The sequence below is a fragment of the Eublepharis macularius genome, chromosome 12 (assembly GCF_028583425.1).
Source record: "Eublepharis macularius isolate TG4126 chromosome 12, MPM_Emac_v1.0, whole genome shotgun sequence".
NCBI lineage: Eukaryota > Metazoa > Chordata > Lepidosauria > Squamata > Eublepharidae > Eublepharis > Eublepharis macularius.
In genome coordinates, this window is record NC_072801.1 from 55,399,483 (window position 1) to 55,543,329 (window position 143,847).

At 42.5% G+C, this 143,847-nt stretch overlaps 7 protein-coding genes and 1 pseudogene across 7 annotated transcripts in view; all 8 read right to left on the reverse strand.

Annotated features, from left to right (window-relative positions):
- The window catches only part of LOC129339441 (vomeronasal type-2 receptor 26-like), an 8,434-nt gene extending 3,414 nt beyond the window's left edge, over positions 1–5,020 (reverse strand). The window contains exons 1-4 of the mRNA XM_054994022.1: positions 4,800–5,020; positions 2,526–2,817; positions 2,103–2,426; positions 1,008–1,235 (exon numbers count right to left, since the gene is read on the reverse strand). Of these exons, the coding sequence (XP_054849997.1) occupies positions 1,008–1,235; positions 2,103–2,426; positions 2,526–2,817; positions 4,800–5,020 (1,065 nt within the window). The remainder of the gene's footprint in view (positions 1–1,007; positions 1,236–2,102; positions 2,427–2,525; positions 2,818–4,799) is intronic.
- Positions 5,021–7,881: 2,861 nt separating this feature from the next.
- Positions 7,882–8,778, reverse strand: LOC129339442 (vomeronasal type-2 receptor 26-like). Its single transcript, XM_054994023.1, has one exon. The coding sequence runs from the start codon at positions 8,776–8,778 to the stop codon at positions 7,882–7,884; it is 897 nt and encodes a 298-aa protein (XP_054849998.1).
- An 18,356-nt stretch (positions 8,779–27,134) lies between these two features.
- LOC129339443 (vomeronasal type-2 receptor 26-like) lies at positions 27,135–47,938 on the reverse strand. The gene is made up of 6 exons (XM_054994024.1): positions 47,850–47,938; positions 45,181–45,472; positions 44,238–45,080; positions 43,186–43,413; positions 41,249–41,375; positions 27,135–28,036 (listed from the first exon to the last, which is right to left on the reverse strand). Exons 1-6 carry the CDS (start codon positions 47,936–47,938, stop codon positions 27,135–27,137), a joined length of 2,481 nt encoding a protein of 826 aa, XP_054849999.1.
- A 4,108-nt stretch (positions 47,939–52,046) lies between these two features.
- LOC129339444 (vomeronasal type-2 receptor 26-like) lies at positions 52,047–71,606 on the reverse strand. The gene is made up of 7 exons (XM_054994025.1): positions 71,556–71,606; positions 65,715–66,214; positions 60,031–60,322; positions 59,102–59,941; positions 56,124–56,351; positions 54,231–54,357; positions 52,047–52,948 (listed from the first exon to the last, which is right to left on the reverse strand). Exons 1-7 carry the CDS (start codon positions 71,604–71,606, stop codon positions 52,047–52,049), a joined length of 2,940 nt encoding a protein of 979 aa, XP_054850000.1.
- A 6,601-nt stretch (positions 71,607–78,207) lies between these two features.
- LOC129339445 (vomeronasal type-2 receptor 26-like) lies at positions 78,208–87,681 on the reverse strand. Its single transcript, XM_054994026.1, has 7 exons — positions 87,534–87,681; positions 85,181–85,322; positions 84,282–84,573; positions 83,318–84,181; positions 82,652–82,879; positions 79,585–79,711; positions 78,208–79,109 (listed from the first exon to the last, which is right to left on the reverse strand). The coding sequence occupies exons 1-7, from the start codon at positions 87,679–87,681 to the stop codon at positions 78,208–78,210; spliced, it is 2,703 nt and encodes a 900-aa protein (XP_054850001.1).
- Positions 87,682–88,299: 618 nt separating this feature from the next.
- LOC129339446 (vomeronasal type-2 receptor 116-like) lies at positions 88,300–98,413 on the reverse strand. The gene is made up of 4 exons (XM_054994027.1): positions 98,126–98,413; positions 96,002–96,229; positions 90,533–90,659; positions 88,300–89,201 (listed from the first exon to the last, which is right to left on the reverse strand). Exons 1-4 carry the CDS (start codon positions 98,411–98,413, stop codon positions 88,300–88,302), a joined length of 1,545 nt encoding a protein of 514 aa, XP_054850002.1.
- Positions 98,414–108,729: 10,316 nt separating this feature from the next.
- LOC129339447 (vomeronasal type-2 receptor 26-like) lies at positions 108,730–115,875 on the reverse strand. Its single transcript, XM_054994028.1, has 4 exons — positions 115,612–115,875; positions 113,543–113,770; positions 110,653–110,779; positions 108,730–109,631 (listed from the first exon to the last, which is right to left on the reverse strand). The coding sequence occupies exons 1-4, from the start codon at positions 115,873–115,875 to the stop codon at positions 108,730–108,732; spliced, it is 1,521 nt and encodes a 506-aa protein (XP_054850003.1).
- A 10,651-nt stretch (positions 115,876–126,526) lies between these two features.
- On the reverse strand, positions 126,527–132,965 carry LOC129339449 (vomeronasal type-2 receptor 26-like; annotated as a pseudogene).
- Positions 132,966–143,847: the final 10,882 nt, after the last annotated feature.

Here is a 143,847-nt window from a genome sequence, read left to right on the forward strand (position 1 = left end):
TTTTAAAAAAAATATTTTTTATTGATAATTCCCCATACAATAATTAAATAGAATTTGCACAATGTAAAATACAACTAACAACTAACAAATTGCAAAATTCCAAACTTTTAAAATTCCCAGTTTCAAAATTACAACATTCCAAAAATTTCAAACTGTCAGACTTTCATAATTACAAAATTCCTGAGAGAGTTGATAACTAGTACATAACTATGTAAAAGTTTGCAAAGTGATGAAATACAGAAATTTACAAGTATTTTAAACATCTTCTAAAACCTGAAAGAACTTTAGACCTGGATGAGAACTGTTACAAAGCCTCTTCTTCCCCCTCCAATTAAAAAGGAATTTAAGTATTTCCCACTCTCACTATGCTTTAGTAGCAGTAACGTTTGCAACCCCAGCCGGAATGAAGAGACAGACACAGACCTGGAATTAAAGGGCCCAGACAGAATAAGACCACAAGAATAAGACATACTGTATGCTTTAGTATTTTGAGTTAATTTTTGTGTTCTAGAGAACCAGGAAGATAAAAGCTTCTCTTCCATTACTCATGAGATTCTATGGGTTGGATCTGACTAGTGTCTTTGAACATGTGGAAAGACTATTTTGGGGTTCAGTTGACCTTCATGGGCAAAAGCTCTTTGGGACAGGAGGTATAGTGAGGAGGGAAACTGGACAAGATTGAATGAGTATGCGAGCTGGACCCAAGCCTGTGTGTTTATGGAAAGTGATCATGGTATGTATGTGGAAAGTTACAAGCTAGTTTTCAGTCCCCTAAAATGAAACACCCTTGAAAAGGGTGTTTCTCTGAGGACACACACCTATTTTCAGAAAGAACATTCATAAATAAATATGATAATGTGAATGTGAGGCAAAGATGGAACATGCTAAGGGATGGTAACTTTATAAAAAATGGTGGTTAAAATGATCTCTTCGCCAGCAGGCAGAACTCAAAAATAGATACGAAACTTTGTAATTATAGATTCAAGCATCAGTTTTTTTTGTCTTACCTGATTAAAGGAACTATGCCATACAATCTGATCATCATTCAGGGTTAACTCTTGGCCTTGAGGAGCCCAAGGATCCAGTCTTCCCACTTTTACTCTAGCAAAAGAGCCATTTGAGAAAATGACCCAGTTGGTAATATCAAAAACTGTTTTTAATTCTCCATTGTCATCAAAACACACAGTATCTCCTGCACTGTTGTTGAATATGGTGGTTCTTAGAAAGTAGTGGAGCTAATAATTACAAATGACAATGAGAGAAAAGGACAATGAGTCAAGGTTGCTTGTCTTGGGTGAATATATTCTTGTGTTGTCATTACACACTATAAATGTGTTGATTTTATTCTGCTATAGTGCTGGCATTTTCTCCCATATGTTTACAGATTTAAGATTGAGATAGAAAATAATGAACCAATGGTGGTGATACAACCCATCTAAATCAATTTTGGAAACTTAGTGAGCTTTATTTTGTCCAATTCTTTTATGGAAACTAAGAGGACAGAGTTCCAGCTGCCTCCAGATGACAGGCCAGTTTGCTTTGAAAATAGATTTCAGAGGTGAAATTACCTGCCATGGCTGCACATTCTTGATGTCTAGTCCTCTTCCTTTAACAGATTTGACATGTTTTGAATGTGACATGTTAGTAGCATGCAAAGCATGTGCCACAGCATAGACAGCATTGTAAACGTTGTAGCTGTGGCCAGTCATGTTCATTTCAAACAAAGTCACAGGGATAGAATCCAGTTTCTCCTCACCTGTGCAAATCTTTTTGCTGTCACCATGAACATTGGAAGTTTTCAGGGAACAACCGAAGGCCTGCTCCCAGAAGTTCTGGATAAAGCCGTCTCCTTTTGCTGAGGAAGGATTAATGGCCTGAAGGAATTTTTGGAATCCTGGTGGTTGACTGGAGTGAACTGTGAAGGATATGGAACCGTGGAGATATTCTATATCCCAGTTCCTTTGAAAGGACATAGATTCAAAGTCCCACTGGGATGTAATAATCCATACTTTATGCAAAATTGTCAGTGAAACAAAGGGAGCCAGAAAAAACAACATGCGCAAAATGCACAGGGAATGAAATTCTCCATATAGAAAACATACATTTGCTCTGCTGTCATTGTGAACTGAAAAGTTTTCTGCCTGCTTTAAAACTGAATCTGTTATACCATCAAAATAGGTGTGTTCTGGTAATCTCAGTATGAAAGCAGAACAGATGCCATTCTCAGAAAGGATTGGTCCTATGGTCTGCAAAAACTTGTCCCCGCTATCATCATCCACAGCCAGGAGCCCTATCCATGTCCAGCTAAAATGGCGCAGTAACCGAATCACCCCCATGTATTGATGGGCTTCTTTGGGAACCATTTGGTACAGGGAGGAGAATGTCATTTTGTCAGCATGTGCTGGGGAAAATGACCCATGAGTGAGCTGAAAGAAAATTTGGAGGCATTTATGAGATGGGTTATAGTAGAAAGGTTAATTATAATTCAAAGAAGTGCAATTTCTGTACTCCCTTCATTAGCTCACCTGTGGCATCTTATAGATTGCAATGATCATGGCCATATTGGCAGTGGTTTCAGAGAGAAGTCCTCCAATGGGGGATGTCAGTTTATTTTTTCTATCACACTTGAAATTGGGTACAAACCTAGTCTGTGTAGAAAGCAAGCTCAGGGAGGCTTTAGAGGTCATCTTTGCATTGTAGTAGCTATTGAGGATATGGAAACCCAAAGTGATGTTTGGTAAGAGGTTGGGATTCTCGTTGATCTCTTTGACAGCAAATGCCAAGGCCAAATTATGTTGGTAGTTCTTTGGCACTGAACTGCAATGAGAATTTAATGATAATTATTTTTTTTTTTAAAGCATGGGCATCAGTTTCTTGATGGACACTGAAATAAATCAAGTTAGGTAGTGGCTGGAAGATACATGCCTAGCCTATGTGGCTATCACAAAGGTCAGGGTTATGTGTGTAGTGTGCCCCCTCCCCCGCTACTTCCTTCAAAGAGGTTCCCAGACCCAGTCCCAGTATATCTGGATTACAATGTCTGGAGACGACAGTGGGAAGGGAGAAAGGATTGGTGGACTGGTATTGCACCATTGCCGAAGGAATGCTCTGGCATCTCACAAGGACTCTATGGTGACTTTATGGTAAAATCATTTCTCAAAGTCTCTATGAACATTACTGGTGACATGCTTGTTAGACAGGAAATCTAACTAGGGCTGGAAAACGAGGAAAGGTTGATCAGGTTCAACCAAACTCCCGCCAGAATTTTTTTGAGCCACAAGTGCCAAGATGAAAGTGGCAGAGAAAGACACGAGATACCCAAACATCTTGAAATCAGCTATAGCTATGGGTTACAAAAGCACCATCCCATCTTCCAAGCTTGCAGTATGCTCACCCAAATTAGCTAGCTAGGAAGGATACCAGAAGCTGTTCTATGGGAAGAAATCCAATTGACCAAGAGAATTCTCCAAGTGAGGTCTCTCCTGGTGGTTTTGGGCAGTCCCCTTTATAGTCTTGAGAGTCTTGACCCACTCAACCATATGCCAACATGTGACTGTTGCAGAGACACTTTTGCCATTCTTGATTGGCTGCCCTTCTTGACATAGGTCATGTTGCTTGGGCATTTTGTGGAACTATTGAACCACAGACCTTTGATTGGAACCTTCTGCCTTTGTGACTCCCCTTTCCACTTGTTCTGTAGTGCTAGGGTAATTTGAATTCTTTGGGTAGGGTTCCTGACTTTTGCTTTTGTGGGCCCCCTTGATCAAGTTTAGCCTTTCATGCTTTAGCTTAGTCTGTTTTACCAAATGCCTTTATACAGGCAGCCACAATTTTTCTTAAAAAGTTTAGCATTAAATCAAATTACCATTAAATAAAAGATTCTTGCTTAATCAACTTTATAGATTTGCATCTTTCTCCTAACCACAAGAAATGTTCAGGAGCTTGACTGGCTTCTGGCAAAGGCAAGGTTTCTGCCAAGCAGGAAGGCACTATGGAGCAGGATTGTGGTTAGGCAGCTAGCATCCAGTGCTTCAAAGACAATTTTGCTTTTTCTTCTAGCTGGTTTGTGAGAGGTAATTCTCCTCAGAACAAGTTAGAAAATACCAGAGCTGGACAATCATTAAAGAAAACTTTAATTCTTTCTTTTCAGGCCTGGATAGATTTTATATCTAACATGGTGCCGTCACTTCTGGGTGAATGGGGAGTGATGTCAGCACATCTCCGGCAATGTTGGTACTTCACCGGAGAGACCCCCCCCCCCAAAGGTAAGTATCCTGTTGATTGCCGAGAGGACCTGGCAGCCCTAATCACAATGCCTTTGTGCATCCACTGTGAAAGCAAAAAAATTTAATAGCCTCTGTCTGCACTTTTTCAATGATGATCCCTTGGCTGGGGGCTACAATTCCTGGTTTCATCCCAGCTTGAAGAGTGTAAGGAAATTAGACAGATGGGATGAAAATGCGCTAGATCTCTAGACTGCACTAGGAAATGTTAAAATAACTATAGTCACAATGCTCAGTACACGCAATCTACCCTATGCTTGCTTCTGTGCAGTCTCCTTCATATCACATTTTAAATAATAAGCTCCCCAAGGAAGTTTTCCCATTGATAACTTTAAAGTGCCACTCATATTGATGGCCTACATGATATAAAAAACCTGCTGTATCATATCATATCATATCATATCATATCATATCATATCATATCATATCATATCATATCATATCATATCATATCATATCATATCATATCATATCATATCATATCATAATTAAAGGGCAAAAACAAGCATCCCTTACATTGGGTCATTATTGACTGTCTGTGCGGGGTGTTGTTTGAAAGAGGGAGGGTCATACACATAGAAGACCTGAGAGGCGATCCCACCAATGATCAAGTCACCTGGCTGGTAAAATTCATGAGGAATAGGAAGAGGATCATTCTCTGTAGTACAATTAATGGAATGGTTCTTGCATGCAGTATGGCACAACAACAAAAGCAGCAACAGCAGTATCGGCACCATATTGGCAAAATTTCCCCTCCAGAACCTGATTCTTCTTTCCATCAACAGTGTTATCTGGCCAGTGTTGGTAGAATTGCAACTTTCCTGGGATGGCAGGTGAATCTATTATTAGAGCTGTGAAAAGATTGGTCTATAAGTCAATCTCTGCACCATGTCCTCTCTCTCTCTCTGAATAATGGATCCTTTGTTAGATCATATCAGTCCACGTCTCTGCAATGAAATCTCTATGCCTGCTAATGTTCTCCTCTAATGATGAATTGGCTGAAATTTCCTAAAAACCATTCATAATTAGGTGATGGAGGTGTCCAACATATATGAAGATCATGCCATTTTTGTTTTCGGGAAAAGAACATATGGGACATTACAGTACACTGGCAGGCAGCAGCTGCTAATACTTCTTTTAGGATTCTGTATTTCCACAAAGAGAAAACAAGCACAACTAGAGGAAAGAAAAGGGATTAAGGGGAGAGTTTCTGAGTATCCTGCAATTTCTTTTTTTTTCCTTTTTGTTTCAATGGCTGAGGGAATCAGTGGGAAGAAACATTCCTTACATTCAAATGTAAATTTAGAAAGACAACAGGAAAGCCTGACCGCTTATCCCTATGACCAATCTTATCACCACTGCACAGCAGGGTTTTTATAGCATCTTCCACATGCATCTTTCTGTTTTCTTTGAAAATGGCCCTTGGAATCAAGCCAGTTAACAGGAAAACAGTAATTTACACTGAGACACAGCCCCATGGTGACTGTAGTCACCTCAGGCTGAAATGACAATATCTAAGCAACATTATTGATTAGAACAAGCTTAGTTAAATAGTTGTATTTTTTTAAAAAAGATTTCAGCACATGTTGAGTTTTCATACTGTAGTCAAGAATTACTTTGACAGGAAGACAGTTCATCCCACTCCACCACACAAGTTCATTCAAAAGTGTGAGTTTCAAAGGCTAATGAAGCCTGAATTGTAAAAATGGTCTGAGGAAGGCTTGTCATCTCCCAGCCCAGGGCAAGGGAAACCCTGCCCCCACCTTCTGCCCCCTGGCCCCACTCACTTGGTCATCAGGGGGGGGTGAGGGGAGGCAGGGGTTGGGAGAAATACATGCGTAAGCTCCTGTTCACCCTCATCGTGAAGAAAGAATTGTGGTGTGTGCAAGTGCTGTGAAAAAGCACCCCACTGGAGGCCGTTTTCACTGAGCTCCACTTCAGCATGCTCAGCAACTCTCCGTCATGCTCATTTTCCAACGTGATAGAGAAACTGATGAAAGTGAGCTCAGTGAAACTGCCTCCAGAGTGGTGATTTTCACAGTGCTCGCTGCAGCATGCATTGGGATACCTCTGCCGTGCCAGAAAATGACAATGGGGGAGCACAGGAGTGTGCATGTGCACATGAAATGAATATCCTGCTATCCCTCACCCCAGAGCCCTCTACACCCCTGATTTGGACCCTGGCAACCCTAGTCTGAGGCTATTTTGTTTTTTTTATGGTGAAAAGAGATCCCCCCCCATCCCCTGCTTTTCACCAGCAGAAAAATTGGTGGGATCCAACCCTTTTTCTACAACTCTGCATGAACAAAAATGTGACATCTAAACTCCATAAATGGAAGACATCCAAAGAACCAGCCGTGGTTCTGGACCATTTTATTTTTTATTTTTTGTGTTATTATAAGATTTTATTTTAAAAAGATGAGATATGAAAATAAGAAGTGCCTAATAAAAGATTATACAGATACTAGATTGGAAATTGTGTTGAGACTTATACAATCTTGTGTGAATAATACATATAGAATATAGAATAGAATAGTTTTGAGAGTAAAACAAGCAATACATTTAAACAGTTCTGTACTGTTTTAGTGATCAGCTCCCTAAGCCTCAGCTGCTGAGTTCCTGGCTGGGGCCTCCCTGAGCCCTGTGCAAGGTGGGGAGGAGGCACCTACCCACCTGAGCCACACACAAGGCAAGGGAGGTGGGACACAGCTCAACCTATGAGAGGTGAAGGAGGTAGTGGGGGATGGCACCCAGCTCAGCCCACAAGAGGTAATGAAGGCTGCAGTGTCCAGCACAGCCCATGTAAGGCAAGGAAGGCAGTGACACCCAGCTTATCCCATGTAAGGTGGTGGGAATTAGTGCCCAGCCCACCCAAGTCTTGTGTGAGGCAATGAAAGTAGTGCCAAGCCAATTGATTAGGCTAGCTGCCTCTCCCTTCCCCCCCCCCCCCGCCTTAGTAGGACAGAGCAGGGTTAGGGAGACTGCCTCTTCCTCTCTTCCTTCTTTGGAGTGTGGTGGACCAGGGTAATCTGGGGACGAGTCCTTTTCCAGGTTTTTTTTTAATGCCCACAGGGTTGTTTTGAGGATAAAATGAATGAGAAGAGTGGTGTAAACTGCTTTGGGTCCCCCATTGTGGAGAAAGGTGGGGTGTAAATGAAGCAAAAATAATAAATATAGCTGAAGATGAGAGGGACAGATAAAAGTTAGGTTTGTGGGTGAATGGAAGAAGAGAAGGGTGAGTTTATGGGGATTGCCAGGAGAAGAGAAAGTGTGAGGAAGTTGCTACATGGGAAAATGCATTGCAAGTCCTTCGCACCATGCAACTATGCCTGGAGTGAACTAGCGCCACACAGTTATGTGGGAGTGCGGGCACTGGAGCCCAGTGGGCCTCAGGATTGTGCTGTTAGTCTCATTTAAAGTTTAAAAAGGTTTCATTTCATATCCATTGCAGATCTTTTTGCTGTACATAAAGTAGCAGCCATTTATCTCAAAACTTATCTGGTTCTCATTCACAGACATCTGTATATAATTGTAGTTTTGTGGCAATTCAAATAAATACATAGGGAAATAAGTTACACATGCCATTTCAATATTCACTTCAAGTTTTCATCCTTATTAAATGTTCTCTGTTGTTCAGCTCCGGCCTCAGTACAATGATGTAGCATTTGGGGAAAAAAATGCACCCCAGCAAACCAGCACTTGAGGCCAAGATGGAGAAGATCTCCACGGCCACCATGGATTTCCCCTTAGTGCTCAGGTAGGTTGGAACGAAGGTCACCCACACACTACAAAAGACCAACATGCTGAAAGTGATAAATTTGGCCTCATTGAAGCTGTCAGGTAACTTCCTGGCCAGAAAAGCCATTGTGAAGGTGACTGTGGCCAGGAAGCCCATATAGCCCAGGACAAGGTAAAACATGGCAGCTGAGCCCTCATTACATCCCAGTATGATTTTCTCCTTTAGTGAACTTGTGTCTCTATCTTCAAATGGAGGGGAAGTGCTAAGCCAAAGAGTACAAATTCCTGCTTGAATAAATGAGCAAGAAAGGACAATTGAATTTGCTAGTCTTTTCCCCACCCATTTCCTCATCCTAGATCCTGGTTTTGTAGCCATGAAGGCCAGAACCACAGTGATGGTTTTGGCCAACACACTGGAAAGGGCTACAGAGAAGACGATGCCAAAAGTGGTTTGCCGGAGAAGGCAGGTCATTTTTACAGGCTGTCCAATGAAGAGCAAGGAGCAGAGGAAGCAAAGAAGGAGGGAAATAAGGAGAATGTAGGAGAGGTTCTGGTTGTTGGCTTTGACAAGGGGGGTGTCTTGATGCTTCAAAAAGATTGTGAATACCAAAACTGTGATTAGTGAAGAAGAAATAGCCAACAGGGCCAAGATGATCCCTAAAGGTTCTTTATGTGACAGGAAGCTTATGACCTTGTTAATACATTGATTTTGATTGTTGGAATACTGATCTTGTGGACAGTTGATGCAGGCATCCATATCTGTAAAAAAAGGGGGGAGGAATTGAAATATTTTAAGCTTTCATGCTAAGTATACAGGAAATGAGTTGAAACTTACATAACAGCTATTATCACTGTTCTGTTAAAGTGGCAGGTAGGTATATTTATTTATTTATGTATTTATTTATTTATATTCTGCTTCTCACTGAGACTCAAGGCAGATTACATAGTGTGCGGCAAGGACAAGTGGCAAGGACAAGGGCAGGCATTTCCATACAGTGGTAAGAACATTTCCATAAACAATGTCATGGGGTAAATGAATATTTATTTATATATTTCAAATTTCTATTCTGCCCTCTGTGTGAGTGGGCTCAGGGCAGATAACAACAAACAAATTGAAATATAAAATTGAAATTGAAATATAAACATATTAAAATACAGTAAAATACAAGTTTTATTGTACAATACAATATTGTAAAATGCAATAAAATATTGTAATACTGTAAAATACAATAAAAATACAAGTTTACAAAGACATAGTATTAGCAAGGATCCAGTATGGGGTTGAGGAATTGCTGAAACAGAACATAATAAATTCTAGGACTTACATTAAACAACATAAAGCACAGGCAGTCTATAGGAGTACATATTTAAAGCAACAGATAATATGTAAGGTAATATAATGGTGAAATCTATGGTTTCTAACTCATTAGCGAAACATTTGGGACCCTTTTCCTACAATACCACTCTCTTAGCTTCCAAGATGCAGCATTAGTAACCCTTGCTAAAGATGTGGATTAAATATAAGATAAAGCCCACTCCTCTTTTCAAGATGATATAGGTCAAACTATTTAATCAGAAAATGAATGCAGATAAAGAGAAACAAAGAATCTCCACTAGGCTGATTGCAAATAGGACAGACTGGGATTCAAATCTGGTTTTTTTTTGAGTGGGGGGGGGGGTTCTGGTCCCATTATTTTCAGTGTGGAATGTGTATGAGGGTCTAATAAAAAGACCTCCAAAATTTCAAGGCACAATTCAGTTTTACAGACCCCAGTAGGTGGTGTCTCTCTGTGCAGCCACACTTCTGTCTTTTGATGCCTAAAATGGCAGTCAAGCAGCAGTCTATCTAGAGATCTCTAGCTGTCCACCAGGATTTTTAAAACACCCTATCAGCATTCATTCCATTTTCTTACACTTTACAAATTCTTGGCCTTTTGGTAAAGATCTAGTATGTCATTTTTTTTTAAAACTTTCTACTGAAAACAGTGTTTGCCATCCTTCCTTGATGAGGTCTGTTGGTTGTTTCATTTCACAAAGGCTTCCTTTGCAGGAAACCCCCATTCCATCCCATCCTACAAGTCTGCTTTATTCCCTATGGTGGAATTTTGGTGGGTGGAGTGTCTGTTCTTCAACCAAATGACACCAAAGTTGCAGTAGAAATATAGCTGCCTGCAGGGATTCTTTTTCTGGGAAAAGAGGTGGTGGAACTCACTGGGTACCATATGCATGTGTACAATGATGCCACTTCTGGGAAGTGATGTCATCATGTAGGGTGCAGCCACCCTTGGGAGTGCTCCCGCAAGGGAGGAGAGTTTAAATTGCCCTCCATGCTGGCAATTTAAACTCCCCCTTGCTCCAGCTGACTGATGCCAGTAAGCTGGAGCAAGAGGGGATTTTAAAGTTCAATGGTCACTGTCCACATGACCATTTTCTAGAGGTGCCGGAAAGCCGTTCTAATGTGTTCCAGTTGGGAAAAAGCCCTGGTTGCCTGCCTACTAAAAGAACCATCAAGGTTGGGCCCCTGACCAAGGTGTCTCTGTCACTGCAAAGAACTATGGCTTTTCCATTAAGGGAGACTTGTGGGGGGGCACTAGAGTAGCTGTTTTCAATCAAATAAAAAAATGCAGCAGAGCTATTGGTGCCTGTTCACTAAAGAATGTCCGAGTTTCAAGTGAATTGGACCAAGAGGTCAAATTCTGTGGGTCCATGAACATCCATTTTAATTTTAAGGTAATTCTTGACTACAATATGATAGCTGAGTCTCTTTCATTACAGGGGAATTTTCCAAGGGTGGGAGGTTACTGTTTTTCAGCCGAATGACACAAAAATTGGACAGGAGCTAATGCTGCCTGTCCACAGGAAAGAGCTGTCTGGCCAGCCTTCCATTACCTGTCCAGTGCCTGCTTAATAGATATTCTGGGGGTGGGTCAGCCCCAGACTCCCCCAGCCCCCTCTTTTCAGGGGTGGACCAATGGTGAGTGAAGGAAATCTGAGCCAAGGGCCATCTTGGCTGGACCTTTCCCTCTTTTGCCCAACTCTGCCTGCCTGCCCAGGTCCTATGATGTCTTGGCTGCCGCTAGTCCCCTATTCTGGTGGATTGCCATGTCTTATATATTGCCTGAAATCCAACTCTCTTCTGAGGCCCATGGTACGCCTGCCACACTTTGAGGCTGGTGCATTTCTGGTTGTAGCCTCGCCCTTCTCCTTCCCCCACAGTCCAGGATAGAACTCTCTGACTCAGTGGTGCCTGAATGAGGCTGTGCCCTACTGGAGGCTCCTCTGGAATTAGATGAGTGTGGGGGTAGGGCTGACAACCCACAGACAGGGGCTTAGTATTGGGACCTGAGGATTGCCAGAGAGAGAGGAAAATACAATGCAGACCCTTTTGATCACAGATTTGGTTAGAGTGTTGGACTAGGGTCTGGAAGATGCAAGTATGAATGCCTACTCTGCCATGGAAGCTTGTTGGGTGACTTTGGGCCAAACACACAATGGCTGCTTCCACACACATTGGATAATCCACTTTCAATACTCTTTAGTGAACATTTGAAACTGATTTTCCATGTGTGGAACAAAAAATCCACTTCCAAAGGATTGCGAAAGTGCATTGAAAGTGCATTATTCAACGTGTGTGGAAATGGTGTCTCTTTTACCTCACAGGGTTTTGTAATGATACAATGGAGAATGGGAGATTGTTGTAAGCCACTTCAGATCCCCATTGGAGAGAAAAGTAGGCTACAAAGAGCAAGTTTACTTAGAAGAAAGTCTCATTTTAGTGAATGGGACTTGCTGTCAGGAAAGGGTTTTTTTTTAAAAAGGATTGCAGCCTATGTCTCCTACCCATCTGCTCAGAGATCATTCCTTCCAGACATGGATCACAGTCATAGCAGCAAAATTTCTCTCCTTCCTTCCTTTTCCTGCTGGACCCAGGATAGCAGGGGTCATTGCACACTGAAACAGGCCAGCCCTGTCCATAAACAGAAAAGGGAGATCAACTGTGAGAAAATATGCCCTGGGAATGTCAGAGTGGCAGGCTGAGCACTGCTACAAAAGAATGATGATGAAGTACTCTATGATGCAAAAGAAAGAGGAGGTTTACAATTACCAAATTTTAAATTATACCATGATGCGGTATGTTTGGACTGGTTAAGGGAATGGTTGTCATTGAAGCATTTGAAGTTATTAGCACTGGAAGGATACAATAAATTATTTGGATGGCATGCATATCTATGGTATGACAAAGTAAAAGCAGACTCTATGTTTTTACACCATTATGTAAGAAGAAGCTTGTTTGCTGTATGGAATAAATACAAGAAATATATGGAAGAGTCTATACCAATGTGGATTATCCCTGCAGAAGTAGTAAACCCAAGAACAGAATATGCAGGGGAAGACTGGTTGACATATAAAGAGATTCTTGAGATAAAGCAGAACAATTATTTGCTTAAAGGTAATGATGAATTGCCATTCCAGTATGGATGGTTTCAATATATGCAGATAAAAGACTTATATGAGAAAGACAAAAGGAAAAATGGTTTTAGACTACAAAATTCTGAAATTGAGAACTGTCTGCTTCGGGGGGGGGGGGGAGAAAATAATTTCTAAAATATATAAGATATTACTGAAATGGTTTACAGAGGAGGAGGTTGTTAAAGTTCAGATGGTCAAATGGGCAATAAATTGTAATAAGGAAATTTCAATGGAAGCTTGGGAAAAGGTATGGAAAAATGTAATTAAGATTTCAGCATGTACCACTGTGCGTGAAAATGTATATAAAATGTTGTATAGATGGTATTTAACACCGAAGAAGTTGGCCAATGGTAATAGCCAGATGTCTGATAAATGTTGGAAATGTAAACAGCATGAAGGTTCATTTTATCATATGTGGTGGACTTGTGATAAGGCTAAGCAGTTCTGGGGGGATATAATTAAAGTTATGTCAGATATTTTACAAAGAAATATAAATAAAACCCCGGAATTGCTATTATTATGTATGAACCTAGAAGATTTTGATAAAATGGACAGAGTTATAGTGTTCTACATGATTACGGCGGCCAGAATGTGTTATGCACAGTTGTGGAAGACTCAGGAGATACCATCTATGGAAGATTGGATTCTGAAAGTTTTGAATATGGTAGAAATGGACAAATTAACAAGGAAATTGAAAGAACAAGAAGAATTGGGCTATACATCAAGCTGGGAAAAATTTAAGAAATATGTGGAGAAAAAGTGGGACATGAAGGGGAAATGGTGGTCTTTGGAGAATTGAAGGGGAGATAGAAACTTAAGTTTAAAAAGGGGTATATTTTACTGTATTTTATTGGATTAGTATAGTATATTTACAGGGGAGTATGAGTAATAAGGTTATAGGGAATATATGTGAAATATAGATAATATAGATAATTGGTATGTAAGGAATAGTATGTTACACACATATATGTATTTTTTTAGTTAGTATATGTACCTATTATTACTTATATAATTTTTATATTTTTAATTAAGATAAGTAATATAGTAAGTGTAGATAGTTAAGATAAGTAAAGAGATTTGATTAGTACGTATAATATAGATATACATTATAGACTTTAAGAATTTATATGATATACTTTTTAGATTAAGTTCGGTATGGAAAACTTCTGGGAGTCACCAGAAAAGGAGGGGGGGGGAAGGATGGGGAAAATGTTATAGGGTAGAAAATGATAATGATTTTTGTGTATGTTTGTGAACCCATCCAATAATTTATTATTTTTTAAAAAAAATGATGATGAAAACACAGAGGTCTCCTTTTATAGAAGAGGCTCCTAACATTTTCTTGCTAGATAGCTGACAGAAAAAGTGATGCAGACCCTCTTAAGTCCAAAACATGCCAATAATTGGATGACAACGCTGGTATTGTGAAGCTCAAGCAAATATCTTTGCATCAGGCCCTTTCCAACAAGTCTTAGGCAGTTTGTATGACAGGCACTCAAACACTCTCCCCCCCACCTAGAAATTTTTGTGGCCCCTTACCTTAATTCTTTTTACTACAAGCCTGGTGAAATTTGAGAGTATGAAGCTATGTAGGTTGGTGTGTAAAGGAGACTTTAGGTTTCCATAGAGGTGCAGGTTTTTAAAGAGCTGGGTCCAGGTTTCCCAGACCCAACTCAGGTTCCTGCAGCTATACAGCAGTTGTAGGGAATGGCTGTTAAAAACAAAGTATAACCCAAACAGCTTCAAGATGAGTCTGCCAGGGGAAGGAAGGGCTCCTGCTCCCCCCCCCCTTAAGTCATTTCCCTGTGTCAAAATAACAGAAGGATAGGCTATTTCCCTGTTTTTACTGCTCCACATGCACAAAATACTCCATATGAATCAGCAAACACGCAGGGTCCCCCCTCAGCTGCTATTTATGAAAACAGATTGACTGTGGAAGGAGCAGCCCTTCGTTTCCCCCTCAGTGGCATTCTGAGGGTGTTTGGGTTCTACTTTATTTTTTAACAGCCATTTATATTTTAAATGCTATATGGATAAAGGAACCCGAATTGGGTCTGGGGAATCTTTAAAAACTTGCATGTCCAGAGAGACCCTTTGGATCTGCTACCATTTGTTTAATTAATTGGGTATTTCCATCCCCTGCAAGGATACTGGATGCAACAGCATTCATAGACTACTTCATATTTCAAATGTGTTTGGGGATGGATTGGTCATTACGGTTACTAGGAAAAATCATGTTAGGGCAATCGTCTGCGGGGACTCTTCCCCTACTGTGACCGCCCAGCCTCAAGTGAGGGGCAGCTTTTCTCAGTTCTAGCTGGACTTTGTAGTAGCTGCAGTAGAGAGACAGCAAACCTCATCCTATGCATGGTGGGAAAAAGCAGGCACCGTGAATGAGCTGTCTGTCTGGGTCCTCCTGTGTGGGTTAGGTGAGCAGTCACCTTCGCCATGAGAAAAATGGTGGCCCAGACCCAATGTGAGACAGGTGAGTAACTGCTGTGCTGAGAAAGCCAGCTTTTACTCCTCCCCCACTCCATTGCAGAGGTAGGGTTGCCAACCTCTAGGTGTAATTCTCTCCTGGAATTACACTGGTTCACTGGACAATAGAGATCAGTTCCACTGTAGAAAATGGCTGCTTTGGAAAGCAGACTCTATGGAATTATACAATTAAGTCCTCTCTTCATACCCCACCATTCCCACATTTCACTGATAATGCTGACTTTTCCCAACCCTGTACAGGGTGAGGAATTTCCTAACCTGGTATTGGCAACCGTAGAGTTTGGGCTGGTTGAAGGCTGAGAGGCACGGCCCTTTTCATGACCTTTATTTCTTCTTCTTCCACCCATGAATGTGGTCAGTCCGTGCTGACAGCAGAGGCAAGGTAGAATTGACTTGTTTGGGAGCACAGAGACAAATATTAGAGGGGAACCTGCAACAACTTAGAGGGGGAGGGTCACTTCATTTCCCTCTGTATTCCATTCTCCACACACTATTGCATTGTTTTCTTCTGGCAGCCCTTATATCCTCTCCCCCTTTCCTGTTTCCTTCTCTTGTTCCTACTCACTAACCAATCTCTTTAATCAGCCCCCCTCAGTTTTCAGCTTTATTATTTATTTACTTCATTTACATCCTTCCTTTTTTCTTAACAGGGATCCAAAGCAGCTTACATCATTTGCTTCACCTTCATTATCTTATTTTTATTGTTTATCATAACAACCCTTTGAGGTAGATTTGGCTGAGAGAGATGTCACAGTGGGGATTTGAACCTGCATGTCCATGAGCCTAGAATGACATTCAAACCATACAAGACGCTCGCTTTCAGCTTTTCCTGCTTCTATTCACTTGGTGGCCTCTCTCTGGGAAAAGTCTGTCCAAATTTCCAAAGTTGTGTGCAAGCAAATCACTCTGGTGAATATTGTGGTGGCAACCACAGGATCTGACCAAATTGGACAAAGTATGTGGAGGCTGCCACTGGGTGAAGGCAAGTTGTATGGCATCAAGTCTTAGCCACTGCCACACCTGGGTGAGTTGTGCAAATTGCACTGTAGCAAGTTCCCCAGTGGTTGCTGTTGGGCCTGGCCCGACTGAGATCTTCCTCCGGGCCAGGAGGGAAGGGAATCAAGGGTGAACTGGGAAGGAGAAAACAGCTCTGGAATGCCCTCCACATACACATACCCTTCACTGACAGAAAACAAGGGTTGTAGGCTGGGAATATTGTTGTGGTTGGCTAGCAACCCCAATAATGACCACTGAGATCATAGAGGTCATTCATTTCTTAAAGGTACAGGTGGTGCTTCTATTAATTCAGGTGGGTGGGGGTTACCCCCCAACAAATTGTTTTAAACATATATTTAAAACAAACTTGGAGCTTTTCTCAGGTTTGTAGAAAGAACTGTGTTGTCAGTTCCTGACTCCAACCTCTGGATTTAAGTATCCACAGAAGGGGTCATGTTTAGAATTAGATATATCGAAATAAACAGTGATGGGAGAAAAAGAGAGTTTTCCACTGTAGTTCTTTTATAAAATTATGGATGCAATGTGAAGGATATATATTTATTTTTATTTTGATGTATTTGATATATTTAAATATATCCATATTTATTTTGATTCTGTTTTTTTAGGGAGTAGAGTAGACATTTCTTTGCATTCATATTTTGGCTTATTTTTGCAACAATTGAGAAATGGATCGTTTTGTATTCCTTTGTTTAGTCTTTTCTTTGGAATGCAATGCAGTCAAATTACTGACATATTTTTATAACAGTCCCCAATGAAGAACTAATTGATGGGTTGGGACTTTTGTATTGGAATAACACAGGTAGAATTGCTGCTCTTACCTCTATGACCTCACAGTCCTGCCTCTATGATCTGTACTCATTCTGTGTGGATAATAAGTCCTAGTTCTGATTGACTGATTGATTTACAGTGCAATCCTAAAGCAGAAATATTCTAGGCTAAATCCACTGAAATCAACGGGTTTAGGTTGAAGTAACTCTGCATAGGATTGCACTGTTAGTTGCTTAATTCCTCGCTTTTCTCGCCAATGAGAACCCTAGTAACTTACCACATTGTTTTCCCCTCCTCCATTTTATCCTGTTTGTTTTCTGAAATAATGTTGTTGACAGTGGGATTATGTGTGAATTATTAAGATAAATAAAACTGAAATTATTAAAATGATTGCGAAAGTGTTATAGACGGCTTATATAGCAAAGGCGGATCATAAAACAAGAGGACTGGCTTTATTCATATGAAAAGTTTACCAAAGTGGATGCCGTTATTTTAATAATAATTAAATTAGATAAAAATGATAATGAAGAGGTTTTGAAACATATATCACAAAATTGGTATTTGTGAAACTTCTTTCATACTTAGCATTTTCTGTATTATATATATATATATATATATATATATATATATATATATATATATATATATATATATATATATATGGTTTTTATACCTTGGCTATCACACTATAAATATAAACTTTATCTTACATTTTAAAGAGAAATTCAAAAGATCCAAAGTTTACTGTCTGAAATCATCTAAATCATCTCCTTTTGCCCAAGTAGGACTGATGTCCTGAAGAAATTTTTGGAATCCAGGTGGCTCATTAGAGTGCACTGTGAAGGATATGGCACCATGGAAGCTCTCGATATCCCAATTCTTTTGAACGGAGAATGATGCAAAATCCCATTGGCATGTAAAAATCCACACTTTATGCAAGGGTGGCAATGAAATAAACGGTGCTAGAAAAAATAACATTCTCAAAACAAACATAAAAGGAGAAACTGCACATACAAAATACACATTAGCTTTTGTCTTATTGTGAACAGTGTAAGCATCACTTTTCTTCAAAAGCAAGTCTATTGCTTCCTGTAGATAAGTTACTTGGGGGTATCTCATTGTAAAGTCAAAACAGATGCCATTCTCAGTAAGCAATGGCACCATGGTTGCTAAGAATCTGTCCCCTTCATCATCATCCAAAGCCATAAGCACAATCCATGTCCACCTAAAGTGCTGAAGTAAGAGAACAACTCCTATATATTGAGATCCTTCATTTGGGACCATCTGATTCAGGTGAGGGAACAGCATTTTGTCACCATGCTCTGGGGAAAATATTCCATAACTGATCTGAAAGAAATGTGTTATTGTTTTTCTAAATAATTACAACAAAATGTAAAATTTTTGTGCAAGACTTGGCCATTTCTGCATGTTTTGAATGGGATGGCCTACTCACCGAACGTGGGCGGCTTTTCCACTTCACTCCAGACATCTATGTTTTCAAAACAGTTGTAGGCTGTTTGGCTTCCATTTTGTTGGCATCTTTTCTGTCACTGCAGGAAAGTGCAGTTCCAGAAAAGACACCAAAAAAATGGAAGCCAAACAGCTAGTAACCGTTTTTAAAATGTAGATGTCTAGAATGAAGTGGAAAAACGGCCCGTGTTTGGTGAGTGAAACATCCTTTTAAGGATGTGCAGAAATGGCCTTAGAAATTACTTATGCCTTGAAAGTTGTCTACCTGTGGTATCTTGTAGATAGAAATAATGCTGGCTGTACTGAATGAAATGGCAGCAGTTAGTCCTCCTATGATTGTTACGAGTTTTTGTGTGTCACATTTGAAATTGGGTACAAATTTCCACTGTGTAGAAAGCAAGCTCAGGGTGGCTTTGTAGGTCATCCTTGGAACATAGTAGCTGTTGAGTATTTGGAAACCCAGAGTGATGTTTGGTAAGAGATTGGGATTCTCATTGATCTCTTTTACAGCAAATGCCAAGGCCAAGTTATGCTGGTAGTTCTTTGGCACTGACCTGCAATTAGAATCAAAGAGTGTTTTACCCAAGCAACATTTGAATGTATGCTCTCCCTGAAGACTTACCTATGAAGAGAGCATGGAAGCAAAATCTCTGAAATTCCCCCCCTCCTAGCACTAGAGTTCCTAGCATGAAGGTTTCATTTAGTCTTGTATTTTTCTCTTCCCCTTTTAATGGCTACTCTAACTACAACTTTTGAATGTCTCTTCTACAAATTAATCAACGTTTGAATAATGAAGTAATTTATTTTGTCTATCCTGAATGTGCTGCCCCCAACTTCACTGGTTACTACTGTGTACTCATATTGTCAGAGAGGGAGAAAAAAACCCTTTCTATCCACTTTTAGCTCTCAAGGGATTTCAGCAAGGCTTTGCCCCCTCACTCAGTCCCATCAATGCAAGGCATTAATGGCTGTGCCAAATTTAGGGGTTTCCCATATGTACCTACACAGTAAAAGACTGCCCATTCTATTTTAACCCACTGTATGTTTGGCGTTATTTATACAGGTATATTCAAATAGACTGTGCAGATTAGTTATTATTATTAACAAAGCCTAGTTGAACCAAAATTCATTGCCTCGTGTCTTCATTTCAAACTCTGAGACAATTATGAAGCATTGATTTTTATGATTTAATTCAATGATCAAATTCAAGAATATGGTGATGGATGCGCATCTGCCCTAAGAAAGTTAATCTTGATAATATAGTGGAAATGAAAAATATATCCAGTAGCCTTATTGGGCAAAATAAAGCCAACTATATTTGAATGCAAATCCTCCAAAACACTTGAGAGGAGGTTCATCTATTACAGTATTACATAAGCAAACTATTTCTAAAGACATGTATGTTACACATGCAGACATTTAGGATCTAAAAACACGAAACATCATCCACAAAATTCCAACCAAATGACACCTAAAAGTGTTCAAGCTTTTGAGTTAACTGAAACCTGTTGTCAAGCTAGATGTCATGAAAAAATAAAACCTAATTAAAGCAAGAAACTTCAGGAGTCAGACATGACGTAGATGCCTGAGTTACTTTCAAGGCCAATGCTGTTATCCAGTGCCACCCTCCTTTTTATGACCAAGTGGAAACAAAATACTTTTCTTAGTATGTGGATTGTGTTTTGAGTTTTTGGATTTTTCTTTTAGACCTATATGGTTGACAACAACTTCTTTCTACTCATTTAGAAGTCAAGGCTGACTGTGTCTCCCTATTGAATGAATTATCAGTATCAAAACTAGGTTTCAATTGTGTATATTTGAAAAATTTCTTAAACAGGAAGCAACATTACAGAGGTGAAGGCTGTGAATGGAATGAACAATTACAGCATTAATGGGCATGTATGAGAAGATTGCCTGAGACTGAACTTTCCTCAGTAGACTTCCTGTCCTCCACTCTTTTACACTTGCTGCCTCTTTTGCATCATCCCAGCACGCTATCTGCATGGAGCCACCTCTAGCTTCCTTCAAATTCCTCCTCAAAACATCCAAGTTCCACAAAAGCTTTGACACAACCCTTCATTCTTTTATTGTCCTAAAACTAAGCATAAGTTTATGGGACAGAATGTAATAGGGTTCCTCCCCTCTTTATCCCTATTGCAATATCCTTCACTTTTTGTTGTTCCCTTACTTCAAGTTAAGATAGTTAATGCCTCAGGAACCAAAAATCTTGTGCCTTCTAAGGTGCCATATACATTCATTGCATTCTATAAATAGAGGGATAATAACAGGAATGTGAAACAAATGGAATAAAATAAATGGAATAAAATAAAATACATTTCTTACATAGGTTCATTAAACAACATCTGTGAGGGTTGCACTGTGAAATCGGGAGTGTTGTGGAAACTGAAGACCTGAGAGACAATCCCTCCAATGATAAGGTCACCTGGCTGGTAAAATTCATGAGGAATAGGCAGAGGGTCGTCAACTACAGTGCAATTAATGGAATGTTTCTTGGATACATTATGAGGCAGCAGCACTAGAAGCAACAATAATATCAGCACCATCTCGATAACGAAACTTCTCCTACCAGGCACAGATTACCATTTCCATGTAAACCATTCCATATCCATCAGTAATTCTGTAAGAATTAATAGTTGTCTGTTAACATTCTTTTTGGACGTGCCTGGAATTTGAAGAATATGGAGGGAAAAGGAAGGATCAAATGTAGAACTACTGAATGCGTGCATTTTTTTAAAGCCTGGGAGAATCCATAGGATAGAACATATTTCAATTTAAAATATAAAGTGAAAATTATGAAATAACAAATGACCAGATCTCAGACTTTGTCTACATTAAATCCTTTTCAGTGTTGGAGTTTTTATATTATCTTTCAGATGCAGGCTTTTGTTTTGCAGACTAGCGGCCTCTGGAAATCTATTAGGTTGCTAGTAACCAGTAATTTGACTATGACACGCCTTCCTAGTTAGATTTTGACTGCTGTGTCCTGAGCCTCACACCACTACCATTTAATTAAAAAAACATATGCACATATTTTAACTTGAAAAAAGAATTACAGATGTTTTCAATTCTAATGTACACACAGGGGGAAAAAGTTTGATTTAACCACCATTTGTTGCAAGGGAAAAATTGAGGTCCTTTTAACAGCGCAGAGACACTATTCTGGCTGTATTCATCAGGGGAATTAAGGGAGAGGGAGTGAATGAACTGACTGAATTTGTTTTAAAATAAATAGAAAAATCAGTAATGCCTAGAGAAGAAATGAGCTAGATCAGTTTTTCATGGCATGGGACTACATAGCACCATCTTGTTATGTCTGCAGATCCAAGTGCTGTCAAATGCGCAGGATTAAATGGCTGATCCTAAAGTTGTCTGTTTTGTTCATTTTTTAATGTTACACTAGAGAACTATCTTGACAGGTTCTAATTTTCTAATGATTTCACACACCACTCATATTTTAGATACTTCGTAGCATAAGGGACAGAATAACCCATTGGATTTATCCTCCTTTATTTGTCTCCGCTCCTTTAAGATGAAATGAAAATTCATGATAAATAGATATGACTCAACAGTTGACTGGGAGATATGACCTTGAATAATGTTAGAGACAAGTGAGAACTCTTGTTTTGGAGCTTTGCAGTTTGAAATAGTAAATAGCGACTTTTTTATATCATTTTACTGTTTAATGTTGGGCACATACTAATTTGATGGAATATACACAGGCATGACCTTTCATTCTTGGTCCATTCAACAGTATTATATTACTGTTTAGCTATTATTACATGCCTGCCCTTGATATCAACCATGGATAATGACTTTTTATAGCACCTGATTTGTTGTACGTGGTACCTGGTAATTATGTGATGAAGACTCCTTCAAAGCTGTACTACTCTGGAAAGCTGCAAATTACTATTAATGATTACTTCTTGAATTCCTTGTGTATTTATCTCTGGAATATATTCCACTGTGACTCTTTTGTAGATGTTTGTTGGACACAGTTAATTTGCATTGGATTTTTTTATCCGTTTTGAGAAAAACATACTAAATCGTCTGGGTACATATGCATTTTTAAAATGCATTTTCAGATACTGTATTTGGGATCTTACATCATTTGCATTGTATATAGAGTTCTGGTACATCTATATATATAATTGAGTAAGCGTGTTTCAGACAACTCACTTTCAACACCAACACTCTTGAAAGCCCATAACACGGCGGCTGTGCTTGTTCTCTTGCGCCAACGTTGAAATAACATTGGATTGTGCTCTGTCCTGACCTGATGGAGTGAACTGCATGCTCCTGATGAAGGAATCACGAAATCTGCAGCATGAAGCCGGCCCCAGATTGGGCGTGGTTTGGAACTTTGTTTTTCATTTCCAACTGTGTCGCTCCTCATTGATCTGGAAGGACTCAGGACTGTTAGTCTTTGCACAATACCTTGTATAAGAATTCATGAAAAGACCTATGGAGTTATAGCCCTACTGTTCAATGTATATGGATGTAACTTCCCTTACAAATCTGTGATGACTATGGAATGAATGTATGGGTATGAATTCACAATGTGTATGAATTTTCACTATTTATAGCACTTGCACTTTGAATATACCTTTTGTAAATTTACTGTAGAGTATTGCATTTTACTTCCCGTGGACTTGGTCCTTTGTTGTACCAGTATTAGGAGCAGAGCAGGTGGCAATGCCCATCTCCAACCTTAACACAGCCAGTAATAGGAGAGGAGCACTTGGCAATGCCCACCCGCACATTGGTATTGGGTATGGAGCAGGTGGCAATGCCCGCTCCCATTCAACCAGCTGGTATTAAGAGCAGAGCGGGTGGCAATGCCCGCCCTTGCCTTAACCCAGCTGGTATTAGGAGTGGAGGAGGTGGCATTGCCCACCCTCACCTTAATCCAGGTGGTATTAGGAGCAGAGTAGATGGCAATACCGGCCTCCCTTCAGCCAGCTGGGATCAGGAGTGGAGTAGGTGGTAATGCCCGTCCCTGCCTTAACCCTGCTGGTATTAGGAGTAAAGAAGGTCACAATGCCCACCCCCACCTTATCACAACTGGCATTAGGAGAGAAGCCCACCTGCTTTCACCCAGCTGGGATCAGGAGTGGAGCAGGTGACTATGCCCACTCTCTGCCTTAACCTAGCTGGTATTAGGAGCAGAGCAGATGGCAATGCCCACCCCCTTCACCCAGCTGTGATCAGGAGTGGAGCAGGTGGCAATGCCCACCTCGTGCCCTCACCTTGGTGGGATCAGGCACAGATCAGAAGGCCATTCCCTTCTTCCCTTCACCCAGCCAGGACAAGAAATGGAGCAGGTGGCATTGCTCACCCCCTTCAACCTACTGGAATAAGGCACTGAGCAGGCAGCAATGCCCACCCCATCTTCACCCTGTTAGTATCAGGCACCAAGCAGGCAGCAATCTCTACCCCCCTTCAACCTGCTGGAATCAGGAGCAGAGAAGGAGGCAATGCCCACACCCCCTTCACCGAGTTGGGATCAGGAACGGAGCACATAGCAAAGCCCATCACCCGCCTTCACCTGTCGGGATCAAGCAAGGAGCAGGAGGTAGTGTTCACTCCTCCCTTCACCCAGCAGGGAACAGGTGGCAATGCCCACCCCCTTTCGCCCAGCTGGGATCAGGCTTGGAGAAGGCAGCAATTCCTGCCCCCTTTCACCCAGCTGTAATCAGGTGCAGAGCAGAAGGCAATGCCCATTTTCCCTTCACCCAGCTGGGATCAGAGCAGAGCAGGTGGCAATGCCTGCCCCCCTTTACCCGGTCTGTATCAGACATGCAGCAGGTATCAAAGGCTGCTACCCCTTCATGTTGCTGAGATCAGTTGTAGAGCAGGTGGCAATGCCTATCCCCCTCCTTCACTGGTTGGGATCAGCAATGGAGGAGGAGTAAATGCCTGCCTGCCCACCCTCCCCTTTCTAGAGTCCGTTGTATTTTTCCCCCACAACGGGCTTTGTTTCTAGTTGTTATATAATTGACTATTAATGGTGTATGTGTAAAGTGCCATTAAGTCACAACTGATTTCTGGTGATCCCTGCTGCGGTTTTCAAGGCAAATGAGAAGCACAGGTGGTTTGCCATTGCCTTCCTCTGGCTATTAAAGGTATTGCCATAATGATTTTAAACATTGTTGAAATATATTTATCATTTATTATTTGTGGGCTCTAGGTGGTTTTATTCTGCACTCTACTGTGCCTTGTACTTTGCTTTTTCAAAGTAGCCCGGAAGGAGGCCTTCTCAGTCATGGCACCAAAATTCTGGAGCTCTCTTCCTAGTGAGACTGTCCAGTCTCCTTATGTTATTATTTTCAGCCAGTGGGTTGTTGCCGGGGACCCCCCCCCCTCCTGTTATGGAGCCTACCCTGAACTGTGTCAGTTTCCTGCCATGCTGTTTGAGCCAAAGACTCTGTTAGGGGCAGCATTGCCCATGCCTGCCTCCTGCCTCTCTGCTGTTGTGGACTCTGTTACCCATGACTGTTTTCTGCCTCCTTGGACATCTACCTCACCTGGGCCCTGAGCCATGCTGCTAGCAGCATAGTGCCAGCTGGAGGGACCCTCCGCAAGCCTGGCCAGGCACCCCCTGGTCAGTTCCCACGGGGAGTTCCTTGCAGGATGGTCACTGGGTCTGCCCTCGCCACTGGGCAGCCTACTAGCTAGCCCATGAGATGTGCCAAGGAAGAAGCCATGTTCCCAGGTTGCAAAGAACCATCATGGACAGTTTGCTCTGAGGCTGCCATTTTGAGACCCAGCTCCTGTCATGTTCACGGAGTCCAGCCTCACCCTGATATGCATATCACTGGAAGCCGCCCTGAGATGGAAGCTATGTGCCGGCTGTCCAGAACACCTAACGGATGCATTTCAATACAACCACCGCATTCCAGAACAGATGCCATCAAGACAACTCCAGCTTACTGACAGATTCAATCAACCCGCCCAGCACTCCCCTCCCCTCCTTGTCCCCTCTTCCCGAGGGGTCACAATAATATATTCAGGTACTAAAGTGGCCCATTAGCGATAGTTGTAGAACCATCAACCCTCCTGAGAACCACCTGGAAGGCCTCAGGGTACGTTTTGGGGTACTTAAGCAGGCTCTCCCTGCCATGAGGTGCGGGCCATTCCTCTCCCGACCCCCGAACGTCAGTCTGCATATCTAGTGCAGGAATTAGATATCACCCTGCTTCACTGCTGCTTCTCTGCTTCTCGCCGTGATCAGGTAACGTATTGCTCCGCTTCTTCAATCTCAGTGGGTTTCCTGCTAAAGCAAACGGCTGTTTTTCTACTCTTTATTTCCTAGTTCTTGTATGTACCTTGCTTGTATGTGCTATTGTAGGCTTATACAACACCTTAGTAAACATGTTGGGAAGTAATTAGTCATTGCCTCTTTATTGCGTGAGTAATCTGGAAGTACGGACTCTGGTATACGTTGGTAACGATCCACACTAACTTAAGCCAGACTGCGTGCTAATTTCCCCATAAAATAGCAGTTTTGGTAACAGGGTGAAGACTTTGTTTCATCTGGAGGTCCCTCAGTGATCCTTCCTTACTTCCTATTATTTAATTCTTGTTTCAGTGCATATTTTAGCTTGGTTTTAATGTTGTCTTTTTGTTTGATTTTAATGGCCCTGATGAAAGGCAGGGTATAGTGTCAATAAAATAAATAACTTCCCAATGATTTCATTAGGGATTTCATGATTTTGGAGGCCTCTTTCTCTCACACACATCCTCCTGAGACCCTGAGCCAATCCTTTTCTTCCCTCAAACTAACTGATGTGAGCATATAAAAAACATCAGAACTTCTATTCACACCTTTAGAAAATCATAAAAGTTTATGGGTCCTGAAATATGAAGTTAAATGTTACTCCAAAAAGTTTCAGAACAACTGCTGTAACAAATTGAAGTAACAACCTAAGTGAGGGCTGGTAGTATTAACTAGGTCTTTAGTTGTCACAGATGGTATTTACAGCATAGGTTAAACATCTGAGATACAAAGTATCAGTTAGGAAAGTACCCTGAGGAACAAATTTGATGGAGACAGAGATCTATATCACGGCTTATTGGGATTGGCTCTCCTAGATAATGAACCCTCTTAAGGTATTTTAAAATACCTAACACAAACACATTTATTTAAAATGTTTATAACCCCAAGGTGGATAACAACCAGATACAAAATATATCAAACTGTAATACTTCATTTCAATAATTAACAAATTAAAAAAGTATAAACAGACAGAACACATTCCCTTCCTATTTCCACAATCAAACTGCCCCCAACAGTGTGCAAAATAAATTTCCTTACACAGCCTCACCAAAAAGTCAGAAGGGAGAATGCCTTCCTGACCCACTCTGGGATGTTCCATGAATATGGGGTACGTATGGCAACCAAAAAAAGGGAGATGCCTATGCAATTGAAGAGTGAATGCTTCACAGAGGGGGAACAGACAGATGCTGCTGGAAAGAGCAAAGGTGCTCCATGGGAATAAAGTTTCATGGCTAGGAGGAGGAGGAGGAAGGACATGTCTCCCTTGAACAGCTATGCATGTCACACAGGAAGAATTTAAAAAGTACATCTGACTGTTTGTGGACTCTGAGTTAGGGCAATGCAACCCATCTAGGCAGAAAAACAGTAGTCTTCAGTCTACCAAATGCATATAATGGCAGTTGCTCTCTCTTAAAGCTTAACAGATTTAATATCCATTGCAGATCTTTTAGCTCTACATAAAGTAGAGGATTTTTATTTAATCCATAACATACATGGCTATCATTCTTAGGCATCTGTGTATAATTGTAGATTTGTGGAATTTTGAAAAAATACATAGGAAAATAAATAATACATGGAATTTTAATATTCCTTTAAATTTCCCCCCTTATTATCTGTTCTCTGTTGTTCAGTTCCGGCCTCAGTACAATGATGTAGCATTTTGGGGAAAAAATGCACCCCAGCAAACCAGCACTTGAAGCCAAGATGGAGAAGATCTCCACGGCCACCATGGATTTCCCCTTAGTGCTCAGGTAGGTTGGAACAAAGGTCACCCACACACTGCAAAAGACCAGCATGCTGAAGGTGATAAATTTGGCTTCATTGAAGCTGTCAGGTAACTTTCTGGCCAGGAAAGCCACTGTGAAGCTGACTATGGCCAAAAAGCCCATATAGCCCAGGACAAAGTAAAACATGGCAGCTGAGCCCTCATTACATTCCAGTATGATTTCCCCCCTTAGTGAGTTCATGTCCCGATCTTCAAACGGAGGGGACGTACTTAGCCAAAGAGTACAAATAGCTGCTTGAATAAACGAACAAGAAAGGACAATTGAATTTGCCAATCTTTTCCCCACCCATTTCCTCATCCTAGATCCTGGTTTTGTAGCCATGAAGGCCAGAACCACAGTGATGGTTTTGGCTAATATGCTGGAAAGGGCTACAGAGAAGACGATGCCAAAAGTCATTTGCCGGAGAAGGCAGGTCACTTTTACAGGCTGCCCAATGAAGAGCAAGGAGCAGAGGAAACAAAGAAGGAGGGAAATAAGGAGAATGTAGGAGAGGTTCTGGTTGTTGGCTTTGACAATGGGGGTGTCTTGATGCTTCAAAAAGATTGTGAATACCAAAGCTGTGATTAGTGAAGAAGAAATAGCCAACAGGGCCAAGATGATCCCTAAAGGTTCTTTGTACGAGAGGAAGCTTATGACCTTGTCAACACACTGACTTTGGTGTTTGTTGGGAAACTGATCTTGCGGACAGTTAATGCAGGCATCCATGTCTGAAAAAAGGAAAAATTGTTGAAACATTTCAAGCCTTTATCCCAAGTTTACAGGAAATTCGTTCAAAGTTTTGTAACAGCTTTTATCATTGTTCTATTCAAGTGAGCGTGAGATGGCAGAGCTTTTAAGGGAAACATACACTTAGAGAAGGTATATTGAGCAATGAAGTGGAGGAGTTTTATTAGATGTTTCAAAACAGTCAAAATGTTTTTTATTTGATTTTTGCTGTTCCGAGTGATCTTCTGGATTTCACAGTAGTGGCTAACAAGTCAGCAGAGCATAACCGTATTCAGAGCTCCTGTTGGTCATGAGATCCTCACACCTCTCCTTCTCCTTGTTAGAAATATGGAAAGAATGATATTAACTAGGTATGCTTTTAAAGCGAGATTACATCAGTTTCTGTAGCTACATCAGACCTCCCAGTATTGCCTGAAACCCACCTCTCTTCTGAGGCTCAGGCTGGGCCTGCCAGGCTCTGATGCTGGCACATTTCCCTCACAGTCTGTCATCGAGTTGCCTGCCTCAGTAGGGCCTGGATGAGGCTGTGTCCTACTGGAGGCTCCTCAAGAATAGGTGAGTGTGCGGGGTGCGGATGACAACCCATGGACAGGAGCATACTCTTGGGACCTTAGGACTGTACTGATTAACCAAAGAGAGGAAAATACCATGCAGGAGATGTTTGCGCAATCTGCACTTCACAGATAATGTATTTGATTAGTTGATCATCTTCTGTTATGGGGTATGAATAATACTGTATGTGGAAGCATTGTTTAGTGGCTAGAGTGTTGGACTAGGATCTGGAAGAGGCAAGTGTTAATCCCTATTGTGCCATGGAAGCTTGTTGGGTGACCTTGGGCAAGTTATGCACTTTCAGTCTATCTTACCTCAACTCTGTGAGAGTTGTTTTGAGGATAAAATGGAGAGGAGGAGATTCTTGTAAGCCACCTTGGCTGCTTACAGGGGAGAAATGTAGGGTATAAGAAGCAGATCTACCTGGATAACCCAGGTAAGCCTTGTCAGATCTTGGAAACTAAGCGGGGTCAGCCTTGGTTAGTAATTGTATGGGAGACCTCCATCGAAGACCAGGGTTGCAGAGGCAGGCGATGGCAAACCACCTCTGTTGGGCCTATTCCACATGGCATGCTTTAAGCCAGTTCTTTTGAGTATTCACACCAATTGGTGTTCTCATTGGCCTCATCACATCACATGACTGTGTTCCGGATGGGGAAGGTGGATTCTTGTGATGAGTCCTCACCCGTTCCCAAATCACCATGAATATGAGCCCCAGTTGTAAAGAAAGGAAATAAAAAAGTAAACCCAAGAAGTGATCAGTGAGGAATGTGGATTGCCATCAGGGAAGGGGACAGACACTGTGCTTCAAAGGGAAGAATGCATTAACGTCACAGCATTGTGAATCTCCAATAATTGAAAAGAAGGGGGGGGGGGAGGTTTGGATGCTCAGTTGCTTGGGGCTTGTTTCAGGCTTCTCCTAACATCAAAGAGTCAGTCAAATGATAAAAATGTAATTTGCAGGCTCAGTTTGCAAGGTTATGAAGTTGCAATCTTGATTTCACAATACAACCATATGAGAAATGATGTCACAGTATTATGACCCTTCTTTCATTTAAAAATACATAATAATAAAGACAGGGCTGAGGAGGGGGGGAGGGAATAGCTTCTACTAGATGGCCAGTCAGTCAGTACCCAGGGAAAGGAAGAGGTGGGGGAGAGAAGCAGTACAGGATTAAGAATTCTGCATCCATATAAGATGCATCAGCAGTGAACTCAACAGAGGCTTCCTAAAAATAGTCATATGTGTGTAGGGAAAAAGTTGGGTAATAGCTGGGAAAGTTCAGTTCTGCGTCTCATGCCTCCTTTTCTTGTGTGGAACTCTGGAGATTCAGAGAAGGAGGATGAAATCTGAATTGCTGTAAATTGAAGAATTTACAGAATAGGCCTTAGTCTCTTGCCGTGAAAACTTTACCAGGAATCACCAGAAGTCAACTATGACTTGATGGCAGTCTCTACCACCACCACTCGGAAGTAATTCCCATTTTAGTCAATGGGACCTACTGTCAGGAAAGAGTTCTTAGAATTGCAGTTTGTGTCTCCTACCCATCTGCTCAGAGATCATGCCTTCTGGACATGAATCACAGTCATAGCAGCAAAATTTCTCTCCTTCCTTCATTTTCCTGCTGGAGCCAGGATAGCAGGGGTCATTGCACACTGAAACAGGCCAGCCCTGTCAATAAACAGAAAAGGGAGATGAGCACTGAGAAAACATGAACTGCGAACGTCAAACTGGCAGGCTGTGCACTGTTCTAATAAAAAGATGACAACACAGTGCTCTCCTTTTATAGAAGACGCTCCTAACATTTTCTTGCCAGATTGCTGACAGAAAAAACAGTTATGCTGATCCTCTTAAGCCTAAAACATGCCAATAGTTGGATGACAACACTGTAATTGTAACAATCAGACAAAACTAAAAACCCTGGCAATAGACTCTTTCAAATGAGTCTTATGGGGTTTGAATGGCAGGCACTGGAACACCCTTTCCTCCTAGAGTTTTCTTATGGCCCCTCACCACAACTCTTCTGACTACAGGCCTGGTGAGCTCTGAGAGCCTGAAGATCTGTAACTGCAGTGTAAAGGAAACTTTGGATCTGGAACCACTAGTTTAATTAATCAACTGTTTCCATCCACTGAAAGGGACCTGTGACAACATTCTTATGCTGCTTTTTAATTCAGAAGGATGGAAGTTGGATTGGTCATGAATGCCACGAGAAGAAATCCCAGTGGGCTAATGGCCTGGGTGGCCACACAGCCCCAAGCGAGAGTTGGCTCTTGCTTAGTTCAGGTTGGCCCTCAGTCACTGCTGCAGTGAGCTATCAGCCCTCACCCTATTGGGCCAGATTCCCATGCTGGAGTGAGGGCCAAGCTACAAGTGACGAATGACACTTGAACGGCAAGTGGATTGAGTGGAGGGCAAGTGAACAGGGAGAAATACACTTGCCGTTCAAGTGTCATTCGTCACTTGTAGCTTGGCCCTTAGTCATCTGCCCTCACCCTGCATGGGGTAGGTGAGTAGCTTCTTCTGCTGTGAGCAAAATGACTGTGCAAGGCCCATGTGGGGCAGACAAGGAGCCATGGCAGAGAATGAGCCAAGTGCCCCAACCCCCCTGCAGGACAGGTGAGTACCTGTCAGGTGGAAAGAGCCAGCTTTTACTCCTTTCCCCCGTCCATTGTAAGGGTGGGACTGGATACTGGCTTGGGGGCAGTAATATCAATATACTGGTCTGCCACAGCAAGCGTTGTTCTGCTGCTGGCCATGATAGGCAGCCCTTGCCTCTCAATCCGCTGGGGTGAACTGGCCACCTGCCCTGCTCACCTGTTTTGGATCCAGCCCAATGCCTCAAAATCGTGAAACCTCTAATGTTGTGACAACCCCCCTGCTGCCCAGAGAGAGTGGCGGGTGGGTGGGAAAATGTCTGCTCCTGCCAATGGATCTTTCAGAATGGCACTGACCATGTTGCTGGCCAGGAAGAGGACATGGACTCTCCATGTTGTCCATCACAGCCACATCTCCACCTCTTTCTTGCCCTTGGTGACAACACAGCCCGCAAGGGAGTCTGTGAGCTTATTTTGTCACCTATGCACACACACACACACCATCTCTTGGTTGGAAATGGCCACAACCCTAACCATATCCCAGGTTCATACAAGGCAAACCAAAGAGCAGCTGTCTCCATTCATCTTTGACATACCGGACACTTTAAGAGCCTTCTCCTGATAAATTGTACATGTCCTTAATATCAACAATTGAACAAAATGCTTACCACATTGTTATCCCCTCCTCCGTTTTATCCTCTTTGTTTTCAGGAATAATGTCACTGATGAAGTGCTATTAGGTAACATCTTAACACAATTAAAACTGGGATTATTAAAATGATTGCTAAACGTCTTACATATGCTTTATATGGCAAATGTAGATTAAAAAAAACCCAGAAGCCTAGCTTTAATTATCAGAAAAGCATACTAAGCTAATTCAATACTAAATAAATTAGATGAAAATCACAATGAAGAGCTCTTCATTGTAGGTAAGAGGCTGGGATTCTCATTGATCTCTTTTACGGCAAATGCCAAGGCCAAGTTATGCTGGTAGTTCTTTGGCACTGACCTGCAATGACACGATAGGGACACGATAGAGAAAAGCTCCAAACTCCTTGATTTTTATTTGTAAGTATCAAATTCTTCATCATTTTCATGACTATTTTATGTACTATTTCCTGTACTTCAATATGTTGTTTGATATATTGGCGTTGGAGTGAAGGAGCAACTCCTTTTGTCTATCATGAATCTATATGCAGTATTTCCAATATAGCTGTATTACAGATTTAAAGAAGGCCAATTTGTTCAGCCCTGTCTTCACCTTAACTTGACATTTTCATTTAGATGATAACTATGTTTCCCCCAGTTTCTTCTCTGATCAGTCACTACCACTTCACAGCACTTCAGTGCATTTTTAAATTTTGCAATTTTTGCCCTAATATGCATCACTTTACACTTACATTGTGCCTCATTCGCCATGTTGTTACCTACTCATGCAGGTTGGTTTATACCATCCTGAATAACCTGTTGCTGTTCCCCAATTAACTATTCATGCTCAATTTCAGATCATGGTTTAGATACAGAAACCTTTTTTGCTCAGGTTCACCCAGTTTTTCTTCTCATTAGATCCCCAGCCCCTCATGACTTTTGACTTTGAAGGACCATAGCTTTTCTCAGTTGTGAAAGAGGACCAAGGGGGCATTGGAAGTACATGCCAAGTTGTTCCTGGAAAACCCAGACATGCTGTTACTAAGTGGCAAATGCAAAATTGAGAGAACGGCACAAAATGTTGAGCATCAAATGTAATTGGATATTGTTCCTCATCATATGCAGAGCCTCCAATTGATCCCCTTTCCCCTTTCCCATTGAAAAGAACAACCAGATGAGAACAAAAGAAATCTAACGCAGCATTTTGAGTTCGACTTGGCAATGGCTATTGGGAAACTTCTTAATTATGATAAACATTTCACTCAACAGCCACTGATTTGAAAGCATCAGAAGATTTTTCAGAATGCACACCCCAATAATTTCTTCCTCAATATTGCTTGTTCTTAGAACAGTAAATCTATTTTTAATAACACTTTCCCTTATTTATTTGGAACAGTCTTTAGGCTAACTGGTCTATAACTTCCAGCATATCTTCTGGATGCTATTATACAGAATAAAGATCACCTGCACCATACATCTTCACACAAGTCTCTTTCAGTTGTGCATTTAGCAGCCATTTGTTTTGCAGTGGTTCTCACGTGGAAACATTTATCTCTAGCTCAAGAATAAGCTGTGAATGCTTATTTTTTTAAAACAAAGAAATGCTATTATTAAAATACGACAGGATAGTATATTGGACCAACCACAACATCTAGTTGAACTATTGAAAACAATGGATTGAATCCCGCAGAAGAATTCTATGTGGGCAACAACCCTTGTGCTAGAAGAAATGCAAAAATTGCTCACTGCTTTCTGCTTCTGCTAAGTGAAAGCAATTCTTTCCACACTCTTTTTTCCACATGTGAAATATGGAGCACAAGGTATTTTGTCTGAACTGATTTCAAAAGCAACTGAATGGAAATGATGTGAACCATTGGATGTGTATTCCACTGTTCCAAAGGCACACTGATATTTCATTAAAAATTATATCCAATAACTATGTCCTGCTGCATCAGTTGCACTACTGCTAGTGTTACCGGAACTGCTCTGTTTGAATGGGGAATTAGCTTAGCAGTCCAGAACTAAATTTAGTGCGGATCTAACCATCTATACCAAGGTCCCTTCTCCAGACGCTCACGAAATAAAGAGGCAGACTAAATCACAATACAACGTGTCTTTACTAGTAATGTGGCGTATGCCTGAACTTGCACACACATACAAAGTTACATACAAGAACTAGGAAACATAGAGGTAGGAAAATAGAGATGGTCGCATTAGCAGGTACCCCATGATGAAGTTGGGTATACTTACAATCCTGAAGCGGAGCAGAGATATAGCAGCGAGGTGGTCCAATGCCAGCACCAGAGCCACGAGTAGAGAGACAGCAAGGGGGTCGGGATAGGAATGACGTCCCAGCTGGGATCAGGAAAGGAATGATGCACCAAGGGGTCTGGATGGGAATGACGTGCGCCATGTGGCCTGAGAGGCTGGCTTATATACCCCAAAACGTACCCTGGTGCTGGTGCTGTACCTTGTGGTTCTCACAGGTTAAAACAAAGGTTTTAATGGCTTTCTGAATGCCTTAGATGGGCCACTTTAGGATTCTGATTGTATTACAGTGACACTTTAGGAAGAGGGGACAAAGGAGGGAGGGGAAGATCCGGGCGTGTTGAATGGATGTTCCAGCAAACTGGGCTTGTCCTGATGTCATCAGCTCTGGAATGCGGAGGCTGCTTTGAGATGCGTTCACTAAGTGCTTGGGCTGGCCGGCGCTTAGCTTCCATTCCGGGCGGCTATTGATATATGCAGAGCAGGGCGAGGTTCTCTCGCTGCGTACGTGGTCGACTCACTTCTCCGAAATGGCTTCCCAAAGCAGGCTACTTCTCTGGGTCTTCTGGCTGCCTAAGAACATGGCTGCTGGCTGGGCATGGCTGGGGCTTGCTAGCAGGCTGCCCGGTAGCGAGGGCAAGCTCAGTGACCAGCCCGCGGGAGGCTCCAGGCGGGAACTGGCCAGGGGGTGCCTGGTCAGGCTCACTGGAGGTCTCCCTGGCTGGCACCTGGCTGCTAACAGCGTGGCTTGGGCCCAGGTGAGGCAGGCTTCCATGGAGGCAGGGAAACAGCACATAAAACACAGTCCATAGCAGGGAACAAGCACAGCCCATGAGAGATGGCGAGGCAGGCAGGAGGCACACGTGTAGTGGAGTCCAAACACACAGGAAGGTCCAGATATAGGCCTGGGCAAGGCTGCCCAGAAAGAGAGTCCTCAGTGTAGTTGTCCAGACATGTCAGTTCATTTTGGGGATCATTTAAATATATAAATTGAAATAGACAGTTTAGATCAGTTATTAATAAAGCCTAGTTAAATCCAACTCTTTGCCTCACATCTGGCTCTGAAACAAGTGTGATGCAATGATTTCTATGATCTAAATTCAGTGATTCAAGAATATGGTGATGGAAGTGCATCTGCCCTAAGAAGGGCAATCCAAAGAATAGAGCACAAAAGCAAAGTATACCAAGTAGCCTTAACATGTTCAGTGAACTCAATTATATTTGAATGCAAATCCTCCAAAATATTGGTGAGAAGATTCACATATTATAGCATTAAAGGTTTTCCATCTAAAATTCTACCATGTAAAGAATAAGCACAAGCAAGCTATTTCTAAAGACATCTATGTTACACATGCAGTCATTTAGGATCCAAAAAACACCAAATACCATCTATATAATACTTATTATTAGGACCAGCCAAACGGCACATAACAGTAGAAACTTTTGTCTTCTCCTGAACCCTTCATCAGGCAGGATGTTATTTGGAAAAGAAAAAACTTAGGCATGATGAAAAGTTCAGATGTAGCCTGCCTTGCACTTTTGATGTCCCTTCCAATACCAGTGCTGGTATCCAGTGACATCCTGCATTTTTATGAGCAAGAGGTAATACAACGATTTTCTTGGTCCCAACGAAAGGTATTATGTGGATTGTTCTGGGTTTGGGATTTTTCTTAGGCACTGGATGGTTGACAACAACTTTTTTCTTGTATCAGTGTCAAAACTATGTATCAATTTTGCAATACGAGAAAAAGTCCAAAGACAGGAAGCAACATTACCGCGATGAAAACTGTGGATAGAACAATTACAGCATTTTTGTGGGCATTTGTGAAAAGATCCTCTGAGCCTGAGGTTTCCTCCAAAGACTTCCTATCCTCCACACTTTCATATTTGCTGCCTCTTTTGCTTTGACCATCATCCCAGCATACTTGCATGGAGCCATCTCTAGCTTCCTTCAATTTTTTCCTCAAAACATACCTGTATCAGGGAAACTTTGGCACAAGACTTCCACTGAAACCCTAAGAAGAGTTAAGTCAGTCTAAGCCCATTGAAATCAATGGGTTGCACTTTTGGCTCCTTTACCACCCTAAAACTAAGCCTACAGTTACGGGATTGGAATCTAATCAGATGCCTCTCTTCTTTATGCCTACTACAACACCATCCTTTGCTTTCTGTTGTTTTCCTTATTTTGAAGTTTAAATACATCAGGGACAAAAGATTTTGCACGTTCTAAAAAGCCATTTACAGTCACTGTATAATGAAGGGATAATAAAAGGACTGTGAAACAATTTCCTTACATAGGTTCATTAACCAGCATCTGTGTTGGTTTCACTGTGAAATCAGGAGTGTTATGGAAGTTGAAGACCTGAGAGACAATAGCTCCAATGATAAGGTCACCTGGCTGGTAAAATTCATGAGGAATAGGCAGAGGGTCGTCATCTGCACTGCAATTAATGGAATGCTTCTTGCATACAGCGTGAGGCAACAGTATGAAAAGCAACAGCAGTATCCACACCATCCCAATGACAATATTTTCCTACTAGGTGCAGATTACTGTTTCCATGGCAATTGTTCTATGCCCAGCAGTAGTGTTGTTACAGCTTCCCTGGCAGTCGAAACTGTAGGTGAGCTGCTTGAAAAACTTGGCTTATGTGGAAGTCTCAGAAGCAAAGTGACATTTCTCTGTTAATAATCCTCTTAGCTGTGTCAAGACTTCTGCTGGTTGTGAAGAAAAAATAAAGCATGGAAACTCAAATCAGAAACTTAAAGACATTAAAGACGTTAATGACATATGTGTAGGAGGTATCAGATGGATGACCGATATGAAGATTACCTAACAGGTTGGCTGTAAAGATATATAGGACCTTACCGTAAAGTGGTGTGTGAGTGAGTTAATAGTGTTTTTGGAGTTATCTGGGAGTTGAAGAATACAGAGGAAAAAGAAGGGATCAAATGAAAGATTACTAAATGCATGGAATTTGTATGTTAAAATGTGAGGGGGAATCAACAAGAGGTAACATATTTCAATTTAAAAAATAAAATGAAAAACAGATTACCATATCTTAATTTGTCCCTACATTCAATGCTTTTCAGTGTTGGGGGATTTTATAGCATCTTTCAAATGCAATAATTTGTTTTGTTCACTAGTGCCTTCTGGAAATCATAAGGTAGCTGGAAACCAATAATTTTGATTGTTACGCTCCCTCCTAGTTAGTTAATGATTGCAGTGGCCTGAGGGATCACTGAATCGAAGAAGCTTTGGCATATATTGTATATTTTAAAATAATTACATTAAAAAATGTGCACACCAAGAACTCAAGGGTTGATTTAATCTCTCTAACAGTCCAGAGAGACTATTCTGGGGATCTTGAGATAGGCATGGCCTAAAGCCATTTGGACTGGGGGCTGTACTAATAATGGGAATTGAGGGGAGTATGTGAATTAACTGGCTGAATCTGCTCTTGTTTCAAAATGAGTAGAAAAATCAGTTAGGCCTACTTGTGGTCTGAAGAAATGGGCTGGATCAACTTTTCATGGCATGGAGCTAAATCTCATCATTGTCTGCAAATCAAAGTGCTGTCAAGGGCACAAGATTAAAAAGCTGATCTCAAAGTTGCTTGTTTTGTTCAGTTGTATAAGTTATGCACCAGAACAATCTTGACAGGCCACTGACTTGTGATGATGTCACACATCACTCATGAGGCCACATTGTGGTTGTTTATTCAGTGTAGACTCCTTCACATTACCAACATCAAAACTGTGAACTACCCTCACAACCAGACTGACAAATGTCTCGGGTCTGTATCCTTTTTAAATGCATACTTTTCATGATGGACTTTTCATTCAATAAGACACCATTTTATATTATATTTCCTTCATTTATACCAAATTACTTATATGAACTAGGGATGACATTAGGTAATTATTCCATCACAGTTGTTTAAATAAAATTCTGATTAAATTGGGACCACCATGTTTTTGTACTTTTCATAGATGTATACTTTATTTATAATGTTTGCTTATTTGGGCAAACTAGAGTCCCCAAGGAGATGAATATTGAAATACTATCAAACAATTTAAAACAGCATTACAATCAATTGAAATTTGAAACAACAGAGGAAACAGCGTTAAAATAATTCAATAATACACATACAAACACAAAACACAAAGGACAGGAGGAAAGCCAGTAACAGTCATTGGTGGTAGGCGAGAAAAAACAAAGGAGATAGAGTAGTTTTTTAAAAAAATAGTTTTTGCATTTCCAAGACCATCTAAAAAGCATAAAATAGTTCACAGGCTATGTTAGCCTCATGTATGATTAACATTCAGAACACTTTTGATCAGCTTCTAAGCCTGTTTGCCCATAAAACATCCAGAGAGGGTGGGTGTTCTACGATTGGTAAGTGTTCCCAGACAGCCACCTTAGGGAGGTTACTTTAAGTTGGTGATCACCAGATGTATCTCTGAGTTTCCTCTACATGAGAAGTTATATTTATTAAGAATCTTCATGATTTGTGAGATTCTTCTGCATCATTTTTGAAGAAGGTTTCCTGAAAAGGTACACATTTGGGCTCAGATCTGATTGGGTCAATTTTACTCATGTTAAAACTTAATCATGTCCTGCTCCATTATTCTCCCTTTGATTGCACTAGGGACATCTTGAGATCAGGAGGACATTCTCACATGCACACATACAAATATTCTCTTCAATTTTTCATCCTTATTAAATGTTCTCTGCTATTCAGCTCTGGCCTCAGTACAATGATATAGCATTTTGGGAAAAAAATGCACCCCAACAAACCAGCACTTGAAGCCAAGATGGAGAAGATCTCCACAGCCACCATGGATTTCCCCTTAGTGCTCAGGTAGGTTGGAACAAAGGTCACCCACACACTGCAAAAGACCAACATGCTGAAAGTGATAAACTTGGCTTCATTGAAACTGCCAGGTAACTTCCTGGCTAGGAAAGCCACCGTGAAGCTGACTATGGCCAAGAAGCCCATATAGCCCAGGACAAGGTAAAACATGGCAGCTGAGCCCTCATTACATTCCAGTATGATTTTCTCCTTTAGTGAACTTGTGTCTCTATCATCAAATGGAGGGGAAGTGCTAAGCCAAAGAGTACAAATTCCTGCTTGAATAAATGAGCAAGAAAGGACAATTGAATTTGCTAGTCTTTTCCCCACCCATTTCCTCATCCTAGATCCTGGTTTTGTAGCCATGAAGGCCAGAACCACAGTGATGGTTTTGGCCAACACACTGGAAAGGGCTATAGAGAAGACGATGCCAAAAGTGGTTTGCCGGAGAAGGCAGGTCATTTTTACAGGCTGTCCAATGAAGAGCAAGGAGCAGAGGAAGCAAAGAAGGAGAGAGATGAGTAGAAGGTATGTGAGGCTCCTGTTGTTGGCTTTGACAATAGGAGTGTCCTGGTGATTCAAAAAGATTTTGAGTACCAAAGCTGTGATTATGGAAAAAGAAATAGCCAACAGTGCCAAGATGATCCCTAAAGTTTCCTTGTAAGACAGGAAACTTATAACCTTGTGAATACATTGATTCTGGTGTCTGTTGGAGTACTGATGTTGTGGACAGTTGACGCAAGCATCCATGTCTGGGGGGAGAAAAGAACAGTTGATAAAACATTTCAAGCCTTTATGCAAGTATATGGGAAACGAGTTGAAAGTTAAGTATGAGCTATTAGCACTGTTCTGTTAAAGTGGTGTGAAATGTCAGAGATTTTAAGGAAAACATGAGTTTTGAGAAGGCATTTGAGTGAAGAAGGGGAGAAGTTTTAAGTAGATGTTACAATTAAGTAAAAATGTCTTCTATTTGATTGTTGCTGCTCTGCTGAAGATTCTGTATTCCACTGCAGTCCTACAAACTAAACCGAGAAAAACCTTCTTCAGAGTTCCTGACTCGTGAGTTCACCGAGCAGTCTTTAGAAAGTGGCTCTTCCTTACACTTCCCCCTCCCCTTGTCAGCAATACGGGAAGAATGATATTAACTGGGGATGATTTTGAAGTGTGATTATATCTCTTTTTGTAGCTATGTCAACCCTCCCTGTCAACTTCTTCTTCTCAGTCCTTTGCATATCACAGTTTTGAAGAAGTTTGTGCTGTATTCCTGGCATTTCACATTAAGATGGGGCCTGTAGTACTCCTTGAATCACAACTGATCCCCAGACTACTGAGCTGAGTTCTACTGGAGGACACAGCAACTTTGGGCATCACACCCTCTTTGACCTCCACTCCTCTCCACAGACTGTTCCCAGGTATCATGGCCAAATCTCCAGGAATCTCCCCAGTCTCAGTATCAGCAACTGTAGCTACAGAATTGAATTGAACACAAGATGTTCTTATCAAGTAGCTAATCAGGAAATGAATGCAGATAAAGAAAAACAAAGAATCACCCCATGGCTTTTGAAGAAATAGTGCAAGCCAAAAGCTATTTGATAAATTCAAGTAATCATAAACATCTATAAATGCAACCAATGGTGTAATCCTAAACAGAGTTATGCCTTTCTATGTCCACTAAATTAAATGGGCTGCAAAGGCTATAACCCTGTTTAGGATTGCACTGCAATAATGTGACATCACTACTCAACCCTGAAATACCCATCAACTCCCTAAAGAGTTTCCTGCAGCGTGCCTTCTTCCTGTAACCATTATATGAATTATACAAGAGTTGGTAGCTGAGTACTTTTGTTCTCCTTCCTTCTTGCCCCCTTTCTGTATTATATTTTAATTAATTATTCTGAATTTCAAACTGCCTTAAACACAATTGTAGAAAGGCAGGACATAAATGTAGTAAAATAAATAAATACTGTCTATAGCAGCAGGGTGCAGTGGTTATAGTTTTGCAATAGGTTCTGGAAGACTCAGTTTTGAACCCAACTCTGTCATGGAAACTTGATGGGTAACCTTGGACAATCACACACACTCAGTCGATCTTACCTCACAGGGTAATTGCAAGGATAGAATGGAGAAGGCGTGATTGCTGTAAACCACTTTGGGACCCCAGTGGGTGGAAAGGTAAGATATAAAGACAAAGTCTACTCAAAAGTAATTCCCATTTTAGTCAATGGGACCTACTGTCAGGAAAGGGTTCTTAGGATTGCAGTTTGTATCTCCTACCCATCTGATCAGAGATCATTCCTTCTGGACATGGATCACAAGCATAGCAGCAAAATTGCTCTCCTTCCTTCTTTTTCCTACTGGAACCAGGATAGCAGGGGTCATTGCACACCGAAACAGGCCAGCCCTGTCCATAAACAGAAAAGGGAGAGTAGCACTGAGAAAATATGCCCTGGGAATGTCAGACTGGGTGCTGTTGCAATAGAAAGATGATGACAACATGGAACTCTCCTTTTATGGAAGAGGCTCCTAACAGTTTCTTGCTAGATTAGTTTCAGAAAAGCAATGATGCTGAGCTGACCTTCTGAAGACCAAAATATGTCAATCGTTGCATGACGATGGTGCTATTGTGAAAATCAAACAAACCAGAAAATCTGGCATCAGGCTCTCTCCAATTGTTCTTTGGTGGGGGGGAGGGGGTTGTATGGCAGGCACCTGAATACCATTTTCCCCTAGAATTTTCTTATGGCCCCTTGCCATAACAGTTCCAACTACAGGCCTGGTTAAATCTGAGCATAGGTAGCTCTGTAGCTTGGGTATAAAGGAGACTTTGGATCTGTTACCACTCATTTAATTAATTGGATTTATTCATCCTTTGCAAGGGTACCTGAAACAAGATTTGTATACTATGCTGTATTTCAAATGTGGTCAGCATGCTTTGAGCAGAGGCAAACTATACTTGATTAGTTTGGGAGAATGGTAATATAAATATGCAAACAGGGAACCCAGAAGGTCTTGAGGGAGTCACTTCATTTCCCATGACCCTTTCTCCATGCTGTTTTCTTTTTCTCTTCCCCAGAATCCCCTATATCCCCTCCCTTTCCCCTGCTTCCGTCTCTTCTACCCATTCGCCAACCATTTTTTTTATTTACTCCTCCACAGGGTACTGTAACTTTCCCTCCTTGAGGATCCAAAGCTGACTCTCCATTTTATCCTCACAACCACCTGTGGAGTGGATTAGGCCAACACAGTGATCCACTCAAGGTCACTCGGCAAATTTCCATCACACAGTAGAGATTTCAACTGATATCTCCGCAATTCGACTATGAACCATTATATCACACTGGCTTTCTGCTTTATCTCCCCCTTTCCTCCACCTGGCAGCCTCTCCTTTGAAAAAGTCAGGCCAAATTGCAAAAGTTGTTTGGTAACAAGTTGCCCAGGTGAGTAGCATACAGGGCCCATCCAAGTTTCACAAGGAAGGTGAAGGCTTAATTCCTGTTTTTTCTCTTCAATGGGAACCAATAGTGACTTACCACACTGTTCTCCCCCCTTACATTTTATATTTTTTGTTTTCAGATATAATGTTGTTGATGAAAGTGGGTTTTATTTATGACAAAAGTATATTAAGGTGGACACCAGTCAGGGCTTTTTTCCTGCTGGAATGCAGTGGAATGGAGTTCCAGAACCTCTTGAAAATGGTCACATGGCTGGTGGCCCCGCCCCCTGATCTCCAGACAAAGGGGAGTTTAGATTGTCCTCCGTGCTGCTCAGCGGTGTGGAGGGCAATCTAAACTCCCCTCTGTCTGGAGATCAGGGGGCGGGGCCACCAGCCATGTGACCATTTTCTCTGAGGGCAACCCACTGAGTTCCACCACCTCTTTTCCCAGAAAAAAAGCCCTGACACCAGTGATGCAATACTGATATTAAAATTATAATGAAGAAATTTTATATGTATATGACATAATGTATATTAATTCCTTTTGTATTTAGCATTGTCAGAACATTACACATATATTTACTGTGTATATGTGGTTTAATATGTCACTGCATAGCTTTAAATTTTAGATCCAATTTAAAAGACACATTTCCAGAGAAATTCAGAAGATCCAAAGTTTATTGTGCCCTTCAAATCACTGAAAGAAGGCTGAAATTGACTAAATAAATCTCCCCTCCCCATTCCTTTACAGTGTTCAGCCTCTGTTCCCGTGTCCTACCTGGGTAAAAGTTTTATGCCACACAATTTGCTCATCTTTAAGGGTTAACTCTTTCCCTGCAGGAGCCCAGGGATCCAATCGTCCCACTTTTACTCTAGCAAAAGAGCCGTTCTTGAACGTTACCCAGTTTGTTACATCAAATTCAGTTTTCAGTTCTCCATTTTCATGGAAACACAGAGTGTCTCCAGCACTGTTATTGAACACAATACTCCGCAGAAAATGATGGATCTAGTTGACAGAAAAAACACAACAGAAAAAGGCTAACACTACAGTCCTACAGAAGAGTTACACTCTTCTAAATCCATTAACTTCAATGGGCTGCGAAGGTATATTGCACTGTAACCTTTGCAGTGTCCTTGCTTAATAAGGTTTAGCTTATTTATATTATACTTTTATGTATGTCGATTATGTTTTGCAAGAATATTCTAATTTTCTTCCTTCTTTCAGACGTAAGGGCAGATACGCCTACTGAGAAGCAATTATTATCTGCAGTGCAACTCTGCAACTACGTCTGAAACACCATTGGGCTGAATACATAAGACACTAAAGATGAGTTAGGTTGGGGGAAACCTGACCCCAACTTGTGTTTAATGTGTGTCCTTATTCACCTGGGGTTTGGGAACAGTCACCAGAGCACACACATAGAAGCAGCAGAGGCTTTGTTGGTCCCTGCTTTCTACATTGCACATTTTTGCAGATAGAAAAGGGTCATGGGGGAGGGTAGCTTCTTCTACTGCTTGTACCACGCAAAAGAGTAATGGATGGAAATCAGTTTCCAACAAAGCCTCTACTGCCTCTCTGTTTGTACTTGGGATACTATTCTACCATCTCCCCGGTTTTGAAGAATGGTGCGGTCACATGTTAAACATGAGTTGGGCTTGGGTTCCCCCCCCCCCCAACCCAACCCAACTCACATTTAGCATCTTTGTAATCAGACCCGGAGTGACTACAGTTCAAGTGGAATGCTTTAAAGGATACTTAGAATTTGACTTTCATCTGCTCTGCCAGTCTATATTAATAACAAAGTTGTGTTGCAGAAGTGTAAATATTACCTGCCAAGGGTGCACATTCTCTCCTTCTACAAGTCTTCGATGCTTGGATCTGGATATGTAGATGCCATGTAAAGCATGTGCCACAGCATGAACAGCATTGTAGACATTGTAACTGTGGCCCATCATGCTCATTTCAAACAAAATCATTGGAATGCTTTCTAGCTTCTCGTCACTAGTGCAGTTTGTGTTGCTGTCTTTGAGTACCTCTGAATTTTGCAGTGAACAACTGAATGCCTGCTCCCAGAAGTTCTTCATGAAACCATCTCCTTTTGCCCAGGTAGGATTGACATCCTGAAGGAATTCTTGGAATCCAGGTGGCTGCTTGGAGTGCACTGTGAAGGATAGGGCACCATGGAAAGTTTCTATGTCCCAATTCTTTTCGAAGGAAAACGATGCAAAATCCCATTGGCATGTAAGAATCCAAACTTTATGTGCAGGTGGCAAAGCAACCAAAGGTGCTAGAAATAGTAACATTCTCAAAGCAAACACAGCTGCTGGTACTGAATATACAAAATATACATTAGCTTTGGTCTTATTGTGAATTGTGAAAATATTCCCTTGCTCATAAAGCAAGTCTATTGTTTCCTGCAGATAAGCTAGTTTGGGCAATCTTACAGCAAAGTCAAAACAGATGCCATTCTCAGTAAGGATTGGTACCATGGTTTCCAGAAATCTGTCCCCATCATCATCATCCCCAGCTACAAGCCCAATCCATGTCCATCTAAAATGCTGAAGTAAACAAACAACTCCTATATATTGAGAGCCTTCATTTGGGACCATCTCATACAGATAAGGAAACAGTATTTCATCACCATGTTCTTGGGAAAATATTCCATAAGTGAGCTGAAAGATAATGTGATGGAATTTTTCTAAAGGATTACAACAGAATGTGATTTTTTTGTAAAATGTTTAGAATTTACATGTGCCTTGAGGAATTGCCTACCTGTGGCATCTTGTAGATGGAAATGATAGTAGCAGTATTCACCGAAATGTCTGCGGTAAGTCCTCCAATGATTGTTATGAGTTTGTTTTTTCTATCACACTTGAAATTGGGCACAAACTTCCACTGTGTGGAAAGCAAGCTCAGGGTGGCTTTGTAGGTCATCCATGGAACATAGTAGCTGTTAAGGATTTGGAAACCCAACGTGATGTTAGGTAAGAGATTGGGATTCTCATTGATCTCTTTTACTCCAAATGCCAAGGCCAAGTTATGCTGGTAGTTCTTTGGCACTGACCTGCAAGGAGAGTCAAAGGGTTTTTACCCAAACAATATTTGAACATTGTAATGGAAGTGCATCTGCTCTAAGAAGGTGCAAATGCAAAATATGCCAAGTAGCCTTATTGGATGAAATAAACTCAACTATGAATGCAAATCCTCCAAAAGCCTGGAGGGAAGATTCCAATATTATAGCACTAAAGGAATACGTATCAAAGATGGCATCTATAGCTCTACAAAGTAAAATAGAAGTGGGAGAAAGCTACTTTGGAAGGCATGTATGTCACACACATGCAGTGATTTAGGATCTAAAAACACAAAACACCATCCACAAAATTCCTACCAAATAATACATAACTGTATTCAAGCTTTTGAGTTCTAAATCCTTCTTCAGGCTGGATGTTATGAAAAAAATACAACCTAGGCAAAGGAAGAAGTTTCAGGACTTGATGCAAAATCCTGATGTAGTCTGCCTTGTATTCACAATGTTACTTTTAAAGCCAATACTGTTTTCCAGTAATACCCTACCTTTTTTGAGTAATAACATGGTTTACATGGTCCTAATAAAAAGTATTGTGTGGATTGTGTTCTGGATTTTTCTTCTGGATTTAGATTTGTGGTGTTTGTAGTGATTTAGAAGTCAGGACTGGCTACCTCTCCCTGTTGAGTGAGTTATCAGTGTCAAAATTGTTTCAGTTACGCATACATGATAAATTCCTTAAACAGGAAGCAACCTTACAGAGGTGAACTCTGTGGATGGAACAATTACTAATTTGTGGGCATTTATGAAAGATTATCGGATTCTGAACTTTTCTTCAAAGACTTCCTATCCTCCACTGTTTCACTTTTTTTTTGCCTCTTTTGCTTCAACTCAGCATACTTGCACTTGCATGGAACCATCTCAAGTTTCCTTCAGATTTCTCCTCAGTACATACCTGTTCCAAAAACCTTGGTTCCTTTATATTCCTATAACTAAGCCTAAGCTTATGGGAAAGAATGTAATAGGATTCCTCCCTTATTTAGCCCTATCTCAATGAATGCACTTTTCATTGTTTACCTTATTTCAAAGTTTAGATAGTAAATGCCTCAGGGACCAAAGATGTTGTACCTTCTAATCTGCCAGAAATTTTCATTGCACTCTAAAAACAGAGGGATAATCAAAGGCATTTCAACAAATTCCTTACATAGGTTCATTAAACAACATCTGTGCAGGTTGCAGTGTGAAATCGGGAGTGTTGTGGAAACTGAAGACCTGAGAGACAATCCCACCAATGATAAGGTCACCTGGTTGGTAAAATTCATGAGGAATAGGCAGGGGGTCATCATTTGCAGTGCAGTTAATGGAATGTTTCTTGGCTACATTATGAGGCAGCAGCATGAGAAGCAACAATAATATCAGCACCATCCCAACAACAAAACTTCTCCTACCAGGCGCAGATTACTGTGTCCATGTAAATCATTCTGTGTCCAAAACGATTAATGGTCATTTAATTAACAGTTTTTTGGCAGATACCTGAGAGTTGAAGAATATGGAGGAAGAAAAAGGGATCAAAGGAAGAACTACTAAATGTGTGCAATTTTTTTTTAATGTCTGGGAGAATCAATGGGCTAGAATATATTTCAATTTAAAATGGAAAGTGGAAATTATGGAATAATGGGTGACCAGACATTTACATTCAATGCATTACAGCATTGGGTTTTTATATTATCTTTCAAATGCCGCAGTTTGTTTTGCTGTCTAGTAGCCTCTGGAAATGTATTAGGTTGCTGGAAGCCAGTAATTTTGATTATGACACTCCTTCCTAGTACTGTGACTGCTGTGGCATGAGCCTCAGTTGGTAATTCTCACCACTATCATTTAATTAAAGAACCATATGCGTATATTTTAACTTGAAAAACAATTATGGGTGTTTGCAATACCCATGAGCACACAGGGAAAAAAAGACTTGATTCAACTTTCTTTTATTGCAAGGGAAAACTGGAGGTCCCTTTAATGGCACAGAAAGACTATTCTGGGGATCTTGGAATAGGCATGTCCTAAAGCCATTTGGAACGGGAGCTGTTCTAAACACAGGTAGATTGAGTGAAAGAAATGGCTGAATTCAACCTAAAGTACTGAATTTGAGCCAACTTTTGTTTCAAAACAAGTAGAAAAATTAATGAGGCCTACTCCTCATCTGCAGAAATGAACTGCTTCAGTTCATTATGTCATGGGGCTAAATATTGTCATCATCTTATAATGTCTGCAGATCCAAGTTTTGTCAAATAGGGATGTGCAGTTCAGGTTCAGGGTTGGTAAAAAATACCAAATTTTACCCAATTTGGTAAAATTCAGTAGTACCGAACTCAATCTGGTGTAGATCCCCCGATCCCACCCTCCCCCCATGCCCACTTACCTGGCTGGCAGGAGGGGCATACTCCCTGGAGTGCCCTCTCCCTGGGTGGCGTGCCACACCCCTAGATGCGGGGTGCGCTTCTGCGCCATGAGAGCCGGTAGGGGTGGTGGCAGAGAGAAAGCAGGTGGTGGTTGCAAGAGAATGCCACTCTCACCACCACCGCCGTGGCTGCTGCAGCCTGCTCTCTCACCATGGTCGCCGCCATCCCTGTGCAGCCGATGCCGGCAGGGACAAGGGGCATGGCGGTGGCAGCAGTGAAAGCATGAGCTGCAGTGGCCACATCCCGCTCTCTCTCTTGCTGCTGCCACCACTGCTGCACCCCTTGTCCTTGCTGGCGCTGACTGCACAGGGGCAGCTGTGGCCGTGGCGACAGAGAGAGCAGGCTGTGGCCACCACAGCGCTCTCTCTTGCCGCTGCCGCTGCTGCCCCTGTCCTGCCCATGCCAGCAGAGACAAGGGGCATGGCGGTGGCAAGAGAGACAGAGAAAGCTGCCCGCTCCGTTTGCCCTCCCTGGCATGTGTGACATCATCACGCAGGCGCCTTTGACCCTGCGTGATGATGTCACTCCTGGAAGTGACATCATCATGCACACCGGGAGCGCACACGCACTTCATGCATGCATGGTCACAACAGCAACAGCACCAAGGGGGTGGGAGACAGCGTCCCAGACCAGATGAAAATCAGACTAAAAAAAATCTAGCGCACACGAGGGTCCAGAACACCATGGTTACATGGTTAAAGTACAGTTGACTGAAGCTAAATCCAGCAAAGACAAAGGTTGTATATCTGGGCCGTGGGGCAATAGGAGTGGGGATTCAGCACTATTAACACCTACACCAATAGTGAAGAGCCTAGGTGTGACTTTGTATACCTCTCTCTCAATGAAGGCCCAGATCACCATGGTGGACAGATATTTTTTTCATCTGTGCCAGGCCAGGCTGCTTGTCCCTTACCACTCTCCCTGGGACTTCGCCACAATGATTTATGCAACAGCCATCTCCAGTTGGACTTTATGCAGGGCTACCCCTGAGACTGACCAAGAAACTGCAACTGGTCCAGAATGCCACGGCGTGTGTCCTTATGGGGACACCATTCAGGGCATATATATATACCTGGTACTGTGCAAACTGCACTAGCTTCCAGTGGAATTCCCAATCAGATTCAAGGACCTAAGCAGACTGGGACCTACGTATCTACAAGACCAGCTTTCCTTGTATGTTCCCTGGATGACTTTGCATTCCACTTGCTGGTCATCTCTGGCCCAAAATATATCTGCCTAGCCTCAATCAGAGCCAGGGCTTTTTGTGCCTGGCACCGAACTATCTTTTAGTTGAGATTAGGGGTGTGCAATTCGGGATTCTGATTCGGGTAAAATACCCTGGGGGGATTTTCTTTCCGAATCAAACCAAACTTGGTGGAGACCTTCTCCTAACTCCCCTATAACTACCCCCCAAGTTTCAGAAAGATTGGACTTTGGGCGGGCATGTTATGCCCCCCCAAAGAAGGTGCCCCCATCCTCCTACACTCTCCATTATTCACTATGGGGAAAAACAAGTCTTTTTCTAGGTGGCTTGGGGTGGCATTTTGCATGCAAAATGCACCTAACCTTCAGGGGACCTGCTCCCACCTGTCCTCCCACCCTTCACCAAGGCTCAAGCAGATCCCACTTTGGGGGGCCATTTTATGCCCCTCCAAAGGTGGTTCGCCTGCCACAACACTTACTGTCTTTCTACTGTGGGGAAGACTTCCACACAGCAGAAACACATGGGATTGGGGCTGCCAATGGCCACAGCCACAGCCACAGTCCACCTGCACCCAAATTTCCAAAGACCGCACATCCCCTCCCCAAAACCTAACCTCCCCTGTGGCCAGCCACTTTCTCTCTATTGATTCCTGTTATGGGAAAATCCAGACTCCCACAGCAGGAACCCATGGAATGTGGCATCTATGGCCACAGGCACAGTCTCCCTTTTAAATCCACCACCCCACAGCCCCACACAGACCCAAAGACACCCTCCCCAACATTCCCACACTGGCCACTACCCCAAGAGCAGGCTGGCCAGCCGTCCCCCATTGTTCCCTATGATGGGAACTCTTAAACTCTCTTTCCCAGGGCAATTATGCACAGCCCAGGGGTGCCATAATGGGGGCCACACTCCTGAGTGTGAACTCGTCCCTGTGAAAGCACACTTGAACCACAGACACCCTCCCCAAAATTCCCCCACCACCTACAGAGATGCCTGGCCAGCCAGCCCCATTGTTCCCTATGATGGGAACTTACTTCACACCAAAGAAGAAAACACAAACACACACTGAATAAAGTTTTTTAAAAAATATTTTCTAACTTTCAAAGTGCAACTAGGCAAAACATTGTGACACATTACACCAGCAGTCTCCCACACAGAAAAATAACGCAACTCACTTCACAGAGAATCACCAAAACACAATTGCTGTCAAAAACACTTTATTTCTTTAACTGCTTTAGGTTACACAGTAGGAGGGCACAACAGGGCATGAAAGCAGTCTACTACACAAAAATAACACAACTCACTTCACATCAGAGAATCACCCAAAACACAATTGCTGTCAAAAACAGTGAAGTGAGTTGTGTTATTTTTGTGTAGGAGACTGCTGGCATGCCCTTTGGTGTGCCCTCCTGCTGTGAGATGGGCCCCTGAAGGTTGGGGGCATTTTGCATGCTAAATGCCACCCCTAGCCAGACAAGCCTTTCTTTTTTTTCCCCTTGGGGAATAATGGAGAAGGGGAGGTAAGAGAAGCATCTTTGGGATGCCATAAAATGGCCCCCCAAAGTGGGATCTGCTTTAGCCTCGGTGGAGGGTGAGAGGACAGGTGGGAGATGGGCCCCTGAAGGTTGGGGGCATTTTGCATGCAAAATGCCACCCCTAGCCAGACAAGCCTCTTATTCCACCCCCAATAGGGAATAGTGGAGTGGAGGTGGATAGGGGTACCTTCTTTGGGAGGCCATAAAATGCCCCCCCAAAGTGGAATCTGCCTGAAACTTGGTGGAGGGTTTGAGAACAGGTGGGAGCAGGTCCCCTGAAAGTTGGGTGCATTTTACTTGCAAAATGCCACACCAAGCCACCTAGAAAGATGACTTGTTTTCCCCCATAGAGAATAATGGAGAGTGTAGGAGGATGGGGGCATCTATTGGGGGGGGCATAACATGCCCCCCCAAGTCCAATCTTTCTGAAACTTGGAAAGTCGTTAGAGGAGAGTTAGGAGAAGGTCCCCGCCAAGTTTGGTTTGATTCGGAAAGAACGCCCCCCCCCCCCAGGCTCCCGGAAAGCCGGGAGCAAGTTCCCCATTGAAAATAATGGCCGAGTCTTTCCAAATCAAACCCAAATCGTTCAGATTCGGGGTTTCCCTTTACTCTGAATCAGGAATACTGAATGAGGCTAACCCTGCACACCCCTAGTTGAGATTCGGGCTCTGCGGGACTTATTGCAGTTCTGCAGGCCTGTAAAATAGAGATGTTCTGCCAGGCTTATGGTTGAGGTGATGATGGCACCTTTCCTTTAGCTCCCCCTGCCTTATTTCTTTCTGCTAGTTTTGGAGGATTTCTGTCCACCTACTGCACTGCCGACTACAGTTACAGTGTTTTACATATGTTTTGTGGTTGCCATCAATTTGTTTGTTTTAGTTAACTGATATTTTAGATTTTTAAACAAGTTTTACTGTTAAATTGTGTTGAATTTATTTTATCATTGTTGTAACCCACCCTGAGCCTGCTTGTGGGGAGGGTGGACTATAAGTCAAACAAGCAAGCAAGCAAGCAAACAAGGACTGGAGTTAGTCTGCTACAGTTCTCATTGGTTACCTATTCAGTATAAATTACTTTGGATTTCTAACATCAGAATATGTGAACCATCTTGTTGTGCTCAGCTAAACTGACAAAAGTCAAGGATCTTTCTGCCTTTTCCCTGTTGGGGGAAGGCCAGAATGCCTTCCCCCAACAGATGCTGACAGAGGCCCTTACTCTCACTGAAAGTTGAGTTAAAGTTTAAAGGTTTTAATGTACATTGTAGATCCTATTATGTACAAAGTACTGGCCCTTAATGCCACCACAATCTTACACTGAAATTTTAAAAAAAATATATCTCTGTGTAATTCTAGTTTCCTAGAAGTTCAAAGAAATACATACTTAAGAAAATTAAAGATTCAATTTGATTATTCTCTTTAATTTTTCATCCTCATAATCTGCTCCCTGTTGTTCAGCTCAGGCCTCAGCATAATGATGTAGCATTTTGGGAAAAAAATGCACCCCAGCAAACCAGCACTTGAAGCCAAGATGGAGAAGATCTCCACGGCCACCATGGATTTCCCCTTAGTGCTCAGGTAGGTGGGAACAAAGGTCACCCACACACTGCAAAAGACCAACATGCTGAAAGTGATAAACTTGGCTTCATTGAAGCTGTCAGGTAACTTCCTGGCCAGAAAAGCCATTGTGAAGGTGACTATGGCCAGGAAGCCCATATAGCCCAGGACAAGGTAAAACATGGCAGCTGAGCCCTCATTACATTCCAGTATGATTTCCCCCCTTAGTGAGCTCATGTCCCGATATTCAAATGGAGTGGAAGTACTTAGCCAAAGAGTACAAATAGCTGCTTGAATAAATGAGCAAGAAAGGACAATTGAATTTGCTAGTTTTTTCCCCACCCATTTCCTCATCCTAGATCCTGGTTTTGTAGCCATGAAGGCCAGAACCACAGTGATGGTTTTGGCCAACACACTGGAAAGGGCTATAGAGAAGACGTTGCCAAAAGTGGTTTGCCGGAGAAGGCAGGTCATTTTTACGGGCTGTCCAATGAAGAGCAAGGAGCAAAGGAAGCAAAGAAGGAGAGAGATGAGTAGGATGTAGGTGAGGCTTGTGTTGTTGGCTTTGACAATAGGCGTGGCCCGGTGCTTCATAAAGATTCTGAGTACTAAAGCTGTGATCAGTGAAAATGAAATAGCGGTTAGGGCCAAGATGATCCCTAAAGATTCCTTATATGAGAGGAAGCTTATGACCTTGTGAACACATTGATTTTGGTGTTTATTGGAATACTGATCTTCTGGACATTTCGTGCAGGCATCCATATCTGGAAAAAAAAAGTAAGTGTTGCTGAAACATTTCAGGACTTTATCCTAAGTAAACAAGAAATGTGCTAAAAATTACAATGTAAGAATTATCTTTTTTTGTAAGGGAGAAATATAGGAAATATTCCAAGGGAAAAAAATGGTTTTGTGGAGGTATTTGAATCATGATGGGGAGGGGGTTTATGCAGGTATCTCAGAACTGTATAGTTTTCTTTTATTTGTGAATCACTGAACGAGGGTTCTGGATTCACTGTACTACTGCAGAGTAATGGCTGCCAAGTTAGCTAAGAATAAACTGATTCAGAGCTCCCACTGACTATAACTTCATTCAGCAGTGTTTGGTAAGCTGCTGTTCCTTATACTCCCCATTAGGATTTATTCTATTTTAAACATTTTTAACTTCACCTTTCTGTCCTCATCAGGACCATAAAAGTGGCTAACAGATTAAAAACATACATAGTAGAACATATCTTTAAGGCAAGCAAGCCCCCCAAAGTATTGGTTATAGTTCTTTCTAAAAAGTTGAAACCACTGTAGGTGTTTAAAGAAAGACTACAAGACAAAGCAACGTGGAAAATTCAAAGAACCATAATGCAGCCAAGAAATACAAACACCCCTACCTCATATTATAATATGTATGTTACTAGCAACAAAGTCCATTGTGGGGAAAAAATACATCGGGCTCTAGAAAAATGATTTGGCTGGCCCCCACTGTAGGGCCTTTGGAGAGCAGTGCCGCTGTGCACCCCCCAGCTGCCTGATTAGGCCCTATTTGGGCCAAATCAGGTGGCTGCTGGTTAGGAGTGCTGCCAGAGGGTGGCAAATATCCTGGTGAGGTTGCGAGGAGTCACCTTTTATCCCCACTAGGGGCCTAAGATCACTCCTGCACTCTGGGATAAGAGGTGAGTTGTTGGGAACACAGCTTGTCTTTTATATAGTAAGATGTTTTAGGTTTGAGCTCACACATTTTTCAAACCACTTGGTTGTTTTCTTATAGTTAGTTGGCATTTTTAATGTTTTCAAAAGAGATTTTTCTGAGATGTGTTGCCAATCTTACAGAACAAACCTAAGAAGATAAGATCTTCCCAGAATCCTACTCAAGTCTACTCAGTAGGGATTGCAGTCAGGAGACTGCCTTTGGGATTGCAAAGACAGGAAAAAATGGCAGAAGATATTTGCAGACCCTGTAAATCTCTAATGGTTTAAACCAACATTTTGCTTGTTTTGTTGAATATCTTCTGTTATAGAGTATGATTAATATTGTCTGCTCATTATGTCTCCTACCCATCTGATCAGAGATCATCCCTTCTGGACATGAATCACAATCATAGCAGCAAAATTTCTCTTCTTCCTTCCTTTTTCTGCTGAAGCCAGGATAGCAGGGGTCATTGCACACCGAAACAGGCCATCCCTGCCCATAAATAGAAAAGGGAGAAGAGCACTGAGAAAATATGCATTGTAAATGTCAGACTGGCAGACTATGCACTGTTGCAATATAATTATGATGAAAACACTGAGGTTTCCTTTTATGGAAGAGGCTCTAATATTTTCTTGCCAGATTACTGCCAGAAAAAAGTGATGGTGACCTTCTTAACCTCAAAATATGGCTAATATTTAGATGGATGACAAGGGTGCTATAAGGTAGAAAACACAGGTATTAGGTCCTATCCAGTGCTTTGGGGTTTAATATAACTGGAACCTAACAAATCTATCCCAAGGGTATTTTGTTACCATTAGTTTAATTATTTGGATGTTTCCATCCCCTGCAAAGGTACCTTGAAGGCATTCACATACTATTCATATTTCCAGTGTGGTCAGTCTGTGAGAACAGATGGGCAAGTTAAAATTGGTTTGTTTGGAGTGTAGTAAAAGAGGAGAGAAAGCGAGTTTTTACTGTAGCTCTTTTATTAAAACAGAGATTATAGACAAGACGTACAGTTCTTATTTTTGAATAACAGGAGTCCCTTATGAAGAGTTAATTGATCCAAATGGGTTGAGACTGTTTATAGTGGAATAATTTAACTAAAAGATCTTTTCTAGGTTGTTCTCTGTGGTTCTCATGGAACTATCTTGTTACTTATTTAGGTATTTATACCACACTTTTCTTATCAATGGGAACCCAAAGTGGCTTACATTCTCCCATACTACATTAAATCCTTTTCGGTTCTAGAAATAATGTTTTTAATGATGAAACATACTGGTGTGATGTACTAACACAATTAAAATTGCAATGAACTAAAAGGACTACAAGAGAGTTACGTGTGGCTTATATGGCAAACTTGAACATAGATTAAAAAGTCCAGCTTTATTTGCAAAGGAATTATGTTACAAGTGGACACCATTCACTTAATACTGATTAGAGTAGATGGAAATAATGAAGATATTTTGATATAGATTTGGCACAATTTACAGCGGCAAGATAAACTTACTTTTCACACTCAACATTTTTGTTTCATTATAGGTATCTACATTATTATGTGTTTTTTATATCTCTGTGCAGATTTGAACTTTATATTGCCAAAATCCACAAAGATGTGAAGTTCATCGCATTCCGTGATGGACCGGTTTTGACCCAACTCACGTAATTTGAATATGCCACAAGGTGTGATAGGTAGGGGCTGAGGCAGGTTGCTCAGCCAATCCAGAAGGGGAAGCAAGGGATGTAGTGAGCTGCCCTCTCCCTCAGCCTCCATTCACCACGGATGGTTGGGTGGTGCTGTGAAGGAGCACCCCAGATGCTGAGCGGCATGTCCTGAACTTGGTAGGTGCATTGTGACCCGTCAGGGGAGGTAGATGAAGCTGGGCACCTCTTGGCATAGGAGGCTGTGCAGGCTATGATAAACAAGGCAGATGAGAGCTGCCAGCCAGGTCTGGAGCCAGGGTGGACTTGTCAGGTGGGCATCCAAGGAGGACGCCTAGTGCAGCCTGCCCTCAAAATTCAGCTTATAGTATGAGCACTGATAGAGATCAGCACTTAAAGTTGAAGGTTAATAAAGAAACTAGTTGAACCCACATAATCGGTGTCTGTCTTTATTACCTTGGATCATTTTGGGGGTGCTGGGGCAACAAAGATTTACTGTGCCCTACCAATCACCTAAAGGGCAGGCAGATGTTTGAAGCAGACTAAATAGACCCTCAATTTTTTTGGAGAAAGATGCATTTGTTTCTATATCTCACCTGAGTAAAGGTTTTATGCCACACAATTTGATCATCTCTTAGGGTTAACTCTTTCCCTGCAGGAGCCCAGGGATCCAATCGTCCCACTTTTATTCTAGCAAAAGAACCATTCTTGAATGTTACCCAGTTTGTCACATCATATCCAGTTTTCAGTTCTCCATTTTCATGGAAACACAGAGTGTCTCCAGCACTGTTGTTGAACATGATGCTCCTCAGAAAATGATGGATCTAGTTGATAGAAAAAAGCAAAAGCAAAAGCCAATTGGGTGCTGATTAACACTGCATTCCTAAGCTAAAGCAGCCAGAGTCAGTAGTACTAATATTACATCACAGTGGGATGAAGCATGGCACTGAAAAATCCTGTAGATGTGGGAGACCCTCCCAGGAAGCTCTCACCCCGGGAATGATATCCAGCTTCTGAGATGGCAGTGGCTACAACTGAGATAATTGTGTTATTACATTCTGTTTCCAAAGCAGCTTTCTTCTCAAGCATCTAGATGTTGTATAGCTTCTGTTTAAGGTTTGGGTGGTCAAGCAGTTGCTGCTTGGCCTCTAGGCTGATCCCTAAGAACACTGAGTGTGATATTGCTTTAGATCACATATTTTATTATCCTGAAATGGGCAGTCCAAACTGGGATTTGAAATGAGAAGTCACATCTTAGGTGATGTTGCAAAAACACTTACTGATTAGGGGCAGCATAGGTTGCACAATTCTGTTGTCAGTAGTAATTGCAATCTGTCCTAATGAAGACATAGCCTTGTTCTATATACATTTCCATTGTTTTCTCCTCATTTTCTCACAAATGTCAGGCACATGCAGGGTTCCCCAGGGCCTCAGAGATTAAAGAGGGATAGTTCCTTCGGGCAGTAAATCATTCCTTTGCCAACAACTGCAGCCTTTACCATCAAAGAGATTGGAGGGAGGATACTCCCAATGGCTGCTGCAGCTACCCATCATCACCAGCCTATAGTGGTAGTGATTGGTGTTTGGAAAGGCTCCTCTATTAAATATCTAGCGGAAGGTGTGTGTCTTGCATCTGTCCTGGATGAGCAGGAGCACAGCCTTAGCCAGACTGTAGAGGGCCTTATGGGTCACATGGGGTACTCTGAGAGGACCTCCTTAAATGAATTCCTGATTGGCTTCCAGGAGATCATGGCTTTTTTCAGAGAGCTGACTGAGGCAATACCCCACCCCACTGTCTATAGTTCTAGTCCTATTAAATTGTTATTTTGTTGGTTCATGTTCTGTTGTTCATGTTGAAGTGTGGGTTTGTTGTTGGGGTTTAACTTTGCTGTTAATACATTTTTCAGGAAGGTTAACCAACGCTTTAGGGACTCAGAGTTCTTCAACAAATGAAGCTGCTAACTCAGAACAGTGCTGGACTGGTTGCCCTTTGGGCAATTCAGCAAGCAGTCCTGAACTGAACCCCGCCAAATGTGAACTGCAGCATTTACACACCAACAATGTGTTGATTCTGAAAAAAAAAGATTATAGAATTTTTGTTTGGCAACTGAACATGACAAAGTGGTCACCTCACAACTAGAGAACTTAAAGCAGAATAAATAAATTGTACAGCAGCAACAGGAAAGCCACATGATGATTGCAAACATTGGATTAGACAGACACCTGCATTCAAGGTAGTGCCTGAATAAACTGTGCCCTCATAATGCAGATTATGGCCCAAAGGGGTGAAACTGAAAAAGAGGTTAGGGGTCCCCTTTCTTCCCAGCCTTACTCTGAGAAGGACAGAGAGGGCAGACCAAGGCACCACTCACTTCACTCATGCTCAAAGTACAGTGTTGGGAAGTTGAAAAGTAGTCTTACCAGGTGCCTGCCAATGACGGGCAATCTCCCAGCTGTTTGCTCCGGCTGATCAGCAGGAGGAAGCAGGCTGGCAAAATGGGTATGCACACACTCATGGCCTCTACTGGTGACATCACTTCCAGCACAAACTGATGCCAGAATTCATACTGCAACAGTCCAGTTGTAATTCTTTGCAGAACCCAATCCAAGGGCATCCTTGAGCTGTGCAGACAATGCGTGTTATACTCAAAGCCTTTGCTGCTGCCCCTAATGAGTGTGCCTCCATCAGTCACCATGAAGCCTCTGGTGACTTCCTTGACTAACCATTCACCTAATTGGTTCTGGATAGCACTAGAGAGATTGAGAGCTATGTGCCACTTGTCCAAGACCTCCACACAAAGCAAAGCCTGGGGGTAGCTTGCCCTCACCCTGCCTGCTGCCCTACCCCAAAGTGTCCTTGGGTTGCTTCTAGTTCACAGTCACTGAGAGGGATGTATGCTGAGACTGAGAGCTGATCCAGATGTGATATGTGAAGATCACTGTCCTCCCACCAGTGAGGGACACCTGTGCCTCCACATACTCTCTGGCAGCCCTGAAGAATGAGGGAATCACAATCCCGCTTATTGGGGTACAAGCAGAGGTGGAGTACCAGGGTATGACATGGTACAGCAGTCTATAGAAGCCAAGATACTTCATTATGTGAAATGACCTGCTGTCTAAAGTAATCAACTCTCCAATTAGGCAAGTGATCTTTTTGATGCTGACTTCATCTGCTCCCCAGCCCTGGTTCACAAATTCTAGCAGCAAACAGCAAACATCTACTGGATAGCTGGCAGGAAGAAAGCCAGTGGGTGTACTGGACAGATTCTCCTCTGTGTTGGATGAAGGCTGCATGCCAGCCACCCAAAACCTTTCCTCCCCTGAAGAAGCACTGCATGGTGGTCCTTCTTCAGATGGCTCATGAGCCTGTCATGTTGGAATGAACATGGGTGCTCCCACAGCAGATCTTTCCCCTACAGAGCTGGTCCTCTGTCTTCAACCTGGATGATGTGGGCATGCTTGGGATTCTGAGTTGACTATAGTTTCGGAGGAATATTTTAAAGGATACCGACACAATGACTCCCATCATCTTCTGCAAGTCTCTAATTGTGTTTTGTCATAGAGATGTAATTACCTGCCTTGGTTGCACATTCTCTCCTGGAAGTCTTTGATGCTTGGATCTAGATATGTAGATGCCATGTAAAGCATGTGCCACAGCATGGACAGCACTGTAGACATTGTAGCTGTGGCCCATCATGTTCATTTCAAACAAAATCATCGGAATGCTCTTCAGCTTCTCATTTCCAGAGCAGATTTTGTTGCTGTCCCCAACTACCTCTGAATTTTTCAGTGAACAACTGAATGCCTGCTCCCAGAAGTTCTTCATGAAACCATCTCCTTTTGCCCAAGTAGGACTGACGTCCTGAAGGAATTTTTGGAATCCAAGTGGCTCATTAGAGTGCACTGTGAAGGATATGGCACCATGGAAAGTTTCTATATCCCAGTTCTTTTCAAATGAAAATGATGCAAAATCCCATTGGCATGTAAGAATCCACACTTTATGCACCGGTGGCAATGAAACAAAAGGTGCTATAAACAAGAACATTCTCAAAGCAAACACAAATGCAGGTACTGCATACACAAAATACACATTAGCTCTTGTCTTATTTTGAATAGTGTAAATATCCCTTTGCTCCAAAAGCAAGTCTATTGCTTCCTGAAGATAAGTTACTTTGGGAAATCTTATTGTGAAGTCAAAACAGATGCCATTCTCCGTAAGCAAAGGTACCATGGTTGTTAAAAATTTGTCCCCATCATCATCATCTATAGCTCCAAGCCCAATCCAATTCCACCTAAAATGCTGAAATAAACGGACAACTCCCATGTACTGATAGGCTTCATTTGGGACCATCTGATACAAGTGAGGGAACAGCATTTTGTCACCATGCTCTGGGGAAAATATTCCGTAAGTGATCTGGAAAAAAAATATGTATAGGTGTTTTCTGAAGGATTATCATGGGAAGGTGAAATTCTCTTTCAAAGATATTGAATATATATTCCTACCTGTGGTATTCTGTAGAGGGAAATGATAGCAGCCATATTGACTGAAATGTCAGTGGTAAGGCCTCCAATGATGGTGACCAGTTTGTTTTTTCTATCACACTTGAAATTGGGCACAAACTTCCACTGTGTGGAAAGCAAGCTCAGGCTGGCTTTGTAGGTCATTCTTGGAACATAGTAGCTGTTGAGTATGTGGAAACCCAGCGTGATGTTAGGTAAGAGATTGGGATTCTCATTGATCTCTTTCACGGCAAATGCCAAGGCCAAGTTATGCTGGTAGTTCTTTGGCACTGAGCTGCAATGAGAGTCAAAGGGTCCCCCCCCCCCAGAAAACATTTGAATGTAATATCTGCTACAATGGATCAGACCAATGATCAGTCTGGTCCAGCATCATGTTTCATACAGCCTTGATTTATTATCCAGACAAGGAGAAAAGGGGACCTCAAAATTGGCAAACAGAGGCAATAAAAGTTTCCCCCAACAGCCAGTCACTGCCAGTTCAGAGTATTTAAAGTTTATCACTTCACACTTGCATTTTTATCTCATTTGCAATGTTGTCTTCTGCTCTCCTTGTTTGAAGAAATTCTTTTGGACCTCTTTCCAATTTGCTTTGGCTCTCACCAGCCTCAATACTTAGGGGTCATTCTCTCTTTATGCCCAATTCTAGATCAATTCCAGATCATTGTGAAAATCTACTACTTAGTTCTCTCCCCTCTGTGTCTTTCCATTTACTCCTATTCTCTTCCTGTCATTTAACCAAGCTCTTATCCAGTTTACACAGGACCATTTAGTGAGGAACTTTGTCAAAAGGTTTTTGGAAAAAAGTCCAGATAGTCCTTGTGCTTGCTAACTTTTCCTTCAAAAAAGTTCCAAAAGGGTTGGTGAGGCAGGACTTATCATTGCTGCCTTGCATTGAATCATAGATCATTGGTCTACAAAGTCCACTGGTTTCTAATCTGCTTAGCATCAGTTTGTCAGGATCTCACCAGAGTTCTAATCAGAGCTTTTTTTCAGCTGGAATGCAGTGGAATGGAGTTCTGGCACTTCCTGAAAATGGTCACATGGCTGGTGGTTCCACCCCCTGATCTCCAGACAGAGGGGAGTTTAGATTGCCCTTCGTGCAGAGCAGTGCGGAGGGCAATCTAAACTCCCCTCTGTCTGGAGATCAGGGGGCAGGGCCACCGGCCATGTGACCATTTTCACCGAGGGCAATTTAAACTTTTAAAAACTCCCCCTTGTTCCAGCTGACCCAAAGTGACGTCATTGTGCGGTCCTGGGTTCCACCACCTCTTTTCCCAGAAAAAGCCCTGGTTCTAATACTTGATCTTTTTATCTGGAGATGCTGGGGGAATAGATTGGCTTGCAAACGAGATATTTTACCTATGAACCATAGTCCCTTCATTACAGAAGCCACTCAAGTTCTTCCTCACTACTGCTTGTTGCTCTCCATACTAGTTTACCTAGAACAGACTTTATATTCACAAGTCTTTAATTTCCTGTGTTTCCCCAGATCTCTTTATCAAGAGAAAGTCCACTGGCATCCCACATCATCACAGGAGGCCTTCTGAGTTGTGCCTTTAAGAGCTGTTAGTTTTGCAGCAACATTTATGTCCATGCCTTGATACATTCCAAATACTGATTTCCTTTAACAAATAGATGTGATCTTTAAAATACAGGAAAATAATGTATTGTACCAACTATAACGCCTATTGAAATTAATAGGACGGATCCCACAAAAGATTTCTGTGGTCCTGACAGTACATGCATGAGTGAAGGAACTAAAATTATTCCTTTCCTATGTGAAAGCAATTGCATTTCTGCCATCTTTTCAACATGTTTAGTATGAATCACAAGAAATATCTTCTGACGCAATTTCAAAAGCAAATTGAATGAAATCTCGTGAATAGGGGTGTGCAAGCCAAAAAATTTCGGCTAAAGCCGAAAGCCGAAAGAAGAATCTCTTTCGAATAAGCCGAAAGCCGAAACGGCCAGCTGTTTCGGCTTTCGGCTTTCGGCTTTGTTTCGGCTTTGTTTCGGCTTTCGGCTTTCGGCTTTTTCAATGGGAAAATGCCTCCGTCTTCCCGGACGTCTGGGGAAGGCATTTTCCCACCGAATCAGCCCAACATTGGTGGGGACCTTCCTCTAACCCCTCTCTAAATACCCCCCAAGTTTCAGACCAATTGGACTTTGGGGGGCCATGTTATGGCCCCCCAAAGCAGGTCCCCCTATCCTCCCATAAGAAAGCGAAGGAGCAGCATATTGTTAGCATGCTACTGCTCATCTTCTTCATTATTTCCTATGGGGAAAAATGAAGAAGCAGGCTTCCTTTGCCAGGGGTGGCATTTTGCATGCAAAATGCCCCCTTACCCTCAGGGGCCCTTCTCCCACCCTTCCTCCCACCCCCACCAAGGCTCAGCCTGCTCCCACTTGGGGGGGCCATTTCATGGCCTCCCCAAGTAGGTGCTCTTTTCTCTACCACTGACAGCTGGGGGAGGCTTGTCTTGCCAGGGGTGGCATTTTGCATGCAAAATGCCCCCCAGCCCTCAGGGGCCCTCCTCCCACCCCTCCTCCCACCCCCCACCAAGGCTCAGACTGCTCCCACTTGGGGGGGCCATTTCATGGCCTCCCCAAGTAGGTCCTCTCAGCCCCTAAAGTCCACCCCTTACAGCCCCACACAAACCCAATTCCCCCCCAGCTGCCACACACAGACCCAAATCCCCACATTAGCCCCTCACAGACCCAAATCCACCCCCACCTGCCCCACACCCATAACCCCAGGAACAGGCTGGCAAAGGCCAGCCCTCTCCCTTTGTTCCCTATGCTGGGAACTTCTAAACTCTCTTTCCCTGGGCAATTCTGCACAGCCCAGGGGTGCCACAATGGTGGGCACACTTCTGAGTGCCAGCTGGTCCCTGTGAAAGAGCACCTGAACCACAGACACCCTCCCTCAAATTCCCCCACCACCTACAGAGATGGCTGGCCAGCCAGCCCCATTGTTCCCTATGATGGGAACCAACTGCACAACAGAGAATAAAACACGAACGGCACAAAATAAAGTTTTTTAAAAATTATTTTCTCCCTTTCAAAGTACAAGTAGGCAAAGCATTATGACACATTACACCAGCAGTCCCCCACACAAAAAAATTAACACAACTCACTTAACATCAGAGAATCACAAAACACGATTCCTGTCAAAAACACTTTATTTTACTCCCCCAGCTGTCAGTGGTAGAGAAAAGAGCACCTACTTGGGGAGGCCATGAAATGGCCCCCCCAAGTGGGAGCAGTCTGAGCCTTGGTGGGGGGTGGGAGGAAGGGTGGGAGAAGGGCCCCAGAGGGTTGGGGGGCATTTTGCATGCAAAATGCCACCCCTGGCAAAGGAAGCCTGCTTCTTCATTTTTCCCCATAGGAAATAATGAAGAAGATGAGCAGCAGCATGTTAACAATATGCTGCTCCTTCGCTTTCTTATGGGAGGATAGGGGGACCTGCTTTGGGGGGCCATAACATGGCCCCCCAAAGTCCAATCGGTCTGAAACGTGGGGGTTTTTTAGAGAGGGGTTAGAGGAAGGTCCCCACCAATTTTGGGCTGATTCGGTGGGAAAATGTCTTCCCCAGACGTCCGGGAAGACGGAGGCATTTTCCCATTGAAAAGCTGAAAGAAAGCCGAAAGAAGCCGAAACGTTTCGGCTTTTTTTCTTTCGGCTAGCCGAAACGTTTCGGCTTTCTCCTAAACGTTTTGGCTAACCCGAAAGAAGACGAAACACTTTTGTTTCGGCTTTCTTTCGGCATTCAGAAAGCCGAAACGCACATCCCTACTCGTGAACCATCTGTTACTCACTCCATTGCTCCAGATGCATTGCAGATTGTTATTTCATCTAAAAACAAAAGCAATACAGAAGCACAATGTCTTCCTGCAGCTGTTGGCCTACTCCCTGAACAAGTGCAAGTATAGTTGCTTAGTATTAATTAGACATAGTCTGAACTGAGTGGTGGCAACAAAAAATGAGATGGGGCGGGCATCAATGTTTGAGGCAAAATTTCAATGTTCTTATATACAGGTAGCCAGCAAAGGCTGTCCATTATATCCATGTTGGGGATTATTTATTAATATAGATATATTCAAATAGATTAGTAGTGAAGACTGGTTGCACCAAAATATGGGGCCAAGCTACACATGACGAATGACACTTGAACAGCAAGTGGATTGAGTAGAGGGCAAGTGAACAGGGAGAAATACACTTGCTGTTCAAGTGTCATTCGTCACTTGTAGCTTGGCCCATAGTCTCATGTGTTCAGTCCCATGCACTGAGACAACTATGAACCAATCATGCCCACAATCTAAACTCAGAGAACCAATGACATGGTGTCGGATGAGCATTAACTTAGAGAATATAGTGCAAATGTAAAATACACACAATAGCCTTACTAGCTTTCAATAAGTTCAACTATATTTCAATGCAAACCCTCCAAAAGAGCAGACAAATCCATATGGCTTGAGGGAAGAGTCACATATTCCGTTCTTAAAAGTTTATACCTAAAATTTGCCTATTTAAAGAACAGACAGGAATCTAGTTTTTATTTGTAAAGGTGTATTTGATACACATGGAGACATTTGGGGAGTCAGGCCTAGCCACATCTCCCTGTTGTTTTAGCTATCAATGTCAAAACTTGGTTTCAATTTTTTAGGTAGAAAAAATCCTTAAAAAGGGAGCAAAAAGCAAAGAGCTGAAAACTGTGGATGCAATATATAATGATAGTATTTCTAAAGTCATAGGACTGAATCCAGCCAGTTTTTCTTTTAGTGAAAAGGGGATGTTTGGCCCTCTTTGCTTAGCCTAAAAGACTATGTTAGGGGTCATGGAACCTGCATGAACAAACACGATGTGGAAGACTGGCTGTATTAAGGAGGGTAATTGGCTGGGGTTCATTGGGGGGAAAGCCCCATAATATCCAGCAATTTATTTTAAAATTAAAGAATGGAGGTGTAGGAAGGGAGTCAGAGAAAGACAAAATGTGACATTGGTTAAAGTTTCTAGTGGTTAAAGTTTCTAGTGGCAACATCCACCATGTGCTTCTTCTGTACAAGCCTCAGAGAAATGCATAAACTCCATGCAGGTCAGTGAAGTGTGTGCTGTAGAAACTTTCAGTGGATCTTGGACAACAACATAATGTGGAAGGGAAGGAAAATTATTACCAATGCCAATTGTCTCCACCCAAATGCTAGTTTTCATATTGTAGATTAACATGAATATCATTTAAGCACTGTTAATCATCTTTCCTTAGTTATTTTCATGCAGGTGTTCCATGAAAATATCGTCCAAGGCAACTTTCCTCCCAAACCTTTCTCTCCCTCACTTTCCCCCCATCCCTCCTGCCTCTTTTGCATAGAACTTCATCCAAATATACCTCATTCCTTCTCTAAACACACCTGTTCCAGGAAAGGTTGGTGCAACTCTTAGTTCCATTTTCCTTCTAAAAATAAGAAGTGACATTTAAGAGGAAAAGCCATCACATTCCTCCATGTTTATCCCCAACTCATCACTTCTTCTCCATTTTTGTTTGTTTGTTTCCCTTCTTACAATGTTCAGGGTGTGAACTAAGGAACCAAACCTCTTGTACCCTCTCATTTATCAAGTACCACTGAGGGTAAGCAATAAATTAAGGAATACTAAAAGGAATTCCTTACATAGGTTCATTAAACAACATCTGTGCAGGTTGCAGTGTGAAATCGGGAGTGTTGTGGAAGTTGAAGACCTGAGAGACAATCCCACCAACGATAAGGTCGCCTGGCTGGTAAAATTCATGAGGAATAGGCAGGGGGTCGTCAACTGCAGTGCAATTAATGGAATGCTTCTTGGACACCGTGTGAGGCAGCAGTATGAGAAGCAAGAGCAGGCTCAGCACCATTGCGATGGCAAAACCTTTCCCACTAGATCCAGCTTCCTGTTTATCTGTCCTGGAAGATGAAACTGTTGGTGAGCTGCTTGAAATGCTTTGCCCATAAGGTAATCTCAAAGCAAGGTGGCGTTGCTCAATTAATCTTTTTGTTACCTCTTCTCCATTGGTGTCTCTCCACAGTGTAATCTCTCTCTGCCTTCTCTCTGGATGAACTGTCCATTGCTGAGGCCCAGGATATTTCCTGGGAGGAAGTAACGGTCTTAGAAGAAGTTTTTTCAAGATTTCTGCCTGTATGTGAAGAAAAAAACCCTGGAAACTTGATATCAGAAACAGATTCCCTTAAAATTGGCTGTCCACCATCTTGTTTTAAATATGTTGTTTTAATGAATATGAATTTTTAATTGTATTTTAATTGTATTTTTAATATGTTGGTATCTGCCCTGAGCCCGCTTGCAGGGAGGGTGGAATACAAATTTGAAATAAAAAAATAAAACTCTAAGAGTCTCTCTACATGTCACTAAGTACCTTGGGATGCTCAAGTGAACCTCATTTCATGTGTCCCCCTCTCCAACTTTCCATACACTTGCTCTTACAGTCACACTTCAATTTGCTCCACGTGAATACATTCACATGTTCGATATCAGTTCCTCCTCAACTGCTAGAAGTATACAAGTTTTTCCCAATTCCCACCTCCATTCACTGACATGCAGATTTTGACACTTTCTCATACCGTAAAGAAATACAAATTGGCAGTATTTGTTCTGGCAACAAAAACAGAGTTGAATTGGTGCTTTGCCCCCTGGAATCACTTGCAGATGCAGCCACACGAAGGGAGCTCCCATGAAATTGGCATTTATGTGCATTGACCAAGAACAGCCTGCGCATGAATCGATCTATACTTTCTAATCTGCTTTGAGTTTCAATGAGAAAGATGGACTATGAATAACATAAACAAATATAAATAAATGAAAAAAATTGGGGGAGATAGATGGCAGTTATATGACCAATATGACGAGTTTCCTAAAAGTTAGCCCAAAAGAAAATAAAGGGCAACAACATAAAGTTGAATGTGTGTGTGTTAATTAATAACATTTGTGGAGCTACCTGAAAGAATTACAAAATTACTGAAACAATAAGGAGGAAAATGGAAGAGATTAAATGTTGACTTACTCAGTGTATTGAGGAATCCATAGGAAGGAATATGCTTCACTTTAAAATATAAAGGGGAAATTATGCAATGAGAGACCAACAAAGTTCAGCAGCTCAGCCTGCCTCTGCATCCAGTCCTTATCAACAACATGTGAGATTTTTTATAGCATCTTTCCAATGTTGTAATTTGTTTTGTTGGTTAATTGCCTTTGGAAATTGTTTGGCAAATAGAAAACAGTAATTTTGACTGACGCTCCAGCCCAGTGGCGTGTTGATTGAAGTGCCTCAGGCTCAATTAGCAATTTGCACCAGATGTATTGTCGAAGGCTTTCACGGCCGGAGAACGATGGTTGTTGTGGGTTTTCCGGGCTGTATTGCTGTGGTCTTGGCATTGTAGTTCCTGACGTTTCGCCAGCAGCTGTGGCTGGCATCTTCAGAGGTGTAGCACCAAAAGACAGAGATCTCTCAGTGTCACAGTGTGGAAAAGATGTTGGCAGGTCATTTGTATCTACTCAGGAGGGGTGGGGTTGAGCTGAGTCATCCTGCAAGAGCCTCCCAGGGTGTGGAATGCCAATGGCGGGAGGCTTCACTGTATCCTGAGGAGGTTCTTTTGCATATGGATTGGTGCTTGATGTGCTAATCTTCTCTGCAGGGCTATTGTCGAGTATAGAGTGTTTTGTTAGCCTGGTGTTTTTCAGAACAGAGCATGGTTTCCAGTTCTGTGACTTGGACACAGCTATCCATTCCTAGAATTAAACCGGAATAACCATAACTGGGATTTTAACTAATACAAATAACCATAACTGATGTATTTAACTAACACAGAACCAATCTGCTTTCAAAAGCTGTGGGAACCATAACAATGTCAACTTCAGTCAACAAAAGAATGAAAGCAACTCTCTCTCTCTCTCACACACACACACATACACACACAAAGCCTCACCCACCCCCATGAAAAGAAAGCAGAAAGAACTCAAAACAGCACACACACACAGACACACACACACAGAGCCCCACCCACCCACTTCCCCAATGAAAATAAAACAGAATGAACTCAAAGCAGCACACTCATACACAGAAACCCCTGAATGAAATGGAAAGCAGAATAAACTCAAAGCAGCTAAACCTCCTTTGCATAGCCGACTCCAGCAGCTATGCTTTATCTCTCTCTCTCTCTCTCTCTCTCTCTCTCACACACACACACACAAATGAAAAAAGCAGAATGAACTCAAAGCAGCTAAAGCCTCCTCTGCAAAGCCAACCCCAGCAGCTATGCTTGCACATTCTCTCTCTTTCTCTCTCTCTCACTCACTCACAAATGAAAAAAGCAGAATGAACTCAAAGCAGCTTACCCTCCTCTGCAGAGCCCTGCCGAGCCCCAGCTCTCTCTCTTTCACAGAGGAATGGGAAAAAAGCAGAATGAACTCAAAGCAGCTAAGTGTCCTCTGCAGAGCCTGCAGGTCCAAAGAAGGAAGAAATCACGTGGGCAGATTCTAGAGCTTCCGGAATGGCATTACAGAGCGTTCCCCCTCAAAAAAAGCCCTGCTTATTACCCTTATCTTGCTTTACTGATAAAAATGGTGGGAAAGGAATTCAGAGAGCTGAGGAGGGTAGGAGTAGTTACCGGTGGACAGACCAATCAGCTCTTTTGGGAAAGAAAGAGAGGGGCATGAGAAGCAGAACAGGAGTTTTAGATTCTGCACAGACATAAAACGCACCAGTGGCAACTGGACAGCGGATTAAAAAAAATTACAATATGTGCACAGGGGAAAAAATGGGGAAAAGACAGACAAAAACTGTTTCTGCTTCTCATGACTCCCTTGCACATGCAAAACTCTGGAGAATATGGAAAGCAGTAGATTCTGAAACGCGGTAAAGTGACCATGTGGAAAACACCTGAGTCTGATACTCTAACCCCTATTTGTTAAAATTATTATGCTGAGGTATGTGTGATAAGTCTAGATTCTATTTTCCAGGACTTCCCCACTCTGTGATAGGCCTGAATCCTCCCCAGATCCCCCACTTCATTTTATTTTTAGTTTAGAGCAGTTTCCATTAGACCCAAGCAACAAAGCCACATTAGATGTTTGTGCTACTTCAGTTATCACCACTTGAAGTAATGTTAACTGTAAAGCTGGAAGTGCGTGAAAGAAACAATGACCTTGGTAGTACCAGATGCTAACTGGCTAACTGCAGTTTTGCTCTACCTTTGGGTTTCTGCTTATAGATTTCTGGTGTGACAGATGCACACTGTTAGTTTCATGAGTAGTTTGCTTATCAGTGTCATGGGTATAAGTAATAAAAGCTTGGGTTTTCTCTTCAGCTAGACAGGCAATTCATCTTGCTTTAAGTAACAGGTCTCAAGCCAAGTATGACCATGAGTGTCTAACACATTTGAACTATGAAGTTAAAGAAACTGGTACTTTTCATGGTCCTTATGTCCTTAAGTGATTTCTAGGGAGTTTGACCCTAGTTGGACTTCCCACGGTTGGATCAAATCACCTAGGGACTTAAGGACCATGAAAAGTGCCAGAAAGGCCAAAAGGGGGGAGTTACCAAATTAGACAATTTCTGGGTACATGACTCAGGTGATGGAAATTTGCATCAATGGAAATATTTAGTCCTGAAGGCCTAAGGCCTCTGATTCACCGTCTTGCCGATGTGGGGATACGAGGGACTGCCTTACAGTGGCTTGTCTCTTTTTTCCATGGTCAGGGACAGAGGGTGGCACTTGGGGAGAAATTGTCATCCAGCCACCCTTTGGTGCGCAAGGTACCACAGGGAGCAATACTCTCCCCATTATTGTTTAACATGTATATGCACCCCCTTGCCCAGTTGGTGCGAAGTTTCAGACTTGAGTGTCATCAATATGCTGATGATGGATGGATGGCCTGACTCAGCCCCCGATGTCCTAGAACATGCTTTTGCAGCCATGACTGGTTGGTTGAAGCAGAGTCGGCTGAAACTGAACCCGGCGAAGACGGAGGTCCTGTACTTGAGCCACAGGGGATTAGGTTCGGCACTCCAGCTCCCAGCCCTTAATGGGGCATCGTTAGTGCCAGTTCTGAGGGTTAAGAGCCTGGGGGTGATCTTGGATGCCTCCCTGAAAATGGAGGCACAGGTCACAGTGGTTGTCAGGTCCTCTTTTTTCCATCTGCGGCAGACCAGGCAACTTGTTCCTTACCTGTCAACCTGTGATTTAACTACAGTGATCCAAGCAATGGTCATCTCTAGGCTAGATTACTGTAATTTGCTCTACATGGGGCTGCCCTTGAGCCTGACCCGGAGATTACAGCTGGTACAAAATGCAGCAGCATGTGTTTTTACGAGAGTGCCAAATAAGGCACATATAACATCGTTCTTACACGAGCTGCATTGGTTGCCAGTGGAGTACCAGATCAGATTCAAGGTTCTGGTATTGACCTATAAGGCCCTGTGTGGACTGGGACCAGCGTATCTATGGGACTGTCTCCCCCCATATATTCTCCAGAGGACACTCTGATCAGGGGACAAACAGCTGTTGGAGGTCCCTGGCCCCAAGGAGGCCCGCCTAGCCTCGACTAGTCCCACCTGGTGGAACGCTCTGTCTGCTGAAATCAGGGCCTGGCAGGACTTACTATCTTTTCCTCGGGCCTGTAAGACAGAGTTGTTCCGCCAGGCATATGGCTGAGGCTGGGCCTCTGCTGGCCTGAAAAAATGGGTGTATAAAACTTAATCCTCCCTGTGAAGGCTGTCCACCATCCCATTTTAAATGTGTTGTTTTTAATGTACATGAATTTTTTAATTATATTTTTAATATGTTGTTATCCGCCCTGAGCCCACTTGCAGGGAGGGCGGAATACAAATCTGAAGTAAATAAATAAATAAATAAATAAATAAATAAATAAATAAATAAATAAATAAATAAAATAAGTAGGAGAAGGTGCCCTAGCAACATCCCAGATAAGACTGCAGAAGTAGAGGGGGGGAAAGGGTGTAAAAAGGTGGTTTAAAGGATGATCAGAAATCTTATTACTAGATTTCTCCCTACGGGTTGGTGAAGTTCCATCTATTTGGCCATGACTCATTTGGGTAAATATAGCCCAAGCTGGCTATTTGTCTTATGTATTCAATAAAGCTATAGCTGCTTTCAAGGCATATGGTTGCCTTGTCACCTTCCTCTCCTGCTGATACCCTAAGTTCAAATTGAATCCTAGTTTAAGTGGCTGGTTCCTGGGGAGTCTGATCACCTCTATAGTGGTGATCAGGGGAGGAATTCCCACATAATATGTGAGAGGAAGGATCTGTATTCCAGGGACTGAAGAACTGGTCTCAGTCAGAGTTCCATTATTAACTTTCTATTTGCAAGTTGGCAAAGTTTCTTCCAAAGTTAGTTTGCATAACCAAAGTTAGTTATTTTATTCCAGAATTAATTTGCAACTTGGCAACGCTAACTCCAAACCTAGTTTTGATGTATGGTGTCAGGTGCATTTATACTTACCGGATTCATGACAATAACTTCAGGCCTAAAAATACTTCCTTGAGAGTACATCTCAGTGACCTAGCCTGGATGGTGTAGGCTAGCTCGATCTCATCAGAAATCGGAAACTAGGAAGGGTCAGCCCTGATTAGTACTTAGATGGCAAACAACCAAGGAAGTCCAGGGTTGATACACAGAGGCAGACAGTGGTAAACCACCTCTGCTCATCTTTTGTCTTGAAAATCCTATGAAGTCACCATAAGTTAGCAGCAACTTGATAGCATTGTTGAAGGCTTTCACGGCCGGAGAACGATGGTTGTTGTGGGTTTTCCGGGCTGTATTGCCGTGGTCTTGGCATTGTAGTTCCTGACGTTTCGCCAGCAGCTGTGGCTGGCATCTTCAGAGGTGTAGCACCAAAAGACAGAGATCTCTCAGTGTCACAGTGTGGAAAAGATGTTGGCAGGTCATTTGTATCTACTCAGGAGGGGTGGGGTTGAGCTGAGTCATCCTGTAAGAGTTTCCCAGGGTGTGGAATGCTAATGGCGGGAGGCTTCACTGTATCCTGAGGAGGTTCTTTTGCATATGGATTGGTGCTTGATGTGCTAATCTTCTCTGCAGGGCTATTGTCGAGTATAGAGTGTTTTGTTAGCCTGGTGTTTTTCAGAACTGGAAACCATGCTCTGTTCATTCTTAAGGTTTCTTCTTTCCTGTTGAAGTTTTGCTTATGCTTGTGAATTTCAATTAACCACCACATTAATATGCTTAAAAAGACCCAACTCAGGTGAGCTTGTTGTGTTAGTGACTACAACCTTCTAGCTTTTTTTTTTTTTGAAGTAGAAGTTGAAGTGCTGCAGTATTACATTACCGGGGCAAAAAGGTTTCCAAGTAGCTACCCAAGGGTACATCAGCCGCACTGCCCAGCCATGCTGCCCACTTTTGCAAGAGAGCTCAGCATTAAGTTGACTTGTAAACATGGAGGATGGGGGAGATCTGCATCCTAGTATGGGAGAAAGCCATCTGCTCTGCTCTGCTCCACTCCACCTCTGGAGGAAAACCCGAGCAGGCTTTAAACAACGTTCCTCTTTAAGTAAAATTGCTTGCCATCAAGGAAAACCCAAGCTTGGCTTTTCCTTGATGGCAAGCAATTTTACTTTCTCCTGTACTGGGATGCAGGTCCCCCCTCCCTTTCCATGTTTACAAGACAACTTGATGATGCAGCCCTATTCTTGACTCCTCTATGGCAACCAATTTTACTTAAAGAGGAATGTTGTTTAAAGCCTGCTCGAGATTTCCTCCAGGGGCAGGGCGGAATGGATAGCTTTCTCCCATACTGGGATGCCGGTCTCTCCACTTCCATATTTACAAACTACGTGTAGGCAAATTATGAACAAAAGGCTGTTACATTCCCCTGTCTGGCAGCAGCCCAATCCTGGCTGTTTCAGGCCTGATCCGGGCTGTTTGGGGTCTGTTTCGGCCTTTTGGGGCCTTTTAGTCCATTTTGGGCCCATTTTGACCCAATTCGGGCCTGAAACAGCCAGGATCAGGCTGTTGCCAGGTGGAGGAGCACACCCCTGCCCAGCAGGGGCCTGATCCTGGCCATTTCGGGCCCAATCCTGGCCATTTGGGGCTTGATCTGGGCCATTTCGGACCTGCTGCAGGCAGTTTCAGGCCTGATTTGGCCCAGATCAGGCCTCCTGAGGAACAAGAGTGCTCCCTAGGTGGCCATGACCTGTGTGATGACATGACTTCTGGGAAGTGACATCATTGTGCAGACCCAGTAGCATGTGTGTGCACAAAGGGGAAGAAAACAAGGTAGGTGGCAGGCCTTAAGTCTCCCACTGGGGAGGTTGGGGGACCTGGCAACCCTAGGTCTTACAGTGTACCAAAGGCCACCGGCCAAGATTGATGCCAGGGTCATTCTGCCAAATAAAGGGCAGCCATACTTAGACTGGCTATCACAGCCTGCCCACTTTAAATATCAGCATACTTGATATTTATGATGTAAATCAGCTGTTTAAATAAGCAAGTTAAATCCATGCTGTGGTCTTATGTCCTTATTTGGGGTGTTGGGACAAGTAAATGATGATAAGATGATAACATGATGATAAGAAAGACTGGAGCCTTGTTAATCCCTGTAATAAATTCTTATTAACATTGGGGGGCGGGGGGGGGGGGGTTAGCATCTCTCAAAAATGGCCATTCTGTTTATTTCTTGTTTCATTAGGGAGCTCTGAAAATCGGACTGAGAACTGGAAAGCAAAAATTTTGACTGATGCACTCTCCTTGTGATATACAGCCTTAGGCGCAATTTGCGATTGCACTGCAGCATACCTTAATTAAATCAACATGGCTAAATATAATTTTAATTATTTTTTTAAAACCATGCACAGAATTGGTGGTCGGTATTTGTACTTATTTTATTCAGCTTTTGGTTAAGCTAATGTTGCTTTTGCTCCCAAAGGAGGAGGGGGAGAGAAACCCATGATCTCATACTAACATATTCCTAACTGTTCATATTCTTTTGGCCTGCAAGAGCAATGACAGTTTTTCATGAAGGGAAATGTTATTACTTACTATGCCTACAGATGACAGAGCTGTACAAATACAGTGGGACAGAGGCTGCTATGGTGTATTTTTTTGTTGAATTCAAGAGTCATCTTGATAGACAACTAAATAATAATGAATGATGTCACAGACCAACTTATGGAGTCACTCTGGTGGTGCAAAGTAATGCACATTGGATTAGTTAAACTTTAAGTGTGAACTATGCTGTCATACTCATAATAACCCAATGGATATAGTTTTTCCCCACAGTTTAAATGAACACATTTATGTGTGAAAAAGGAATTTCAAATCCACTGTAATTAATATGCAACTATGTTTATATGAACTCTCAGTTCATACACAATATTAAGAGCACAGTCTATGGAATGTCTTACTTAGCATGTCCTGATATCAGTAAATAGTGTAAGAGAGATTCAAAGGATATTGAAACCACACTTATGAAAGCATTGTAAGGGTTTTACTTTGGTAGTACCTCTGTGGTACAACAAATGCCCTGAATCTGGCAAAAGTATGAAACTTTTTTTCCTGCATTGTCCAGCTCTGCAACTAATTCCTTGGAGTTTACCTTGTCTTCATCTGAGACATTTCCTTGTTGATATAATTAAATTGAAATGTCTGAACAGCAACAGCTGTTCCTAAGAAATCAGCTACTTCAAAAGTTTATTCAAAGTTACTTTGCACACCTGATGCAGTGACCGTAATTGAGACAATTATCTCTAATTATCTGGCCTGGCTTAGGTGGCTCTTTGGGGAAAGCCGCTTCTGAATCTTAGTAGTAACATCGAAAACAGTATTCAGGTAAACACCGGTTACAACCAAAGCCAGCTGCTAAGCAAGATGTAGCTTTGAGCGGCTGACTCAATGTAGAGCAGAAAGTTTCATCACAGTGTTCCAATTTGAAGTTTTGTTCCCATGAGGCCAATACTAGGATGGAGTTTGTGTGACTAGTATGTGACTACAAACACCTAAACTATATAGAAAAAAGAAGAGAAAGAAAAGTCTATAACCAATGCAGTCCAGGCAGATAAGGGGAATTTACACATAGATATGTCTACATGTTTTTTTCTACTTGTCCTATTGTCAAGCAGAGGCTAAAGGAGGGGAGAAATATGGCTGCTTTAAAACACATTGAATAAAGCACTTTTAATGCATTTCCAGTGCATGTAGAATTTTCTGTTTCCTGCTCAGTCTTCTCAATAGCAGCTTATAGTACTACCCTAAGCACAGAGCTTGACCAAGGTATTTTTGGTGCCCTTGCCAAACAAGGACTCTGTCACCACCACCACCATCACCATCACCCTTCAACAGAGATAGAAGTCTACTGGAAAAGAAAAGTCTACCCCACACTCAAGTTTTGCAAAACTGATCCTGAAATTTGAGAAGGAATAAATGAGGTGAAGGCAGACTTCCTTTGTGCTTTGTCTGCCCTTCCTCAACCAGCTGCAGTTTCCAGAAAGAACGTATCTTTCTGGCTCCATTTGCCCCCAGCAGACAGCACCCCTGTGGCAAATCAAGCTGCTGCAGTTTTGGGAGGATGCCAAGCAGTTATTGGGTAAGAGGGAATCTGAGGGAGCCTTATACCTACGGTTGCCAACACTATTTTGGGAAATTCCAGGAGATTTGGGAATGGAACCAGGGAAAAACAGGTGAGGGGAGAGACCTCAGGTTCTCATAAATTCCAGCCTGCAAAGCAGCCATTTACTCCAGAAGAACTGATCACTGTTGACCAGGGATCACTCGTAATTCCAGGAGATCTCCAGGTCCCACCTGGAGGTTGGCAGCTCTACACACACCATTGGCATTAAATTTCATTAGTCAGTGTTGGTTCAGTCTGTTGTGCTATCACCAGCTCTGTTGAGAGCACAGCTCAGCTGCAGCAAACATTGGAGTCTCAGTGGTGCAGGAGTAATATGGCTGTCTACAGAGGCTCCTCTCCTCTGGGCAGTCTTAGCTAGTGCATGGATGCAGCAATGTACAGTGGCAAGTGCTCCTCTCTCCCATTCTCCATCATCTTTCTTCTGGCTCTCCTGGGCACCCAGCTGCAGGTGTTGGCTTCTGAGCAGTGCAATATCCATGGTGGCTGAGGAATCCAGAGAACAGGAGAAGGAGGAGCTCTGCACAGGGCTTTTGATGCCCCTCAAACTCTGTAATAGGTGTCTTAGGTGGCCCTGTAGGTTTGCCTAGTTGTTGATTTGGGCCTGTCTAAGCAGAGTTATGCCCTTCTTAGTCCTTTGAGGCTAATGGGAGCAAAATGGCGTAAAACTGCTTATGACGGCACAGTTACTGTCCAAAATGAGTTATCATGCCTAATCCTCACTTGGGTTTGTTTCATCTCAGTTGTGTTTGGGACTGGATCTCACTGGAGAAAAATCATCTCGTTTATGATCTTCCAGTCTTCTCTAAATCAAACTCCAGTTAAATCTACAATCGTATTTCTAGTGCAATCTTATGCAGAGATATTCCAGTCTAATCCCATTGATTTCAATTGATTTAGTAGTAGTAGTAGTAGTAGTAGAGTTTATTGTCTATGGCCAAAGGCTGTTACAATCCAAACACATAAAGCAATCTGACATAAATAAGTGAATCATATATACAATTATTAACGATTAGTCATATATACAAATATCAACAATTAAAACGATCTAGCCAGGAAATGCCGATCAAATAAAAGCATTACTTTCTCTGGATACATCTCTAGCCTGAATTTTTTGGCTGCTAAAGCAAAATGTGACAGTCTATAAAAAACAAATGGAGCGGTGTCTAAGAAGAGAAAAAGCAGCTTCTCTGAATCGAAAGAAAAGTTTAGACCCATTGAAAGCTCTGCAAGGAATTTAGTCCTTGGCTCTGCATAAAGAGAACAGGATAGTAAGTAGAGATGGGCATGAACAAAAAAAAAGCCACAAACAGCCCAATCTGCTGTTCGCGAACAAGCTGTTCATGAGGTCCCATTCTAAATGAACAGGTGGTTGTTGCAAGGCTTGTTTGTTGCTGTTTGCTGTTCATCAAGCCAGAACGTCTGGAACCTGCAATCAATTCCCTTGACAACTTAGGCAGGGATTGTCTGAACTCTGTCTGAACTCCTGCTGTTGCCCTGGAAACCCCAGTGAAAGCCCAATTTAGCTTGATAGGCAGGTCTTCCTTTCACGTTTGGAGCTCCAAATTTGTTACAAGGGAGGTTCTGGTTTTGCAGACAGTGGAGAGGGAGAGACAGTTGCTGTTGGCATTTTGATAGAGAGAGTGCATTGGAGCTTGAATTTTCTTTGGAGCTTGAATTTTCTTTGTGTGTGGTGGGATACGGACCTACCCCTTCATGTTCCAGGGCTGCTGCCAGGCTCTGGGCCAAGCTATTATTTATTATTGGTACCTTTCCTGCTGCCTGCTCAGGTAAGGTTTCTGGGAGTGGTGCAGTAGGGATCTACCCATTCAAGTTCCAGGGCTGCGGCCAGGCTCTAGGGCCAAGCTATTATTTATTATTGGTACCTTTCCTGGTGCCTGCTCAGGTCAGGTTTCTGGGAGTGGTGCAGTAGGGATCTTGTCTTGGATGATGGCTGGAGGAGAGCCTGCTGGCCCCCACAAACATCCAACCACGAACATATTCATGAACAGGGCCATGTTCATGGTTGTTCGTGAGTCCCTGTTCGTGGATGGCTCTTTTCTTTTCTGATCGTGCCCATCTCTAATAATAGGTAGTGTGGTAGATCTTCTAGAATGTGGGCTCCACAAATGCCATAGTGAAAGATTTGGGGTGTTTTAGAGTAGCTTCTAGCTAACAGCACTGTTGGCATAGATTGAAATGGAATTGAGGAAAAGGCTATTCTAAGATTTTGGAAAGGATATTAACTAAACAGGAGGCTCTAACATGACCCGGCGCTGTGAAGCTCACACACATAGGTCCATGCAGTGGTCCAGGGGTGATCCCGTTGCTTGACCTGTACTGCTAGTTGGCCCTTGCCATATTTAAAGGTTGACGTTATATTAATAAAGTGGCCCTTTAGTTCCAAATCTTGCGTCTGCCTCTTCATTCCAACTGGGGCGGGGGCGGGGCAAAACTAGTGATATTTCAGGGAGATATACACAAAACTACAATTCTGAGAGACATTTAAATTGTTTAATTCTGTTTCCTTCTTAATTGCTCCCTGTTGTTCATCTCAGGCCTCAGAATAATGATGTAGCATTTAGGGAAAAATATACAGCCCAGCAAGCCAGCAGTGGAGGCTAAGATGGAGAAGATTTCCACGGCCACCATGTATTTCCCCTTAGCACTCAGATAGGTTGGAACAAAGGACAACCAAACACTACAAAAAATCAACATGCTAAAAGTGATAAATCTGGCTTCATTGAAAGTGTCTGGCAATTTCCTAGCAAAGAAAGCCACAGCCAAACTGACAGTGGCGAGGCAGCCCATGTAGCCCAGGAGAGAGTAAAACATGATAGCAGAGCCCTCATTACATTCCAGTACAATTTTCCCTTTCACTGAATGCATGTCTCTGTCTGGGAACGGAGGTGAAGTACTTAGCCAAAGAGTACAGATACTTGCTTGAATAAGGGAGCAGGAAAGGACTATCCAATTTGCCATTCTTTTCCCTACCCATTTTCTTATTACAGATCCTGGTTTGGTTGCCATAAATGCAAGAACCACAGTGATGGTTTTTGCCAACACACTGGAAAGGGCCACAGAGAACACAGTGCCAAAAGTAACTTGTCGGAGAAGGCAGGTCATTTTTACAGGCTGTCCAAGGTACAGGAAGGAGCAGAGGAAACAAAGCAAGAGGGAGATGAGGAGGATGTAGCTGAGGGTTCGGTTGTTGGCTTTGACGATGGGGGTGTCCTGATGTTTTATGAAGACTCCAAGCACCCAAGCTGTGACAAGAGTGAAAGAGATCACCAGTTTGGCCAAGATGATCCCTAAAAGTTCTTGGTAGGATAGGAAACATATATCTTTGGGAATGCACTGTTTTTGTTGATTGTCAGCATACTGATCTCTTGGACATTCGACACAGGCATCCATGTCTGAAACAAAAGAAGAATTGTTTGATTACATTATAAGATATTGGCCAACAGCTGTGTAGAAAATAAAATAGACGAATGTAAAATAGCGATTGGCAATGGGAAACTACTTCTGTTAGTTTTGTTCCTTGAAAAACTCAGTAGTGGTTTTCATAAGGCAGCTACGACTTGACAGCAATTTCAACCATCTGGAACACAGCTCAGAAAGCCAGTGTGTGTAGTGGTTAAAGTAGGAGCTGGAAAACCCAGACCTGAATCTCCACTATTCCATGGAAGTCTGGTTGGATGTGTTTGAGTCAGTCACATACTTTTCACTCATCTTCCCTCATGGGTTGCTGCAAGGATAAAATGCTGGAGGGAAGAATGATGTTGTGAACCATTTTGGCTCCTCACTTGTATGAAGAGTAAAGTATGAATATCCATGTCAATAAACTTGGTTAACACCCTGTAATGGGCCATAATAAATTTGTCCCCCTACCTTTCTGTTCAGAGATCATTCCTTCTGGGCAAGGATCACAATCATAGCAGCAAAATTTTTCTCCCTCCTTCCATTTCCTGCTGTAGCCAGGACGGCAATGGTCATTGCACATTGAACGGGGCTGTAACTATTTATCAATAGACATTAACATCAAAAAGATATTAACTGAGCGTCACATGAGGGCACATTATGCATTGTTGGAATGGAAGTATGAAAACATCATTTTGGAACCGTCATCTTTTTGCCATGCTTACAAACACCTGGAATGGCTTTTTTCTTGTACAGATCCCATGAGACCAGTCATAGACTTTTTGGTTGATCAAAAGAGGAATACTCTTGTCCTTTTTACAACTTTATTTTGAAATGTGATTGGGTTCTCATAGTACCATTTTTTCCCCAATTCAGATAAGGAAACTGGGAAACCCAATGAAGGTAACAAGGCATTGGGTTCAAGGTGTTCGTTTTAACCTATAAAGCCCTAAACAGACTGGGACCAGCATACCTGAGGGAACGCCTCTCCCCATATATACCCTGGAGGGTGTTGAGATTTGCAGGTAAACACTTACTGGTGATCCCTGGCCCCAGGGAGGCTTGACTGGCCTCAACCAGGGCCAGGGAATTTTTGGTCCCAGCCTCAACCTGGTGGAACTCTCTGTTGGAAGATACTCGGGCCTGCCAGGATCTTTTATCCTTTCAATGGGCCTGCAGGACAGAGATGTTCCACCAGGCATTTGGTTAAGGCCAACACTAAATCCACCAAATGAGTCTCCCTGCTGGTCTCCTACTTGTGGGGGGGGAGCACATAGTCAACTGCCCCTCATGTGTGAGCAGCCGCAGAATGCTTGCTAACCCACATCTTCACCCTCTTTATAGATGATGAGCAGGTGAATTACTGAAATGCTGTATGTAAGATTTGTGTTTTTATTGTTATCTCTGTATTTTGTTTTTGTTGTAACCCGCCTTGAGCCCACTTATGGGGAGGGTGGGCTATAAATTCAATAAATAATAATAATAATATTTAATAAAATGCCTGATTCTAAAAGGCCAGTACCTCACATCCTGGATACATAAACTATCTTCAGTATTGAAGGAATAGATACAGTTGTTCCAATTAAGAATATCCTTATGAGGGACAAAGATTATTCCAATAAAAGGGGTACCTCCATGACATGTAGAGGGAACCAATCTCTCTCCCTCTCTCCCTCTCTCCCTCTCTCTCTCTCTCTCTCTCTCTCTCTCTCTAGATAGATAGATAGATAGATAGATAGATAGATAGATAGATAGATAGATAGATAGATAGATAGATAGATAGATAGATAGATAGATAGATAGATAGATAGATAGATATAAAACCAGCAGAAAACAGGGACAAACTACTTGAAGGGCACCCAGTCCCATCAGATCTCATAAGACAAGCAGGGTTGCCCTGCTTAGCTAGGAGTCTCAAAATTGGCTACCATCTTCAGGATGATGTGCCAGAAATGAAGGGAATCGGATTATCTTGACACAGATTAGGCCCCTAACACCCCCCTGGCCTTTGCATTAAAATTAAATGTTTATTCACGAGAAGTCAGCAAGGGCAGGAAGCACAGACAGGGAAGGAAGAAAATATCTCTTCTGTGACAAAACAAGGGGGAGGTTATCAACTTCCCTGACCTATCAGAGCCTGTATTGTGTAGTGGTTGGAGTGACTAAGATCTTAAAGACCCAGATCCAAATCCCTACTCTGTCACAGAAGTTAGTAACCTCCAGAAAGCCAGTGGGTACCTCTAGGAACCACTTCTAAAACCTCTAGGTTTTACCATAGAGCTTCTGGTGATTTCCAGAGCTGCCTACTGTCACTTTCAGGTTTTCCCCGGAGTTGATGTCACAATGGCACAGTTTTTTTGAAAAAAACATTTCCCTGCCATTTGGAGTATCTATCCCAGCCATCTATTTGTCCATACCACTCACAACTCATCAGGAAATAAAGCCGGAAATCCCAGAATTGGCCACCAGTTTCAGCATAGTTGTAAGAGCTGCATTGTCAAATATAAAGGCAACTGGAACATCCTAGCCAACAAAATGCCCAGAAACCATCAACACCATCCTGCTTTTTTGCTTTGGAAGCCGTTATTGTCTCTCGCAGGCATGATTCATCAGAAAATAAAGCTAGGCACTTCAAACTTGGACAAAAAGTTCAGGATGGTGATAGGATATTGGAACATCCTGGTCCAGGTTATCTCCAGAAACTCTCCAATCCTATTTGGAAGATCAGGTTGCTTGTGGCTGCTCTGTTCTCCTCTTTTTCATTTTACCCACACACTAAAAACCTATGAGGTAGATAAGAGTGAGAGGGTATAACTGGCTGAAGTTCACTCAGCAAGCTTCCATGGCCAAGGTTGGATTCGAACCTGGGTGTCCTCAATCCTAACTAGGATGGTGCTGAAATCCCTTTCATATGTTCTCATTTTTAAAACTTTGCTTCCATTGCAAATGTGTGTGTAAAGTACCATCAAGTCACAGCGGACTTATGGCAACCTCCATAGAGATCTCACAACAACAAAGCCGTGAGATCTGTTAGACTGAGTGAGTATTATTGTTCCAAGGCCATTGACTTGGGTATGAATCCTGAGTTTGGCCATGGAAGCTTCCTGGGTAACCTTGGGCCAGTCACAGAGTATCTTTTCTTACCTACCTCATACGGTTGTTGTTGTGAGAATGAAACGGAAGGGAGGAAAACAATACAAGCAGCTTAGGGAGAAAGGTGGAGCATGACCTTCAATGGATTGGCCATTAAAGCAAGCAGGGTTGGAGCCTGTGAAACTAAGATACTGAGATATAATCACACAAAGAGCTGCAGAGTACTTCTGTGGTTGCAAAAAGGTTCCTGTTATCTTACAGAAGGCTGATCAAAAAAAGGCATGGAATGGAATTGTGGAGAAGACATCCATTATAGAGACTAGGAGGATGAAGGTTTACTGAGATCCACCATATCCCTTAAAGGGTGGGCAGAATTCTGAAATAGATTACATGGAACTTTTCTCAGTTCTTTCAGAGAATCAAGGCATCTGTTTCTGTGACTTACCTGCTTAAAGGTTCTGTGCCATACAATTTGATCATCATAAAGGGTAAGCTCTTTGCCTGCAGGAGCCCAAGGATCCAGCCTTCCCACTTTTACTCTAACAAAAGATCCATTTGGGAAAGTGACCCAGTTGGTAACATCAAATCCAGTTTTTAATTCTCCATTGCCATCAAAACACACAGTGTCTCCTGCACTGTTGTTGAATATGGTGGTTCTTAGAAAGTAGTGGAGCTAGTTGATAGAGAAGATGAGAGAAAAGAACAAAAATGAGTTGAATATATTTCGGTGTCCTGGCTTCACAGATGTTAATCTATTTATATTATCAGTATGTTGATTTTGTTCTAGACATTTAACATTTTCTTCTCATGGTTTCAGATATAAAAGCGAAAATGAATAATAAGGTCAAAAAACCGAGTGACCAGTTTTCCCTCTCAATCTCACCCAAATCTCCTCTTCCGTTCAGCTACTCATGTAGCTTTTGTTCATGTGAACCACATAATCCCTGGTATAGCATTTTTTGGTCATCAAAATGCCCCCACCTCCTGCTTGTATTATGATTTTGGAGGAATTCTTTTAAGCACATTAAGAAGGATGGATTCCATTAACCTCTAGATCATATGACACTCTATTTCAAAAATAGTGTTCTTTGCGGCTTAAAGGTGTAATTACCTGCCACGGTTGCACTTGCTTTTCTTTTACCAACCTTGTGTTTGGAACTTCTTTGGATCTATGGTTGGATCGAAATATGTAGATGGTATGCAGAGCATGTGCTACAGCATGGACAGCATTGTAGATACTGTAGCTGTGGCCAGTCATGCTCATTTCAAACAAAGTCACAGGAATAGAGTCCAGCTTCTCATTGCCAGAACAGGGTTTGTTGCTGTCTCCATGTACAGCTGGATTTGTCAGGGAACAAGCAAATACCTGCTCCCAGAAGTTGTGAATAAAACCATCTTTATTTGCCCAAGTAGGATTGATATCCTGAAGGAAGTTTTGGAATCCAGGTGGCTGATTGGCATGCACTGTGAAGGATATGGCACCATGGAAAACCTCGATATCCCAAGTTCTTTGAAAGGAAAATGATTCAAAAGCCCAGTGGGATGTACTAATCCAGACTTTATGTAGAGGAGGCAAAGAAATAAAGGGTGCTGCAAACAGCAACATTCTCAAAACAAACATGGATGTAGGTCGTGCATATACCACATATACGTTAGCTTTGCTCTTTGTGTGAATGTCATAAATCTCTTGTTGCTTCAAAAGCAAGTCTGCCTCCTCTTCCAGATATGTTAATTTTGGGATTCTTATTGTAAAGTCAAAACAAATACCATTCTCAGAAAGCATTGGTGTCATAGTCTGCAAAAACCGGTCTCCATCATCATCACTCATAGCTACAAGCCCAATCCACGTCCATCTGAAATGGTGCAGTAAGCGAATAAGACCCATGTATTGAAAGGCTTCATTTGGAGACATTTGATACAAATATGGGAAAAGCATTTTGTCACCCTGAACTGCTGAAAGTGATCCATAAGTGAGCTGAAAGTTACATATGTTGGTATTTTAGGAAAGATTACAACAATGTGATATTATTTTCCAAAGACGTGCAAATTTCACATTCTTGGGGCAATGTCTTTACCTGGGACATTTTGTAGATGGCCAGGATGGTGGCCATATTGGCAGAGATGTCAGTGTCCAGTCCTCCTATTATTGTTATCAGCTTGTTTTCTGTATCACACTTGAAGTTGGGTTTGAACTTCTGTTCTGCAGAAAGCAAACTCAGGGTAGCTTTATAGGTCATTCTTACAGTATAGTAACTGTTGAGGACATGAAGCCCCAAAGTGAAGTTGGGCAAGATGTTGGGATTCTCATTGATCTCTTTTACTGCAAACGCCAAGGCCAAGTTATGCTGGTAGTTTTTTGGCATTGACCTGCAATGAGAGTCATTGGCTATTTCAGTGAACAACAGAAAACGTACTTTCATGGAATCCTGTAAACAGCTTCTAGAAGTATGTTCATCAGATCCAAGTTATGTTTTTGGCCCTTTATTATTTCTTCATGAAAATTTTTCTTATTTTCAAATTCCTTTAGATACCAAAACATTACCTCCATATATGAATAAAATCTACTTTAATTTGAGTGCATCTTCAGGAAGGATCACAATTTACAGTACTGTAGATTTCAGTAATTTAATTTGGAGTTATATAAAGTCTTTTTCTTATGTATACAAGAATACCAACATGAGCATTTAATGAATAATACTTTTCATACTGAATCAAAATTTCTCTTTGGAAATCTTGTTCACAAAGACTATAGCTTAATCCCTTAGTTCCCTTGCCCTACTAAACAAAGCCTAAGTACATATATCTGGACATTTCACTCTATCTGCCTACTTCTCCACCTTTTGCTTCCTCATCAGTCTCAAAGTTAGGACTGCTACTAGGCAGGAGCCCGACTTTTTGGACTCTCCAAAGGGCCATGCAGGTTAAATATCAGCATGATACAAGGAAGTTGGGTGTAGGGGGATGAAATCCTTACATAGGTTCATCAATCAACATCTGTGCGGGTGGCACCTTGAAACTGAGAGCGTTGTGGAAGATGAAAACCTGAGAGGCAATCCCACCGATGATAAAGTTGCCTGGCTGGTAGAATTTATGAGGAATAGGAAGAGGATCATCCTCTGTTGAGCAATAAAGGGAATGCCTCTTGCATACTGTATGAGGCAGCAATATGAGAAGCAACAGCAGTTTCTGCACCATTCTAATGGAAGAACTTCCCCTTCAGATGCAGAATCTTCTTTCCAACTACAGCATTATTTGGTTAGCGTTCATTTGAAGCAACTTTCCTTGAAGAGCTGTTGGTATGGTTGTGAACAACTTAGTCTGTAAGGGACTTCTTCTTGCCCAGTTAATAATGGATCATTTTACTACCTCTTGTTCATCAGTGTGCAAAAGTACAACGGAAACTGACGGTCTCCTTTCAGAATGAACCAGTCCTTGTCAAACCTTAATGTAAGCTTATTGGAAGGAAATAACAGTCACAAAAATACCTGTGTAGCCACCGTTATGAAGAATTCTGCCTCATTGTGAAAAGAGTGTATTTATTTTATTTCTTTGGGACCTTATTAGCTTTCTTTGCCTCCTAGAAACTCAGGATTCTTTCCCCTCCTGTAATATGTGGCATAGGTTTAGTATCTGTCATATAAATATTTAAATGAATTAAATAAGCAACAATGCATCTTTTAGGATCTACCATTTCACAATGAATACCTTTAAGCAGAAAGCGATTTATGAAAAGTAAAAGTATTAGAAGAGTTGTCCAATGAATGGGTGAAAAACTATATAATTTAAATTTAAGGATAACGTAAAAATGATGATTAAAAACAACAGAGTCCTGTCTATTCTGGCATCCAATTCTTTCTAACATATCAGGTATATATAACATCTTTCAGATGCGTCTTTTTTTTTTTAACTTGTTGTGACCTATGAAAATCTAATGGGAACTAGAAACAGTTATTTTGATTGTGACAAGCCCTCCTAGTTACGGGTGTTGAGGGCAGCTTCAGACATAATTGGCAATTTAAATGAACATAATTCAGTTCAGTAGGGATGGGTATACACAGATATTTTAAAAAAAACATTTTTAGAAAGTATAATTACATTTTTAAATCATGCACAATAGTCTAATTGTACATATTTTGTCCAAAGTTTGATTTTTCAACTGTTCCCAATTGAATAGAAGAGCTAGCCAGGTGTGCTCTGGCTGCTAATGTAACTTTTGGCCTGAAGACTTCTTTTCATCATCCTCTGCTAATTTCAGCAAATCACAGTGCTGTTGAAGAGAGAAAAGTAAGGGCTGGCACCAAAGCTACCAGCATGCTCTCCATTTTAATGTTGTACTTGAGAACAATTCTGAAAGGCAGCTAAAAATGTTGTTGTCAGAAACCAACTCAGGTTGCCAAATCATGGGCACATACTTCTTCATCTGAAGAAATGAGCTGTGACTCATGAAAACTCCTACCCTACCACAAATTTTGTTAGTCTTATAGGTGCTGCTGGACTCTTGCTCTTTTTCTACTGCTACAGACAGACTAACTTGTGTACTCATATTGATCTATACTCAAGATCAATTATTCTGAATAGTTACTTCTTATTATGAATCATCCTGTTGTACTCATATCCATTGTGGCAAGTGGGCAGTGTTTTTCACCTTTTCAATGCAAGCTTATTGTGGTTACATGAGATATCAGATCCACGTCTGTTAGTTAAAAGGCAGGCTTACATGGGATTAGGTCACCTTCAGGTAATTCTGTAGAGTGCACTCAAGTGGGGCCATCTCATACCTGTAATGTTCATATACATTATAAAGAGGAGGGGTCTGGAATTCTATTTTGCCCCCTCCCCCTGTAAAGATGATCAGTGTGAGTGTCAAAGGGTATTGAAATTTGAGAGCTTGTGGGGCATTTTGGTCTGCAGCTGTGAGTACAAACTGTGGCATGAAAGAATTCCATGAAACAGAAGGAAATATGAACCTTTTTTTCTACATTGTCCAACTCTGTTTGCTTTTGATTCTGCCTTTGGCAACAAGCTGTGGCATTTACTTGTCAATATAAGCAATCTGAAGTGTTTGGGAGCAGCATCTGCATTAAAAGACATGAAGACTTAGTGTCTCCATGCCCTGCACTATTTTTTAATAATCAAATATTGGGGAAATTTCATTCTGAAGTCCATTTGAACATATGATGTCTTGTCATTGCTGTTGCTGGATCTATGGCAATAATGACTAATGGTAGGGGTTTGTCTTGCTCTGTGTCTTCAGGATATGTGACAGTGGACATTTGTAGTAAATGGCAAATAGTGCTTTGGTGTGAACACAAGTTAGCCAATTATACCTGTCTGGGGCATCACAGAGTGGGAGCAGGCCGTGTAACACTGATACGGCAGAGCGAGTGAAACAAGGAAGCCACATACAGTGCCCTTGTGTCTGTGGTCCATGTCACTAGCCCACTGAGACATTGGGTGGCACATGAGCAGGGGCATCCCCCCGCTAAGGGTGCTGCTGTCGAAATATACCACCACGTGGCTTGTGTAGTCCCATGGCCTCCACCCCCCTCACTCCATATAACCCCTCCTGCCCATGCCCATTCACCAGGACAGTGATTGACCAAGTATGGGGCACCTTCAGCTGCGAGCTGCTGCCAAAATACACCACCACGTGGCATGCATGGTCCCATGGGCCTCCATTGCCCTCACTCCATATAATGCCTCCTGCCCATTCACCAGGACAGCGATTGACCAAGCAAGGGGTAACTCCAGTCTGCAGTGTCCATGTACAGGGCGCCATCTGGGGAGGTGATCCTTGGATAGTGAGGAGGAGGAGGGGATGCATAGGGCTCAGATGGGTTCAACATGAAATGTACAAAATCCAAAATCTATTCCCAATAAACATATATTTATTTCGTTGTACTGATCTGCTGTTAATGTATCTAATGTGCATTGCAAGTATAATAAAACTTAACAGTAAAATATTAGGCACACAGCTAGGCAAAAGCTTTTCGTCAGGTAACTGAATGAAGCCCCTGAACTCTTTTTGAGACCACTAGTGACATTTCAGGGAAATATACACAAAAGCAGAATTCAGAGAGACATTCAAATTGTTTAATTCTGTTTCCTTCTTAATTGCTCCCTGTTGTTCATTTCAGGCCTCAGAATAATGATGTAGCATTTTGGGAAAAATATGCAGCCCAGCAAGCCAGCAGTGGAGGCTAAGATGGAGAAGATTTCCACGGCCACCATGTATTTCCCCTTAGCACTCAGATAGGTTGGAACAAAGGACAACCAAACACTACAAAAAATCAACATGCTAAAAGTGATAAATCTGGCTTCATTGAAAGTGTCTGGCAATTTCCTAGCAAAGAAAGCCACAGACAAACTGACAGTGGCGAGGCAGCCCATGTAGCCCAGGAGAGAGTAAAACATGATAGCAGAGCCCTCATTACATTCCAGTACAATTTTCCCTTTCACTGAATGCATGTCTGTGTCTGGGAATGGAGGGGAACTACTTAGCCAAAGTGTACAGATACTCGCTTGAATAAGGGAGCAGGAAAGGATAATCCAATTTGCCATTCCTTTCCCTACCCATTTTCTTATTACAGATCCTGGTTTGATTGCCATAAATGCAAGAACCACAGTGATGGTTTTGGCCAACACACTGGAAAGGGCCACAGAGAACACAGTGCCAAAAGTAACTTGTCGGAGAAGGCAGGTCATTTTTACAGGCTGTCCAAGGAACAGGAAGGAGCAGAGGAAACAAAGCAAGAGGGAGATGAGGAGGAGATAGCTGAGGGTTCGGTTGTTGGCTTTGACGATGGGGGTGTCCTGATGTTTTATGAAGACTCCAAGCACCCAAGCTGTGACCAGAGTGAAAGAGATCGCCAATTTGGCCAAGATGATCCCTAAAAGTTCTTGGTAGGACAGGAAACTTATACCTTTGGGAATGCATTGTTTTTGTTGATTGTCAGCATACTGATCCCCTGGACATTTAACACAGGTATCCATGTCTGAAAAAAAAGAATTGTTTATGATATTGGCAAACATCTGTGAAGAAAAAAAAACCAGGCAAATATAAAATAGAGGTTGGCAATGGCAAACAACCTCTATTATTCTTGTGCCTTGAAAAACTCAGTAGGGGTCACCATTAGTTATCTACAATTTGACAGCACTTTCTATTTTTTATTTTTTATTTTTTTTTTTTTTCATAACTACAAAACACTACACCAGACTATCACAAGGAAAGGGAAGAGGGAAGGGACAAAGGGGAGTGGAAAAAGAAAAAGGGGGGGGGAATGAACTACAAACACTAAACACTACACTTCAATGTTTCCCTTCATACTGTCATAATACAAAAATAGCTCCATAGAATAATGATGGAGTGGTTAATCATACAGAGAATAAACATTTCAAATTCTGATTAAACTTTCCTCCCCCTTCTGGGTCCCGGACGCAATTCTCTCTGTGCAACTGCTGTTGCAATGCTCTCCTCCTCCCCCCCCCCCTCCGGCTCCTCCTTTTCTTCGTTCTTGGTGCAGCAGAGTTCTGGGTTTTTATTCTCAAAATCCTTTAGTTGATCTTCTGATAATATCTTATAGGCCTGATCTTTATATCTGAACCATATTCCTTCCGGGAATAACCATTTGTACTTTATTCCATGGTCCCTCAGAAGAGCTGCAAACTTTTTATATTTAAAACGCCGTTTCCGGACTAGAAATGGAACGTCCTTCAAAATCTTGACTTTCAAACCCATAAAGTCCAAATCCGCATTGTATGAGTTATATAGGATGGTGTCCCGAATCTTTTTAGTTGAAAAGTCAATAATGATCTCACGAGGCAACTGTCGCTTTGTTGCATATTTTGAAGAAGCCCGACGGACCTCCAAAATGGCGCTTTTAACCTCTTCTTTAGTCGTCCTCGCGGGTGTCGCCAGTAGTTCCGAGACCAAATCCCACAGATCCTCATTTTCCTCCTCTTTCACGTTTTGGAGACGCAAAATTGTCTGCGTTCGTTCCACTTGTAGCCCAATTTGACAGCACTTTCGACCATCTAGAACACAGCTCAGAAAGCCTGTTGGCGTACTAGTTAAACTAGGAGCTGAAGGACCCAGACTTGAACCTCCATTATTCCATGGAAGTTTGGTTGGATGATTCTGGGCCAATCACTTTTAACTCATCTTTTCTCACAGGGATGTTGCAAGAATAAAATGCTGGGTGGAAGAATGATGTTGTGAAATAGCTTGGTTTCTCATTTCTATGAAGTGCAGAATTTGAATATCAATGTAAATTAATTTGGTTAATAATGCCCTATAACTGGCTATGATGTTCATTCATTCCCCTACCTTTATGCTCAGAGATCATTCCTTCTGGGCAAGGATCACAATCATAGCAGCAAAATTTCTCTCCTTCCTTCCGTTTCCTGCTGTAGCCAGGACGGCAATGGTCATTGCACATTGAACGGGGCTGTAACTATTTATTAATAAACATTAACATTAAAAAGGTATTACTGGAGCATCACATAATGGCACATTTTACATTATTGGAATGGAAGTATGAGAATATCATTTTGGAGCCAGCTCCCTTTTTGCCCAGCTTACAAACTCCCTGATTGGCTTTTTTTGTTAACTTTACGGATCTGATGAGACTAGTCAAAGAGTTTTTGGTTGTTCAAAAGGGGAATACTCTCCTCCTTTTTACAATTTTATTTTGAAATATGTTTGTGTCCTCATAATGCCAATTATTCCGAATCCAGATAAGGAAGCTGGGAAATCCAATAAAGGTAACAATATTTAAGAAAATGACTAATTCCGAAAGGCTAATACTTTATATCTATATATATAATTGAGTGAGCATGTTTCAGACAACTCACTTTATACCCTGGTGAACCACCAGAGGGCGCTGCCACAAAGGAAAGCCCAGGTAACTCACCATATCGCTCCAGAAAACATGTCTTGGTGGAAAGCCCAGGCAGGGAACAGAAGCAGAGCAGGTAGCAATGCCCTCCCCGTGCCTTAACCCAGCTGGTATTAGGAGCAGAGCTGGTGGCAATGCCCATCTCCAGCCTTAACACAGCCGGTAATAGGAGAAGAGCACTTAGCAATGCCCACCCCCATATTAACCCAGCTGGTATTAGGTGCGGAGCAGGTGGCAATGCCTGCCCCACCTTCAGCCAGCTGGTATTAAAAGCGGAGCAGGTGGCAATGCCCACCACCACCTTAACCCAGTTGGTATTAGGAGCAAAGCAGGTGGCAATGCCCACCCCTGCCTTAACCCAGCTGGTATTAGGAGTGGAGCAGGTGGCAATGCCCACCCCCCACCTTAACAAACTGGTATTAGGAGTGGAGGAGGTGGCAATGCCAACCTTCACCTTAACCCAGGTGGTATTAGGAGCAGAGCAGGTGACAATGCTGGCCCCCCTTCAGTCAGCTGGGATCAGGAGTGGAGTAAGTGGTAATGCCTGCCCCTGCCTTAACCCAGCTGGTATTAGGAGCGAAGAAGGTGCCAATGCCCACCCCCACATTATCACAACTGGCATTAGGAGAGAAGCAGGTGGCAATGCCCACCCCCACCTTAACCCAGCTGTTAAAAGCAGAGGAGGGGCAATGCCCACCCTCACCTTAACCCAGCTGGTGGAAAACCACACCGGAGGATACAATCCAATTGTAACAATAATTGTAATAATTTATATACTCTAAAGTGCACAGTGCTCAGTGAAATACATAATTTAAATGCATTTCATATACAATATACCAAATGTCTTCAAATATCCCATTCACTGAATACACGAAGAATTAAATATTTTGGAATAATTGTTAAGGTACTGACTGGGAAAATGCATATGTTGCTCACTGTCCAGAGCACCCTCACTATGTACAAAAGTCTCATCAAAGGGTTGTTGTTTCGCAGACAGTATTAAGCTCTTTTATCAATGAACCGCCATGAGGTAAAGTTCTGCAATTTGGTCAAGTGCAAATAAAGGACCAAATAATAGTGTCTAGTTCATGCATATAGTCAAAGGACTCATCTGTATGTTGCAGGTGGCTGAAGAGATACAAAAAGCTCGTCACTGGCATGGACTCTACAAGGGTCCTGCTGATGTCCAACTTGTTTCCCTCTGCTTCATCAGGAGTCCCCTGTCAGTCCCACTGCAGACCAACCAAGAGAAACTCAGGAGGAGCAGCCAGGAACCTCTGTGAAGGCGCTGGAAAGGATACAGATGAGACTTTTGTACATAGCGAGGGTGCTCTGGACAGTGAGCAACATATGCATTTCCCCAGTCGGGGCCTTAACAATTATTCCAAAACATTAATTCTTCGTGTATTCAATGGATGGGATATTTGAAGGCATTTGGTATATTGTGTATGAAATGTATTTAAATTATGAATTTCACTGAGAACTATGCACTTTAGAGTATATAAATCGTTACAATTATTGTTACAATTGGATTGTATCCTCCGGTGTGGTTTTTCACTGTTTTTCTGCTGTATTTACAGAGGTTGGCTTGTTAGTTGAGAAACGGTATTAAGAGTGGAGCAGGTGGCAATGCCCACCACCACATTAACCCAGGTGGTATTAGGAGCAGAGTAGGTGGCAATGCCAGCCTCCCTTCAGCCAGCTGGGATCAGGAGCGGAGTAGGGGTCAGACCTGCCCCTGCCTTAATCCAGCTGGTATTAGGAGCGAAGAAGGTGGCAATGCCCACCCCCACCTTATCACAACTGGCATTAGGAGAGAAGCAGATGGCAATGTCCACTTCCACCTTAACCCAGCTGTTAAAAGTGGAGGAGGGGCAATGCCCACGCCCTCTTTAACCCAGGTGTTATTAGGAGCAGAGCAGGTGGCAATACATACCCCCTCCTTATCATAACTGGTAATAGGTGCTGAGCAGGTTATGCCCACCCCTGCCTTAACAGAGCGGGTATTAGGAGCGAAGGAGGTGGCAATGCCCACCCACCTTCTCCCAGCTGGGATCAGGAGTGGAGCTGGTGGCTATGCCCACTCTCTGTCTTAACCCAGCTGGTATCATGAGCAGAGCAGATGGCAATGCCCACCCCCCTTCACCCAGCTGAGATCAGGAGTGGAGCAGTTGGCAATGTCCACCTCGTGCCTTCTCCTTGGTGGGATCAGGCATAGATCAGAAGGCAATTCCCTTCTTCCCTTCACCCAGCCGGGATAAGAAATGGAGCAGGTGGCAATGCCCACCCCCATCAACCTACTTGAATAAGGCACTGAACAGGCAGTAATGCCCACCTCATCTTCACCGTGTCGGTATCAGGTGCCAACAGGCAGCAATCTCTACCCCCCGTCAACCTGCCAGAATCAGGAACAGAGAAGGTGGCAATGCCTGCACCCCCTTCACCCAGTTGGGATCAGGAATGGAGCACGTAGCAAAGCTCATCGCCTGCCTTCACCTGTTGTGATCAGACAAGGAGCAGGAGGTAGTGCTCACTCCTCCCTTCACCCAGCAGGGAACAGGTGGCAATGCCCACCTCCCTTCACCCAGCTGGGATCAGGCTTGGAGCAGGCAGCAATGCCTGCCCCCCTTCACCCAGCCGTAATCAGGAGCGGAGCAGGTGGCAATGCCTGTCCCACTTTACCCGGTCTGTATCAGATGTGCAGCAGGTAGCAAAGCCCACTACCCCTTCATGTTGCTGAGATCAGTTGTAGAGCAGGTAGCAATGCCTATCCCTCTCCTTCACTGGTTGGGATCAGTGATGGAGGAGGAGTGTATGCTTGCCTGCCTGCCTACAATCCCCTTTCTAGAGCCCGTTGTATTATTTCCCCACAATGGGCTTTGTTTCTAGTCCTACATAAATGAACTACCTTCAGTTTTCAAGGATTAGATACAGATGTTCCAGTTAAGCATAATATCCTTATGAGAGACACAAGTTATACCTATAAAAATGGTACTGTTAAGTGTGTTGAGGAAACTGGCATCAAATATCACCACAAAACAGAGACAAACACCTTCAAGGCTACCCAATCTCATCAGATCTCACAAGATAAGCAGGATTGCCCTGCTTAGCTCAAAATTGGCTTCCAGCTTCAGGATAACATGCCAGAAATGTAGAGAATCAGACCATCCTGACACAGATTAGGTCCCTAGTGTCCCTCTGGCCTTTGCAGTTGTATTAAATGTTTACTCACGATAAGACAGAAAGGGCAGGCAGCACAGACAGGGAAAGAAGAAAATATCCCCTCTGACGAAATTGGGAGAGGGCATATCAACCTCCCTGACCTATCAGAGCCTTTATTGTGTAGTGGTTAGAGGGACTATGATCTTAAAGATCCACATCCAAATCCCTACTCTGCCAGAGAAGTTAGTAACCTCTGGAAGTTACAGCAAGTGCCTCTAGGAATGGCCTCTAAAACCTGAAAGAGTGTAACTGACTCAAGTTCACTGAGCAAGCTTCCATGACCATGATTGGATTTAAATGTGAGTGTCCTCAGTCCAAGCTAGGAAAGTGCCAACTTCGCTTTACTACCTTCCAGTTTTTAAAACTTTGCTTCCATTTCAAATGTGTGTGTAAAGTGCCATCAAGTCACAGCTGAGTTATGGTGAACCCATAGAGATCTCACAAAAACAATACTGTGAGGTTTGTTAGGCTGAGAGAGTATTGCTGTTCCAAAACTGTTGACCTGGGTTCGAATACCACTTTGGCTATGGAAGCTTCCTGGGCAAGCCTGAGCCACTCATAGAGTCTGCCTTCTTAAATACCTCACATGGTGGTTGCTGTGAGAATGAAATCAAAGGCAGGGAAATAATATAAGAAGCTTAGGGAGGAAGGTGCCCTGACCTGGATATTCCAGGTGAGTCTGATCTCGTTAAATCTCAGAAGCTAAGCAGGGTCTGCCTTGGTTAGTAATTGGATGGGAGACCTCCAATGAATGTCAGGCTTGCAGAGGCTGGCAATAGCAAACCACTTCTATTATATCTTGCCATGAAAACCTTGCAAGAGTTCACTATAAGTCAGCTATGACTTTAGGGCACTCTCCACCACCAGAGAGAAAGGTGGGACATTACCGTTGTTATAAATCTAATTTTCCCTGTGGCTTACCAACAAAAGATGATTGCTCTTGCTGTTCCTTCATCAAGTATTGCTGTAACTATATCAGTGGGAGACAGGACTGCCACTTCAGTACTCCAACTAATGATAAATATCTCAAGTGAAGAAAGTGATGGGGATGGAGAGAGTACCAAGTAGGGTTCAGTAGCACCTACTCTTTTTGATTTTGCTACCACAGACTAACACGGCTAACTACTCTGCATCTGTGACCAAGTAGGGTTGGAGCTCCTAAAACCAAGATACTGGGATATATTCACAAAAACAGAAGCAGAGCACTTCCATGGTTGCAAAAAGATTCCAGTTGTCATACAGATCACACACACACACACACACACACACACACACACACACACACAAATGGAACAGAATGGACTGGAATGGAATTGTGGAGAAGACAGCCATTATGGTCATTTCCACACACTTTGGATAATGCACTTTCAATACACTTTAGCAATCCTTTGGAAGTGGATTTTTTTTTCACACACGAAAACCCAATTCCAAATGGTCACTAAAGAGTATTGAAAGTGCATTATCCAACATGTGCAGAAGCAGCCTAAGTCTGCCTGTTGGTGTGGGGAGGGCGGAATATAAATCTAATAAACTAAATTAAATTATAGAGAATAGCAAGATGAAGGTTTACTGAGATCCACAACATGCCTTAAAGGGTGGGCAGAATTCTGAAATAGATAATATGGAATTTTTTTCAAATCTTGTAGAGAATCAAGGCATCTGTTTCTGTGACTTACCTGCTTAAAGGTTCTGTGCCATACAATTTGATCATCATAAAGGGTAAGCTCTTTGCCTGCAGGAGCCCAAGGATCTAGCCTTCCCACTCTTACTCTAACGAAAGACCCATTTGAGAAAGTGACCCAGTTGGTAACATCAAATCCAGTTTTTAATTCTCCATTGCCATCAAAACACACAGTGTCTCCTGCACTGTTGTTGAATATGGTGTTTCTTAGAAAGTAGTGCAGCTAGTTGATAGAGAAGATGAGAGAAAAGAACAAAAAAAGGTTGAATACATTTGCAGTATCCTGGCATCACAGATGTTTATCTGCAAAGCCAACAATCAGTATGTTTATTTTGTTTTCCTAGACATTTATCATTTTCTTCTTGTGGTTTCAGATATGAAAGCAAAAATTAATAATAAGGTCAAAAACCCGAGTGACCAGTTTCCTCACTCAATCTCACCCAAATCTCATCTTCAGTTCAATCCCCACTCATGAAGCTTTTGTTCATGTGAATCCCATAATCCCTGATGTAGCCTTTTTTGGTCATCAAAACGCTCCCACCTTGAGGTTTTCTTAGGAGAATAGCTTGTACTATTCAAATAGGGGTGTGCACTTCAGGAATCTGATTCAGGTAAAATATCCAAATCGGACCCGATCCGGAAAGCTTCGGGATTTCCAAATTGCAGCCAGCATGCTGGTACTGATTCAGAAATCCTGAAGCAAAGCTTCCTGAATGGTTTGTAATGCTTTGGGAAGCTTGGGGTTTAAATGCCCATTTTCCTGCTGCTGCGAGCATCAGGGAAAGGGGCATTTAAACCCCTGAATCAGCTGCTCATGGGGGGGTTGGGAGTGGGTGTGGGTGGGGTTGCTTGGAGAAAACCCAGCCCCCTGAATCACTTTGGAATGCTCCGAACCTTAACAGAGCATTCCGAAGTGATTAAATTTGCTGAATCCAAAGCGGCTTGCCGCTTCGGATTTTGGGTATTTCCAAATGTTTTTCCGAATATTTTCAGCGTGCATATCCCTATATTCAAACCCATGATTTTGGAAGAATTCTTTTAAGCACTTTAAGAAGGCTGGCTTCAATGGCTTGCTTGCTTCAATGTCCAACTACTATATCATATGATACTCTCCTTCAAAAACAGTGTTCTTTGTATCTTAAAGGTATAATTACCTGCCATGGGTGCACTTGCTTTTCTTTTACCAATCTTTTGTTTGGAACTTCTTTGGATCTACTTTTGGATCCAAATATGTAGATGGTGTGCAAAGCATGTGCTACAGCATGGACAGCATTGTAGATACTGTAGCTGTGGCCAGTCATGCTCATTTCAAACAATGTCACTGGAATAGAGTCTAGCTTCTCGTTGCCAGAACAGGTTTTGTTGCTGTCTCCATGTACAGCCGGATTTGTCAGAGAACAAGCAAATACCTGCTCCCAGAAATTCTGAATAAAACCATCTTTATTTGCCCAAGTAGGATTGATGTCCTGAAGGAAGTTTTGGAATCCAGGTGGCTGATTGGCATGCACTGTGAAGGATATGGCACCATGGAAAACCTCGATATCCCAAGTTCTTTGAAAGGAAAATGATTCAAAATCCCAGTGGGATGTACTAATCCAGACTTTATGTAGAGGAGGCAATGAAATAAAGGGTGCTGCACACAGCAACACTCTCAAAACAAACATGGATGTAGGTTGTGCATATACCACATATACATTGGCTTTGCTTTTTGCGAGAATGTCATAAATCTCTTGTTGCTTCAAAAGCAAGTCTGCCTCCTCTTCCAGATATGTCAGTTTTGGGAATCTTATTGTAAAGTCAAAGCAAATACCATTCTCAGAAAGCATTGGTGCCATAGTTTGCAAAAACCTGTCCCCATTGTCATCACTCATAGCTCCAAGCCCAATCCATGTCCATCCGAAATAATGAAGTAAGTGAACAACACCCATGTATTGAAAAACTTCATTTGCAGCCATTTGATACAAATATGGGAAGAGCATTTTGTCACCCTGAACTGCTGAAAGTGATCCATAAGTGAGCTGAAAGATACAATGTTGGTATTTTAGAAAAGATTACAACATAATGTGATATTATTTTCCAAAGATGTGCAATTTCTTCGTTCTTGGGGCAATGTCCTTACTTGGGACATTTTGTAGATGGCCAGGATGGTAGCCATATTGGCAGAGATGTCAGTGTCCAATCCTCCTATTATTGATATCATTTTGTTTTCTGTATCACACTTGAAGTTGGGTTTGAACTTCTGTTCTGCAGAAAGTAAACTCAGGGTAGCTTTATAGGTCATCCTTGCAGTATAGTAACTGTTGAGGACATGAAGCCCCAAAGTGAAGTTGGGCAAGATGTTGAGATTCTCATTGATCTCTTTTACTGCAAACGCCAAGGCCAAGTTATGCTGGTAGTTTTTTGGCATTGACCTGCAATGAGAGTCATTGGCTATTTCAGTGAACAACAGAAAATGTACTTTCATGGAACCCTGTTAACAGCTTCTAGAAGTATGTTCATCAGATCCAAGTTATGTTTTTGGCCCTTTATTATCTCTTCATGGAAACTGATTTTATTTGTGGATACCAAAACATTACCTCAATATATAAACAATATCTACTTTGATTTGCATGCATCTTTAGGAAGGATCATTTATAATAGTGTAGATTTCAGTAATTCATTTAGGATTCACATTCTAAGAATATGATAATTCACATTTTTCTTATGTATACAAGGAGATCAGCATGGGCATTTAATGAATAATATTTCTCATACTGAATCAAAATTTCTCTTTGGAAATCTTGCTCATAAAGACTATAGCACAACCCCTTAGTTCCCTTGCCCTGCTAAGCAAAGCCTAAGTACATATATCTGGACTGAACACACATTTCACTCTATCTGCCTACTTCTCCACCTTTTGCTTCCTCATCAGTCTCAAAGTTAGGACTGCTACTAGGCAGGAGCCCGACTTTTTGGACTCTCCAAAGGGCCATGCAGGTTAAATATCAGAATGATACAAGGAAGTTGGTGGTGGGGGGAGGAAATCCGTACATAGGTTCATCAATCAACATCTGTTCAGGTGCCACCTTGAAACTGAGAGCGTTGTGGAAGATGAAAACCTGAGAGGCAATCCCACCGATGATAAAGTTGCCTGGCTGGTAGAATTCATGAGGAATAGGAAGAGGATCATCCTCTGTTGAACAATAAAGGGAATGCCTCTTGCATACTGTATGAGGCAGCAGTGTGAGAAGCAACAGCAGTTTTAGCATCATTTTAATGGAAGAATTTTCCCTTCAGATGCAGGTTCTTCTTTCCATCTAGAGCATTATTTGGTCAGCATTCATTTGGAGCAACTTTTCTTGAACAGCTATTGATATGGTTATGAACAGCTTAGTCTGTAAGAGACTTCTTCTTCCTGTTAATAATGGATCATTTTACTACCTCTTGTTAATCAGTATACGAAAGTACAATGTAAACTGACTGTCTGCTTTCAGAATGAACCAGTCATTGTCAGACCTCAATGTAAGCTTATTGGAAGGAAATAACAGTCACAAAAAATAGCTGTGTAGCTACAGTTATCAAGAATTCTGCCTTGTTGTGAAAAAAGATTATTTTATTTCTTTTGGACATTATTAGCTTTCTTTACCTTCAAGAAACACAGGATTCCTTCCCCTCCTGTAATATGTGGCATAGTTTTACTATCTGGCATATAAACATTTAAATGAATTAAATAAGCAACAATGCATCTTTTAGGATCTACTACTTCACAAGAATAACCTGGAAGTAGAAAGCTAATGGAGAAAAGCAAATGGATTAGAAACAGAGATGTCCAATGAATCGGTGAAAAACAGCATAATGTATATTTAAAGATAAAGTAAAAATGATGATTAAAAACAACAGTGCCTTGTCTATTCTGGCAAACAATTCTTTCTCAGATATTTATAACATTTTTCAGATGTGTCTTTTTTTGCTTCTGACGTATGAAAATCTAATGGGAACCAGAAACAATCATTTTAATTATGACAGGTCCTCCTAATTACAGGTGATGAGGGCAACTTTAGATTGATTGGCAATTTCAAAAGGACCTAATTCTGTTCAGTGGGGATAGGTATAAACAGATATTTTTAAAAGTCTTTATAAAGTATAATTACATTTTTAAATGATGCACAATTTTCTAATTGTGTGTGCTTTGTTTAAAGTCTGATTTTGTGGCTGTTCCCAATTGAATAGAAGAGCTAGCCAGGTGTGCTCTGGCTGCTAATGTAACTTTGGCCTGAAGACTGCTTTTTATTATCCTCTGCTTATTTCTGCAAATCACAGTGCTGTTGAAGAGAGAAAAGTAAGGGCTGGTGCCAAAGGTACCAGCATGCCATCTGTTTTAATGTTGTTCTTGAGAACAATGTTGAAAGGCAGTTAAATAATGATGATGTCAGAAACCAACTCAGGATGCCAAATCCTGGGCACATACTTCTTCATTGGAAGAAGTGAGCTGTGACTCATGAGTAGACATGGCCACGAACAGAAAAAAACCCGAACATGGTGTTCGTTGTTCGTTGCCATCCATGAACAACGAACAATGAACGCTGATGAAAATGATCCTGTCAAGAACATATTCGTTGTTTGTTGTTTGTGGGGGCCAGCAGGCTCTCTTCCAGCCATCAAGATCCCTAACGCACCACTCCCAGAAACCCTACCTGAGCAGGCAGCAGGAAAGGTACCAATAATAAATAATAGCTTGGCCCCAGAGCCTGGCAGCAGCCCTGGAACCTGAAGGGCTAGGTCCCTATCCTACCACACACAAAGAAAATTCAAGCTCCAATGCACTCACCCTGTCTCTCTGTCTCTCCCTGAAAGCCAGAGCTGGGAACCCCCTCCCCCCTGGTCTTTTCCTCTTGTAACAAGTTTGGAGCTCCAGTCCACACTTGGAAGGAAGACCTGCCTATCAAGCTAAATTGGGCTTAGATTGGGGTTTCCAGGGCAACAGCAAGAGTTCAGACAATCCCTGCCTGAGTTGCTATGGGAATTGATTGCAGGTGCCAGACTGTCTGGCTTGATGAACAGCAATGAACAGCAACGAACGAGGCTTGCAATGACCACCTGTTCGTTTAGAATGGGGCCTCACGAACAGCTTGTTCGTGAACAGCAGATTGGGCTGTTCGTGGGATTTTTTAGTTCATATTGCTGTTCGTGTTATTAGGGGACAGTTAGGAGTAGCTTCCCTGTGAATTTGGTTGATGTTGTACTTCAGGGAGGGCATTTTAGAGCACTCCAAAGAAGGCACCCCCTTCCACCTCATTTGTTCCAATTGCAAGGAAGAATCTGACAGGAAAGTTTCTTGGGGGCGGCCGCTTGGGGAGTTTATAACTCGGACTCTGAAATGCAAATGTGAGTTTGGCATCTCTGAGTGTGAAGGAGGTGGTTCCAAGGCCCCTGGAAGTGACAGACCAATGAACTGGTCCATGAACCGGGGCGGGTCTGTGAAAAGTTCGTGGACCATGGTCCATGAAATATAATGGACCATGGAACAATGGTCAGTGTTTTTTTCCCGGTCCATGCCCACCTCTAGTCAAGATCAGTTATTCTGAATCGTTACTTGTTATGTATGAACCATGTGTTGTACTCATACCCATACTGCCAAGTGGACAGCGTTTTTGACCTTTACCTAAATGCAATCTTACGTAGTGACATGAGATATCAGGTCTACTTCTGTCAGTTAAAAGCCAGGTTTACATGGGATTAGGTCACCATTAGGTGGAGTGCACTCAAGTAGGGCCATCTCATATCTATAATGTTCATATACATTATAAAGGGGAGGGGTCTGGAATAGTATTTTTGCCCCCCTTTAAATATTATTAGTGTGAGTGTCAAAGAATTTTGAAATCTGAGAGCTTGTGGGACATTTTGGTCTGTGGCTCTGTCTGAGTACGATCTATGTCATGAAAGAGTTCCATGAAACAGAGGGAAATATGAACCTTTTTTCTACATTGTCTAACTCTGTGCTTTTGATTCTGCCTTTGACAACAAGCTGTGGCATTTTCTTGTCAATATAATTAATCTAGAGTTTGTCGGGCAGCAGCTGCATCAAAAGACCTGAAGGCATCTCCATTCCCTGCATGATTTTCTAATAATCAAATATTGGGGAAAATTCATTCTGAAGTCCATTTGTACATATGATGTCTTATCAGTGCTGTTGCTAGATCTATGTCAATAATGACTAATAGTAGGGTTTTGTCTTGCTCTGTGTCTTCGGGATATGTGACAGTGGAAATTTGTAATAAATGGCAAATAGAACTTTAGTGTAAACACAGGTTAGCCAATTACACCTGTCCAGGACATCATAGAGTGGGAGCAAGCCCAGTAACAGTTATATGGCAGAGCCAGTGACATAGGGCAGCCCCATAGTGCCCTGGTGTTTGTGGTCCATGTCACTAGCTCATTTTTTTTAAAGATTTTTTATTCTTTTTATTAACTACATTAACTAACAATACAGAGGAAAGGAAGGGGAGCAAGGGAAGGAAAGAAAAAAAACCAACAACATATATCAACACTACACTACACAGAATGCTTTCCCTTCATACTGCCATTATTAAAAAAAATTAAAGCTTTGTATAATATTGATGGAGTGGTTGACCTTGCAAAATGCAAATTACAATTCAAATTCAAATTAAGTCTTCCTCCCCCTCCTGGGTCCCGGACGCAATTCTCTCTGAGCAACTGCAGCCGCAGTGCTCGTTTCCTCCCCCCCCCCCTCAGACTTCTCCTTTTCTTCTTGCTTGGTGTCTCGCTGAAATTCTGGATTTTTGTCCTCAAAATCCCTTAGTTGATCTTCTGATAATATCTTGTAAGCTTGATCTTTGTAACTGAACCAGATACCTTCCGGAAATAGCCATTTATACTTTATTCCACGTTCCCTCAGAAGAGCTGCGAGCTTTTTATACTTAAATCTTCTTTTCCGAACTAAAAATGGGACGTCTTTCAGTATCTTGACTTTGTTGCCCAAAAAGTCCAGATCCGCGTTGTATGAGTTGTATAGGATAGTGTCTCGGATCCTTTTAGATGAAAAATCGATGATTATCTCGCGAGGCAGCTGACGCTTCGTTGCATATTTTGAAGAAGCCCGGCGGACTTCCAAAATGGCGCTTTTAACCTCTTCTTTAGTTGCCTTCGCGGGTGTCGCCAATAGTTCTGAGACCAGACCCCATAAATCCTCATTTTCCTCCTCTTTCACGTTCTGGAGGCGCAAAATTGTCTGTGTTCGTTCCACTTGTAGCCCGATCAGCTGGTTCTCCACCAGCTTTAACTCTTTATTCGTAGCCTTCACGAGTGACGCACTTTCCCGAGCAGACTTCTCTGCCCCCCCCGCTACTTCCTTAATGGTTTTCACTTCGCTCTCAATTAAGCCCACCCTTTGATCTGTTTCATTCAGCTTGTCAACAAAGGGTTTTATGGCTTCGATAACCGACCTCTTCACCAATTCCTCGAGCGACTCTCCTTTCCCCTGCAGGGCAGCCGAGATTGACTTGCCCAAAGCGGGACTCTGTTTTTTCGCTGCCATTTTAGGTGGGGGGACTGCCAGCCAGATTCTGAAACTCAGTGAGGGGGAAGAACTAGCCTTCTTAGCTTCAGATTCCACCACTCCTTCACGTGCGCTTGTAATAACAGAAGGGATTCGCTTACTTACAGGCTTCCGTCTAGTTCTGCTCTTTGCCGTTTTCCATGGCCCGGCAGCACTCGAGGCGCCGCGCACGTCTGCCGGTCTCCATAGGGACAAACGGGCAATTTACCCCCCGCATTGATTTTCGGGGGGCTCTTCCCGCAGCGTCCTGGACCCTGCCTCCCTCACTGGGAGTCCTGGGGGCTAATCTTCGCAGATCAGCCACCCGGTCAGGGTGCTCGGGCGCTTCCTCCCAGACCTGTGGAGAGGAGCGTCCGACATGGCCAAGAAAACAAAACCGAATCCCATGTCACTAGCTCATTGAGCCATTGTGTGGCAGGTGGGCAGAGGCATTCCCCTGCTAAGGGTGCTGCAGCCAAAATACACCACCATGTGGCCTGCATGGTTCCATGGGCCTACATTCCCGCACTCCATATAATGGCTCCTGCCCATTCACCAGGACAGTGATTGGGCAAGCAGGGGGTAACTCCAGCCCAGAGTGTACATATGACACTGTCCAGGTCCCCATCTGGGGGAGTGATCCCTGGACAGTGAGGAGGGGGCAATGATGCATAGGGCTCAGAGGGGTTCAACAGGGGATACACCTCACTAGAGCCAGGGGTGCATGATAAATTGTGCTGGGTGCAGAAGTCATTATGGTCACCAGCTCTTCACTGGCCAAAACCAGCAGTAGGTCTGACGCCTTCATCAAGGGCATCCCTGGAGCAGACCTTGAAGTGTTGCTCCCCCCAGCCTGCAGCACTGCACTCCATCGAGGGTGAGCATATCCCTTATTGTACATGAGATTGAAGTGGGCAGTCTTCTTCCCCATTGACAGACTGCCAAGCACCCCTGGCCCCCAGGCAAACCTCAGTGCCCATAGCACATCTGGAGTGTGGAAGTGCATATGGCTGGGCCCACATCTGGTCTTGCTCCGACAATGCCTTCCTTCCTTTTCACAGGGTCTTCCCTCACCAACATCTTGGTGGGCCAGCATCAGATGGTGGCCAAGCTGGAATGAGGGGCAACACCCATGCAGCAAATGGAGAAGGAGGTAGACAGCATGTCTCATATCCTGCATGAGAATATATAGGCCAGGATATTCCGGTTCCCTTCATGTTTGCCTCTGCAGCTCCTGTGGCCATCCTGAAGCCTATTTGGAAACTCCTAGCTTTCTTTCTTGCTGCATTATGAATACCATGGACAAACAGACGGATAATTTATTTTTACATGAAATATACAAAATCCAAAATCTATTCCTAATAAACATGCATTTATTTTGTTGTATTCATTAGCTGTTGATGTATCTAATGTGCATTACAAGTACAATAAAAATAAGGTATGAGGTCAACATCCACATATATGCCTTTCCCTAAAATGCATATATTCTTCTATGAAAAATAAACATTTTGTACAACAGTAGAACTGTTACCTGAGACATCTATACTGAATGGATGGTGGATGGATCATTTGGCCCAACCTGTCTCCTACCTACCATCTCTCCCTCTCCACTATCTTATTCATGTTGTCTCTATCCCTGGACAGAATCCTACTATATAAAAGGCTAATCATATTCAAGACAACTCACTTTCTTCCCTGGTATACCTCCAGAGTGTGCTGCTGTGGAGGGAAGCCCAGATGAGGCAGCCAGATACCCAGAGAGCATGCCACGGTGGGAAGTCCAGGCTGAAATCAGGTGCAGAGCAGGTGGCAATGCCTGTCCCTCCTTTCACCTAGCTAGGATCCAGGTGGTGATGCCCACCCCCCACCCCACCACCCAGCTAGGATCAGGAGCAAAGCAGGTGGCAATGCCTCCTCCCCATCTCAAGTCAGCTGGGATCAGGAGCAGAGAGAGGGCAATGCCCACTCCTCATCTTAACCCAGGTGGGATCAGGAGCAGAGCAGGTCACAATGCCTCCTCCCCACCTTCACCCAGCTGGGATGAGGGGCAGTGAACATACAAGAGGGGCACCGTGGAGTACAAAAACAAAATAAAACAAAGACCTTCTGCTGACGTAATCTATTAAGCTACATGTTCTTAAAGTGCTCTGTGCAATAATAAATTAGAATTATAAGCTTTAATTTAATACAGATATAAAGATAATTTGCTAAGCTAATTAAAGTGCAAGGTGCTTTTCTTAGCCTACTACAATATTCAATATAATAATAAAGTTCACATCCAAGAATCACAACTATAATAACAATCATTGGGAGATGTCTTCCTATTTCGAGCCAACAAAAGAATATAGTCCAGAGATTTGGAGTCGCAAGGTAAGTACACCAAGATTTTAGTTCAAAAAATTAACTTGTCTCCTCTTTTATTAACTAAGTGCAGGTCCAACTCGGCATTGGCTCCAAAGTAGTAGCTGTTATCCAGACAGGAGGATATTTTTCAGTATTTGTCCATATGGCAATGAAGATCACAACAATTATTAAATCCCATTACTATATATTATTCCTCTATACTACACATACTTAAAGCATACCACCTCCTCCACACTTAGTAATAAAAATTAATAATCAAAAAGGGAAGACTCCTCATTCCATTATTACTACAATATTTCATTTGATATCTTTATATAACTGAATAACATAACTTTTAGTATAACAATCGTCTCTGCTTATCCTTGGCTTTATCAGAGTTTCCATATCTTACAAACTATTTTAGCAATTATATATTCAATTATATATTCATACATTTCCCCCCTTGTCAGACTATAACCTCTTATGAGCTATGTACAATAAGTCAGTATATGATCTTATTCCAATTTACAAAACTGCAACATCTTATATATTTTGTTCTTTATAAGCAAAATAATGCCCCTATTTCTCTTCAAATTCTCTTATTGGTCTTCTATTTATATAATTCGTCAATTTTGCCATCACTGCATATTCTGCCATCTTGTCTTTCCAAATTTCCTTTGTTGGGCATTCATCTTCTTTCTATTTACTTGCAAATGTCATTCTTGCCACCATCAGCAAATATCTGAATAATTTATGTGATGTTTTATCCATATTTTCTGGTATTATTCCCAACAACATAATTTGGGGTTTCATGGCGAAATCAAATTTTAAGATTTTTTGCATCTCATCATGTGCGTATGTCTTTCCAATTTTTTTTCTTTTTTTGCATGTCCACCACAGACCATGGGTTTTGTTGGCAGCCACATCCTTCACGGCCCCCATGTGTAGGCCGTGCACGATCCCCTGGTGATGGACACGGTCCGCATGGGGGAGGGGGCCACAGCAAGCACATGAGTTGCCTTTGTTGATGGCATCAGGTTCAGGGAAGTGGGTATCGTCGGTGACCGTCCTGCTCCTGTGAGCGCAAGAGCCCCTCCGAGAGGGTTGATCGCTTCCACTCCCTTCCCCCAGGTGTAGGGGAGGGGGCTGTGGTGCCCACATGTCCTTCCTTTGCCGACTCCACCACATTCAGTGAAGTGGGTGTCATCGGTGACCATCCTGCTCCTGTGAGCGCAAGGACCCCTCTGAGGGTCAGTCCCCAAGGTCCAGTGAAAAGTAGGACAGCGGCCCAGGTCAGAGCCCTGCCTCTAACCCAAGCAAGCAGACACACCATGTCACTGAGGTGGGATTCATTGGTCACTGCCCAAAGAGGCTCCCTCTGAATAGGGTAGCATATGTCTCCTTCCCCCAAGGTGGGGAAGACATCCTTTCCATCCTTCCCATGCCTTCCATTCCAGTAAGGGGCCTTTGAATTGCTACATGATCTCCTGTTGCGGAGTTGGCTTTCACTCAAGTACATCCATTAATTTCCCATCATGGGGAGTTGGTCTCCCCGTCCCCGGGGAGGGCATCTGTTGTTGATGCAGCCCCATGTAGGTGGGTTTTGTGGGCAGCCACCTCTCCTGGACAGGAGCACAAGTCTCCCTCCTTCCACCAAGGATGGGTAAGGGTCAGTCAGAATAGGGGAGGGGAAGGTGTTGTTTGTCTAAGTCTTTGGAAAAGTGATAATTGAAGAGTGTTACATGAAAACCTTTGGGGGGGGGAAGTCTACTAAAGTGAAAATCTGTGGGAAAAACAAGGTCCCCATTTAAAAGTTCGTGGTCTGTGGTCCATGAAAGCCCACGAACCACAAACTGGTGGTCCGTGGCCAACTCCTGGTCCGTGCCCATCTATAGTCACAAGTTCTAAATCCATTTATTTCAATGGGTAACTCATCATGGGATTGTACTTTTTGTCTCTCAACTAGAGTGGCAACTATATAAATGGGAATCACAGGTAAGAAGAAATATCAGTTGATTTACAAAATGCCTGCTCTTCTTCTCCAGGAATATAAGGCTGAAAGCAAAACACACTTTCTTCCATCAGCATTAGAAAATGTTGTTTACATTTAGGCACATTTTTACATGTATCCATTCCAGTCCTGAAATGGACACACCCCAGTGGATTCTCTATTTCATGTGCACAGTGAATGAAGGGATTATTTATTATGGTGCAATATTAGAATGGAAATACATACAACCACCAGAAATGTTTACATAAAAAAGTAACATAAATTATATTAAAATAATAAATACAGCAAATATAGTGAATTAAATGCATACAGAACTGTAGACTAGCAATCAGAACATTGAATGTAGATACAGATACACCTGTTGATGGGAATCAATATATAAATTGTTGTTCAGTCCCCATTGAGTCAGAATGTTTCTTAAAGCAGATGACTTTCTCTTTCCGAGACCACTAGTGACATTTCAGGGAAATATACACAAAAGCAGAATTCAGAGAGACATTCAAATTGTTTAATTCTTTCTTAAAATGTTACATTATTAAAGAATATATGTCAGGAATGTAATACTTAGTTTGTTAAGTTAAGTAGGAAAAGGAATAGAGATAGTACTGTGTTATAATAGATAAGCTTAGAAGAGAATGGAAGTATATGTTTAATAGAATAAAGTAAGTCTGAAATGAGTAAGGGAAAAAATGGACAAGGGGTTGGAAAACTGTTGGAAGTCAACAAAAGGGGGGGAAGGGAGGGGGTTAGAATTGGGAATATTTAAAGGGAATTGACTGTAATGAGTATGATATTGATTTCTAATCCAATAAAATTTAAAAAAAAAACAAATTGTTTAATTCTTTTTCCTTCTTAATTGCTCCCTGTTGTTCATCTCAGGCCTCAGAATAATGATGTAGCATTTAGGGAAAAATATGCAGCCCAGCAAGCCAGCAGTGGAGGTTAAGATGGAGAAAATCTCCACGGCCACCATGTATTTCCCCTTAGCACTCAGATAGGTTGGAACGAAGGATAACCAAACGCTACAAAATATCAACATGCTAAAAGTGATAAATCTGGCTTCATTGAAAGTGTCTGGCAATTTCCTAGCAAAGAAAGCCACAGCCAAACTGACAGTGGCGAGGCAGCCCATGTAGCCCAGGAGAGAGTAAAACATGATAGCAGAGCCTTCATTACATTCCAGTACGATTTTCCCTTTCACTGAATGCATGTCTGTGTCTGGGAATGGAGGGGAACTACTTAGCCAAAGTGTACAGATACTCGCTTGAATAAGGGAGCAGGAAAGGATAATCCAATTTGCCATTCTTTTCCCAACCCATTTTCTTATTACAGATCCTGGTTTGATTGCCATAAATGCAAGAACCACAGTGATGGTTTTGGCCAACACACTGGAAAGGGCCACAGAGAACACAGTGCCAAAAGTAACTTGTCGGAGAAGGCAGGTCATTTTTACAGGCTGTCCAAGGAACAGGAAGGAGCAGAGGAAACAAAGCAGGAGGGAGATGAGGAGGAGATAGCTGAGGGTTCGGTTGTTGGCTTTGACGATGGGGGTGTCCTGATGTTTTATGAGGATTCCAAGCACCCAAGCTGTGACCAGAGTGAAAGAGATCGCCAATTTGGCCAAGATGATCCCTAAAAGTTCTTGGTAAGACAGGAAACTTATACCTTTGGGAATGCATTGTTTTTGTTGATTGTCAGCATACTGATCTCCTGGACATTCGATGCAGGCATCCATGTCTGAAATAAAAGAAGAATTGTTTGATTATGTTACAAGATATTGACCAACATCTGAGCAGATAATAACACAGACAAATATAAAATAGAGCAGGGGTGGCCAAACTTGCTTAATATAAGAGCCACACAGAAGAGACGTCAGATGTTTGAGAGCCACAAGACATGATGCATTCAAGTGATTTCAGATTAGGAGGTGGGTTTGGGGGAGTGTTCTGAAAGTGACATCACAGAAAGGGGTTGGGTTTTGGTGGAGAATGCTGGAAGTGACATCATTGGAAGGGGTGGAGCTTGGGAAGAGCCATCACGTGACCTTTGACTTGGAAGTGACATCACAAAAGTGACATCACATCCTTGCTAGACTTCACTCCCAAAGGTCCCAGATATTTTCTGAGTCAGACCTGGCAACCCCAACATTTTTATTGAAAATATGAAAGACATGGAATGAAAGCAGGAAGGAAAAGAAAAGGGAGGGAAAGACATGGAAAGAAAGTAGGAAAGGGAGAGAAATAAACTAGCCTAAAATAAAATGTATGGCCATGGTGATACTCAGCAACCTCCAGGAGCCACACAATATGTCTAGAAGAGCCTCATGTGGCTCCTGAGCCACAATTTGGCCACCCCTGAAATAGAGGTTGGGAATGGCAAACAACCTTTATTGTTCTTGTTCCTTGAAAAACTCTGTAAGGGTCACCGTAAGGCATCTACAACTTGACAGCACTTTCATCCATCTAGAATACAGTTCAGAAAGCCGGTTGGTATACTTTTTAAATTAGGAGCTGAGGGACCCAGACTTGAATCTCCATTCCTCCATGGAAGTCTGGTTGGATGTCTTTGGGCCAATTACTTACTTTTCACTCATCTTCTCTCACAGGGTTGTTGCAGAAACAAAATGCTGGATGGAAGAATGTTGTTGTGAACTAGCTTGGTTCCTGATTTGTATGAAGAATAGAATATGAATATCTATGTAAATAAATTTGGTTAATAATGCCCTATAACTGGCTATGACGTTCATTCATTCCCCTACCTTTATGCTCAGAGATCATTCCTTCTGGGCAAGGATCACAATCATAGCAGCAAAAATTCTCTCCCTCCTTCCTTTTCCTGCTGTAGCCAGGAGGGCATTGTTCATTGCACAGTGAACTGGGCCGTATCTATTTATCAATAAACATTAACATTAAAAAGGTATTACTGGAGCATCACATAATCTCACATTGTGCATTGTTAGAATGGAATATGAGAACATCATTTTGGAACTAGCCACCTTTAGCCCTGCGTATAAACTCCCAGAATGTTCCCCTCCCTTTACTTATCCCATGGGACCAGTCATAAACACTTTGGTTGTTCCAAAGGGGAACACTCTCCTCCTCTTTAGAACTGTATTATGAAACGTGATTGATTCCTCATTGTACCAATTATTTCCTGATCCAGAGAAGGAAACTGGAAAAGGTAACAATATTTAAGAAAATGGCCGGTTCTAAAAGGCTAGTACCTCACATCCTACATAAATAAATGATCTTCAGTTTTGAAGGATTAGATTCAGATGTTCCAGTTAAGTAGAATATCCTTATGAGGGACACAGGCTATTCCAATAAGAGGGATTCCTCCAAGATGTATTGAGGGAACAAATATCAAAACATCAGCACAGAACAGGGACAAATTACTTCATGGTTACCCAATCTCATCAGATCTCACAAGACAACTAGGGTTGCCCTGCTTAGCTAGAAGTCTCAAAACTGGCTTCCAGCTTCTGAATACTGTGTCAGAAATGAAGAGGACTGGACCATCCTGACACAGATTAGGTCCCTAATGTCCCTCTGGCCTTTGCAGTAGTATTGTTTACTCATGAGAAGATAGAAAGGACAGGCAGGGAAGGCAGATAATATCCCGTCTGTTACAAAATTGGGGGGAGGGAGTTTATCAACTTTTCTGACTTATCAAGGCCTGTATTGTGTAGTGGTTAGAGTGACTGGGAACCAAGCTACAAGTGACACCTGACACAGGTTGGACACTTGTCAGCTTCCCTCAAGTTTTGATGGGAAATTTAGGCATCCTGGTCTTGCAGCTTGGCTCTCTGACTGCTGTCCAATGGACTTTTCAACTGTCACTTGTCCAACATTCCGCCAAGCTGCCTACATTTCCCATCAAAACCTGAGGGAAGCTGACAAGTGTCCAACCTGTGTCAGGTGCCACTTGTAGTTTGGCTCTACGATCTTAAAGACCCAGGTCCAAATCCCTACTCTGCCACAGAAATTATTAACCTCCAGAACTGACAGTGGATAATACCTCTAGGAATCACCTCTAAAACCTCTAGGTTTTATTATAGAGCTCCAGTGATTTCTAGAGTTACCTACTGTCACTTTCAGTTTTTTCCTGGAAGTGATGTCACCCTGGTACAATTTTTTAAAAAGAGATTTCCCCTGGTGCAGTTAGGAGCATCTGTCCTGGCCATTTATTTGTCTGTGCCACAAATAACTTGTCAGAAAATAAATCTGTAAGTCCCAAAATTGAACACCAGGTTCAGCATAGTTGTAGGAGCTGAAATGCCAAGCACAAAGGCAACTGGAACATCTTAGCCAACAAAATGACCAGAAACCATCAACACCTTCCTGCTTTTTTGTTTTGGAAACTATTGATGTCTTTGCTAGGGATGAGTCACCGGAAAACAAAGCTGGGCACTTCAAACTTGGCCAGAAAGTTCAGGATGTTGCAGGAAATTGGTACACCCCCACACAGGTTACCTCCTGAAACTCCCCAATGCTATTTGGAAGCAAAGGTTTTCTGTGGGTATAAATGGCTCAAGTTCACCCAGCGAGATTCCAAGGCCAAGATTGGATTCAAATACAGGTGTCCTCAGTCCAAGCTAGGAAAGTGCCAACTTCCCTTTACTACCTTCTTGTTTTTGAAACTTAGGTTCCATTGCAAATGCATGTACAAAGTATCATCAAGTCACAATTGAGTTATGGCAAACCCTTAGAAAGCTCACAACAACAATACTGTGAGGTCTGTTAGGCTAAGAGAGTATTGTTTTTCCAAGACTGTTGATCCAGATTTGAAGCTTCCTGGGTAAACTTAGGCCATTCTCAGAGTCTGTCTTCTTAACTACTTCACACGATGGTGGTTGTGAGAATAAAATCAAAGGCAGGAAAATAAGTATCTTAGGGAGAAATGTCCCCTGACCTGGATATTCCAGGTGAGCCTGATCTTGTCAAATCTCAGAAGCTAAGCAGGGTTGGCCATGGTTAGTAATTGGATGAGAGACCTCCAGCAAAGACCAGGGTTGCAGAGGCTGGCAATGGCAAACCACCCCTGTTATATCTTACCATGAAAACCTCACCAGAGTTCACCATAAGTCAGCTATGATTTGCGGGCACTCCACCACCAGGGACAAAGATGAGGCATGACCTTTGTTATAGATCTAATTTTCCCTGCAGCTGACCAACAGTGGGAGACAGAACTGCCAATTCAGTACTCAAACTAATGTTAAGTATCTCAAGTGAAGAAAGCTAATTTTCCCTGTGGCTTAAAAGATTATTATTCTCACTGTTGCTTCATCAGGAGTTGCTGCAATTATGTCAGCAGGAGACAGAACTAATGTTAAATATCTCAAGTAAAGCAAGCTATGGGGATGGAGTAGTGAGTAGGGTTGGAGCTCCTAAAACCAAGTGGTTGCAAAAGGGTTCAAGTTGTCTTAAAGAAGGCTGATCTCTCACACACACCCAAACACACATGCGCGCGCGCACACACGGAATGGAATATAATGAAACTGTGGAGAAGACAGCCATGACAGAGACTCACAGGATCAAGGTTTATGAGAATCACCACATCCCCTAAACAGTGTGAAGAATTCTGAAATTGAAAACATGGAATTTTCCCCAGTTCTTGTAGAGAATCTAGCATCTGTGTCTATGCCTTACCTGCTTAAATGTTCTATGCCATACAATTTGATCATCATAAAGGGTAAGCTCTTTGCCTGCAGGAGCCCAGGGATTCAGCCTTCCCACTTTTACTCTAACAAAAGACCCATTTGAGAAAGTGACCCAGTTGGTAACATCAAATCCAGTTTTTAATTCTCCATTGCCATCAAAACACACAGTATCTCCTGCACTGTTGTTGAATATGGTGGTTCTTAGAAAGTAGTGGAGCTGGTTGATAAATGAAACAAGAGAAAAGAACAAGACAGGGTTGAATACAGTGTCCCGGCTTCACAGATGTTTATGTATTTATTATATCAGTATATTGATTTTGTTCTCCTAGACATTTATCATTTCTTCTTGTGCTTTCTGATATAAAATAAAAAATGAATAATAAGTTCAAAAACTCGAGAGACCAGTTTTCCCACTCAATCTCACCCAAATCTCCTCTTCCATTCAATCCCTGGTATAGCCTTTTTTGGTCATCAAAATGCCCCAATCTCCTGTTTTACTCAGGAGAATAGCTTGTACAATCCAAACCCATGACTTTGGAGGAATTCATTTAAGAAGGCTGAGCTCCTTTGACCTCTACATTTATTTATTTATTTTATGTCAGTTATAGTCCACCTTTCTCATTGAGACGCAAGGCAGATTACAATGTCAGATTAGTACAATCAGTATCAAGGACATTTCCATACTGTGTCAAAGATATTTCCATAAACAATGCCATAGAGTAAATAAATTACAAATTTAGAAAGACACAGCATTAACAACAATCCAATACAGACTTGAAGAAATGCTGAAAACAAAACATAATCAATTCTAGGACTGATATTAGACAACAAAAATCACAGCTAGTACATAGGAATACGTACTTAAAAGCAACAGATAATATGTAAGGCAATATGATGATGTCTATAGTATAATGTTCTTTCTATCTTAAAGGTGTAATTACCTTCCATGGTTGCACTTGCTTTTCTTTTACCAATCTTTTGTTCGAAAGTTCTTTGAATCTACTGTTGGATCCAAATATGTAGATGGTGTGCAAAGCATGTGCTACAGCATGGACAGCATTGTAGATACTGTAGCTGTGGCCAGTCATGCTCATTTCAAACAATGTCACAGGAATAGAGTCTAGCTTCTCATTGCCAGAACAGGTTTTGTTACTGTCTCCATGTACAGCTGGATTTGTCAGGGAACAAGCAAATGCCTGCTCCCAGAAATTCTGAATAAAACCATCTTTTTTTGCCCAAGTAGGATTGATGTTGTGAAGAAATTTTTGGAATCCAGGTGGCTGATTGGCATGCACTGTGAAGGATATGGCACCATGGAAAGCCTCGATATCCCAATTCCTTTGAAAGGAAAATGATTCAAAATCCCAGTGGGATGTACTAATCCAGACTTTATGTAGAGGAGGCAATGAAATAAAGGGTGCTGTAAAGAGCAATACCCTCAAAACAAACATGGATGTAGGTTGTGCATATACCACATATACATTAGCTTTGCTCTTTGCGTGAATGTCATAAATCTCTGGTTGCTTCAAAAGCAAGTCTGCTGCCTCTTCCAAATAAGTTACTGTTGGGAATCTTATTGTAAAGTCAAAACAAATACCATTCTCAGAAAGCAATGGTGCCATAGTTTGCAAAAACCTGTCCCCATTGTCATCACTCATAGCTCCAAGCCCAATCCATGTCCATCTGAAATGGTGAAGTAAGCGAATAACACCCATGTATTGAAAAGCTTCATTTGGAGCCATTTGATACAAATATGGGAAGAGCATTTTGTCACCCTGAGTTGGTGAAAGTGATCCATAAGTGAGCTGAAAAAATTAGATAGATAGATAGATAGATAGATAGATAGATAGATAGATAGATAGATAGATAGATAGATAGATAGATAGATAGATAGATAGATAGATAGATAGATAGATAGATAGATAGATAGATAGATAGATAGATAGATAGATAGATAGATAGATAGATAGATATTGGCATTTTAGGAAAGATTACAACTAAATAGGATATTATTTTCCAAGAGTGTGCAATTTTCACATTTTGGGGCAAGGTTGTTACCTGGGGCATTTTGTAGATGGCTAGGATGGTAGCCATGTTGGCAGAGATGTCAGTATCCAGTCCTCCTATTATTGTTATTAGTTTGTTCTCTGTATCACACTTGTAATTGGGTATAAATCTCTGCTGAGCAGAAAGCAAATTCAGGGTAGCTTTATAGGTCATCCTTGCAGTATAGTAACTGTTGAGGATGTGGAACCCCAAAGAGAAGTTGGGCAAGATGTTGGGATTCTCATTGATTTCCTTTACTGCAAAGGTCAAGACCATGTTATGCTGGTAGTTTTTTGGCATTGACCTGCAATGAAAGTCATTGGTTATTTTAATGAACAACAGAAAATGTATTTACATTGAACTCTATTCATAATGTCTAGAAGTATGTTTTAGGCTCTTTATTATCTTTATCCGAGAACGGATCTCATTTTCTTGACATTATCTTCATAGAGGAATAAAGTCTGGTTTGATTTGGGTGCCTCTCCACCAAGAATCATTTATAATGCAGTAGATTTTTGTAATTTGATCAGGAGTTACATGTTAAGAATATGAAAGTTTATAAAAATTCTTTTTCACTTTCATACAAGGGAACAAAGTGAGCCTTCAATGAACAATGCCTCTCATACTGAATAATTACTTCTCTTTTCAAAATCCTGCTGTTTTCCTTTTCTTCGTCAAGTTATCATCATTATGTAGGAGTACATATTATATTTTTAACATACCTTTCCAATTATAAAATTTAGTTATTAAAATTTAAAATATTTCTTAAATTGTCCTTCACTACTTGTCCTCTGTTGAAATTATTTAAATGGGAAATCTTAAGCAATAGTGGATGTCCATTGCTGAATAAGGTTTCTAGCTTTGATATCCTCAGTCTCAACCTCCACAATTCTCCAAAAACCCTTCAGTATGTCCTAGACTTTCTCAGATACACTTCATACAAGGATGAAACAAATTTAAATAACGTTTTTTCAAAACTTTGTAGTAGCAAGGAAGATAGTTCAGAGGTATTTGGGAGCAAGTTTGCATTACCATTTTCCAATCTAAATCCTCATCTTCAGTGACTCCCTTGGAGCAAACATTTCAGGTATTTAGCACAATAGCATAAAATGATATTGGGACACTTCAGCCTACCTTCTTTGTCAGAAATCTTTGGAACATTGCAAACACAATTGTAGGTTTCTGGAAGCCCTGGATTATTTCACAACTATATAGAATACTTTTATCTCTTAAAATGGCAATGTTAAGAGTGTTGGGAGGGATGAGTACAGCAATATAATTAAATACAAGCAAGAATCTTGGAATCATGTTCATTTTGAGAACTGTTATGTTTACCAGCTAGTATGTGTGCAGCTTATTCCACCTTTCCAAATCAAGGACACTCTCATTAATTAGCGGGGTTTAATTAGGGCCCTTTTTACACTGCCTACTGGGACTCGCAACGATGCGGAACATCGTGCAACAAACGCGGAAAATCGCGTTTTCTCACGCGAGTTTGAAAAGGGCCTAGCTTTAAATAAATTTTTAACATTATCTGAAAGAAATTGCTAATTACTGATTAGTTTCTTGTTCAGGGCTAAAAGATTGGGCGTTATCAACTTAACCAGTAGTCCTAAGATTATAATACATTACTTGGGACTGTGGGATAGACTTGACAACCTCCCCGATGTACTAAAAAGAAACTGGTGTTCAACATGTCTGAATTGCACTGGTTAACCATATATTGTATTGTTCATCATGAATCTACCCTGGATAAAAACTATGTGGTAATTAAAAATATAATAAAAATGCTGATTTCAGCATATACATTTTAGTAACAACAACAACATTCGATTTATATACTACCCTCCAAGATGACTTAACAGCCACTCAGAGTGGTTTACATAGTATGTCATTAGTATTCCCACAACAAGAAACACCCTGTGAGGTGGGTGGGGCTGAGAGAGCTCATAGAAGCTGTGACTGACCCTAAGTCACCCAGCTGGCTTCAAGTGGAGGAGCGTGGAATCAAACCTGGTTCTCCAGATTACAGTCCCATGCTCTTAACCACTACAGCTAATTGGGTCTTTGACAGGTGTAAGGCTGTCTTTTTTAAAAAAAACAACCACAAAAAAACCCTGAATCTTATCAAGACAATTAAAATGTATCTTGATTGAAAACCTGAGTGATCTGACTCAAGACTATAGTTTTTTCCCCCTAGAGACTTAAGAAACATCTCATTTAAGGAAATGTCTATTGCATGAATACCCTTAAGTAAGGGTTAGATGGCTGTTCCTCTTTAGGACCTTTCTGTTCATTATTAAATTGTTTCTTGCCAATGTAGTCACAGTGTCTTTGTTATTGGGTATCTTTGTTATTTAATATCTATACCAACATATGAAATAAAACATGAACTAGAAATAAATTGATGCCCATTTCTACATATACAATGGGATAGATTCAGCCAGCTTTCCAGAGACTAACAGAGGTGGTTTGTCATTGCCTGCCTCTGCATAGCAAACCTGGTCTTCCTTGGAGGTCTCCCATCCAATTACTAACCAATGTTGATCCTGTTTAACTTCTGAGCTCTGATTACATCAGTCTTGCCTGGGTTATACAGGTCTGGGCAAGCTGCAAGTAAGGGTGTGCATGCCAAAATTCCTGAGCCGAAATTAAACAGAAAAATCAGTGTTTTGGAATGTTACTATCATTTTTCATAATGGTATCACAAAATCCTGGATGAACTCCCAGGCAATAACATTTCTTACTTCCAATCAGATCCTTCAAGGGATCAGGAGGTGAGTGCTCCTAGCCAATCTCCTCTAGAGACAAGCTCCAAAGAAGCAAAATCTATGGAACAGTGTATGAGTGTTTTGGAGTAGAGCTCCACATTTACGCAAATAATCTTCCACTGGGGGGTTTTTTAGGATCAGAGAATATTTTCCTCCACCTGTGCCTCCCCTTGTCTAGAAAATCAGCATCTATGGTTTTAAAACCAGAGGAGTTAGCCGTGTTAGTCTGTAGTAGCAAAATCAAAAAGAGTCCAGTAGCACCTTTAAGACTAACCAATTTTATTTTATTGTAGCATAAGCTTCACTGCGGCAAACTAACACGGCAAACTGACTCCACACCAAAAGGAGATGTTTACATTTACAAGCAAAGGAATGTTTTGATTGCCTTCACACTAATTGCATCCTGTCGTCTTGTGATATATGTCCCCTTCTTTCCCCTCCCCTCCTCTTCTGTATTTGACCAGTTAGGATCAGGCATCTGATGAAGAGAACTTGATTCTCGAAAGCTTATGCTACAATAAAATAAAATTGGTTAGTCTTAAAGGTGCTACTGGACTCTTTTTGATTATGGTTTTAAAAGTGACATTCTGGAGCTAATGTGTGACTCCAACCTAAAGACAGCTTGTAAACAAACATATCATGTAGCATAGCACTCAGGTTCTTCTGATGCCAACCCCCCTCCCACAAGAGGAATCAATGGCTACATCTAAACAAAGTATATTTCAGAAAAATAAATTACCTCATGGCAATACTACTGATATCCCATACTGCTGCCAAAATAATTCACTTCTCTTGGTGTTTGAGAATGAGCTAGCAGCCCTTAAATTTCTACTACCACTTCCAAGCCAGTTGCAGATCCATGATAAATTTCATTTCCTTACCCTCAATGCCAGTTTGTAATTCTCTCTTCCCATAGCCTGATGCATCCCTGCCTGTGACCTGCAGTTCTCCATGTTTACCACCTCTGGACATTTTAAAGCATTCTGCCCTCTCATTCTTTCCCTTATTGCACTTTTCTTTGGTTCTACATCACAGAACAACCTCATGAAGCTTACTTCTTTAACATCTTATAAAACCCTCCTCAAAACCTGCTTACCTCACAAAGACTATAGCACAATTGCTTACTTCCCTTGCCTTCTGTACAAAGCATAAATATATATGGCTGTATTGAACACACATTTCACTCCCTATCTGACTACCTCTCCATCTTTTGCTGTCTCATTGATCTCAAAGATTGAACTGAAAGGTCTACTAGGCAGAGGCAAGATATTTTTGGAAATCCTTACATAGGTTCATTAATCAACATCTGTGCAGGTGGCACCTTGAAACTGGGAGTGTTGTGGAAGATGAAAACCTGAGAGGCAATCCCACCGATGATAAAGATGCCTGGCTGGTAGAATTCATGAGGAATGGGAAGAGGATCATCTTCTATTGGATAATTAACGGCATGCCTCTTGCATACTGTATGAGGCAGCAGTATGAGAAGCAACAGCAGTTTTAGCACCATTTTAATGGAAGAACTTCCCCTTCAGATGCAGATTCTTCTTTCCATCTACAGCATTATCTGGAGTGGTTAGCATTTGTTTGTAGCAACTTTCCTTGAACAGCAGTTGATATGGCTGTGAACATTTTAGTCTGTAAGGGACCTCTTCTTGCCCAGTTAATAATGGATCATTTTACTATCTCTTGTTCATCAGTGTACAAAAGTACAACGTAAACTGACTGTCTCTTTTCAGAATGAACAAGTCATTGTCCGACCTCAATGTAAGCTTATTGGAAGGAAATAACAGTCACAAAAATAGCTGTGTAGCTACAGTTATTAAGAATTCTGTCTTGCTGTGCAAAAAAGAGTATTTTATTTTCTGGGGACATGATTATATTGCTTTGTCTCCAGGAAACTCAGGATTCTTTCCCCTCCTGTAGTATGTGGCATAAGTTTGATATCCAGCACATAAATATTTAAATGAATTAATAAACAACAATACATCTTTTAGGATCTACTGTTTCACAATGAAAAATCTAGAAATAGAAAGCTAATGAAGAAAAGCAAATGGATTAGAAACAGAGATGGCCAATGAATGGGTGAAAAACAACATAATTTACATTTAAAGATAAAGTAAACATGATTAAAAACAACAGGGCTCTGTGTATTCTGGCAAACAATTCTTTCTCAGGTATTTATAACATCTTTCAGATGTGTCTTTTTTTTTTTTTTGCTTCTGACCTATGAAAATCTAATGGGAACCAAAAACAAACAATCATTTCAATTATGACATGCTCTCCTGGTTACAGGTGGTGAGGGTAGCTTCAGATTAATTGGCAATTTCAAAAGGACCTAATTTAATTCAGTGGGGATGGGTATATACAGATATTAAAACACATTTTTATAAAGTATAATTACATTTTAAAATGATGCACAATATTCTAATTGTCTGCTTTTTGTTCAAAGTCTGATTTTGTGGCTGTTCCCACTTGAATAGAAGAGCTAGCCAGGTGTGCTCCAGTTGCTAATATAACTTTTGGCCTGAAGACTGCTTTTCATTATCCTCTGCTTATTTCATCAGAACACTGTGTTGAGAAAAGTAAGGGCGTGCACCAGCACGCTCTCCGTTTTAATGTTGTACTTGAGAACAATCCTAAAAGGCAGCTAAAAATGTTGATGTCAGAAACCAGCTCAGGATGCCAAATCATGGCCATATGATCTGAAGAAATGAGCTGTAACACATGAAAACTCATACCCTGTCACAAATTTTATTAGTCTTATAGGTGCTGCTGGACTCTTGCTCTTTTTCTACTGCTACAGACAGACTAACTTGTCTACCCATCTTGAGCTATACTCAAGATCAATTATTCTGAATAGTTACTTCTTATTATGAATCATCCTGTTGTACTCATATCCATAGTGGCAAGTGGGCAGTGTTTTTCACCTTTTCAATGCAAGCTTATTATGGTGACATGAGATATCAGATCCACTTCTGTTAGTTAAAAGCCAGGCTTACATGGGATTAGGTCACCTTCAAGTAATTCTGTAGAGTGCACTCAAGTGGGGCCATCTCATATCTGTAATGTTCATATACATTATAAAGAGGAGGGGTCTGGAATTTTATTTTGCCCCCCCCCCTGTAATGATGATCAGTGTGAGTGTCAAAGCGTATTGAAATTTGAGAGCTTGTGGGGCATTTTGGTCTGTGGCTCTGAGTACAAACTGTGGCATGAAAGAATTCCATGAAACAGAGGGAAATATGAACTTTCCCCTACATTATCCAACTCTGTTTGCTTTTGATTCTGTCTTTGGCAACAAGCTGTGACATTTACTTGTCAATATAAGTAATCTGAAGTGTTTGGGAGCAGCATCTGCATTAAAAGACATGAAGACTTAGTGTCTCCATGCCCTGCACTATTTTCTAATAATCAAATATTGGAAAAAATTCATTCTGAAGTCCATTTGAACATATGATGTCTTGTCAGTGCTGTTGCTGATCTATGGCAATAATGACTAATGGTAGGGTTTTGTCTTGCTCTGTGTCTTCAGGATATGTGACATTTGTAGTAAATGGCAAATAGTGCTTTGGTGTGAACACAAGTTAGCCAATTATACCTGTCTGGGGCATCACAGAGTGGGAGCAGGCCGTGTAACACTTATATGGCAGAGTAAGTGAAACAGGGAAGCCACATACAGTGCCCTTGTGTCTGTGGTCCATGTCACTAGCCCACTGAGACTTTGGGTGGCACATGAGAAGGAGCATCCCCCTGCTAAGGGTACTGCTGTCGAAATATACCACCACGTGGCTAGTGTAGTCCCATGGCCTCCACCCCCCTCACTCCATGTAACCCCTCCTGCCAATGCCCATTCACCAGGACAGTGATTGACTAAGCACGGGGCAACTTCAGCTGTGAGCTGCTGCCAAAAAACACCACCACATGGCATGCATGGTCCCATGGACCTCCATTGCCCTCACTCCATATAATGCCTCCTGCCCATTCACCAGGACATCGATTGACCAAGCAAGGGGTAACTCCAGTCTGCAGCATGCATGCCATGCTATACAGGGCCCCATCTGGGGAGGTGATCCTTGGATAGTGAGGAGGAGGAGAGGATGCATAGGGCTCAGAGGGGTTCAACATGAAATGTACAAAATCCAAAATCTATTCCTAATACACATGCATTTATTTTGTTGTATTGATCTTCTGTTGATGTATCTAATGTGCATTACAAGTATAATAAAACTTAACAGTAAAATATTAGGCACACAGCTAGGCAAAAGTTTTTAATCAGATAACTGAATGAAGCCCCTGGGAAAACACAATCCCAGTTCTGCTCTGATACTACATCTTTGCAATGTATGTACAAAATTCAACCACATGCCACAACTCAGCTGAAGATGGAAGTGTGAGTTCAACACCCTTTGTTGCTAGTATATAATAATTATTCTACTGTGCAGAGAAGGTTCCCTCAAAAATAAACACCTCCTGCCAACAAAAGACAACATAACCATACTGGCCAGTGACTAGAGATGGGCACGAACCGGAAAAAATACCGAACCATGTGGTTCATGGTTCATCAAATTTCACAAACCATGAACCATGAATTTAAATGAACCTGCCCCTGGTTCGCGAACCAGTTGGTTTAGTTTGAGAAAATGTAACAACCAGGTCAGAAAATCCAGATCAGCAGAAGTTTACTTCCGGGTCAGTAGAAGGTCTGCAGGAAGTCCATCCCTTGTTGCATAGGAAACTGATTGATTGGCTCCAGGCTGTCTGCAGTGACAAACCAAAAAATGAACCAAACGAACCAGCCTAAAAGTTCATGGCGGTTCGTCAGAAATGGGATCTGATGAACCGTGGTTCACGAACCACGAACCGGCCTGGTTCGTGCTTAATTTTGGTTCATATTTTGGTTAGGGCCCATCTCTACCAGTGTCCTTATGCATTTTTCCAGGTTGGAGGTGACAGAAAGCAGAGATAACAATACAACTGACCATATTGAAGGCCAATTATAACAAAAAGCCATATATCCAGAGGAGTTAGCCGTGTTAGTCTGTAGTAGCAAAATCAGAAAGAGTCCAGTAGCACCTTTAAGACTAACCAATTTTATTGTAGCATCATGAGGTTGATGGATTTCCTCTCCATTCGGCTGAATGCGGTGCTTTCCATGGTCAAAGATCCAGAGGAGTTAGCCGTGTTAGTCTGTAGTAGCAAAATCAGAAAGAGTCCAGTAGCACCTTTAAGACTAACCAATTTTATTGTAGCATCATGAGGTTGATGGATTTATAGTAAGTAAAGCTTAGCTGAAATTTCAAGGTCAATAGCTTCAGGGGAACAAAAGGAGTTTGAAGGGTTCTGAAACGTTCCCTGAAAGATTGGAATATCACTTCTCTTTGGGGTCCTTCTTGGAGGCTAGCTGGTCACCTTTGATTTGAAATGAAGATGCTGCGTCTTCTTGATCAAGACGATCAGAGTTTAAATAACCAACATGAGAATGATGAAGACATGATTTCACCTTCATATTGTGCCCCTTCAGGAAGTTTTTCTGATGAAATATAGACCAGTTTCTGCTCAGACTTATCAAAAACATACTAATGTTTAGGATGAGACGTATCATGCCTAATGCTCTCCTAGTTGTGTTTCCTTACTGTCGTGTATGGAATTGGTTCTCCCAGGAGAGAGACAATCTCCTTTATAAATTTGTTCAAAATGAAGTATCATTTAATTATGCAGTTGAATTTAGAGTAGCGACTAGAATAAAATTATAATCCCAGGTAAGGAGGGAGGCATAATTCATTGATTCATGAAAAGTGCCTGCTCTTTGGCTACAGTGATACAAGATTTATAAGAAATTTCTTTCCATCATTGCTTGAAAAAGATGGATTGCTTCATTAAACTATATTTTCACACTCATTTATTCCAGAACAATGGAACAACGGACAACCCCAACTGGAAGGTCTGTTCCCTGTACACAGTGGATGGGAATAGTGATTCACTGGTGGATGGGAACTGACATACCAATTGGCTTTGGGTTGCTAACTTAATGCAGAGCAGACAGTTTAATCAAAGTGCTCCAATTTAGGTCTTGATCCCATGAGGCCAATACTAGGATGGGGTATGTGAATAATATTTGCTCCAAACACCTGAGCTGTATAGAAAAAAGAAAAGAAAGATAAGTCTCTGACCCATGCAATCCAAGCAGTTAAGTGACATTTACATATAGGTGCTTCTACATATTTTTTGCTATTTGGCCTATTGTCCAGCAGAGGATTAAAGGAGGGGACAAGTACGGCTGCTTTGAAACACGTTGGCTCATCCACTTTTAAAGCACTTCAAGTGCACTTTAGCAATCGTTTGCAAGTGGAATTTCCTGTTTCCTGCTAAGTCTTAATAATAGCCACTTATACTACTTCCTTAAGCCCAGGGCTTGCCTAAGGTTTTTTTGATGCCCTTGCCAAACAATGAATCTGTCACCACCACCACCATCACCCTTTAACAGAGATAGAAGTCTACTGGAAAACTAGAGAAAAGTCTTCCCCACACTCAAGTTTTGCAAAAATGATCTTGAAATTTGAGGAGGAATAAATAAGGTGAAGGCAGACTTCCTCTGTGCGTTGACTGCCTGGCCCCAAACAGCTGCAAACCCCAGAAGAAACCTGTCTTAATGGCCCCATTTGCACCCACCAGGAAGCACCATGGTGGCGAATCCAGCTGCTGCAGTTTTTGGAGGATGACCAGCAGCCATGGGGGAAGAGGGAATCTGAGGGAAGCTTGCACCTAGGGTTGCCAACCCCATGTTGGGAAATTCCAGGAGATTTGAGAGTGGAGCCAGCAGAAAATGGGTGAGAGGAGAGGCCTAGTAGATTCCATCCTGCAAAGCAGCCATTTGCTCCGGAGGAACTGATCACTGTTGTCAGATCACTTGTAATTCCAGGAGATTTCCGGACCCCGTCTGACATTGGAGCTTAAAGAATTTATACATCCTCAAATAATATGTACTGTACAATTACAACACTTTTACTATTGCAATACTAAATGCAGTCTATATGTTGTTATCTGCCCATCTTGAGGTTGGCAACCTTATTCATGCCATTGGCAGTACATTACATTGGTGAGTGTCGGTTTGGTCTGTTTTGCTGTCACCAGCCCCGCTGAGAGCACAGCTCAGTTGCAGCAAGCACTGGAGTCTCAGTGGTGCAGGAGTAATAAGGCTGTTTACGGAGGCTCCACTCCTCTGGGCAGTCTTAGCTAGTGCATGGATGCAGCAATGTACAGTAGCTGGGTCCGCTTTCTCCCACTCTCCATCATCTTTCTGTTGGGCATGCAGCTAATAGTGTGCAACAGCCAGGGTGGGTGAGGAGTCCAGAAGATGAGGAGCAGCAGCTCGGCACAGGGCTTTTTGATGTCCCTTGGACTCTGTAGTAGGTGACCTAGCTGGCCCTCTAGGTTTGCCTGATAGTTGAACTGGGCCGGCCTAAGCAGAGTTACACTCTTCTTAGTCCTTTGAGTCTAATGGGAGCGAAATGGTGTAAAACTCTGCTTATGATGTCACAGTTACTAAACCCATTGATTTCAATGGGTTTAGACTGGAGTAACTCTGTTTAGGATTGTACTCTCTGTCTTTCAGGTAGAGTGGTAACTAGTATAAATTTGAATCCCAGGAAAGAAGGCATCTCAGTTGATTCACAAAATGCCTGCTCTTCTTCTCCAGGTATATAAGGCTGAAAGCAACAAGAGTTTTCTTCCGCCAGTATTAGAAAAAAGTTGTTTTCATTTAGTTGCATTTTCACATCCATCTATTTCAGTCTTGAAATGGAATCCCCAGTGAATTCTCTATTTCATGTGCATAGTGAATGAGGAGATTATTTATTATGGTGAAAGACCAGCATAGAAATACAAACACCACCAGAAATGTTTACATGAAAATTGTTACATAGATTATATTAATAATCTATGTAATAGATTAATAATAAATAATAAATATAGCAAATATACCCAATTAAATTAACACAGAACTACAATAGAATTTAGAAATGGGCAGAGTGGATGCAGATACCGATAAACATGTTGACGGGAGTCTATATACAACTTCTTGTTCAGTTCCCATTGATTCAGGATCTATATATATATTTTAATGCAGATGACCTCTTTCCAAAACCACTAGTGACATTTCAAGGAAATTTACACAAAAGCAGAATTCTGAGAGACATTTGAATTCTTTAATTCTGTTTCCTTCTTAATTGCTCCCTGTTGTTCATCTCAGGCCTCAGAATAATGATGTAGCATTTAGGGAAAAATATGCAGCCCAGCAAGCCAGCAGTGGAGGCTAAGATGGAGAAGATTTCCACGGCCACCATGTATTTCCCCTTAGCACTCAGATAGGTTGGAACAAAGGACAACCAAACACTACAAAAAATCAACATGCTAAAAGTGATAAATCTGGCTTCATTGAAAGTGTCTGGCAATTTCCTAGCAAAGAAAGCCACAGACAAACTGACAGTGGCGAGGCAGCCCATGTAGCCCAGGAGAGAGTAAAACATGATAGCAGAGCCCTCATTACATTCCAGTACAATTTTCCCTTTCACTGAATGCATGTCTGTGTCTGGGAATGGAGGGGAACTACTTAGCCAAAGTGTACAGATACTCGCTTGAATAAGGGAGCAGGAAAGGATAATCCAATTTGCCATTCCTTTCCCTACCCATTTTCTTATTACAGATCCTGGTTTGATTGCCATAAATGCAAGAACCACAGTGATGGTTTTGGCCAACACACTGGAAAGGGCCACAGAGAACACAGTGCCAAAAGTAACTTGTCGGAGAAGGCAGGTCATTTTTACAGGCTGTCCAAGGAATAGGAAGGAGCAGAGGAAACAAAGCAGGAGGGAGATGAGGAGGAGATAGCTGAGGGTTCGGTTGTTGGCTTTGATGATGGGGGTGTCCTGATGTTTTATGAAGACTCCAAGCACCCAAGCTGTGACCAGAGTGAAAGAGATCGCCAGTTTGGCCAAGATGATCCCTAAAAGTTCTTGGTAGGACAGAAAACTTATACCTTTGGGAACGCATTTTTTTTGTTGGTTGTCAGAATACTGATCTCCTGGACATTTGATGCATGCATCCATATCTGAAACAAAACCAGAATTGTTTGATTACGTTATAAGATATTGACCAACTTCTGTGCAGAAAATAAAACAGACAGATATAAAATAGAGGTTGGCAATAGCAAACAACCTCTATTTTTCTTGTTCCTTAAAAAACTCAGTAGGGGTCAATATTAGGCATCTATGACTTTACAGCACTTTCAGCTGTCTAGAATACAGTTCAGAAAGCCGGTTGGTATACTTTTTAAACTAGGAGCTGAGGGACCCAGACTTGAATCTCCATTCCTCCATGGAAGTCTGATTGGATGTCTTTGGGCCAATCACTTACTTTTCACTCCTATTCTCTCGTAGGGTTGTTGCAGAAACAAAATGCTGGAGGAATTGTTGTTGTGAACTAGCTTGGTGCCTCACTTGTATGATGATTAGAATATGAATATCTATGTAAATTAATTTGGTTAATAATGCCCTATAATTGTCCCTTATACCAGGAACCAAGGGGAAAATTTCTCACGAATATTTTATCTGGTCTCCAACTTCTGTCTGACTTTGATAAATTAAATTTTATTCTTTCAGATACAGACTCTTTTATTTTGAATAGGATGGCCCTCTATGCCCTGGCTGCTAGGAAAATAAGGGCAAATGTAGTAGCCAGGTGGGTAAACACCTGACATAGATTAGAAACCATTTGGTTTTAATTTTGTTTAATGTTTACATTTTAGGTAAAATGCATTTTATAGTAATTTTATTTATATCTATGTAACTATATCTATCTATAATTAGCTGTGATGTTCATTCATTCACCTACTCTTCTCTTCAGAGATCATTCCTTCTGGGCAAGGATCACAATCATAGCAGCAAAATTTCTCTCCCTCCTTCCGTTTCCTGCTGTAGCCCGGAGGGCATTGGTCATTGCACACTGAACGGGGCCGTATCTATTTATTAACAAACATTAAAATTAAAAGATATTTCCTAAGCATCACATAATGACACATTTTGCATTATTGGAATGGAAGTATGAGAACATTTTGGAACAAGCCACTTTTTTACCCTGCTTACAAAATCCCAGAATGGCTTTTCCCCCCCTTTAGAAATCCCATGAGACCAGTCATAGAGTTTTTGGTTGTTCAAAAGGGGAATATTTTTGAAATGTGTTTCAGTCCTGATAATACTATTTATTTCCCAATCCAGATAAGGAAACTGGGAAACCAAATAAAGGTAACAATATTTAAAAAAATGACTAATTCTGTAAGGCCAATACCTTACACCCTGCAAAAACTATCTTCAGTTTTCAAGGATTAGATACAGATGTTACAATTAAGCAGAATGTGGGACAAAGGTTATACCAATAAAAGTGGTACCCTCAAGGAGTGTTGAGGGAACCGATATCAAAATATCAGCACAGAACAGGGACAAACTACTTCAAGGCTACTCAATGTCATCAGATCTCACACAAGACAAGCAGAGTTGCCCTGCTTAGCTCAAAGTCCCAAAGCTGGATTCCAACTTTAGTATAACGTGCCAGAAATGAAGAAAATCAGACCATCCTGATACAGATTATGTCACTAATGTCCGTCTGGCCTTTGCAGTAGTATTAAGTGTTTACTCACGATAAGCCAGAAAGGGCAGGCAGCACACACAGGGACAAAGTGGGTGGAGGGGATATCAACTTTCCTGACCTATCAGAGCATGTATGTGTAGTGGTTAGAGTGACTATGATCTTAAAGACCCATGTACAAACCCCTACTCTGCCACAGAAGTTAATAACCTCCGGAAATGACAGCGGGTACCTCTAGGAATGGCTTCTAAAAGATCTAATTTTCACAATAGAGTTTCTAGTAATTTCTTGAGCTACCTAGTGTCACTTTCAGTTTTTCCCTGGAATTGATGTCATACTGGCACAGTTTTTTTTTGAAAAGATATTTCCCCTGACATTTGGAGCATCTATTCCAGCTATCTGTGTGACACATAACTGATCAGCATATAAACCTGGAAATCACAGAATTGGCTACCTGTTTCAGCATAGTTCTAAGAGCTGCAATACCAAACACAAAAGTAACTGGAACATCCTAGCTGACAGAATGTCTAGAAACCATCAACATCTTCCTGCTTTTTTGTTTTGGAAGCTATTTTTGTCTCTGGCAAGCGTAGTTCATCAGAAAAAAAAGCTAGACACTTCAAATTTGGTCAGAAAGTTTGGGACGATGACAGGAATTTGGAAAATCCTGTCCCAGGTTATCTCCCGAAACTTCTCAATGCAATTTGGAAGCTAAGTTTGCCAGTGGCAGCTATGTTCTTCTCTCCTTCATTTTATGCACACAAAACCCCCCTGTGAGGTAGGTTAGAGTGAAGGCCAAGCTACACATGACGAATGACACTTGAACAGCAAGTGTATTTCTCCCTGTTCACTTGCCCTCCACTCAATCCACTTGCTGTTCAAGTGTCATTCGTCATGTGTAGCTTGGCCCTGAGAGAGTATAATTGGCTCAAGTTAACCGAGCAAACTTCCATGGCCAAGATTGTATTCAAATCTGGGTGTCCTCAGTCCAAGCTAGGAAAGTGTCGACTTCCCTTTACTACCTTCATGTTTTTAAAACTTTGCTTCCATTGTAAATCACAGCCATCAAGTCACAGCTGAGTTATGGTGAACCCATAAAGATCTCACAACAACAATACTGTGAGGTCTGTTAGGCTGAGAGAGTATCATTATTCCAAGATTGTTGACCTGGGTTTGAATACCACTTTGGTTATGGAAGCTTCCTGGGAAAATATGGGGCAGTCATAGAGTCTGTCTTCTTAACTACCTCACATGCTGTTTGTTGTGAGAATGAAATGGAAGACAGGAAAATAATATAAGCAGCTTAGGGAGAAAGGTGCCCTAACCGGGATATTCCAGGTGAGCCTGATCTCGTGAAATCTCAGAAACTAAGCAGGGCCGGCCTTGGTTAGTAATTGGATGGGAGACCTCCAGCAAAGGCCAGGGTTGCAGAGGCTGGCCATGGCAAACCACCTGTGTTACATTTTGCCATGAAAATCTTGCTAGAGTTCACTATAAGTCAGCTATGACTTGAGGACACTCTCCACCACACAGGAGAAAGATGGAGCATGACCCGTGTTATAAATCTAATTTTCCCTGTGCTTTACCAACAAAAGATTATTACACTTGCTGTTACTTCATCAAGTATTGCTGTAACTATGTCAGTGGGAGACAGAACTGCCAATTCAGTACTCCAACTAATGTTAAATATCTCAAGTGAAGAAAGCTATGAGGATGGAGAGAGTAGCAAGTAGGGTTGGAGATCCTAAAACCAAGATACTGGGATATTCATTCAAAAAGCAGCAGAGCACTTCCATGGTTGCAAAAAGGTTCCAGTTGCCGTACAGATCTCTCACACACAGAAATGGAGTGGAATGGAATTGTGGAGAAGACAGCCATTATAGAGACTCACAGGATCAAGGTTTACTGAGATCCACCACATCCCCTAAAGGGTGGGCAGAATTCTGAAATAGATAACATGGATCTTTTCTCAGTAAATGTAGAGAATCAAGGCATCTGTTTCTATGCATTACCTGCTTAAATGTTCTATGCCATACAATTTGATCATCATAAAGGGTAAGTTCTTTGCCTGCAGGAGCCCAAGGATCCAGCCTTCCCACGTTTACTCTAACAAAAGATCCATTTGAGAAAGTGACCCAGTTGGTAACATCAAATCCAGTTTTTAATTCTCCATTGCCATCAAAACACACAGTGTCTCCTGCACTGTTGTTGAATATGGTGGTTCTTAGAAAGTAGTGGAGCTAGTTGATAGAGAAAATGAAAGAAAAGAACAAAAGTGGGTTGAATATATTTTGCAGTGTCCTCCTGACTTCACAGATGTTTATCTATTTATCTTAATTTATTAGTATGTTGAGTTTGTTTTCTGAGACATATATAATTTCCTTCTTGTGGTTTCAGAAGTAAAAAAAATCAATGAATAATAAGGTCAAAAACTGAAGTGACCTGTTTTCCCACTCAATCTCATGCAAATCTCATCTTCAGTTCAACCCCAACTCATGTAGGTTTTGTTCATTTGAACTCTGGTACAGTCTTTTTTCGTCATCAAAATGCCCCCACCTTGAGTTTTTCTAGGGAGATTAGCTTGTACTATCCAAACCCATGATTTTGGAGGAATTCTTTTAAGAAGGCTGAGCTCCATTCACCCCTTCGTCATCTGAAACTCTCCTTCAAAAACAGTGTTCTTTGCGTCTTAAAGGTGTAATTACCTGCCACGGTTGCACTTGCTTTTCTTTTACCAACCTTGTGTTTGGAACTTCTTTGGATCTACGGTTGGATTGAAATATGTAGATGGTGTGCAGAGCATGTGCTACAGCATGGACAGCATTGTAGATACTGTAGCTGTGGCCAGTCATGCTCATTTCAAACAAAGTCACAGGAATAGAGTCCAGCTTCTCATTGCCAGAACAGGGTTTGTTGCTGTCTCCATGTACAGCTGGATTTGTCAGGGAACAAGCAAATGCCTGCTCCCAGAAGTTGTGAATAAAACCATCTTTATTTGCCCAAGTAGGATTGATGTCCTGAAGGAAGTTTTGGAATCCAGGTGGCTGATTGGCATGCACTGTGAAGGATAGGGCACCATGGAAAGCCTCGATATCCCAAGTTCTTTGAAAGGAAAATGATTCAAAATCCCAGTGGGATGTAATAATCCAGATTTTATGCAGAGAAGGCAATGAAATAAAGGGTGCTGCACATAGCAACACTCTCAAAATAAACATGGATGTAGGTTGTGCATATACAACATATACGTTAGCTTTGCTCTTAGCATGAATGGCATAAATCTCTGGTTGCTGCAAAAGCAAGTCTGCCTCCTCTTCCAGATACGTTAATTTTGGGACTCTTATTGTAAAGTCAAAACAAATACCATTCTCAGAAAGCAATGGTGCCATAGTCTGCAAACATCTGTCCCCATCGTCATCGTTCATAGCTCCAAGCCCAATCCATGTCCATCCGAAATGGTGAAGTAAGCGAATAACACCCATGTATTGAAAGGCTTCATTTGGAGCCATTTGATACAAATATGGGAAGAGCATTTTGTCACTCTGAACTGGTGAAAGTGATCCATAAGTGAGCTGAAAGGTACATATGTTGGTATTTTAGGAAAGATTAAAACAATGTGATATTATTTTCCAAAGATGTGCAAAATCCACATTCTTGGGGCAATGTCCTTACCTGGGATATTTTGTAGATGGCCAGGATGGTAGCTATATTGGCCGAGATGTCAGTGTCCAGTCCTCCTATTATTGTTATCAGCTTGTTTTCTGTATCACACTTGAAATTGGGTATGAATCTCTGCTGTGCAGAAAGCAAACTCAGGGTAGCTTTATAGGTCATCCTTGCAGTATAGTAACTATTGAGGATATGGAACCCCAAAGTGAAGTTGGGCAAGATGCTGGGATTCTCATTGATCTCCTGTACTGCAAATGTCAAGGCCAAGTTATGCTGGTAGTTCTTTGGCATTGACCTGCAATGAGAGTCTTTGGCTGTTTCAGTGAACAACGGAAAATGTACTTACTTTGGACTTTATTCATAATGTCTAGAAGTATGTTCATTATTCCAAGTTATGTTCCTGCCCCGTTATTATATCTATCTGAAAACGGATCTCCGTTCCTTGACATTACCTTCATACAGGAATGACATCTGGTTTAATGGTTGTTGTGGGTTTTCCGGGCTGTATTGCCGTGGTCTTGGCATTGTAGTTCCTGACGTTTCGCCAGCAGCTGTGGCTGGCATCTTCAGAGGTGTAGCACCAAAAGACAGAGATCTCTCAGTGTCACAGTGTGGAAAAGATGTTGGCAGGTCATTTGTATCTACTCAGGAGGGGTGGGGTTGAGCTGAGTCATCCTGTAAGAGTTTCCCAGGGTGTGGAATGCTAATGGCGGGAGACTTCACTGTATCCTGAGGAGGTTCTTTTGCATATGGATTGGTGCTTGATGTGCTAATCTTCTCTGCAGGGCTATTGTTGAGTATAGAGTGTTTTGTTAGCCTGTTTTTTTTTTCAGAACTGGAAACCATGCTCTGTTCATTCTTAAGGTTTCTTCTTTCCTGTTGAAGTTTTGCTTACGCTTGTGAATTTCAATGGCTTCCCTGTGCAATTCACAAACGAAACGTCAGGAACTACAATGCCAAGACCACAGCAATACAGCCTGGAAAACCCACAACAACCATCATTCTCCGTCCGTGAAAGCCTTCGACAATACATCGACATTTGGTTTAATTTGGGTTCCTCTCCAGGAAGAATCATTTATAATTCAGTAGATTTTTGTAATTTGATTTGGAGTACATGTTAAAAATGTGAAAGTTTATAAAAATTCTTTTACAAATTCATACAAGGGAAGCAAAGTTGGCATTTAATGAGTAATTCTTATTATGCTGAATCAAATTTTCTCTTTTCAAAATCCTGCTGTTTTCCCATGGTTTGCCATGTTATCATCATTACAGAAGAGTACACCATTACAGAGGAGTACATTTTAACATATCTTTCCAACTATAGAATTTAGTTATTAAAATTTAAAATATTTTTCAATTGTCCTTCACTACTTGTCCTTTATTTAAATTATTTATATGGGAAACCTTGAGCAATAGTGGATGTCCATTTCTGACTAAGGTTTCCAGCTTTGACCTCTTCAGTCTCATCCTCCATAGTTCTCAAAAAAGCCCTTCAATATGTCCTAGACTTTCTCAGATGCACTTCATACAAGGAAGAAACAGGTTTAGATAAAGTTCTCTTAAGCCTTAGCAGTAGCAAGGAAGATAGTTCAGAGCTATCTGGGAGCAACTTTGGTTTACCATATTCCAATCTAAACCCTCATCTTCAGTGACTCCCTTGGAGCAAATATTTCAGATATTTAGCACAATATCATAAAATGATATTGAGAGCTAAGCTACAAGTGATGCCTGACACAGGTTGGACACTGGTCAGCTTCCCTCAAGTTTTAATGGGAAAACTCTTAAAATGGCAATGTTAAGAGTGTTGCGAGGGATGAGTACAGTAATTGGGGAATCATGTTCATTGTGAGAACTATTATGTTTCCCAGCTAGTATTAGTGCAGCTTATTCCATCTTTCCAAATCAAAGACACTCTCATTAATTAGCAGGGTTTAATTAGCTTTAAATAAATTTTTATTTGAAAGAAACTGTTAATTACTGTATAGTTTCTTGTTCAGGGCTAAACGATGGAAGAGGGCATTATCAACTTAACCAGTGATAGACTTGATAACCTCCCTGACCTACAGTCCTCCAAGTTTACCACCTCTAACCATTTCAAAGCATTCTCCCCCCTCATTCTTTCCCTTATTACACTTTTGTTTGGATTTACATCACACAACACCCTCACGAAGTTTACTTCTTGTGAGCCACCACCCTGCCAGTGCTGCCAGCCCTGTACTCAGCTGTCTTCCCGGGCGCTGTCGGGAGGGCTTTCCTTCGCCTCAGAGCTAGGCAGGGAGGTGGTTGACGTCACCTGCCTCCCTTCTTGCTCGCGGGTTGGGTTTGCTTTCTATCTTTCTCCTCTCAAGTTACTCCACCCGTCGTCTCCTCCTCAGCATCCCCGGGAGCCTTCGCCTTTATAGCGCCCTCATCCCCCACCCCTTTCCAGGGCAGCCAATCTGCCCTTGTCCCGCTCCGCTCCCTGTGCCTCTCACCCCAGCCACCTGTGCTCTTCCCCATGCACTGGCTCTCTGCCTGCCCGTCAAGCCCCTGTCCTGTCCTATTCCTTGGCCATGCCCAGCCGCCCCAGGACTCCACCCCCTGGTTCTGGCTCGGCGACTCCACTGCTCTTCCGGTCGCCGGGGTGCTCTGCTCTGGTTGCAGCTCCTCCGCTGCTGTGGAGCCTCTCACCGGCAGTCCGGCCTCCTCCTCGCCCCACCGCCTCCGTGCAGAGCCCATCCGAGCAGCAAGCGAGTGGCGTGGCGTGGTGTGTCTCAGCGGTGGGGTGGCCGCCGGCTCTGCTGTCATCGTCCCTGGCTCTTGCCTCCCCCCAGGTAAGGGCCCCGGACCCAGAGGGGGGTCGCTGGCTCCCGGGCCTGTCCTGGCACGGGGGGGGGGGGTCCTAGGCTGAAGTCCAGAGCAGCAGGGAGTCGTTCCGGATACTTCTTTAACATCTTATAAAACCCTCCTCAAAACCTGCTTACCTCATGAAGACTACAGCACAATTCCTTAGTTCCCTTGCCTTCTATACAAAGCATAAGGACATACAGCTGGACTGAATACACATTTCACTCCCTATCAGACTACCTCTCCATCTTTTGCTGTCTCATCGATCTCAAAGATTGGACTGAAAGGTCTACTAGGCAGAGGCCAGATATTTTGGAAAGCCTTACATAGGTTCATTAATCAACATCTGTGCAGGTGGCACTTTGAAACTGGGAGCATTGTGGAAGATGAAAACCTGAGAGGCAATCCCACCGATGATAAAATTGCCTGGCTGGTAGAATTCATGAGGAATAGGAAGAGAATCATTCTCCGTTGAGCAATAAAGGGAATGTCTCTTGCATACTGTATGAGGCAGCAGTATGAGAAGCAGCAGCAGTTTCTGCACCATTCTAATGGAAGAACTTCCCCTTCAGATGCAGAATCTTCTTTCCAACTACAGCATTATTTGGTTAGCGATCATTTGAAGCAACTTTCTTTGAAGAGCTGTTGTTATTGTTGTGAACAGCTTAGTCTGTAAGGGACTTCTACTTGTTCAGTTAATAATGGATCATTTTACTACCTCTTGTTCATCAGTGTACAAAAGTACAACGTAAACTGACTGACTCCTTTCAGAGTGAACCAGTCATTGTCGGACCTCAATGTAAGTTTATTGGAAGGAAATAACAGTTACAAAAATAGCTGTGTAGCTAGTTATAGAGCATTCTGCCTTGTTGTAAAAAAAGATTATTTCTTTTGGACATTATTAGCTTTCTTTACCTCTAAGAAGCTCAGGATTCCTTCCCCTCTCTTAATATGTGGCATAGGTTTAGTACCTGGCATATAGAGATTTAAAAGAATTAAATAAACAACAAGCATCTTTTAGGATCTAACATTTCACAATGAAAAACCTAGAAACAGAAAGCTAATGAAGAAAAGCAAATGGATTAGAAACAGCGATGTCCAATGAAAGGTTGAGAAACAACATAATTTACATTTAAAGATAAAGTCTTGTCTATTCTGTCTATTCTGTCTATTGCCTTGTCTATTCTGGCAAACAATTCTTTCTTAGGTATTTATAACATCTTTCAGATTTTTTTTTTTGCTTCTGACCTATGAAAATCTAATGGGAACCAGAAACAAACAATCATTTCAATTATGACACGCCCTTCTGGTTACAGGTGATGAGGGTAGCTTCAGATTAACTGGCAATTTCAAAAAGACCTAATTTATTTCAGTGGAGATGGGTATATACAGATATTAAAACACATTTTTATAAAGTATAATTACATTTTAAAAAGATGCACAATATTCTAATTGTCTGCTTTTTGTTCAAAGTCAGATTTTGTGGCTGTTCCCACTTGAATAGAAGAGCTAGCCAGGTGTGCTCTGGCTGCTAATGTAACTTTTGGCCTGAAGACCGCTTTTCATTATCCTCTGCTTATTTCAGCAGAACACTGTGTTGAGAAAAGTAAGGGCTGGCACCAAAGCTACTAGCTTGCCCTCCATTTTAATGTTGTACTTGAGAACAAGTTTGAAAGTTAGCTGATAAATGTTAATGTCACACAAACCAACTCAGGAATCTCAGGATGCCACACCATGGCCACATACTCAAGATTAGACATGGGCACAAACAGGAAACAAACAAACAAATAGGCTGTTCGTTGTTAATTCCTGATGACGAACACAAACAGATGAACGAAACCGAACATGTCCCATTAATGAATGTGTCTGGTGTCCAGAGATCGTCGGCACCAGAGTGCCCCCCTTAGCACTTAGAGAGCCCATATTCACAGGGAATGTGCAGCAGGCTCTTCTCCAGCCATCACCCAAGTTTGCTTAAGATTGCAATATGGATCTCTGAGTTATACATTCCCAAATTGGACGCCCCCAGGAAACTCCCATTCAACACAAACGGAGCCACCCCCTCAGTACACTTTGGTCCTGTGCGGTGGTCCTGAAGGCGGGACGCCCCCCATCTCAGGGCCAGGGGGTCTGGTCACTCACCAGCAGCACCCCCCCATGTGCCCACCTGCCAGGCCTCCGCGTTGGAGGTGGACACTTATCTGCTTACACAGCAAGGTGGGTGAGGACTGCAGCCACCAGGCCTAGCAAGCTCAGGGAGCTGGTGGTGGGCCGCCTACCCTCTCAGGGGTGGGGGTCTGACTGCTCACCAGTGGCACCCCCTATGTGCCCACCCGCCAGGCCTCCGGGTCGGAGGCAGACACTTATCTGCTTATGCAGCAAGGTGGGTGAGGACTGCAGCTGCTGTCCCTGGTGGGCTCAGGGAGGTGGTGGTGGGCTGCCTCCCCTCTTGGAGGAAGGGGGTCTGGCTGCTTACCAGTGGCATCCACCATGTGCCCACCCACTAGGCCTCCAGATAAGAAGTGGACACTTATCTGCTAATGCAGCAAGGTGGTTGATGACTGCGGCCACCGGGCCTGGTGGGCTTGGGGAGGCAGTGGTGGGCTGCCTCCCCTCTTGGGGGCAGGGGGTCTGGCCTCTCACTGGCAACACCCCCCATGTGCCCACCTGCCAGGCCTCTGGGTTGGAGGCGGACACTTATCGGCTTACAAAGCAAGGTGGGTGAGGACTGCGGCCACAAGGCCTGGCGGGCTCGGGGAGGTGGTGGCAGGCTGCTTACCCTCTCAGGAGTGGGGTGTCTGGCAGCTTGCTGGTGGCATCCTCTATGTGCTTGCCCACCAGGCCTCCAGGTCGGAGACAGACACTTATCTGCTTATGCAGCAAGGTGGGTAAGGACTATGGCTGCCATCCTTGGTGGGCTCGGGGAGGTGGTGGTGGGCCGTCACCCTTCTTGGGGGCAGGGGGTCTGGCCTCTCACTGGCAACACCCCCCATGTGCCCACCTGCCAGGCCTCCGGGTTGGAGGCGGACACTTATCGGCTTACAAAGCAAGGTGGGTGAGGACTGCGGCCACGAGGCCTGGCGGGCTCAGGGAGGTGGTGGCAGGCTGCTCACCCTCTCAGGAGTGGAGTGTCTGGCAGCTTGCTGGTGGCACCCTCTATGTGCCTGCCCGCCAGGCCTCCAAGTCGGAGACAGACACTTATCTGCTTATGCAGCAAGGTGGGTAAGGACTACGGCTGCCATCCCTGGTGGGCTTGGGGAGGTGGTGGTGGGCCGTCACCCTTCTTGGGGGCAGGGGGTCTGGCCACTCACCAGCAGCACCCCTCATGTGCCCGCCCACCAGGCCTCTGGGTTGGAGGCAGACCAGTTATCCACTTATGTAGCAAGGTGGGTGAGGACTGCAGCCACTGGGTGGTAATGAAGAATATGGATTTAAAGAAAGGGATTTTATATACCAATTTTGTGCCTTTCAGTATTACATGCCTTGCACTTTTTCTATGCTCAGGAGCAAATGTAGTATTTGTAATGCAACCTGTAAGAATATGACACTTGAAACAAGAAGACCAAAGAAGAATGTATGTTAAAACATGTTAAAACTCTGTAAAAACTGATTAATGTAGCAAACTAGGTCAGCTGATTTTAGTATCATCTCTCTCTCTCAAGGCTAAGAAAGAGAGAAACAGGAACAAGGACAGATAAGTGGGGGAACGTTCCTTTCCACCCACAGAAGGTGTCCTTCCGAGGGGAACAGGCACAAGGACAAGATAAGGAACTGCAAATCTTGGAATTTCCCCAATTATGTAGCTGACCTAGACTTGCATCTTCCAATCAAACCAACCCTAGACACCTGTGTCAAAGATTACGAGCCAATAAGATAACAAATATTAGAATATTGTAATATTATTATAATTAACTTGAGGGTATTAATTGCTTTGCACTTCTATTGTAGCTTTGATGAGCTTTGGACACAAGGAGTCCACCTACTCCTGTGTAAATTGCTCCTACACTGTTTAAATTAAACAATCTCTTCTGCTTCAATTCAACAGGACTCCGTGGTGTGTGTCTCTTATTGTGATTGGCGAGAGGGACACCTAGGGCACAAGTTTGTGCATAACAGTAAGGTGGAGGGAGACCAAGGAGTTCTGGGCACGGTGATGAGCCAAACCTGGAAGACCCTGCAAGGGGGCCTGGAAGACCCCAAATTGGTGGCTGCTGGCATCAATCACCTCCCTGCCATTACAAAAGGAGGGGATGGGGCAGTGCAAGTGTCGGGGAAGGGACTCATGGCAGTACCTGAGAGGGAGAGGAGGAAAGAGGGAACATGTAGTGTTCAGGGTGGGAGAAGGGGACCAAGGCGTTCCAGGTGCGGCAATGAGCCACACCTGGAAGATCCTGCAAAAAGGCCTGGAAGACTCCGAATTGGTCACTGCAGGCATCACCCACCTCCCTGCCATCACAGAAAGGAGGGGATGGGGCAGTGCAAGTCGTGGGGAAGGGACTTGTGGCAGTACCTGAGAAGGAGAGGAGGAAAAAGGGAACATGAAGTGGTCAGGGTGGGAGAGGGGGACCAAGGGGTTTCGGAGATGACAATGAGCTGCACCTGGAAGATCCTGTGAGGGGGATAGGAAGACCCTGAGTCAGCAGCTGTTGGCATCAACCACGTCCCTGCCATCACGGAAAGGAGGGGACGGGGTGGTACAAGTGGTGGGGAAGGGACTCATGGCAGTACCTGAGAGGGAGAGGAGGAAAGAGGGAACACGAACTGGTCAGGGTGGGAGGGGGGGACCAAGGAGTTCCAGTCGCGGCCATGAGCCACACCTGGAAGATCCTGCAACAGGGCCTGGAAGACCCCAATCCATCAGCAGCGGCTGGCATCAACCACCTCCCTTTTACGGATAGGAGAGGACGGGGCGGTGCCTGTCATTAGGAAGGGATTCATTGCAGTACCTGTGAGGGAGAGGCATGGACAATGAACTGGAAAGCTCCCAAGCAAGAGGTAGTTGGGAGGGGTCAGAGTGGTCCCAGAGAGAGAGAGGAAGAAATAGGGCAGTGGCAGCAGCTGCCATCGCCCACCTTCCTGCCTTTGCAGAAAGGACTGGAGTTGCAGAACACATTCCCACCCGGCTCAAAGGGGTCCAGTCAGTCCCGTTGACAGGGGAGCCACCATGCTGTGCAACCGTGTTGTATCCCTATACTATACAATCAGCTGTGCAATTGCAGCCGAGATGTCCCTCGTGATGAAGGAGGGAGTAGTAACATGATAATCCCTCGTGAAGCGGCGGCTGACATGACCCGCCATCCTGTCTTCGCAGAAAGAAGGGGATGGGCAGGACAGGAGAGGTCGTTCGTAACAGTTGGATTGGTTCCACAGAGGGAGAGTTAGAAAGAGGGACCAGCAGTCCTGAGAAATGAGGGGGGCAGAGCAGTTCCACACCACTCCAAGACACCTCACCTGTGCAGGCAGTATGGGCACTACTCATAACAGTTTGGGCAGCACCACCAGACACCAACTGCCTTCCTGCATTCACGGAAAGAAGAGGATGGATGGGACAGGAGACATTGCTTGGATGGGTCAGAGTGGTTCCAGAGAGGGAGAGAAAGAAATGGGGAAGCAGCTGACATCGGCCACCTTCCTGCCTTTGCGGAAAGGACATGATTTGAGGGACCCATTCCCCCCTGCTCAGAGGGCACAGTGTTTGCAATGGATAGGGCCACCGTGCAGCTCAACTACATGTGGTCATCTACTGTAGTTGGGCACTTGGGCACAAGTGCCCAAAGGAGGCTGCCACCAGCATCACCCACTTTCCTGCCTTTGCAGAAAGGAGGTGTCATGATGATTTGGTTGTGCCAGGAAGGCCTAGCAAGGCCTCAGAGGCCTGTTAGCAGTGGGAGTGGGCCTGGCTAAACCTGACCCAAACGTGCCAGCCCTCATTCGAGATAACCGCAGGACTCGACAGGCAAGGGAGTACAGTGACAGCATGGAGAACCAAGGGGCAAGATGTTTTAGAAGCCTGCAGAAGCCCACGCACTCCATGATGGACATGGGCAAGCCATGTAGGGAAATTGTCTCTGCCAAGATGCAAAGATCCACCTCCTGAGCCCTCAACCTCACCGTTGTAAGCAGTGCTGTCCCAGACCCCAAGGGGCAACCTCCACGAGCGCGGCCTGCCTGAGCGCTCCACTCCCACCAGCGTCACCCTCAGGGCAAGGTTTCTTGCTTGGGGTGGATTCTGGTGACCCTCCCACTGCTCCCTGCTCAGAAGAACCGGTCATCCCTTTCTCCCCCCAACGGATGTTTCACTGAGTGAGGACAGCGACCACAATCTTGGGTGGTGTGTCTTCAGGTGCTGAGTCAGGGCTGTCGATGACAGGTGCTTCATGTTTTTGCCCCTGCACACCAGGACATCACAGGCACAACACCACACCACATGGGGGTCATTAGGAAGGGCCTGAGTGCCTCCATACAGAGGCGTTAAAATGTGGACCAATAATTGTCCCAGGGGAAGGAGGATGAAAGGTTATGGGCTGCACTGCGAAGCTGGCCATGGACGACTGAGTGAGGGATGGACTACAGGCAGGGACACCACTGAGAGTTTGGGATGGGGGCGGGAGGGATCTTTCATAAAACACAAACCATTCCTCAAGGGATCCGTCACCCACCCTCTCCTCAAAATGTTGAGAAAGATTCTCTCCCCCCAGTGGAAAGAACTCTTTGGCCTCCTCCACAACCCCCACAGGTGAATCTGGGGGCGCGGGAGTACTCTCTGCTGCCCCAAGCCAAGCCAAGTACTGCTTTCCACAAGTAAACCATGAGGACTGCCTTTGCACTTCACCCCACAACCATCCGGGGCAGCCACCAGAACATGAAGACTCATTGTGCCACCAAACTAGAATTAAGGAGGACAGAAAAGGAGAGAACGCTGTGGGCCCTCAGCCAAGGTGCCCACTGAGCTTGGCCCCAGAGCCTGGTAGCAGCTCTGGAACCAGAGGGAGGGGCTAGAGCCCTAGCCCAGCACACCCACAAGCCTGACCACCAGATTAGGCACTGATATTGATACTAATAATAAACAGTGTGAATCCTCAGCCGAGGTGCCTACAGAGCCTGGCAGCAGCCCTGGAACCACAGGCTGGGGCTAGAGCCCTAGATCAGTACACCCAGAAACCTGCCCAGTTCAGGCACTGATACTGATAATAATAACAATATTCAGGGTGATCCCTCAGCCAAGGTGCCCACTGAGCTTGGCCCCAGGGCCTGGCAGCAGCCCTGGAACCAGAGGAGATAGCTCCCTATCCCACTCACCACACACAGAAAAAAGCTCAGCTCCAATGCACTCTCCCTCCCTCTCTCCCAATAGGCTATCAACAGCTCTGTCCCGCTCTAGTGCTTGCTGAAAGTGAAAGCCAGAACTGGGAGCGCAGTGCTCTTTTATAAGCAGAGGTCTGATTGAGAAATGCAGGTCTGTGGTTGGCAGTCAGAACTGCCTAACAGGGTTTGCAGGGATAAGATTGGAGTTCCCATGGCCACAGAACACCCCCTCCTCCCTCCCTCCCCCCCGGTGTCTGCTCCCACGTTACCAATTGTAACCGATTTTGTAGCTCCACGCTTGGAAAGAAGACCTGCCCGTCAAGCTAAGTTGGACTTTGATTGGGGTGTCTGGTGTGACAGAGGGAGTGCAGACAGAGTTCAGGCAGTCCCTTCCTCCATTGCCGAGGCAATGGATTGAAGGCACCTGAGTGTCTAGCTTTCCAAATGGCGGCCAAGCACAATGAACAAGGCTTGTGACGACCACCTGTTCGGCTGGAATGGTGACTCACAAACAGCTCGTTTGAGAGCAGCCAAGTAGCCTGTTCGTTGGTTTTTTCCATTCGTAATGCTGTTCGTGACCATGTCTACTCAAGATCAATTATTCTGAATAATTACTTGCTCTTATGAACCATCCTGTTGTACTCATATCTATAGTGGCAAGTGGGCAGTGTTTTTCACCTTTTAAATGTAAGCTTATTGTGGTGATGGTTGTTGTGGGTTTTCCGGGCTGTATTGCCGGGGTCTTGGCATTGTAGTTCCTGACGTTTCGCCAGCAGCTGTGGCTGGCATCTTCAGAGGTGTAGCACCAAAAGACAGAGATCTCTCAGTGTCACAGTGTGGAAAAGAGAAGAGATGTAGGTCATTTGAAGCCATTGAAATTCACAAGCATAAGCAAAACTTCAACAGGAAAGAAGAAACCTTAAGAATGAACCGAGCATGGTTGCCAGTTCTGAAAAACACCAGGCTAACAAAACATTCTATCCCTGACAATAGCCCTGCAGAGAAGATTAGCACATCAAGTACCAATCCATATGCAAAAGAA

What these genes read in the sequence shown, in the direction of transcription:
- LOC129339442 (XM_054994023.1), bottom strand. Translation starts at nt 8,778, where the DNA reads ATGGATGCCTGCATCAACTGTCCACAAGATCAGTATTCCAACAATCAA.
- LOC129339443 (XM_054994024.1), bottom strand. Translation starts at nt 47,938, where the DNA reads ATGGCGCAGAAGCGCACCCCGCATCTAGGGGTGTGGCACGCCACCCAG. An exon ending in ATGCCCCTCCTGCCAGCCAG is followed by an intron (nt 45,473 to 47,849) that starts GTAAGTGGGCAT and finishes CTCTCCTTGCAG; the next exon opens with GTCAGTGCCAAAGAACTACC. An exon ending in AGAATGTGCACCCTTGGCAG is followed by an intron (nt 43,414 to 44,237) that starts GTAATATTTACA and finishes TCTGTCAACTAG; the next exon opens with ATCCATCATTTTCTGCGGAG.
- LOC129339444 (XM_054994025.1), bottom strand. Translation starts at nt 71,606, where the DNA reads ATGTACTCTCAAGGAAGTATTTTTAGGCCTGAAGTTATTGTCATGAAT. An exon ending in AGAATGTGCAACCAAGGCAG is followed by an intron (nt 56,352 to 59,101) that starts GTAATTACATCT and finishes TCTATCAACTAG; the next exon opens with ATCCATCATTTTCTGAGGAG. An exon ending in GGCATAAAACCTTTACTCAG is followed by an intron (nt 54,358 to 56,123) that starts GTGAGATATAGA and finishes ATTTATGGGCAG; the next exon opens with GGATGGCCTGTTTCGGTGTG.
- LOC129339445 (XM_054994026.1), bottom strand. Translation starts at nt 87,681, where the DNA reads ATGCCCCTGCTCATGTGCCACCCAATGTCTCAGTGGGCTAGTGACATG. An exon ending in ATGTTGATTGATGAACCTAT is followed by an intron (nt 84,574 to 85,180) that starts GTAAGGATTTCA and finishes CTCTCATTGCAG; the next exon opens with GTCAATGCCAAAAAACTACC. An exon ending in CCATCTACAAAATGTCCCAG is followed by an intron (nt 84,182 to 84,281) that starts GTAAAGACATTG and finishes TGTAACTTTCAG; the next exon opens with CTCACTTATGGATCACTTTC.
- LOC129339446 (XM_054994027.1), bottom strand. Translation starts at nt 98,413, where the DNA reads ATGCCAAAAAACTACCAGCATAACTTGGCCTTGGCGTTTGCAGTAAAA. An exon ending in CCATCTACAAAATGTCCCAA is followed by an intron (nt 96,230 to 98,125) that starts GTAAGGACATTG and finishes TCTATCAACTAG; the next exon opens with CTGCACTACTTTCTAAGAAA. An exon ending in GGCACAGAACCTTTAAGCAG is followed by an intron (nt 90,660 to 96,001) that starts GTAAGTCACAGA and finishes ATTAATAAATAG; the next exon opens with TTACAGCCCCGTTCAATGTG.
- LOC129339447 (XM_054994028.1), bottom strand. Translation starts at nt 115,875, where the DNA reads ATGGTCTTGACCTTTGCAGTAAAGGAAATCAATGAGAATCCCAACATC. An exon ending in CCATCTACAAAATGCCCCAG is followed by an intron (nt 113,771 to 115,611) that starts GTAACAACCTTG and finishes TTTATCAACCAG; the next exon opens with CTCCACTACTTTCTAAGAAC. An exon ending in AATGATCTCTGAGCATAAAG is followed by an intron (nt 109,632 to 110,652) that starts GTAGGGGAATGA and finishes CTTTTATTTCAG; the next exon opens with ACATGGATGCCTGCATCGAA.